This window comes from Caretta caretta, chromosome 6 (assembly GCF_965140235.1).
Source record: "Caretta caretta isolate rCarCar2 chromosome 6, rCarCar1.hap1, whole genome shotgun sequence".
NCBI lineage: Eukaryota > Metazoa > Chordata > Testudines > Cheloniidae > Caretta > Caretta caretta.
In genome coordinates this window covers 18,009,791-18,153,969 of record NC_134211.1, presented here as the reverse complement: position 1 = coordinate 18,153,969, position 144,179 = coordinate 18,009,791, and the positions used below count along the sequence as shown (strand labels likewise).

The window sequence follows — 144,179 nt, the reverse complement described above, 5'->3', positions numbered from 1 at the left end:
ATTTTTAAAAATACCATATTAAATAAAAACACGGATAAGTTAATAAATCTGTTTTATCATATGAAGTTGTGCCACCGGGAAGTATACAGATAAATCTACTGTGTAAGGATATCCTAATACCAAAGTACTGGTAATTTTTTTGTGTTACGTACCAATTCTGTTAGAAATGTTATTTTTCTACTAATACCATAGTCATATCTTACTCAGTTATGTATTTCTTTTACATAACATATTATTTACAATTACAAATACTAGTGCCTTAGACAAATAGTACAATACTTATTAGCAGAAAATAAGATTGTGTTTCTAATTTTTGTGATGTTTGTACATTTACATGTACTTGTTATACTCAAAAACAGTTTGATGAAAAGTGGTAAACGTATATTGCGCTGTCTACTTTTAATCAATTTTACTGCTAGTGTCCAGTCTTGAAAACAAATAATCTCCCAGCATTCAAATGTCTCTACCTGTAGAATGACCCACGCATTCCAATGCAGGATTTTAAATTCACTTTCAATTCAGATTTTTTGAATTACAGTAAGTAAACAAGTAATTTTGTTTTGTTGATTCTCAGAGGAGTCTATAAAGTACGCAATCATCTAATTTATTTAAGTAACCAGAGAAAGACAAGAGCTAGCAGTGGCGGGCAATCTGATAAAGTTTGACAACAGAATGTCACAGAGCAGACAGCACTACTTAGTTATATCTTTGAAATCAAACTAGTTGAATTTGTCAGGAGTGACAAAAGGTACCTGAAGTACTGAGACCTACATCTACTCAATGTCTTCCTATAATGTCCCGATGACATTTGTACTTTTAATAGACCTTTATTATCACTATGACACGTGCGACTGTCTGTGCATAGTTTATAGGCCATAAGAAACCGTTATGATTAGGTGCATTGTGAATAAATACAAGGTGTTGTTGCTGCTGCTGAAGATAACTGTGACAAGGTCTGAAATGCTCTTTCAGGCTTGGATGAATTTTATAAATGATACTGTGGGAAAAATATGCTTCTAGAGAGTGCTGACCAAAGAGTTCATTCCAAATTACTGTAAGCTCTCAGATTCATAAACCTCTAAAACCTGATTTACTTAAGAAGTTTTATTTTCTGTGACTGTAGGTTGAGACGTTAATGTAGATAAATAATCTTGGAGTGGATCATATTAAAAATCAAAATATTTCAGAGGTGGATCACAGCTGTAGGCCTAAATCCTTCCATCACTAGGACAATTTGGCCCTGCTTCACTGATGGGCAATGGCTATGAGGCTGGTTTAACCAGCCACAGGAGTATTCCCCAATGTAGGGGGATTCTTGGATGGCATAGAACCAATAAGGCCTCCATAATGGTTTTTACTCCAACCCAACCTCCTCCTGGTGGCCAGTATATGGGGCATAGCTGGAGAAAAGAGGGGATTAGCACATTTTCCCTGTTCCCAGCGATCCCCAGTTATCATAATGACCCCTTGGGACTGTTGGTAGTGGGTGCAAGTTAGAGCAATCTCCCAGTTATCATAATGACCCCTTAGGGCTGTTGGCAGTGGGTGCAAGTTAGAACAATCTTCAAGCTACTCAGAGGTCATTAAAATCACTTTTGCACTCCTGCATCTCCTGACAAATTCTAAGAGATCCTCAGCTGGACTCTTTGTCCACTTTGTCCCCGTACTGCAAGCAGCCAGTACAAGCAGCTCTTGCAACACACTGGATAGCTGCTGTCTATGTGGACACAAGGCATTGTACAGGCATTGCAAGCTCAATTAATGGTTTGTTGCCTTTTTGACAATTTGACAAAAAAAGGCCTTTTTGCCTTGTTTGCCTTTTTGCAATGCCTTTTTGACTAGTTGAGATCAGGTCAGAGAAGTTAAGTGACCTGACCAACGCCAAAGGAGGAGTCAGTGTCAAGATTCAGGAGTTCCTAGCTCCCTCGCTCAGCTCAGCAAATCACAGCTTTGTCTGGATTCAGTGTGGCTCTCTCACACACATACTGAATATTTATAATAAACCATGCAGACCTATGGTTTGTTTTGAATGATGCCTTGATAAACCATTTTCATTGGTAAATTGTCTGTCTCTTTTTTTCATTTTTTAACAGATGGTAGAAGATATGCTTCTGATAGTGAAGAGCAATATTACAAGCTTGACCTGGAGGACTTGAATGCAGTGTTAAAAAGTAATTTTAAAAATATAATATAGAAGTAAATCTGCCATAAGCATTTATACGTCGCTTTTTAAAATGTTACCCAGTCAAACAAATTTCTTGGTCTGGGATGCAGGCAAAACCTTTGGGGCAGATCCTCAGCTGCTGTAAATTGTCATAGATCCAGTGGACAATTTACACTAGCTGAGGATCTGTTCCTTGCTTTGCTAATTCACTTCACATCTGGAGGGAAAAACAGAAAACAGAACACAGGCATAATTTTCCACAATGGTTAATGTTACCTTAACCCTGCTGCCGGTGAACCATTGACTTTGATGGGAGCAGAGTTAGGCCAGCACGGTGTGCAGTGGAAAATCCCATGTATATACTGACAGGTTTCAGGGTAGCAGCCGTGTTAGTCTGTATCCGCAAAAAGATGCATGCATCCAATGAAGTGAGCTGTAGCTCACGAAAGCTTATGCTCAAATAAGTTTGTTAGTCTCTAAGATGCCACAAGTCCTCCTTTTCTTTTTTCATGTATATACTGGAGGTTCAACCATTTCATACCATAAAGCAAAAATTTAAATAAAAAAGTCTTTATTTTTGGACTGGCAAAAAGGCAGGCAGCAATCTTCCTGCACATCCTGGAGTCTGCAGAGGTGGGAGTGGGGCAAGGCAGAGAGAAGGGAGTTGCAGGAGTGAAGACAAGAGGAGATGAAGGAACAGATGAGGATTTCAACTGAAGTGGAGTGGTGGCAGTGATGGAGGTGCCAACAGGCAGCGTTGTAAACGTAAGTGACGCAGGTAGAACAGTGAAATTCAGGGCCCATGATGAAGCCAAATTTGCAGACAGTGAAGGCTATTGGGGAAAACATATGCTTACTTTGTGACATGAGAATCATTCCCATCAAACATGCGGTAGTATTACAGGAAATGGCATTGCAATGCTGCATCACAGCATAGAGATACACCACGGTGCACTGATGCATGGGGATGCATCCGATGAAGTGGGTTTTAGCCTACGAAAGCTTATGCTCAGATAAATTGGTTAGTCTCTAAGGTGCCATAAGTCCTCCTGTTCTTATCACACCGGGGAGATTCCCATTCTCTGATGTGGCAACACAATGGTGAAATCCTGTCCCATCAAAGTCAATAGGAGTTTTGCTATTACCTTCAGTGGGGCCAGGATTTCAGCCCTAATTATTCTGGCTCACCGGCAAATACTGAAAGGTGGCAGCCCGCGACCAGGGTGAGCTGGGAGTCTTCAGAACCATACCCCAGGGTCTCTGCTTGCTGCCATGAAGCCACAAAAAGGTGTTACTGTTACAATACCATCTTCTCTCACTGTTCTACAGGAGCAGCCGCAGAAACCCGACCTCGGCCCCGTCTCCGGTCCGGGGGCCATGGCCTTTATTGTCTGTGCCTGTGCCAAGAAGTGCAGCAGCATGTACTTCAGTGCTTTCCTGGCCAGGCCTGGATTTGAGTATGTGCTGAAATGCTTTCCTGGATTGGGGACTGGGTGAACAAATCAGCAGCAAATTACAATGGGGACAGGAAGGAGTGAGCTCCAGGAGGACGTGGCCTTTTAGTGGTAGAGAGAAGGATGGTGGTTTGTGGCAGGCCTTACCATGGGAAAATGAGAAGTCCTAGCTCAGGTCACCAGCAACTCACTGTTACCCTAGGAAATGAATGAACACTTTTATTTTTCTCTTTGTTTTTGCTATCTCTGCTCAGTGTATTTTGGGGTATGTTGCTGAAGAATAAAATAAACAAAATCTCCAGGAAGAGCAACTTGTTTCCCACCAGACTCCCACCAAGTCTGGGCTGCTGTAGGTGGAGGGGGGAAAGAAGGGGTGGACGAAGACCATGAATACACTATACTTTTTAGGAAAAGATCAGTGACAAACTTTCTACCCTATAAATTGGTTTAGATTCATGTAAGTTTTCAAGACTAGATTGGCAAGGAAGAGGGCTAGAAACAGTAGCCCAGACTTGGTGGGATGGATCTTTATACCTAAAGTAGGTGGAGTCCTACCCAGGTGTTTATATTACTGATTTTAGGGCCCAGTCCAACTCCTAGTGCAGTCAATGGAAAGACCTTGACTTCAATGGTAGTTTGAACAGGTCATAATATCTAATCATGGACACTAAACATTGTATATGTTTTCGTATTAGGAACATGTGTAATGAATATATATTTTTTGAATTTAGGTTATAAAAGTTCAACACCAGTGAAATTTATGAGCATCAAAAGAAGATTAACAGCTCAAAGTATGGACATGAGCTACTTGGAATAGAACAAATCGATTTACTTTACCTGCTGCTAATTTCTCATCATGCTGTAAAAATAAAAACAAATATGTTAACTTAAAAAAGTAACTGTAAATGTCACTGTGAAAAGTCCCATTAAAGGCTGGTAAACTTGAAATCAGTTTGTTTTAGTAACAATTGCATTTTATGTTAATAAAATTAAATGTGGTAGTCATGGAAGCTAAAGGGTGAACAACATATTAAACGCTTGATGCTCTTAGGCGCGATATTCAGTGTAAAAAAGCAGTAGCAAAGTTTACAACTCCCAGGTATCTGCAAAGTAGCAGTGTTCAAAACACAAGACAGGTGTCTCTCTCTGCTTTCACCAAAGACATACCTCCCAAAAACTGGCAAATGTGACTGTGCTTCTCACTTCCACTGCAGTGACATGACGCGTCCTCCTGTGTTTGACTCACTCAATAAAGTCATCCCCATCAGCCCGGTGTTTAAATAGGATGAAATGTCCAGCTGGAGCTGCCTCCATTGCAGTTCTCTGGTCTGACAGAGAGAGCAGTTACTGCCTCTGATCACACATGTAAAAGACCAGGCTACCTTTAAGACATAGGTTAAACAAGAGGGCAATGCATTTGTACCTCATTGATGTATCTGTCTGGGTTGTGGGTAGTTGGCTTTTCTGATTTTATTGCAATAAAGTTATTAGCTTTCTTTCTTTATCAGGTTTCACACATCACTGGCTTCTTAAAGTTTGTTCAGGAATCTGAACATGACTTAAGTGGGATTTTGTATATGCAGTCTTCACAAATATTGCGCTAGGATATGTTTGGTATTCGTGTAAGAGCTACGAAACCAAACGGCATCCTTCAAGTGAGCTGCTTTTGATCTTTCTAGTACAAATGCCGTGTCTGCTCATTTCTCATTGAAATTTTACATCAGATGCTCACTCATTACACTGACAGAGGACATGTGTTCTGAAAATGGCATTGTATCCTTTGTATTTAAACAACTAAGTCATTTATAATATTTGCTGTATGCCTGGTGACACTGTACACTGCCGCAAGAGTTATTCTGTGGCATTAGCTTATTTTAACATTAAACTGCTTCCAGAAGAATTTATCACTCATGTGAGATCAGATAATGCATATGCTCACCAATAAAGATCAACATGACCTGGCAAAAAGTGACAGCATAGTCTGCGGTCTGTGGGCAGCTTATGCAATGTAGGTTTTTATGGTCGTCTAAAACTTCTGGGTGCTTATCTGAACTCTGAATGTTTTGAGGTTTCCCATCACTTGTGTCACTGTACTGATGCTAGTTTATGGCACACTTTTACGTGCTGTTTGCCTGAGGTAATGGGTTTGCATGTTTTTCCTTTTATTCCCTTCTCAGTACTAGAAGCAGGACAAGAATTGTTTTAAAAGGGGAGAAGGAAAATATTTCAGTTTGGGAGGCACAACTGACCAGGGAAAGATTGCCCTAACACAACTGGGTTTTTTTTGAATATTGGAAGCCTGGCCTCCTTCCTGTCATGGGCACAAAAAGTATGTGCAGTACTGTGTATGACCACCCATGAGAGTAATGGTCAGATCTGTGCAATGCTTTGGTTACGCGTAGGCCTGGTGGGCACTTGCACCGGTAGGTAGGAAGGCTCCCACAGGGGGACACTACTCTGCTAAAAATAGCAATGTAGACATGGAAGGCACTGCTTGGGTGTGGAGAGAGCCATGTAGGGTATATACTCTAAGGTTCTGGCATGTCTCTACCCTACTTGCCTAAGCAATGCTCGCTATCTACATAGTACAATAGAACCCCATATAGCTGAGCCTCCATTATCCAGCTCTCCGTATTAGCTGAACTGGGGCTGACAGCTGGAGCCCCACTGCCTGGGGCTGACAGTAGGTGCCCTGCCACCCGGGGCTGAAGCTCTTTGCCCACTCTCCAGATTATCCAAATTTTCGATGATCCGATCTGGCTCCGGTCCCACTTAGATCAGATAAGTGGGGTTCTACTGTATTTATACATGTGGTAGGGAGGCGTGCAGTGTCTTACACCATCATAAGTGTAGACCTACCGATACACGTCTAAAACAGTGAGAAGGGATCAGAGTTGAAGACCCAGCTGAAAGGTCTATTATTCTTCTTATTCTTATTTGTATCATGTGAGTGCCTAGAAACCCTAGCCTTGAACCAGGACCTCACTGTGTACGTTCTATGGGCACTGTACCCACACAAGGTCTATCTAGTTTGGCTGGCACTGCTCCTGCCTGAGATTAAGTGTACTTTTAATAAGACCTTTATTATCGGTACGACACCTGCGACTGTGCAGCGTTTATAGGACATCGCTATGATTAGGTGTATCGCGAATAAAAACAAGCTGCTGTTGCTGCTGCTGAAGATACTGTTTGGTGAGTGAAAGGGTGCGTTGATTTTCACAACTGAATTTCGCCTGGGCTGTCAGTTCTGCTGTTCTTGAACTTTGCTGTTCAAGTGATGCTGATTTTGTGTCCTGCCTGCCTCTCCCGAGTTCCATGGCGTATGCCTCAGCAAAATGCTGGCTCCTGATTTATTGCTGTTCTTTTTGGCTAACTTGGGGTCCTGTGTGGTTAAAACAATTAGCCTCGCAACAGGCAGGCCGACGAGCAGTCAGACCATTGACTACGTGTGAGCACCCACTGGGTTAGATCTGGGGGAAAGAAACTTGGACATGGGCAAGAATGCCAGAACAAACACCTGCCTCCCGCTGATTTCACTAGCATATGAATCAAGCCCTAACACCAACAAATTAACAATTTTTCTTCCTTCCTTCCATTGACCCAGCCACTCTCTTCACCTATAGTGCACAAAATTTTAAGAAATGGCCGCTATCCTGCTTGGGCATGAAATTCCAAGATCATGAAATTTCTCCAAATGGAACAAATATTTTCAAGTGAAATTTTGTGAAAAAATGGTCACCAGTTTGACACATCTCTTGTTGCACTCAGGTAGCCTGACTTTTATATGTACTCTGAACCACACAAAGCATGGAAAGGGGATCTGCAAGTGATAACGCCAAGTAGACTTTACAGTAGAAGACAGAAGCTGCTTGCAAACAACTGGAAGCATTAAAAAAATCCTTTCCTAAGAAAGCAAACACTGCTTCAAAATCGAACAGAAAAAAAATGTGATTTGCACATTTGCACTCCCATTAAAGCCAACAGGACTTTTGCCTGCAGGAAGTCTCCCCAGCAATAACCCCCAGCAATCCAGGTTTTCTATAATGTCCATCACTATAGTATTTAAATTCTGGCTACAAAAACTGTAGAATTGGGCCCTTAATTGGTTCGTTATCATGGATAAAGGTTACAAATATCTTTGAGGAATCATTTAGTGGTAGGGTGGGTGAAAACTGAGAACTCGTCAACTTTGTGATGGAAAGCCATGATTGCCACAAAGTGTACTCTGATTGAGCTCATTGATAGGCCTGATTTTTTGAGTTCCAATATATAATCTAATACCATTGGTAAAGGAGAGGTAGTCACCACTGTTTGTCTATTCTGGTACCATATGTGGAATATCTTCCATTTGTGAAAGTAAGTGTATTATGTAGCAGACTTTCTGCTGTTTAATAGTATGGCCTTTACCTCCTATGAGCAGGTCATTTCATTGCCTTGGAACCACGGAGTAACCATGCCTTAATGTGGAGTATTTCCAGGTTCAGGTGGCAGATGTGGCCTGCATCCTGAGACAGGAGATGGGGAAGAGTGTGTGGTGGGCATATTGCCATCTTCAACAGGTAAGGGAACCACATTTGTCTGGGCTAAGTGTGAGCTTTCAAGATGACTCTGGATTCATTGGTCTTTATCATGTGTATGACCCTGGAGGCGCATCCCATTTGAGGAGAAAAGCACTGCCCAGAGATCGGGGTCCCAATCCTGCTCTCGAGCAGAAGTGTGGGTACTTGGCATTCTGCGCTGTAGCGAAGAGGTCTATAGTTAGGGAATCCCAGCATTTGAATAGCCTGTGTAATACCTTGGTGTTTATTTCCCACTTCTGGTCCTGAGAGAATTTTCTGCTCAGCGCATACACAGTGGTTTTGTGGCATCCTGGAAGATAGGAGGTTGAGATGTTGATGTTGTGGTAGGTGCTCCAGTTCCATAATCTCATTGCTTCTGTACGTAGGGATTGCGACCATGCCCCTCCCCCCTTGCTGGTTTATATAAAACATACAAGGAATGTTGTCTGTCAACACTTTTATGGTCTTGTTCCGGATCCTGGGCAGAAAGTGTGAGCTTGCATTGCAGACTGCTCGCAGTACCAGTAGGTTTATGTACAATGTTGATTCTGAGGGGGACCACCTGCCCTGGATCGTGTGGTTGTGCAAGTGTGCTCTCCAACCAAGCATAGAAGTGTCTCTTGTTAGTATAATTGATGATGGGGTCTATGCAAAGGGAACTCCTGCACAAACATTGTGTGGTCGAGTCCACCAGTAAAGAGAGTATTTTATTTTGATTCACATCATAAGACTCCTGTTTATTCTGTGTCTATGTAAAATATACACTCTTCTGAGCCAGCCTTAAAGCCAATGCATGTGTAGCCTGGCATGCTTCATGACAAATGTCATTGCTGACATATCACCTAATATTTGGAGGCGGGTCCCGGCCGATGTCTGCGAGCTGGTTTGTGCTGTACTGATCAGATTGACTAGAGTGTGGTGGTAGAGAGGCTGTGGCCTCCAGTGAATCGAGGTAAGCCCTGATGAATTCTAGTCTCTGTACAGGTGTGAGCGTTGATTTTTGCTTGTTTATTTGTAGACCTAGTTGTGTGAAGAGAGCTTTTCTCTTTTGGGTAGTTTCTAAGGCATCTTCTTGGATGCAGGCTTTGAATAAGCAGTCATCCAGATAGGAGAATATTATGACCCCTTGTCCAGGGCTGGTACACCCACAACAAAAAATTAGCAGGTGCTTAGCACTTACTGGCAGCCACCTTCCCCTTCCCCCCAGTGCCTCCTGGTAACCAGGGGCTCTGCTGTTCAACTCCTCCCCCTCCCTCCCAGCATCTCCTGCTTACCACAATCAACTGGGGTGGAGTGGGGGGGGTTGAGCACCCCCTGGGCCCACAGCAAGCTGGCGCCTATGCAGGAGATGGCTTACTTCCTGTCATAGCAGGTGCTTGTGAGAAGGGTCCCTGAATAAGGACAGGTAGGTGGAGGGGATGGAGGTGAATTGGATTGAATAGCCAGTCTCAATGATTTTTAATACCCATTTGTCTGATGTGATGGTCTGCCATGCTGGGTGGAATGCAATCAGATGGTCTCCAAAAGGATGGATGGTTCAAGCACTTGAAAATGGGGGAAGTATCTCAGGTCCTCAGCCAAACCCTCAAAATTGCTGTTTAGAGGAGGGTTGCTGGGATGTCGATGGCTGAGACTGTAATGGTCTCCATCTTGTGGGCCTCTGTCTACGTCTTTGGGAATCATATAGCCTCTGTGGTTGTATGTATGTCACAGATCTTGTTCTTTGGGCTGAGTAGTATTTCCCTTGCTTCCTTCTTTGTATAGGCATATAGATGCCTAAGGACTGAAGAGTCAGCCTGCAGTCTTTTAGGATGTGAAGCAACTTATCGGTCTTAGCGGAGAACAGCTTTGGTCCCTTGAATGGGAGATCTTCTGCAGTGGATTGTACCTCTTTGGGGAAACCAGAGAGGTGGAGCCAGGAAGCTTGCTGAATGACTATGGCTGTGGTGATGGATTGTGCCACTGTGTCTGCTGAATCCAGTGAGGCTTGTAAGGCTGTTCAAGCTAGAAGGTAGTCCTCCAAGATGACTGCTTTAAATTGCTCTTTTTTTGTCCTCAGGGAAATAATCAATAAATTCTGGTTTCAGAGTAACAGCCGTGTTAGTCTGAATTCGCAAAAAGAAAAGGAGTACTTGTGGCACCTTAGAGACTAACCAATTTATTTGAGCATGAGCTTTCGTGAGCATCCGATGAAGTGAGCTGTAGCTCACGAAAGCTTATGCTCAAATAAATTGGTTAGTCTCTAAGGTGCCACAAGTCCTCCTTTTCTTTTTGCAATAAATTCTGATATCTTTGAATGATTGGAGTGGTTGTATTTAGCCATCAGTGCTTCATAATTGACAATGCTGAATTGCAGGGTTGCCCAATCTAATCGCTTCCAGTCCCGAGCATACCGAGTGGATCTGGAGTGATGTTGTCTGCACCATTCATTCACCGCCTTTACCATCAGAGAGTTTGGTGTCAGGGTTTAAAACAAAAATTCCATTCCCTTGGAGGGAAGTGGTGTTTTTTGTCCTGTTTTACAAGTGGATGGAACTGTTGCTGGGGTCTGCCAGATGGTCTTGGCTGGGTCCGTGAGTGTCAATCTTATCAGGAAAGCAATTTTGGATGAAGTTGCTGTTAGTACAATATCCAACAACTTGTGTTGAGACTCTGCAAGTTCTTCCAGTCGTATATATAGCAAGTCCGCAATTCTCTTACACAGCTCTTGGAATTGTTTAAAATCATCACCCATTGTAGGCAGTCGGGACAAGATGGCTTCATCCAGAGAGGAGGAGGAAAAATTGGTAGCTGGGGTGACTTCCTGATCAGGCCTCCAGTCCATCGGGTGCCTCTTCTGGGAGTTCAGCGGATCCCAGTATTGAGGATGATGGAGAATGTCTCAATCTCTCCCTGTGGGTATTGGGAGGCTTACAATAGTGGTGATGGTACGTTGCCTCATGGAGACCAGTAGGGCCACTGTGGCGGGAATGGCATTGGTGGTGGCATCCATGGATGTCTATGCCACCCCTTGGTTTCCATCCTGGCTGGTAGTCAGGTTGTTCCGGGGGGCCCCATCGGGTGGCTGTCTGGATGGGCAAGGAGTGATGTGATGAGTAGATCTCCCCTTCCTCATCATCCTCCTCATCGCTGGAGAAAGGAGGCACTGATCTGGATGGCAGTGTAAATTGGTTTGGGACCAAGCTTGCTGGAGTAACTTCAGTACCAAGGAGGGGAGAGTAGGAGGTCTTTGTGGCAAAGAAATTCCTACGGTACTGAGAGCACCGATATTGAGAAGAGCATTGGTGGTGCCGCCGATGAAATTACCGCAGTTGTCGGTAGCGACAATTGCACCCTATGTGCTATAGAGGCAGAAGGTGGTGCTGCAGACTTCAGTGCTGCTGAGCTGCGTGGTGCCGCATGTTTGAGCAGCTTTGGTGGTGCCGAGAAAGGGATGTGTGACGTTGCACTCTGTGTGTTTTATGAAAATACGCTTGGAATGTGAATATAATGTAACTGGAATATGCTTTATGCAAAAGGTCTCTTCTAAGGTATCATTACAAAGCTTATAATCTACTGAGTGTTGTCATCCTATTTGTATGAATGTATCATTCTTGTATCTAAAACTAAAAATATGAAGTATTACTAAGGTCCTATTGTAATTATGCAAAGTGTGGGCCATTAATGGTGGCTTAGGATCTTGATGGTTCCCATTAACTAGAACAATTGGTTGTAAATGGCTCTGTTTATTTGTAAGCCTTCCTGTGTTCCTGTGAGTCAGGCCGGAAAGAATGGAGGCTTGGGGTCTCACAGGACATGTGACCATGTCACCTGGAACTGGAATCCATCTTAAACCTGGTGCTTTCCATTTAAAAGGCAGGGTAGGGACTCAGAGAGACAAAAGATTCCTGCCTTGTGCCAAAACTATAGAAGGGGGTGGAACAGAACAAAGGAGGCTGCCAGTCATGAGAAATCCCCTAGTTACCACCTGAGCTGGAACTAACAAGAACTGTACCGGGGAAAGGATTAGGCCCAGACTAAGAAGGAGTCTAGTCTGTGAAAGAAGCTTATCAGTACATCTCTGAGAGTGAAATTTATCTGTATTCAGTTTCTTAAATGTATTAGGCTTAGACTTGTGTGTTTTGTTTTATTTTGCTTGGTAACTTACTTTGTTCTGTCTGTTATTACTTGAAACCACTTAAATTCTACCTTTTATTCTTAATAAAATCACTTTTGTTTATTAGTAAATGATTAATACCTGGGAGACCAAACAGCTGTGCATATCTCTCTATTGGTTTTGTAGAGGGTGGACAATTTATGAGTTTACCCTGTATAAGTTTTATACAGAGTAAAACGGATTTATTTGGGGTTTCGCTCCCATTGGGAACTGGGTGTCTGGGGGCTGAAGACAGGAGTACTTCTTAAGCTGTTTTCAGTTAAGTCTGCAGCTTTGTGGGCATGGTTCAGACCCTGAGTCTGTGTTGCAGCAGGGTTGCATGTCTGGCTCAACAAGGCAGGGTTCTGGAGTCCCAAGATGGCAGGGAAAACAGGGCTCAGAGGTAATTTGAGGACGTCAGGTGACAGTCCCAAGTGGGTCTCTGTGAACGAACCCATCACAGGATGTTTCTCTTTCCTGTTTCTCTCTGACCCTGCCCACTTAGGGTCTTTGGCTGACATGGCACCCATGGTACCAGAGGGCCCCACTGCCTCAGAGGTAATCTGCCTCAGTGTAATCAGTACCAATAGTGTCTGATGGGTGGGGATCATCTCTTTTTAGCTAATTCCTGGGGAGGAAAGGTTGAAGGCTGTTTTTTGTCACCTTTCTGGTGGAGTGCTCTTTCCTCGGAGAGGATGGTCTGGAATGTCTCTCAGATGCTGCCTCTGGAGACCGGTGCCCAGGAGAGTCCATGATCCTGGACTGGATGCTGGGTGCAGAAACTTCTCCATCAAAAGAAGTTTTAATTTAAGATCCCTCACTTTTTTGGAGCGGATCTTAAGATTGTGGCAATGGGAGTACTTTTGAGGGACATGTGTCTCATCAAGACAGCAGACATATTGCAAGTGTCATTGGAGATCAGGATTGACTCCCGGCAAATTAGGCAGAGTTTAAAACCTGGGGAACCAGGCATGCCCCTTAGAATAAAGGTTCTCCCTTGAGGGTGGGTATCTACACTATTCTAAAGGGTATAATAAGGAATGATATTTATTGAAGAAAATTTTTTTCTATAAAGAAAGATAAACGGGGAAGAGAAAGGTAGCTAAACTACTAAAAGTTCTAAAACTACTAAATCTACATCTAATTCTTAAGTTAAGGCAAACTTGGAGGCATTAAGGCAAACTTGGAGGCATTGATGATGCTCTGTCTTAAGCCACGGGTGGTAAAGAAGGAACTGAGGGCAGTTTAGTCACACAATGCTATGTTACCATCAGAAGCGGCGTGAGATGGGGAAAGTGCATGTGCGACTCAACTAGGCACTGATGCTGAAATTCTCCAATCACAGGGGCAGGGATGCAGATTCACCTAAAGTGGAGCACCCACAGGGACACTCCTCGAAGAAGAAACATGAATTCCTCTTTTTCTGATGCATGCTGATACTATCATCACACATTTTGTAAAAGCGTGAGATGCTAAGGACAGGCCAAAGGGAAGCACAGTGGCTTACCATGACAAATCTCAGAAATCTCCTGTGGCTTGGGAGAATCACCACATGAAAAGAAGCATCCTGGGAAGGGCAGCACACAAGTTATTGTGGTTCAGTGTGGGAAGGCTAATGTCTACAGTGACCATACGGAACCTCATGTATCTGATGTATTTGTTGAGGTGACAGAGATTGAGGATAGGTCTCATTCCTCCTTTGGATTTGGGGTCTAGGAAATACAGGCAATAGAACCTCTCTCCCCGATGCTTTAGGGCAGTGGTTCTCAACATACAGCCCAACTAGCACACAGCTGTGGCCCATCTGTGTGCTAAATAAACCTGGGTCCTGGCTTCCTGGCCCAGTGTGTGGCAGGGTCTGGGTCTGGCACCAGCTGCCTGGCCTCGTGCGTGGCAGGGTCCCAGCCCCGGCTGCCTGGCCCCGCACAGGTTCCAGGTTCCGGCTGCCTGGTGCTGTGTGGCAGGGTCCGGGTCCTGGCTGCCCAGCGGGGGTGTTAGTGAGGTGGGCGCTGCAGTTCTCAACCTGTGGCCCATGTAACACACTGAGGGCTGCATATGCAGCCCACAATTATAAATAGGTTGAGAACCACTGCTGTAGGGGAACCTCCTCTAAAGCTTCCTGCACAAGCAGAGTCTGGACCTGCTTCAGGAACAATGTCTTGTAAGAAGGGTCCTTGAAGACAGACGGGCTAGAAGGTGGTGAGAAGAGTTGGCTAGGAATTGCATGGCATTACCCGATCTCATGACGCTTAGGACTCATTTGTCTGCAGTAACTGTACGTAAAAGTGAGACAACTAGTCTCCAAACTGAGGAGACGGAGATGGGGGGTATGCAACTAGAATGCTGCCCTAGACAGGCAAGGCAAAATGGGTGCTTGCTGGAGAAGGATTTGCTAACTGGTTGAAACTGGACCCAGAAGTCCTCCTGCTCTGAGATCTCTGACCTTTCCTGGAAAAATCTTGCTGCCTCACGGGAAAGGATGACTGGCAGAAAAACCTCTGTGAGCGGTATTGGTGCTGCTCCTGTGGACCCACTCAGTGATGTCGCTTTGTGGTTGGGGTACAAACTCCCAAGGAACAAGTAGTAGTAGCCCATGATCCTTCCACAAATTTAGAGTTTCATCCGTCTTTTCTGAAAACAAAAATGACTCTCAAAAGGTAAGTCCTCTAAGTTTTGCAACCACAAGGCCCTCCTCATGGTCACAGCTGATACCATAATTCTGGATGAAGCATTTGCCATGTCCAGAGCCAAATGCAACAAAGTGTTTGCCACCAGATGGCCCTCTGCAGTGAAAACTTTAAACACTCTCCTGGAGGCTTCCGGCAACTTTCAATTGCCCCAGGGTGGTTTGCACTTAAATATGGTACTATGGTCTGTCATTTCTTTATAAATAAAGGACATTGTGATCCTCCAAGCCCCTGAAGCTTCTTGTTTCTTATAACTGCGGTGGTGCCATTTCCCTTGCTGTAGGCATTAATAATAAATAATAACCAGACTTTGAATTTCTATAGCATCTTCCACCAAAGATCTCAAAGTTCTATTCTTTCGATTTTCCTGGTGCTTATCCAGAACTCCAGGTATCTCCCAAATATTAAAACACTCTGGTGGGCCAGATTCTCAGCTGGTATAAATCAGCATAGATCTGTTGACTTCCATGGAGCCTTGCTGATTTACATCACTTGAGACTCTTGAGCATTTGAAATCCTAAAAATGTTCAATATGCTGTTATGATCCACAAAATATCTAGTTAATAGTCTCACACAAAAACCAAAGAAACTCAGTTGATATGGAAATATCCAAAGACCTGACCCACCTCATCCTGTGTTCTCCAACCCCTCCATCCATGAACTCTAACATCCCTGAAAGCCTGTGAGAAAAGATGCACTTTACAGCACACCTTGGATTGTTCAGACTCCGAGGGACCAAGGAGGGAAGTGAATTTCATAGCCAAGCTCTCCTCAGGGAGAATGTCCTGCCATGATTTCCTCTCATTTATACTGAGGGACCTCCAGCTTGAGCACCTCTACTGATATCCATTGTGGCAATATAAAATAAGTGGCCCCTCAGGTAGCCAGGGTCTGTGCCACTTAGGACTTTCCAACTTAAAACATACAGCTACTTGAACTTCTGTAAACTGTAGGAAACCAGTGCAATTCTCTGGCTACTGATGTTGTATGGTCCCTGCTGAAAAATAGCCAGGGTCACTAGCATCAAGTGTTGATTTCTTGAGGATGGGAAGGACTACCTTGTGTTTCAGAGTACATGGTGGAGTGCCCTTCCTGAGAGGGTTGTTTATATTGTTAAGTAACATCTAAGATTACTATAACTGAAAGAGTTCAGAGGAAAACAGTAGTGTATCTTTCTTTCTCCGCACTTTACTTTGCATTTAACAGCACTTTCACTTAGCAACGAGAAAAACAAATAGGAAAGCATGACTGTAAAACCACATAGATTGGTAGTGAGTTTCAGGGACAAGGGTAGTATCTGAAACTATTGTTAACTCATGTTTTAAAACTGAATAGACTTCAAGTTGACAGCGACCCTTTAATCTGCTGGACATACTGCAAGGCCCACCTTTGCTCCCAGGCCTTTGGGGAGAAGGCTGTGTGAAGGGGAAAGGGAAGTTTTATATTTTATTTGAAGCATTATTGGTTACTTGTTTTCTGTAGCTTTGGGGGAGCTGGGTATTTGTGGTGGGTGAGCAGTTTATTAATTGTTGCTTTATTACATTAATGAAATTCTAATTTTAATTGCTGACAAGGTGCATGCCTGTTAAATTATTTGCCGTCTTTTAAAAATCAAAATACATAAGGGCTAGATTGTGACTTTAGGCTTAGTGCTTGGCCCTGAATGAGAGGTGCTGTGTAAATTGTACTAACCTAGCAGGAGTCTCAGAAGGCAGTGTGACAGGTTTTCTCTGAGGGACCCTATAGAATTCACTTCCCCATTGGTCTGACAGAGTCTGGATTTGTTAATCTTACAGGCATGCTGCAATGCTCCTATTTTCTCACTGGTATTGCACTGGAGGGCTGAAAGCTGAAAGACAATTTAGGTGGTGTCTTAGATCACTGGACTTTAGCTCTTGCGAGAGTCTGTTAATATAGTACTTGGGAAAAATGATGAACTAAGGTTTTGCGTGGTAATTTTTAAATAGCTAACCTTGTGTTTAAAGTTCTGAGAGGTGCCCAGAGCTCTGTACAGGTATCAGGAAATCTAAAGAAAGGTCAATGCTAAAATACAACATTACATTAATATGGACTAATTATGAGCTGAATGTAACACTGAATGTTTGCTTAAATTAAATGTTCAGACACATTTACTACTGTATTAAAATGAATGAACCCAAGATGCTCTGGGTAATTCAGTTCAGAGAAGAACGTACATTTATGGAAGTCACACTAAATCTATTTCACACACATACATCTACCTTTTTCAAAATTCAGAACTCCATTCACATGTTCCCAAGACATTTCCTCTATATTGCTGGAGACAAGCACCTAAATACAAACGCCTCCTGTTCTGCATACATTCAGAACAGACATTTGCATCCCCAACTGTAATTTTGTTTCCATGCTCTTTCCAAATGTAAAGACTTCCCCCTCCCCACTTCCAATAATATAATTACGCTTTAGTGAATCTCTTTTATAGACACTGAAACATTACATTGCCTCTAACCAGTTTCCTTGTTAGGATGGAATACAGGGGGATGTGTTTCCAGCTACAGTAATTACCTTAATTTTGTAGGAACATAAGATTGCTGCGTAATCGGCTATTACTAATGCAATTACTCTAACAAAAATGGCTCACAAAGAGACAGTGTCAGGGTTACTCCTACATCAGCACAGATTGTAGTAATTTAATACTGAGTCATATTTGTCTCTGAAGTGGATAATACTGAATGCCAAATATCCACATTATAATTAAGATTTATGAAAGCATTATTTTGTGGTATGCTCATAGGACTGCTTTTTGGTTTTGCAAGTTCCCTACACTCCTCTTCCTGGGCCTAATATCCTAACAGTATTACTATTATTTGTAGTACAGTAGTGCTTGGAGGCCCAAACCAAGATCAGGGCCCTGTTGTGCTAGGCACATACATATATAAGGGTATGTCTACACTGGCAGTTACATCACCGGCAGTTATATCGCTGCTCAGAGAGCGCTGAAGGGAAACCGCTGTTGTGTGTTCACACTATCAGCTGCCTACACAATATCATGTTCACACTTGTGGCACTTGCATTGGTATTTGGAGCAGTGCACTCTGGGCAGCTATCCCACAGAGGATCTCTTCCTCTTCTACTGCTAAGAGTTGTGGGAAGGTGGAGGGGGTCATGGGCATCCTGGGTCCTGTCCCAATGCCCCATAATGCATTGCGCATCCCAGCAATCCCTGTGCTTACATCCGCATTTGGCGCCATCTTCCAATGGTTTGTGTACTGTGCGCTCTGCCTCTTTGGTCTGCAGGAATGGATCCTGCACTGTTGACCAATATGCTGCTCGCTCTGACTAACACATCATGAGTGGCAGTGGAGTTACTCCTTAAACATTGATCTTGCTACATGTAGTAGCTACAACACAAGATTGCTTGTGGCATTCACAAAGGTGCTGACCACAGCTCGGGAAACAAGCACTGAGTGGTGGGATCACATCGTCATGCGTGTCTGGGATGATGAGCAGTGGCTGCAGAACTTTCAGATGAGGAAAGCCACACTCCTGGGACTGTGTGATGAGCTCACCCCAGCACTCTGGCACAAGGACATGAGAATGAGAGCTGCCCTGTCATTGGAGAAGCGTGTGGCGATTGCACTGTGGAAGCTGGCTACTCCAGACTGCTACCGATTGGGATTTCTGGAGCACCTGCTATGTTTTAGCGTCTTATGGAGAAAGTTGTGGGAGACATGAATTTACTGCAAGTGTTAGTTTATTTGGATGACCTGATTGTATTTGGAAGAACTTTGGAGGAGCATGAAGAAAAATTTCTTAAAGTTCTAGATCAGTTGGAAGCTTATGGTCTGAAGCTTTCAGTTGACAAATGCCAGTTCTGCAGAACCTCGATGAAGTACATGGGTCACATTGTGTCTCAAGAGAGTGTGAGTACTGATCCTGACAAAATAGATGCCCTCACTACATGGCCACGTCCAAGTAATTACAGAGAACTCAAGACCTTCCTTAGATTTAGTGGCTACTATCGCAGATTTGTAAAGAACTATGCTACCATTGTAAAACCCCTGAATGATCTTACTCAGGGGTACCAGTCCACCAAGAACAAATCTAAGACCAAGAATAAGGGGAGGTCCCCAAAGGCTCCCAAGCAGAGACATTATGGCCCCTAAGAACCATTTGGACCACAGTGGGATGAGAGGCGTGAAAGGGGCATCAGCGATAGTAGAGCAGCCAGCTGAAGGAGATCCATGTGAGAGTCAGAGGCCCATAAGAGTCTTCATGGGTGTGTTACAGAAGCTCTGGGTCTGCCCTCTGAAAGCATGCCATCTGCCTCAGTGAATTATACTGTGTTGGACCAATCTCCGTTGCCCATGCTCAATGTGGCTAACTGGCAAGAAGCCCAGCTGTAAAATATTGAAATTTGTGATACACTACTTGGCAAACGGGAGGGGTGAAGCCCCACTGTGATTATCCCACTTACCCCTAAGGGTAAACTACTATTGAGAGAATGGACCAAACTAAAATTGATTCAGGGAGTGCTGCATCGAATTACCACTGACCCTTTACAACAGCAATGAACGCAATTAGTGCTACCAAAAGAGTACAGAGCCCTGGCCATGAGGGGCCTGCGTGATGACTTTGGACATTTAGGAATGGAGAGGACCCTGGAACTTATTTGTGGTAGGTTCTATTGGCCCCAGATGGCGGAAGATGTTCATAGGAAATGTGAGACGTGTGCTCAATGTGTTCAATGGAAAATTCTGCCCACAAGAGCTGCATATCTGAAGAATAGTACCAGCAGAAAACCTTTGGAGCTGGTATGCATTGACTTCTTGTCTTTAAAGGGGGGAAGAGGGATAGCTCAGTGGTTTGAGCATTGGCCTGCTAAACCCAGGGTTGTGAGTTCAATCCTTGAGGGGGCCATTTAGGGATCTGGGGCAAAAATTGGGGATTGGTCCTGCTTTGAGCAGGGGGTTGGACTAGATGACCTCCTGAGGTCCCTTCCAACCCTGATATTCTATGATTAAAAGTGGACAAGAGGAATGTCAGGAATATTTTAGTAGTGACTGACCGTTTTACACGGTATGCACAGGCATATCCCACACGTGACCAGAGGGTCACCACCGTCGCTCAAGTGCTGTGGGAGAAATATTTTTCAGTGTATGGGTTCCCAGCTCAGATGCACTCCAATCAAGGGCAGGACTTTGAGAGTCACCTTTGGAAGAAGGTGCTGAGGATAGCAGGAATTAAAAAGTCTAGGACAACGCCTTATCACCTCAAGGTCATCCTCAGCCAGAGAGGTTTAATTGAACTCTGTTAGATATGTTGGGGACTTTACGGCCAGAGCAGAAGGCAACCTGGAGCCAGCATGTTGTGTTTTTGGTGCATGCCTACAACACCACAAAGAACGATGCTACGGAGTCACCCCATATCTCTTGATGTTTGGGCGAGAACCAAGATTACTCATAGACTTGTGCTTTGGCACATCAGGATGGAGACAGCTATGAGATTCATCAACAATATGTATCCCAACTAAGAGAAAAGCTGCGGGATGCTTATTGCTTAGCTATGTCTGCAGCTCAGAAAAACTCAGACCGTTAACAAGCATCGGTATGATGCTAGGGTGTGTTCACAGGCGCTCCAGCCGGAGGATAGGGTTCTGCTGCGAAATTTGGGTATTGCTGGCAAACACAAGATAGCCAACAGATGGAAAGCAATACCTTACTTGGTGGTGGAAAAACTGGTTGATCTGCCGGTCTACAAGATCAAACCTGAAGTGGGGCCATGGCAAATAAAGACAGTACATAGAAACCTTTTACTCCCTGTGGGGGAGTTGGTAGGCACCCATTACAAAGTGGACCACAACATGGCAACTGGGCAGAACAAACGTGCTAGACCAAAGCCATCATCCTACATGGACAGTGGGCCCCCTGTGGATAACCTACCCCTACTCAGCACATCTGAGAGTGAGTCTGAGGAGGAAGACACGACCGTGGTGTATCCTAAAATGGAGATGAGATTTCAGTCTCAATCAGCTGAATCAAGGGAGAGCACCACTTCTTCAGCCCTAAACCCCATGGAGGAAGTATTTAGGCCCTTTGCTGGCACACCCATGCCACCAATTAGATTGCCCTGCGATGACACATCTAGGTTATTGGACAGTGGAAACATACAGGTGGAAGGTGTCCTGGATGCCTTGGACCTTCCACTACTAGAATCAGAGATGCAGAGGCCTATGCCAGTAGCCAAGAGATCCTCAAAAGAACCCTCACCATCCCTTGCCCAAGAAGATGTCCCCCACTGTCCCTGCAATGACCACTCTCAATAGGTGGGACAGGGTTATGAGGCCAGTAAGCCGGTTAACTCATGATGCACCTTGGGTGGCTAGTGAAGAACCAATACACTTAGTTCACAGGATTGTGGAAGCCATAGTGGGTTTCCTGAGGCCCTTTGGGGGAAACTAATGAATTTGGTATAATATCGAGTGTGATTTGTCAGGATGACAAATTCTTGGCTGGGGGGAGGATGTAAGCAGAGTTTGAATGAGCTCTCCCCTGACATCTAGTGGTGAGCTGTGTGGAAAAAGACTTCAGGAGCTCATCTTGTTTGCATGGACACACCCACCCTCCCTAGGTGCTCAGCATGATGCGATTGCTTGCCCAAATGATCACTTGTGGCTGATGTTGGATCCCCAGTCTCCTTGTTATAGGGGCAGGAGTAATAAAGCGTTGTTATCCTTGTTGTGTGAACCGAGGGCAGCAGAACTGCACCTGGCATACCCCGCTGGATGGATTCACCCTCAACTGAACGGCACTCGATAGGCAGGGGACATGGGTTCCAAAGCCCAATGAGTTGAGAGAGGGTGGGGGACAGGTACTTGTGGTGTGGGCCCTGTTTAAGGGGTCTAGACACCATTTGACTATTTCTTTCTCTATGGTATAAAAGAGCTAATTTAGATTCAATTGAGAGTATTATTATATGCTGCAGAGCTACTTTGGGATAGTGTCTCTATTGCAAGAGATTACCCAGTGTGCACCAGCAGTGTGGCTCCCCTACTAACAGCTGAAATCACTGAGAGCTGTGTTAAGTGGGGGGCCCTGAAGACATCTTGGTGAGTGGGTGGCTGGTGGAGAGGCACAGCAAGTGGCCAGCAGGGTGGTTGGTGGTGAGGCGTGGCAAGCAGCCAGCAGGGTGGCTGGTGGTGTGGGCCAGGGTAGAGCCCCGCAGAGAGGCATGGTAATCGGCCGTTGGGGTGATGACTGAGTGCCTGAGCAGTGGAGCGTGTAAGGTGCCGTCTTACTCCCCCTGCCTGCGCAGGGCCAGAAAGATTAATAAAGCCACAAAAGAAGGGTGTGGCAGAACTGGGAATTGAACCCAGGTTTCCTGAGTTCAGTACCTCCAGTTCAGTGCCTTAGTCATAAGACCATCCCTCTCCAGGGTATAATACTGTGTAATGCAGATATAGCCTGCATTCTAATTAGTGCCATTCTTAATCCCACTAATCATTCCGAAGAACAGAATTTATTTTACTGAAAAATGGCAGCAAATAGGCCTGCTGTAATGTAAGGAAATTAAACTGAACATTGCATAGCATAAAAAGAAACTCTATCAGGACAATATCTATATGAGGGAGACAGAGAGAGGAATTAAATAAAAGACATTCAAAGTTTTAAAAATAAATTATATGCAGGATCATGAATAAATGATTCAGGAAATACACTTAAATTAAATAGTATATTACAATGTCCTTTTAAACGTAATTTAAAGTTCAGAGCAGAGGGAGGGAACCTCTGTTATTTTTGTGAGGAGTGGACTTAACACAGCGTTTGTCATAGGAATACATTGTGTTTGGATATTTGTGTGGTTTTTGTGAAAATGAGGTTTCAGCATTTATTTGAAACACATGATATTCAACGTTAAATACCTAAATGCATTGAGAAGTCTACTTAACTTGCTGAATAAGGAAAGCCTGCAGACAGGAAGAAAGACATTATAGTAACAGGTTTCAGAGTAGCAGCCGTGTTAGTCTGTATTCGCAAAAAGAAAAGGAGGACTTGTGGCACCTTAGAGACTAACCAATTTATTTGAGCATAAGCTTTCGTGAGCTACAGCTCACTTCATTGGATGCATTCAGTGGAATTTTCCACTGAATGCATCCGATGAAGTGAGCTGTAGCTCACAAAAGCTCATGCTCAAATAAATTGGTTAGTCTCTAAGGTGCCACAAGTACTTCTTTTCTTTTTATTATAGTAATAGAAATTGTCAGACCAGGCCAAAGTTTCAACTAGTCTGGTACCTTTTTCTCTACAGTTGCCAACACTATAAGTTTCAGAAGAAAGTGTAAAATCCCCATTTTGTTGAAGCTTAATCATAATAAAGGTGCAATACTATACCATGGAAGGAATGCCTTCATGTCCTCAGCCGATGATCAGTTTATGAAATTAAGTATCTAAGTATTAATTACTGTAGTTTTCATGTTGCTAGTATAATTGCTGATATTTCAAAACTCTAAATATTTGCACACTTAAAATATTTGCATGATTTGATAAATGCTTTATGTCTAAATAAAATAGATTAAATTCTGTTCTCAGATTCACCAGTGTAAATCCATTGAAGTCAGTGGAGTTACACTGATTCACGTGAGAGGAGAATTAGGCTCAATATCCAATATCTGTATATAGACTGATAAAGGATGGACTGGAACTCTACTGTACAATACTGCAGTGAAATATCCTATTAGTGCAGTGCAACAGGATATGATGCAAAAACAAGCATCCTGAGAAAGTCTTTTTGAAGAATTTTTGCTTCTGAGGGTTTGTCTACATGGCGCAGCAATGCCCACTAACGGGGTGCGAATTTTAAAGAGCACCAACATGCTGTGTACTAACTGGCCTCTGTAGACCCTGGTAGCGCACACTAAATGCTCCCTAGTGCATGTTACTGTAGAGCTATGGAATCAGTAACTATGTTAACGTGCAGTAGGAAACATTTAGTGTACACCAGCAGAGTCTATGTGGGCCGGTTAGTGTGCAGCATGCGGTGTGCTTTAGAATTCACAACCCTCTAGCATGCATTATCAAGCTGTGTAGACAAACCCTGTGATAAATTAAGCTATTAAGATGTTAATTTCAAACACTGATTCTAGAAATTGCTCAAAATACAGAATGCTGTAGCATGTAAATTACCTACATGCAGTAGGAGCTATTGATTGTCATAAATAAGTTCTGAAGCATACACTACCTCTTATGTTTTATTTGCTTTTTTATACATGTGGTTCACAACAAAGTTATATTAAATAAAAACAATGACATTTGAAATACCTGGAAAGAAGATTTAGGCTTCCATCTAGCAAAGCACTTAACTTGCTTAATTTTATTCATGTGAATAGTCCTTGTTGAAGGTGATGGGATTACCCAGGTGATTAAATTTAAGCCCGTATTTAAATGCTTTGCTGGACCAGGGACATAGTGGAAGAATACTATAAGAAATAGGAAAAAACAAATGAAATAAAAACACTGCTCTGTCATATCAAACTCCACTATAGAGCAGTGTGGAAGTGTTTTTAGAACATTAGTATTTGTGATTAACATATAAAACTTGGAAATAAATTGATTAAATATTTATTGTGTGAATAAAGATGGACCTAAGTGAGGATGCAAAAATGTGAACACCTTCAAAATACAGTTATCTGCAGGTAGACTGAATATTGACAGGTACAGTATATATGGACCCAAACCAAATATTCACAAAACTCCCACAAAAATGGGCAGTGAATGTTTAATCCCTTTTAAAGTAGTGCAGCTCTACTTATTATAATTGGAAGAGCAGGTGTGGGGATAGGGTCTAGAGAAAACTTTGAGGCCTTGATTTTCAGCTGCGCCTCCATCCAATCTCCATTTCTGCAGGTGTTTTTGGGCACCTGTAGTGAACTGCATATATAAATATCAATCATTCACATCTAACTACCAGATTTGAGGGAGCAAAATTGCAACTGCAAAAATGAAGGCCATATCTAAAAATCTTGGGTTTAATATTTAATTTTTTCCCCAAACTGGAAAAGTAGAGAAAACACCAAAAGATGTATATTACAAGTAATAAAGAGGCTCTCTACTCTTCTGATTTTAATAAGTACTTTCATAGTACTAAAAGGGGCCTAATCCTAAATCCTAAAATAGGCCTCTTTTGGGGCTTAATCCTAAAATCATTGACTTCGATACCTTACTTAGGTAAACTCCCCTCAAAACCATGTAAATTATTTGGATTTCAATGGCAGTTTTGTTTGGGAAAAGACTCCAGAATCTGGCCCAAAGCAATGATGTTGTTTTATGGAAAATTCTTTAACATAAGTAAAATATTCTAGGTGACTCTGAAATGTTTTGGTCCTGATTCTGATCTCACTTAAACCCTGTAATTCAGAATCAACTGAGTTAAAGTCAATGGAGTTACGTCAGTGTGAGATCAAAATCAGCCCACTGAGTAATAATAGTACTCAGAATACAGTGATGCGCAATAAAGTGAACACTCATTAGTTTTAGAATACATTGTACATTACTCAACTGTCAGCCCTTTGGACTTAAATTCTGAATGTAGAATTTGTGATAAGCATCTCCCAAACTCTTCCAAGATCATTTGTTCTGCTAGACAAAGAGAGTAAGCTTCTTTTTCTGCCTCTTCAGCTTGTGCCAGGAGACAAGCACACGTTGCTTCAACTACTTCCCAGGATATACATGTAGTAGGTTGCCTGTCAGGAAAAAAAACACAATATAAAATACTTGAATAGTAAACACTCAATATATGAAAGGCAAATTACACTCTACTAAACTTACTGAAACTGAAAATACATAGTGCTGAGTCACGGTAGTTGCATAGTTACTAGATAGCATATTCCTGTGGGACATCTTAGTCCTCTACTTGTAACAGCTCTAGAAGCCAACAAGCTGCTTCTGAATCCTCCTAATTAATCACATGTAAGATAGTTTTCAGAGTAGCAGCTGTGTTAGTCTGTATTCGCAAAAAGAAAAGGAGTACTTGTGGCACCTTAGAGACTAACAAATTTATTTGCGCATAAGCTTCTGTGAGCTACAGCTCACTTCATCGGATGCAAGTGAGCTGTAGCTCACGAAAGCTTATGCTCAAATAAATTGGTTAGTCTCTAAGGTGCCACAAGTACTCCTTTTCTTTTTATGTAAGATAGTGTTCACACTAAGGGATAAGTGCATCCAAGTGCTGCATACATAGTACAAGTTGGGAAAGATGGTGCAATGAATTTCTTTCCTCTTTTGTAAGAAACAGTCAGATTCCCACCTTTGCAGTCAAGGAACATGGTCTACCATTTAAGAGGCCTAGTCAGGCACCATGGTATTTGTTCCAGGAAGCAACACACATTAGCTGGAAACATACTCTGCTCATTTTTAAGCAAAAGGCAGTGAGTGTCCTCTCCTGGCACTCAGAGCCATCTTGCTTCAAGTCAACAGGATGACTCTTGTAACCCCCATATGGTTGCCATCATTCCACTCCCCCTGCAGCATGACTCAAGCAAGTAATGGCAGGACTTAGTACTAACTAACTAATTAACCAACCTCACAAGTACATGCACAAACAGCAAGCCTACAAAAACTATTTAAATTAATCAAAATAAATCACCAGTCAGTTTTTAAAACAGAATTAATAATATGATTTTTTAAAAATTATATATGAAGGTTAAAAAACAAAAAGCCGTGGTTGATGCAGTGAAAAATTCATCTTGCATAGAAGCTTCTGGGCCTGATGCAAGGTCCATTGAAGTCAATGGAGAGACTCCTATAGATTTCAATGGGCTTTGGATCCTTATTAAGTTTTATTATGTTTATTAGGATGGTCCCTAGGGTCCACAAAAGAATGGGGTCCTGTTGGGCTGGGCACTGTTAAGAGTAGTAGACAGTCCCTGTCCCATATAGCGTACAATCTACATGGGCAAGACAGACAACAAGTAGAAGAGAAAGGGGTATAACATACAAGCAGGGTGAACAATGTGATCACCTGCAAACATTGTGTAAATGACATTTTAAAAAAATTCTTTGGCCACGATTTTGTTAAGAGGGGATTAGCTAAATCGAAAGACAAATAAGGGAGAAGGGATGCTAAAAATGAGTGGGACGGGGAAGAGAGAAGAGTGGGGGAAGGATCAGGTCCTCAATCAGTAAAAAAGTAATTGCAGTTCGGTAAGTAGGTGTAATATTTATAAACCCTAAATGATGCACAGTGTATTCCTAACGGGTTTGTCTTAAATCACCTTTCTAAGCCTATAAATCCAAAATTATGTGTGGATCCACAGATATCTGTTATACAAACCATTAGTCAATATTAGTCACTATTTTTTCATAACGCAGTGATGGGCACTTCAGAAAAATCTAAAATAACATGGACAGATAGATGGACTTCATTTTGTTAATGCCAAATATTCACCTGTCTCGTCTAGATTTTGATAACATATCAAATGTAGATGTTGAAACAAGGATGTTTCCTTCATTATTTCTAATCTCTGTGTAGTTTGGCATGTTCATTAGTGTTTTTCGATCTGGGCTTTCTTCATAATTTTTGCAACCAATGCATTTGCAAATAGAGGAACACATAATTTTCGCCTGGAAAAAACAAAATACTTTGATTTAAACAAACACTAAAATCATAAATTACTAAACATACATAAGAGTATCTATTGGAGCCATGCTACCACAGACTCACCCTGACTGTTCCAGTCCTGGAGACTCCCAGAGGGAGACTAGAGAAAAGTCAGCAGAGCAAGGGGCTATTATCAGCTTTTCCAAGTATTCTCTGTGGGGCCACAGAGGGGAATGATTGGGATGTGTATGCCTCGAACCCTGCACATGGCCCACCCACTCCTTCCCTCTAGCCTGCCTAGTCTCCTTCAGCTCCCGCAGCATGGACTCCAGACATGTGGAGGACTTTGCTGGATCAGATGGGAGGGCAATGACACAGAAGCAACTGAGCCACCCTTCCACACGGACAGGAAAAATCTGCACTTGGGGCCTGATCCAAAAGTCCAATGAAGCCAATGGGAAACTGTCCTCTGCCTTCAAATGCTTTTGGATCAGGGGTGGGGCAAGGCCCTTCAGGGACCACACAATAACTGAGAACTGGTGGAGCGTAGTTGTGCTTTGCTCCTCCCAACACAGCCTTTCCCCATCCCCTACACTGGAGCAAGGAGTGCAGTTGGCATAGGAGCCTGCTGAGAGCTCCTCCACCCTCATAGGGAAATTCTTAGCTGGTGACCCACAGCCAGATCAGGGAAAAGGATCTGTCCCCCTAAGTTGAATAAGATTTAGAAAGAACAATCTGAGGGGGGAAAAGACAAATATTTATTTTTAGTGTCTAACATTATTTATGCAAAAACAGCTGGATCAGAACATATCCATTTTCATTAAGAACACGATTAATGCTAGGAAAGTTCACTTGACTAACCTCAAAGCACTCACAATAATTCTTAAGGCACCCTGAGCGCTTGCAATTACATCCTTTGTTGTGGCGAGGTTTAATATCCCCCAGTTTCCCTTTCCCAATCTTTGGTAGGAAAGCTTCTGGGTTTCTATCAAGACAAGCCTAGAACAAAAAGCATTGGCATGTGAGACATTCACAGAAATTTTCCTTATGTAAAATACAAGATCAACTGTGCTTATGAAAAAAAAAGTACTTACATGTAATTCTTATTCTCTGAGGCATGTGCAATAGACCCACACCTCTGAGTCTGGATATCTAGTGTAAAGTAAGTGGGAATTCCTATAACTCAAAATTCTGAGCTGACAGGGCTCAGCCAAGGGTACCATGTGCTGTCCCTCTTATGGTAAACTCTAGTGACTCCTACTCTCCAGCTCACTTAAGATTAGTCTGGTACACGGCACATTATTCTTAAATAATCTTAATATAATATGGCTCAATCACGAAATGCTAAAGCTCACTCATTGTGCAAACTGAAGCCACTGTCACCAGAAATATAACATTCCATGTAAGAAACTTGAAGTCACTGGTATTTATCTGAGGAGGTTTCATCAGATTTATAAATATCATACTAAGGGTCTGATCTAAAGCCCTTTTGTTGAAGACAATGGGAGTCTTTCAGTTGACTTCAATGGGTTTTCAATCAGGCCTTAAGATTTCATGACACCAAGGACTTCTAAAAGGCAGGCTTTAAATGTAACAAGCCCCTCATGAATCAGAGGAAAAGGGACAGCAGAGAAACTGGTCTGCCTTCAGCGTGGTGATACACACAACTGAAACAGGACCCAGAGGTGAAAGTAAGCCGGTACGCCCCGGTACGGCGTACCGGCAAGAGATGGTGCGCCGTACCAGGGTGGATTGGCTTCCCTGGGTGCAATTTAAAGGGCCTGCGGCTCCCAGCGGAGATTTAAAGGGCCCAGGGCGGTAGCAGCGGCTGAGCCCTGGGCCCTTTAAATCGTCCCTGGAGCCCCACCACCGCTTCCCCAGGGCTCCGGCAGGCTCTGGGGACAATTTAAAGGGTCCGGGGCAGCAGTGGCGGCTGGAGCCCCGTCCCCGGAGCCCTGCTACCAGAGCCCTGGGGAAGCAGCAGCGGGGCTCTGGGGACGATTTAAAGGGCCCAGGGCTCTGGCCGCTGCTACCACCCCAGGCCCTTTAAACCGCTGCCAGAGCCCCCGGCTGCCGCTGTTACCGCAGGGAGGGGGAAGGAGGCACTTGCCGGTACAGGGTGCGCCGGGGCTGGCTCTGACCCCCCTCAGCCCCGCCCCTTCCGGGAGCCAGAGCCGGCCCCAGCCCAGCCCCGTACCGGTAAGTCCCTACACTTACTTTCATCCCTGCAGTAACCAAATATACTCTCCAGGATGCAATCTGAAGTAGCAAGGAGAACTTCAGGCACCTGCTTGGAGAGTCCAAACCTCTCCAGCTTTACCATCCAAAGAGCCATGCTGACACAGAAAGAAATCCAAGGGTATGATGCAATGAAGTGCCATGGTTTTGTGTGATCAGATGTGACAAAACTCTCAGTCTGATGAGATCAGCATCAGCTACTACCACTATTCACAGTGCTTAGAACTATATTGGCGAATTCCTGACAGTTGCAGTCTAGGAGCACAGACCAAGTAATACAGAGTTATTACAACGCACCTACCTTTGGAAAATAGATTTCTTTTATGTTCAAATTTTACAAAAATTAGCTAGATAATATAATTCTGTCGTAACAGCCGAGACAGATATACTATATTGCTTCTTGCATAGCAATTAGCCCTCTATTTTTCACTCTTTTATTCCCCTCAAAGGTTAATCAAAGGCTCCAAATATGGAGGTGATCTTCCTTCCAAGACAGCAGGTTCAACATAGCTGCCATTAAAGAGCCCTTATATTACTGCATGAGTCATACAGAAAGAGTAACAAAAGGGCCCTGTGAAATGCCCATTCCTCTCATGTTGAAGGGTCTGTCAGACCGGATAGCAACTTGGATATCAGTTTCTTCTGTTTGATTTTGAGATATTACACATTTTTTCTTCCAAGTGAAAATCTTTTCTTAAATTAAATTCTGATATGCTCCACTTCCCTCCAATTTTTTCGAGGACATCCCTCACAGTTCAGCTAAAATAATGCTGATTATGATCCAAAAGGGTCAAAAGTCCTATGAAGTGAATGAAAATTTTTAACTGCAATGACTTTTTTTTATTTAAAAACAATATACGGACTATACGCCACTTACTCTATCTAGGTTTTAAATCGGACTATTTTAAATTACAGAATTTTTGAAGCCGAACCAAAACCAACAAAAACACTTGCATATTTTTTCCTGTCTGAACTAGATACATATTATACTTTTATTACCTTAATAGCTTTAAACCGCTCAGTTTCATGAAATGGATTGTTGTAACAATTATTACAGTTGCAGTTGTTGCAAAAATCACCATTGGCAAAGCAATCGCAATATCTGTGTTTAACAAAGCAAATATATATACAAATTTAGAATTTTTCATCATTCTCCTTTTTCAAGAAAGAATTTCTGGTAACCAAACAAGAAACATATATGTCTCACACACACACTATATCTGATGCTTACTTCTCTCTCACACATTTTATATATGCCAAAACCATAATGACATAATGAAATTCTATCAGCATCTGTATATCTCTCTATATATATCATAGAATCATAGAATATCAGGGTTAGAAGGGACCTCAGGAGGTCATCTAGTCCAACCCCCTGCTCAAAGCAGGACCAATCCCCATTTAAATCATCCCAGCCAGGGCTTTGTCAAGCCTGACCTTAAAAACTTCTAAGGAAGGAGATTCTACCACCTCCCTAGGTAACACATTCCAGTGTTTCACCACCCTCCTAGTGAAAAAGTTTTTCCTAATATCCAACCTAAACCTCCCACACTGCAACTTGAGACCATTACTCCTTGTCCTGTCATCTTCTACCACTGAGAACAGTCTAGAACCATCCTCTTTGGAACCACCTCTCAGGTAGTTGAAAGCAGCTATCAAATCCCCCCTCATTCCTCTCTTCTGCAGACTAAACAATCCCAGTTCCCTCAGCCTCTCCTCATAAGTCATGTGTTCCAGACCCCTAATCATTTTTGTTGCCCTTTGCTGGACTCTCTCCAATTTTTCCACATCCTTCTTGTAGTGTGGGGCCCAAAACTGGACACAGTACTCCAGATGGGGCCTCACCAATGTCGAATAGAGGGGAACGATCACGTCCCTTGATCTGCTGGCTATGCCCCTACTTATACATCCCAAAATGCCATTGGCCTTCTTGGCAACAAGGGCACACTGTTGACTCATATCCAGCTTCTTGTCCACTGTCACCCCTAGGTCCTTTTCCGCAGAACTGCTGCCTAGCCATTCGGTCCCTAGTCTGTAGCTGTGCATTGGGTTCTTCCATCCTAAGTGCAGGACCCTGCACTTATCCTTGTTGAACCTCATCAGATTTCTTTTGGCCCAATCCTCCAATTTGTCTAGGTCCCTCTGTATCCTATCCCTGCCCTCCAGTGTATCTACCACTCCTCCCAGTTTAGTATCATCCGCAAATTTGCTGGGAGTGCAATCCACACCATCCTCCAGATCATTTATGAAGATATTGAACAAAACCGGCCCCAGGACCGACCCCTGGGGCACTCCACTTGACACCGGCTGCCAACTAGACATGGAGCCATTGATCACTACCCGTTGAGCCCGACAATCTAGCCAACTTTCTACCCACCTTATAGTGCATTCATCCAGCCCATACTTCTTTAACTTGCTGACAAGAATACTGTGGGAGACCGTGCCAAAAGCTTTGCTAAAGTCAAGAAACAATACATCCACTGCTTTCCCTTCATCCACAGAACCAGTAATCTCATCATGGAAGGCAATTAGATTAGTCAGGCATGACCTTCCCTTGGTGAATCCATGCTGACTGTTCCTGATGTATATATATACATGGAGAGAAGTGAGCCTCAAGTATACAGAAGTTGATACAATTTCATAATGTTTTTGCCACATATTATAATCAATATTATTTAGTTTCAGGTTTTATTCTTCAAAACTCTGGACCATATGTAGTCATGTACACCTCTGGGCCAGATCCACGGGTGGTGTAAACAGACCTAGCTATAATGACCACAATGGGGTTACACTAATTTACATCCACTAAGGATCTGACCCTCTCTGGTTTTAACCCAACATACTAATTGTGTATTTTGGGACATTCATGCATTCTATTTCGTGTTTTCTAAGCTTTGCCTTTTCCAAAATAAACTTAGCTCATATTTCATAATAAATGCTAGTTGGTTAGTTACTTACAATTTCAAACACTGAGATTTGGTACAGTTACATGGTTTTTTAGACTTTGTATCCCATGAACTAAGAGGCAATCTATAAAGTTTAAAAAAGAAAAGAAATTAAATGATACTTGAATGTAAAAACTTATTAAAATAAATTATGATTCTTTTTCCCCCAAACCACAAATCCTGACTTTTTAGCATCAGATATCAGTATTATGTAAAGATGATTTGCAAATACAGCATAATTAAGAAAGATTCATTAGCTATAGAATTATATGGTGAATTCCCCATAGTTAGATTTAGAGTCGTCAGCATATAAATTAACGTTTAAAACTGATATATTTTGTTTTTTCAGGTCCCCGAAGTCCAAATCACTGACTCCAAGTGATGCCTAGCATGCGCATGCTTGTAACATCACATCAGCTATGGAGTCTGCTGGAACATACAGCAGGCAAATCGGACGGTTTAGGAGATGTCGGATAAACACAGATTTTTTTTAAAGCATATTATGTAGGTTTTCTCAATTTTTTTTTGATGTAGCATGAAATAAGGGAATGTCAAATTCTTGAAATATTTCAGAGCTGAAAGAAAGGAAAGGACCTCAGATGTGACTGGGCCTATGGAAAGTTGATGGGGAGAGAGGAGAATCTGCTTTTTATTTGAAGTTTTCAGCTGGGGTTTTACTGAAGAGTTAGAGTACAGGATAAATCTGCAGCACTACAGAGAGTTTTGCAAAGAGTTTGGAGTGCAGAAGGGAGAAGATATATGTACTGATCCAAAAAATCCAAAACTAAAACAAGGTTTGTTTCATGGCTTTTGAAAAGGAAAATCATGCCTCACCAATCTATTAGAATTCTTTGAAGGGGTCAACAACTATATGAACAAGGGTTCTCCAGTGGATATAGCGTACTGGGACTTTCAGAAAGCCTTTGACAAGGTCCCTCACCAAAGGTTCTTAAGTAAAGTAAGCCATTATGGGATAAGAGGGAATGTCCTCTGATGGATCAGTAACTGGTTAAAAGACGGGAAACAAAGGGTAGGAATTAATGGTCAGTTTTAAGAATGGAGAAAGGTAAATAGTGGTCATCAAGGGATCTGTACTGGATCCAGTGCTGTTCAAACATATTCATAAATGATCTGGAAAAAGTGGTGTACAGTGAGGTGGCAAAATTTGCAGATGATACAAAATTACTCAAGATACTTTGGACTTAAGAAGACTGAGAAGAGTTACAAAGGGATATCATAAAACTGGATGACTGGACATCAAAATGGCAGATGAAATTTAATGTTATGAATGCAAAGTAATCCACATTAGAAAACATAAGCCCAACTATACATGCAAAATGATAAATTCTAAATTAGCTGTTACCACTCAAAAAAGAGATCTTGGAGTCTTTGTGGATAGTTCTCTCAAAACATCCGCTCAATGTGTAGCAGCAGTCAAAAAAGCGAACAGAATGTTGGGAATCAATGGGATCAATACAGCATTGGAGAGTATGACTAACAGTTGTTGAAATTAAGTGCTTTAAGTAGAGCTGGACAGAGGAAGCCACCATTTGCAGGGTGTAACTGTGATGTCCTGGCCCTTTAAATGTTTGAGCATACCCCCCCCCCCCAGTGCAAAGCCTCACTTTTGTGTTAGTTTCAGTTTTCCTACTGAACAATAAAGCTACCATCACATCAGTCAGCTGTGCTTTTATCAGCTCCCATTGTGTATCTCCTTCTGTGCTGGGTTCTAATAGAACATATTAGTGATGAGGAATTTTTATCCCATGAGTGTCTAGTGCTCCCTTTGCCTGAAGAAGACAAATCATTATCATCAACATCATCATCAAAAGGAAAAAAGTTCATCTAGACTCAGAGGCACAAGGTGACAATCTGCTGCTTTTTGCTGCTGGGACTGTGAGAGCCAACTAGCTAGAGAGGGAGAAGTAGGCAAATAAAACTGAACAAAAGATAAAGGGTTCTGCAATTACTGCTGGAGTTGTGAAAACAAAGCAGTGAGGCAGAAGCAAGCAGAGAGGGAGCCCAAGTGCAACCACAGGAAGAATTCTGCATTCTGCAGTGTAGACAGAGCCAGAAGAGGCAGACTAAGTGCAGCTAGTGCACAGTAAAAAGGAAAAAAAAGTTTCACTGTGGGAAAGAAGACCTTCAGGAAATGTGAAGTCCAACAGGAGAGCAGAGAAATGGCAACTTTTGTGGGCAATGTTGGTGAGTTTGATGAAAACCAGAAATCATGGGTAGCGTACCTTAAACGTTTTGAGCAATTTCTTGCTTGCAACTCCATTTCAGACATACAAAGAGTTTCAATCTTGCTGACAATGATGGGTTCAAAGGCATATGGACTGCTGTGTGACCTACTGTCTCCAACCATGCCCTGAACTGCCACGTCTGCCACAATTCCTGCAACAATGCAGGAATATTTTTTCCTACCCCACTGATGAAGCAGAATAATATTGGTTCCATCAGTTACATCAGAGAAGTGGAGAGTCAGAAGTACAATTTATTGCTGCTCTCAGGATGTTGTCAGAACACTGTCAGTTCCAACAAATATTAAGTGACGCCCACATGACCAATCTGTCTCTGGATTATGCAATGACCAGATCTGGAAAAAGTTACTGACTGTATCAGCCCTTTCACATGCAAAAAGGCTGTTGAGATAGAAATTGTCATGGAGACCGCAGAGAAGGATTTGCTGAAATTTAATGTGAATCAAGAAGTTCCCCTCCTGCACTGGCGAGACAAAGGACCACAGGAACTTAAGGAACTTCTGTGTGGCTGTTATGCATAAACCACATGTGCTGAGAAGGAATGCTGGGCATGCCAGCTTATCTTCAGGAAGTGCAAAAAGAAAGGACACATTGTTGTGACCTGTCACACAGTTCAATGACCAGCAACACAGAGTAGCCATACATCTAAGAAGACACCTATCGAGACTGAACCTAAGAAAGGATGGAAGTCGGGAATTCATCATATGGAAAAAGACGAGTTCTTGTGACACTGATCAAGACCTAGCACTACATCTGTTATCAGAAGCTGGAGTAAAAGATGCTATCTTGGTCACATTCTTGATCGAGGGAGTTCCTACAAGAATGCAGCTTGATACTGGAGCTGCCATCTCACTGAGTTCTGCATCTACCTATCACCAGATGTTGTCACAAGTTCCTCTGGAACAGTGGTTCTCAACCAGAGGTCCGGGGCCCCCTGGGGGGTCATGAGCAGGTTTCAGGGGGTCTGCCAAAATTAACCAGAGAGCAGGGCTGGTGTTAGACTCACTGGGGTCTGCGGCTGAAGCATAAGCCTGAGCCCCATTTCCCAGATTGAAGCCGAAGCTCAAGTAATTTACCTTTGCAGGGCCCCCTGTGGTGTGGGGCCCCGGGAAATTGCCCTGCTTGCTACACCCTAATGCCAGACCTAGCTTTTAATCTACTGGATATGCAGAAAAACAACTGTTGTAGCACAGGTGCGCCATGGAGATTTTATAGCATGTAGGGGGGCCTCAGAAAGAAAAAGGCTGAGAACCCCTGCTCTGGAAGACACCTTCATGGTTTTGAAGACTTATACTGGAGAAAAGTTAGTCCCCAAAGGGATACTCCAGGTGAAAGTTCACCTTTATGGACAATCAGTTGTTTTACCCTTGTATGCGATTAAAGGAAAGTATCCACCATTCTCTGCCAGATCTTGAACTGAGAAGCTCAAGGTGAATTGGGTTAAGATCAAGGTGATAAGAAAAGCATCTTGAAATCAAGAAACACTGGGCAGAAACTCCAAAATTTTTGAAAAGGAAGTTGGACAGATGAGCAACAGGTCAGTGAAGCTCACTGTTAAGTCTTTAAGGTGTTTCATGTTAACCACATAAATGATAATGTACATACATTAGGGAAGTTTTTAAAAATAGGGTGGGGAAATGTGATGTCCTGTCCCTTTAAATGTTGGAGCACTCCTCCCTCCCCAGTGCAAAGCTTTGCTTTCCTGTTAGTTTCAGTTTTGCTGAAGAACAATAAAGCTACCACCACAGCAATCTGCTGTGTTTCTATTAGTTCCCTCTGTGTCAATCTCCTTCTCTGTTGTGTCCAACTGTCACTGCAACAACAACTTTTATTGGTCCTACAAAACTCAGGAACTATGTTACATATTTTTGAGCATCATCTTGAATCTAACAATTTACATATTTACAGACAAACAGCATTATTGTAACAGAAATGCTTTCTTTATTGGGAGAGAGAGGAAAAGACATATTAAGAACAACAGTATCAGTGCTTGAAGTGAACTCTCCAAAACGAGAAGAAATATTACAACTGTACAAAATAACTTGACACTGAAATTAGTAGCAAATTAAAGGTTTTGTGTTTCTTACCCAACTAAAGTCATTTTTGTTGGCCCTTGAAGATTTCCTTCCGATTGGAATGTGACACTGCTAGCTACTGATTGTAAGGATCCATTCTCAAGCTGTTCAAAATAATAAGCAAAAATTCTGTTTGTGCTAAGTTTTAATAAAGACAAATCATTTCTGTTACTATGAGAATGAGACAGAGAACAGTGGACTGGTTTAATCAGGTAGAAGTTACTAATAAAACTAACGGAGGCACAGATCTTGGGAAAATATGTAGTCACATTCTTTAGAAAGGTTCAATATGCCAGGACCCTTGTCCTCATTATTACAGAGAACTAGCAGTAAGTTTAATTTTTGCTGTTCAGCATTGGCACAATATTTTCATGCTGCTGTCTAGTCTGGGTCCAATCTCTTTTTAATTCCGGCAGTCAGTAGCCACTGGCCACTGCCACTGATGTTTTCCATTGAGTTTAAATGTAATAAACCCTTTGACTGGCCCCAGAGCATGTGAAATTTAAAGAGAGAACAACCATTAGGACCTTTTTTGGAGAGGATCAGAGAAAGAAAGGCTGGGGCTCTGTTGGGAGGTTGTACAGATAGAAGGAGAAAACAGGGGACCGTTGGGAAGAAGAGGATGGGAAGGAATGTAGAAGTAGAGGATACAGAAAGATATGGCAAACAAAACTGAAAATTTCTTTACACCACATTTCCAGTGTGTTTCACCCCTGATCTGCAGACACCATCTTTAGGGATAAGAGAAAACTTCAGGCGCCTTACTCCATTCAGCGCTTGGGGTTTCTCTTCTCTCTTCTTTGATATAGACACTTATCCACTAGGAATTCGACTGAGCCACAAATTCATCTGACACATTTCATGCAAATTAATATAATTCAAATCACATGTCATCAGGTAATAACTCCCAGTCACTATTGATTTGAACTCTATTTGTACTGACAAGCCAGAAATCCAGGGCTTTCTATCTTCTTATCAGGCTTCTGTACCATTGTTTTATTTAAACTAACACACGGTTCTAACAACTACCCCAGTGATAATAAATAAATAACAAGGACAACAACCTGAATACTTATAAAGATTAATAACAATGAACATTTCAAGTCTTAAACCCGGGTGGGTAGAGAAGAGGGAAATCCTACTGAAGTACAACAGAGGATGCTTGCCAGAGTGCTTATAATGGCAGAAAAAATTAATGCCCAGCATATGTATTATGCATTGGGTTGTGATTGCTCCACTTCAAATTTTGACATTTTAAACAAACACTCACACATGCACACAGAAGGCAAAAGTGAATTTTAATTCCAAAACCATTTCATATTTTATATATTGTGGGAATTTCTTCCAGTTCTTGGCTCAATCCCCCAAGGTGCTGACCACCTTCAACTCTGACAGGTTTGAATGGGAGTTGAAGGATAATTGGCACCTCACAAGTGTGACTTTTCAGACTACTATGCTTAGCTCATGTTCTCTTTTCAAAGCTTCTGGATCAAGTGTTTCCTCCTTTCCAGGCAAAAATCAGGAAGTTGTGATTTCATTTACAAACAGAAACAAGTCTCTAACTCCTTGTCTGTATGGTGACACAGTCTGTCACAAATCACAGGTGTGTGATTTGTAGAGCACACTAAACTGTTGATCTCTGACTACCCTGTGTAAACTCTGCTGACATGAACTAAAAGGTACCTAGTTCGCATTGATGTAGTCCTGTTTCAGACAGGACTATGTTAACTCAGAGTAGATAATTTTTAGATCATGCAAGCCAGAAGGGTCGTCACAGGGCAGTTAGAGTGGAACACTTCAAAAAGCTCTACAAATCACACACCCATAGTCCAGATTGTGGCACTGTGTAGACAAACCCTGAAACAGTTTCCAATCATAACAGCTCATATATGAACACCAAATGTAAGATCTTGATACTGTAATAATTACATTCTTTCTAAAAGGTATGTTCTTAATACTGGGACCACCTTCAGTCTTCTAAAAATGATATTGAAATCACAGGCCTCTATATATCTAACATTATTGTACACTGGATGCAGACCTAGCCAAGCGTTATACAATAACATGTACATAGCAGCTAGAAATTCTGATTTAAAGGGTCTTTACGTAATTTACAATGTATTGGTTACTTCCCTAAGTCAAATAAATATCCCATTTTATGAATAAATGAGAAGCTTTAAGCGAAGGAATGACAGTATATTTACTTTTTTCTTCTTCTTCTTTTTTTTTTTTAAAGGCTTCCTCACCTGTTGTTCATTGAGATCCACTTTACCTGGAATTGGTAACAATTGTCCCAGCAGAGTTGTCATAGGGTTAGGCACATCTGATAAGAAAAAGTTTATATGAAGTTAATTGGATTGCTCATAGGTCATAAAGTTAAGCACACACGCAAGTGTTTTCAGGATCAAAGCCTACACTTGTGGGAACAGGTGTGCCATTTAGCATCTTTAAACCTTTCTTTTATTAAAGAAAAAGACATTTCCTGAGTTTATCTTCCACCTCCACCTCTTTGTCACAGATTAGCTTGGAACCAAACCCATGCTTCCCCTACAATAAATATTGTTAATGGAGGGCCCAGAAGATAGCTCTCCAGAAACATTTCTTTTAACTTTGCAAAAGGGTTGCATTTTGGAATTAATGCTAAACAATTGCACACAGCCACCAAAGGCCATCACCATTTTGTCAACAAGTAAGTTGACCATTGGAGGCCTTTACTCTTTGACATTAAATGCATCAGAATATGTTTAAAAATACTCCAAATGCAAATTTTATAGCCTAAAATACCTTTACAAATAAGTAACTGACAGAAACTTCCATTGCATTTATTTTGGATTCTTATTTTACAACTTTCAAAGTCAAAAGAATGCACTTGGAGCAGAAGTATTTGCCTATGAACAAAAATTACTGCTAGAAAAATAAGGAGGAGGCCATAGCCCTAGAGAGAGTTTCTTTACATAGGTCCTAATTCAGCAATGCACTCAAGCACATGCTTAACTTGAAGTCTGTGAACAGTCCCACTCACTTTAATTCATATTAATCTTCCACACCAGTTTGAAAAAAAAAAGGAATATTAGGCTCTATGAGATTGGCAAGATGAATCTTGCTTTCTGAAATTAATTTACAGATGCCTTCTTGCAGATGTTGTAAGAAAAAATCGAGCTCAGAAAAAAGCTCAAATTGGAAATTTCTGGAGTCCATCAGCCTGGGACTTTAGTGGACTTAATTTCTGGTTCTTCTAATACTGGGCCTCCCATTGCCCTCTGTTCCATACTATGAAGGTGAGTAAAATGGAAGAAAGTCTGGTCAAATGGGAGATAAAGACATATGGTTGTTCTCTGATATGGTTTCACCCTCCTCTCCTCTGGAGATACTGTGACTGTAATAGAATTTGGAATTTTAATATAAATATTTTCCTCATTTTGAATCTTTCAAATTTATCCTTGGTAAGGCCTTGTTTTTTTTTACACTATATAAAATGTGTTGGGCATGTGCAGAATCTACTGAAGTCAATCAGGGTTGGAAATGCTCTGCATCTTGTGAAATTGAGCCTGTTAGTCATGTTTTTACAGTGCCTAACATAATGAGACCCTGATCTCAGACTGGTGCCCATTGGCACTACTGCAATACAAACAACACATAATAATAAAAACAACATGGAAGGAGACAATGATAAGATAGCTCTTAATGCTAAATCAGTGCCCCTTCATCTGCTTTTTATTTTTGGAGAAAGAGTAACATTTGGTGGCAAGCTTCTGTAAATGCAAGTTGGTGTCATCCTTGAGAATGCATATGGCTTGGAGCAAACTGCTTCCTACTGAATGTAATCTGTTTATTAACATCATATACCAATTCACTAATTTCAGCACATCTCTTGTAGCAATCTTGTGGTTTTTTTGTGAAGTACCTAGCAGACATTGTAAAATAATAATTAATAATAATTGGTGGTAGCCACATTAGTCCTGGCTCATCTCAGCACCACTGTTGCTTAGAAACACAAACACATAGTTACATGTTAATTATTTGTGGCATAATATCTGACAACATTATTTAAAATTTTCATTTTCTTTGTACCTGACTGAAGATAATTATGTTGGTTTTGATACTGGGGAACCAGATGAACTGTTTTTAATTCTCTTGTGCCAGAATTGTTTATACAGAGTATTTGAGTACCTCCTTTCAACTGGCAGATCACCTGAAATACATCATAAATTATTAGTTTTCATCTAAGAGATAGTAATTCTAGGCCAGGGGTTGGAAACCTTTCAGAAGTGGTGTGCCGAGTCTTCATTTATTCACTCTAATTTAAGGTTTTGCGTGCCAGTAATACATTTTAATGTTTTTAGAAGGTCTCTCTCTCTAAGTCTATATTATGTAACTAAACTATTGTTGTATGTCAAGTAAACAAGGTTTTTAAAATGTCTAAGAAGCTTCATTTAAAATTAAATTAAAATGCAGATCTTATCAGTTTAGTGCAGTGGTTTTTAACCTGGGTTGCACACACCCCCTGGGGGTGCGAGATGCCCTTTCTGGGGGTGCGAGACATGCGAGATTTTTTTAGAAGGTAAATCATCGAAAACACAAATTAAGCACAGGCACATAAGTACAACTACTTTGTTTCATCAAACCTATGTATTTATTAACATTATACATTTTTTAACGATTACTGTAATATACAAACAGAGTTTTAAAGTTTTTAAGCTAATTGTAGTGTAATTTTTGATAAGGGGTGAAAGAACATATTTTGAGAACTTCAGACCATCAGTGGGCTGAGCAGGGCCAGATGTAGTGTATTAAATTGCTCTCCATAGGAATGTGCTACTTACGGTTTATGGCTGCCAGTCCTGATGCTCTGAGCGGCATGGTAAGGGGACAGGAAACAGGGGTGGTTGGATAGGCATGGGAGTCCCGGGGAGCCTGTCATGGGTTATGGGTGTGGATAGGGGTCAGGGCACAGGGAGCAGGGGGGCTTGGATCGGGGGGTGGGGTCCCGGAGGGGACAGATAGGGGTGGGGGGTCCTGGGAGGGGGCGGTCAGGAGACAAGAAGCGGGGGGGTTGGATGCGTGGAGGGTTCTGAGGGGGGCAGAGGGTCTCGAGAGGGGGTGGTCAGGGGACAAGGAATACAGGGGGTTGGATGGGTCAGAGGTTATGGGGGGGCAGTCAGGGGGCGGGAAGTGGGAGGAGGCGGATGGGGGCGCACTGTTTGGAGAGGCACAGCCTTCCCTACCCTGGTGTAGTGTATTAAATTTCTCCCTGTAGGAATGTGCTACTTATGGTGTAATACTTATGGCTGCCAGTCCTGGTGCTTCAAAAGTAGCACATTCCTATGGGGAGAAACTTAATACACTGCACCAGCGGACAGAACCCCAGACCAGCGGCGGCCTGAGCGGCTTAGCCCGCCGCCAGTCTGGGGTTCCGTCTGCCGGCCCCGCTCAGCCCGCTGCCAGCCTGGGGTTCCATTCACCCAGGCTGGCAGCGGGCTGAGTGGGGACGGCGGCCGGGACCCCAGCTAGCAGCAGCATGCCAGTAAAAATTGGCTCGTGTGCCGCCTTTGGCACGCGTGCCGCAGGTTGCCAACCCCTGTTCTAGGCAGATAGATACAAAGGTTTTCATAAGAATACCTATCTGTCTGATTGCAGAATGCCGTTGAATGGCTATGCTGCTGCTCCTCATCTCAGGCGGGAAGGATTCATAGCTTTCTAGACTCCCCAACCATGGAACTCCCCAAGACACATTCCAATTACTAGTGCTGTGTTTAGGATTTGTCCCGCAAGACAGAAATATGGCTCTGCAATGGTGTTTCATTTTGTTCACTCAACTATAAATATAGAGCAAGCAACTCTTTTTGGATGTAGCCAACGCCACAGCTTGCTTTGTTTCTAATGTTATATAGTAAATACAGACAAAATATAGTATAATTAAATATAGGCTCCTGGATCATTAGTTCTGTGGAACAGGGACTGCCTTCTCATTACTTGTCTGTGTAGCACCCACATAGGGGTGCCCTGATTGGGACTTCTAGACTACTCTAATGCAAATAAATAAGCAAACAAACAAACATAATTTCCTTCAATGTGTACTGTTCCTGTCAGTTTCAGGCAGAAATTACCACTGGATTGGAATCTTTTCTGTGTGAACAGCTGGGGTCCTCCATTACGTTTTGTGTAGTCAGTAACTTGCAGCTGGTTTCTCCTGCCTTTGAATTCTGAAAAACTGCTTCCTTTTGGTTATTAGCCATATTACTAACAATTGCCTCTCTTACTTCCGCCTGAAAAAAATAAATAGTTTCACATCTTAAAAAGAATACTTTAAATGCTACTTTAAATTGCAGTGCCAATAGGACAGGAGATGAAAATTTATAGCTGCATAAACAATGCATTTTAAAGCAAAAACTGTATTCAAACCTAATTTGGAAAATAGCTAGTTCTAACTGTCACAGCTTAGGCTGAATGATTTTCATTTAATATTCAAATAAAAATACTGATGTAAGCAGAGTCAGAGTGAGCTCTACCCTGACATCTGGTGGTGAGCTGTGGAAAAGGACTTCAGGGGCTGATCTTGTTTGCATGAGCACACCCACCCTGCCTAAGACAATGGACTGCCTGCCCAAATGGTCACTTTGGCTTCTGTGGGATCCCAAGTCTCTTTGTTATTGGGGCAGGAGTAATAAAGCATTGTTATCCTGGTTATGTGAATCAAGGACCGTAAAACTGTACTTGGCATTTTATGATGGAGGGACTCGTCAACCAAGCAGCACTCGCTAGGCAAGAGACATGGGTTCCAAAACCAGTGAATTGAGAGATGTTGGGGACAGGTATGTGTACGTGGCAGTGTGGGCCCTAAACACCACTTTGATCCTTCCTCTCTCCACCGTGTATCACAGACCTAATTTTGACTCCATTAAGAGTCTTGTTACATGCTGCAGAGCTGAAATCACTGATAGCTAGGTCTAAGTATTGGACCGATTTTGGTCTCGTGGTGCACCAGCACTAAGGCTCCCCTACTACTAGCTAAACTCATTGAGAGCTGAAGTCACTGAAGAGCTGAAGTTACTAAGAGCTGAGATCACTGAGAGCTGTGTTAAGTGGGGGAGGGGCCTGAAGACAAGTTGGTGAGTGGCTAGCAGGACGGCTAGTGGAGGGGAGCAGAGCAGATAGCAGGGCGGCTGGCGGAGCAGAGCAGACAGCAGGACAGCGAGCAGAGTGTATAGCAGAGTGGCTGGTGGAGTGGAGCAGACAGCAGGACAGGGAGCGGAGCGGATAGCAGGGCAGCTGGTGGAGAGGTGCAGCTGGAGGTGAAGATTGCAGCAGAACCCCATGGAGAGGTGTGGCACTTGGCCGTCACCCCAAGCAGCGGAGCATGTAGGATGTCCCCCCTCCCATACCTCCCTCCACCTTCACCCAGGCTGGTAGGTAAACTCTGCAGATGAACCTCTGAACTCTGGGGCTGCACTGACCAAGGTCAGAAACTATGGGTGGGGTGACTGTTGGGTTGCTGGACTTAAGACCCTGAGGGGAAAAGGACTCTGCCAAACTTCCTTGGGGGTGGGTCATTTGCTCATGGTTTGTGTTATGAATCCTGTTTGTGGTGTTTCCCTCCTTTATTAAAAGGCTTTTGCTACACTCAGACTCCGTGCTTGCGAGAGGGGACGTATTATCTCTTAGAGGTGCTCAGGGGGGTGGTATGTAATTGTCCCAGGTCACTGGGTGAGGGCTCAAGCCGGTTTTGCCTTGTGTTAGTAAAACGGAACCCCTAGATACTGAATCCGGCCCTTGTTGCTGCCAACTCTGACGGGCAGAAGGGTTATACTTCTAAAGAATAACAATGGGTAATGCACAAAGATATATTCTACAGTAACAAAGACGTTCCCTCCCTTCCTATACTGGCAATCATCAGCTCAGTTCCACACTGCACTGGAGAAGCTAAGAAACTGCTTTAGCAACTAATGTGAAACACATGAATTAGTCATAAAATACACAACTTGAGTCCTATGGACCCAAGGGATTTAATTTAATTAACAACTGAGCAATGACTTCAGGACTGGGGTGAGGGATAGCTCAGTGGTTTGAGCATTGGCCTGCTAAACCCAGGGTTGTGAGCTCAATCCTTGAGGGGGCCATTTAGGGATCTGGAGCAAAAATTGGGGATTGGTCCTGCTTTGAGCAGGAGGTTGGACTAGATGACCTCCTGAGGTCCCTTCCAACCCTGATATTCTATGACTGGGACCTAACAGTTTAAGCAGCATTCCCATACTATGACATTTGTCACAGTGGTCAGTGACTAAACTTTGGTGGCACTCTTCTTCAAATGGGAATTGCCACACCTTTACTCATTGGCAACACTATCCACCATAAAGCATTTGTCAAGCTGGTACATGGAAGAACTGTAGTACCCACTACAAAACGATCAAACCTCTGAATAAACCCCCGATTCATTCAATGCACACACTAAAGCACTCACCAGGAACCCTGGCACACCTTGTCCATGACAGTGTTCTAGGGGTGTCTAGCAAAAAGTTCTCCAACCTGGAATTTCTTTGTTTTTATGGTTTGTCTTTTATAAATCTAGGAAATTACATTTAAAAAACCCAGACACAGTAAGAGAATGTTAGGGTTGCAAAGTGAAGCACTCCAACACTAGGAATTGCCAGTATTATAGTTGTACCCCAGTCTTAACTCTGCCCCTTTGTATGCATGCAACATAATACAGGCTCAGATGCTAAGTGACAGCTGAGGGGTTTTTGGCATAGCTCAGGATGGGATATGTGCAAAGGTAGCCACAAGCCACATTTGTATTCTCTGACTGTACAGGGATGACTGGCCACAATCCATGTGACTGCCTGAGGCAAAGGGGTAGCATAGAAGCTACTACACCATCCAAGATCCCACTGGGCTGGGGAAATCCTTTGGGGGCAGGCATGGCAGCTATAGTGCATTACATTATCAAATAAAAGGCATCTGCAAGACTAGTGTCTCTTTCGGGCCCTGATTTAGCAAAGCCTCATTGGGTACATCCATGTCGCCTGCAGACTGCCCGCAGAAGCAAGTCTCCCAGCCCAGGATGAGACACTTGGGGATTGGAGCTTGTGCTAGTGACCTAAAAAGAACTGTGTAGGCAGTGCTTTGAAGTTGAGGCTTGGGTTGGACCTCAGGCTCTGAAGCCTACCCTCTTCCTTAGGCTTCAGAGCCCGAGCTCCAGCCCAAACCATGATATCTACACAGCTACTTTCAACGCAGTAGTGCAAGCTCCACTAACCTGAGTCTGTCAACCCAGAAATACCCATTCTCTTCAATGACAGCTGCTGGTCCTCAGCACTTCTGAAAATCAGCCACTTACTTAGGTGCTTAGCAGCCTGATCCAAAACCCACTGAAGTCAATCAGAGTCTTTCCATTGACCTCAGTGGGTTTTAGATTAGCCCCTAAATGAGGATTTAGGAGCCTAACTTTACAGCCAAGATTTTCAAAAATGGATGTCTAATGTTCTCTTTTTTCTGTTGTATGTGGAATATGTAGGACTGCATTTGAAAAAACATTTTACCCTTTGGCAGTTTATGTGATTTCCATTTTCAATTTCTACAATATTTTGCCTGTAAGATCAAAAACAAAGAACAAAAACTTTCAGAAAAATAATAATAACATCCTAAATTCATACTTACAAGTTCATCACAGACAGGAGCACTAGTCTGAGGTAAAGTGCTGACCTCACTGCAAGGTTCTGTCACACAAAATGGAGGGGTTTTTTTTAACAAACAATGAGGACAATGGCAAACATTAGGAGATCTTTTATACTATAGGTCTGAGGAAAAAAAGATTTGGACATCACAGGATTGCGTAGGACACTGACAAAAATTAAAACAAGCACTCTGAAAGTGCAGCCCGGCTTGCGTAAAAATATTGAATGTTCTCCTATAACAGACTTCCTGTCAGGAATGTTGGGAAAAGAGACCCCAATATTGAGCCAGCCTGATGTTTCTCAAAACAGCTGGGAAAAATTATACATTTCTCAGCAATGTTATGTTAATAAAGGCTAATGAATGTGCAACTTGCCACTGGAGGGATTCTAATACCTGATCACATGACAAATGGCTATGAGATACCTCATACATTAGAAGAACCAACTGGAGAACATGCTTTGTGGTCTGGCACCCATATAAAGGCAGCTTTGACTTTTTGGCACTGGCTCATGCTACGACTGATGCAGAGCAGCATAATCGCAGGAGGAGCTCCAAAAGGCAACATTCTTCAAGGATGCACAATCCCTCTGTAGGGAGCACACCCCCGGCATCACTACTTAGGAAGATGCAGCATGATCCCTTCTGCATATCTGTCCAGCTCTGTATATCCGGCTTTACTCCTGTCTCTTCCTTCACCCCTTTGGCTAGTAAGCAAGGAATACTGTTGCACACAGGGAGTGCAACTGTGCATGGCCTCTATGCAATGGTGTCAGGCTCCTTTTGCCCATCTCCACCACCTCTCCTTCCCTTGTACAACTGTGTATGGACAGGGCGCAAAGTGGCCATTACTGAGCTCCTGAGACGAGAGCTCATGCCTACCTACTTGAACCTGAGCAATATCTTTTCAAAGGACCAAGGAGAAAGCTATCCTTTAATTGAACTTTATATCTTTTCAAAATAACCAGTGAGCTACGATAATTTTTTCAAACACATACTCTGTCAAACTTCTTCAGCTTCCTTATGGACATCAAAGTAAAAAGAGGTACATGGGTAGAAACAATACTGCCTAGAAATTAAAAACAATTTCCTTTCAACCTCCATGATGTAAAGCCCACATTATCACATAGCAAGATCAAAGGTCACAAAGCTAGCCTGCAATCAGAAATTAGAACACTGGGGAACAATTCAGAGGATTGGTGATGGTATATCATACTTCTTACCTTTCAGTAACTGGTTCAAATTTGGGCCTTGTGAGTAATGACAAAAAATCATTCCCATTTAATAGCTGTTCAGTGGCTTATATCAAATGAGCTTGTGATGGCAGTTTTATTTCTAATGTGTAAGCATCCACATTACAAATCTCCAATTACAAGTGGCACTCACTGCTGGCAGACTCAGCAGAGAGGTCAAGATCTAAAATAACCTGAAGACTGATAATCTCCCTAACTAAGACAGGTCATGGGCAATAAACAAAAATTCACGGAAGCCGTGACCTGTCTGTGACTTTTGCTGCTGCGGCTCCATGGTTTCCCCTACCACCATGGTGGCTGGGTGCTGTGGGGTTCCTCCTCTGCATGTGGCAGCTGGAAGCTACAGAGGGGCCCCCCTCCACCGACGGTGGCTGGGGGCTGCAGGGTGACCATATTTCCCAAAGAGAAAACTGGATGCCCTCAGCCACTTGCCAAAGGCACCCCCTACCCACCCTCCTGCGCGAGGCTGTCACCCACTGCTGGAACCCTGACGAGAGCCCCCACAGGAGGCTGTCACCTGTCCCTGGAACCGTGCAGGGGGCCCCTGGGGCTGAAGCAGAGAATGTTATGGAGGTCTCTGGAAGTCACGGATTCCGTGACTTCCATGACCTCTGTGACATAAACATAGCCTTATGCATGGATAAATAGAAGACTTTCATCTCAATCCCATCACACTTTAATAAGTGCTAACAAAAAATTCACTTAGAGGAGAAAAACAAACTAGAAATCTGAACAGTCATGCACACACAGGCACAAAGAGAATCTTCTATATACAGGGACAGTCAATCATTTATACTGTCAGTTGTAGATGGAAGACCAAATTAAAAAAATCAAACTCACAGTAGGTGACTTCTTCAAACACTTACCATCGGAGCTATTTGGCAAGGCTTGTGACTGTACACAACTATTAAGCATTCCTTTGAATTGGTCATAACAAATACAATTATTCGCACCAGTAACTGGATCTAGTAGCGGTCTGAATACCTAGAGAAAGAGAATAGTTTTCTTTCATTCCTTTCTTTAACTTCAACACATTTATAGAAAAATGTAGCTATTTGATTTCAATTGTGAAAAATCATAGCCATTTAGTTCAAAGTTTAAGAGAAGGTTGCTCAGCTTGTGCAGTAATTGAGGTTCTTCGAGATGTGTGTCCCTGTGGGTGCTCCACTTCAGGTGTCGGTGCATCCCAGTGCCATCGATCGGAGATGTTCAGTAGCAGTGTCTAGTCAGGGTGCGCATGCGCAGTAGCAGTCTTGAGGTGCCACTGGTGCCTCATCTAGCATGCTCACGCCCCGACCCTTTCAGTTGCTTTCTCTACCGTGGAGTGTTTAGCTCGTACTCCGAAATAGAGGGGAGAAGGGTCGGTAGTGGAGCACTCACAGGGATTCACACATCTCGAAGAACCTCAGTTACTGCACATGGTGAGTAACTGTCTCTTCTTCTTCAAGTGCTGTCCCTGCGGGCGCTCCACTTCAGGTGAATGTAGAGCACTGCCCTCATGAGGATGGAAAGGACTTAGGAGTTCAATTTGTTGCTGAGGCTAGTATAGTGAGGCTGAGTCTTGTGTCTGAGCGTGAACCAAAAGTAATTGCATAGTGGTTAGTGAATGTGTGTTAAGAGGCCCGACGCTCTGATGGAACCTTTAGAAACGGTGTGGCAAACGTAGACATCAGATGTCTAGAATGGGCACATTCTGTAGGAATGCTATGGAGGTAGATGAGGCTCCTGTTGAGTGGGTTCTGATGCCCGGAGGGGCTTCAGTGTTGTATAGCACATATGGACACAGCTAGATATGAATTTAGATAATCTTTGCGTAGATATGGCAGAGCCCTCTGATCGTTCTGTTGTTGACACAAAAAGTCGAGGTGATTTCCGGAGGGGCTTCGTTCTCGCCAGATAAAATGCTAATCCAATGTGTACAGGACAGCCTCTTGAATGTTAGTGAGTGGTTTTGAATGAAATGTAGGTAAGTGAATCAGTTGGTTGAGATGGAACAAGGACAATATTTTGGGCATAAACTAAGGATGCGTTCTAAGTGTCACTTTATCCTTGAAGAATATTGTATATTGCAGGTGAGCCATGAGAGCCCCTATTTCACTGACTCTTCACACCAATCTAACGGTGACCAGGAATGCCACTTTCATAGATAAATGAAGTGATGACCATGTGGCTAAGGGTTCAAATGGGGCTATGGTTAGACTTCTGAGTAGATTTAAGACCCATGCTGGTGTGGGTTCTCAGATGTCTGGGTACATGTTCTGTATGCCCGCGAGAAACTGCTTAGTAATCGGGTGAGCAAATATCGAAGTCCCGTCTACCTGCTGATGGAAGGCTGTGATGGTGGCAAGATGAACTCTGTGTGAACTCATAGCAAGCCCTGAGTTCTTTAGGGATAATAAATATTGCAGGATTAGTGGAAGTGGTGCCTGGCTTGCAGATATTTGTTTGTTCTGGCACCACAGGAAGAATCTTTTCCATTTTTGGAGGTAAGTAGTACGCGTGTTGTGATTCCTGCTGTTTATTAACACTTGTTTTACATGTTCTGAGCAGGTTAGTTCATCGCAGTGGAGCCATGAAGGAGCCACACCGTCAGCTGAAGTTTCTCTGGGTCTGGATGGAGGACTTGACCATTGTCCTGAGAGAGAAGATTCCATAGGGGAGGGAGAGTGAACGATGTGCACATCACCATGGGTGTCAGGTAAGGGAACCATGTCGGTACTATGAGTATTATTTTGGCCCTGTCGGTTTGTATTTTAGAGGTATTGGTGGGAATGTGTATAGGAGGGGAGCGTTCCATTTGATGAGAAACACGTCCCCTAGGGATCATGCCCCTAGTCCTGCTTGTGAGCAAAGCTTTGGGCATTTCTTGTTTACTGATGTCATGAACAGCTCTATGTGTGGGGACCCCCATATGTGAAATATGTGTTGTGTTATTTCATCATTCAGTTCCCATTCGTGCTCTTGGGAAAACTGTCTGCTTAATGTGTCCGCCATCATGTTCAGTTGACTCGGGAGGTATGCTGCTGTAATAGCGATGTGTTTTATGCACCAGTTCCATAGTTTTAAGGCATCTGTGCATAAGGAGTGGGAACATATTCCACCCTGTCGCTTTATGTAGAACATACACACAATGTTGTCTGTCAGGACCCTTATCGTTTTGCCTCATATAAGAGGGAGGAAATGAGGGCATATGTTGTGGAACATGCATAATTCAAGCAGGGTTCAAGTGTAAATGTGTTTCAGTGGGGGACCACTTTCCTTGGATTGTATGTTGGTTTAGGTGAGCTCCCCATGCGATCAGTGAAGCATCTGTTGTGATTTGTCTGGATGATGGATCCTGTTGAAATGGGATGCCTGAGCAAACATTTATTGGGTTTGTCCACTATCCTAGTGAATGCAGAACCTCTGGAGTCGGTGCAAGTCTTTTGTTTAGGCTGTGCTTTCGTGGAATATATACCGAGCTCCGCCATCCTCAAAGGCAGCGCGTGTAGAGTCTGGTGTGTTTTACAAAGAAAGTGGTGGCAGCCATATGTCCCAAGAGTTGTAGGCAGGTGTGTGCAGACACCCATGGGAGATCATATGAGGGAGATCATTGCTGTGAATCCGGGCATTGGAGTGATGCTTTAGCCTCCACTGAGTCCAGGTGCACTCCTATGAAGTCCAATCATTGTACTGGAGTTAGGATAGATTTCTTTTCATTGATTTGTAGCACTAGGGAGTGAAAAAGAGGGATGGTTTGTCTAGTAATGCATAATGTTTCTGTCAGGGTAGGGCCTTTTAGCAGGCAATCATCTAAGTATGGGAATATCAATATTCCCTGTCTGCACAAATGAGCAGCTACCACCGCTAGGATTTTGGTAAACACACTTGGAGCTGTCAACACTCTGAATGGCAGTATTCTGTATTGGAAGTGATCTTGTCCCACTGTGAATTATAGGAATTCTCTGTGAGCGTGATGGATGGTAATGTGAAAATAAGCATCTTGCAGGTTCAAAGTTTAGAGCCAGTCACCCTCTTCCAGCACAGGGATGATAGAGTTCAGTATGACCATTTTGAATCTGTGGGTACAGACAAATTTGTTGAGTTTTCTGAGATCTAGTATGAGTTGCCAACCTCCGTTTTTTTTAGAGTCAGGAAATAATGAGAATAAAATCCCTTCCTTCTGTGTTGTGTTGGAACTTGTTCCACGGCCTCTAGTTGTAGAAGGTGATGTACTTAAGAACATAAGAATGGTCATACTGGGTCAGACCAAAGGTCCATCCAGCCCAGTATCCTGTCTACCGACAGTGGCCAATGCCAGGTGCCCCAGAGGGAGTGAACCTAACAGGTAATGGTCAAGTGATCTCTCTCCTGCCATCCATCTCCACCCTTTCTTATGTTCTTACTTCTTGTCTCAAGAAGCTCAAGATGCTTGTGAGAGGGTCCCTGAAGAGAAATGGGGAAGAGCGGGTGGGTAGGTGGGATGGAAGTAAAGGGGATGGTATAACTCGTGTGAATGATCTCTAAAACCCAATGGTCCGTGGTGATAGAGGCCCACGTATGGTAAAATGGTCGAAGCCAATGACCAAAGTTTTGGATTGTTTGTTCTATTGGCGCTGATGGTCGGGGGAGGTCGGTTAGACCCTCGACCAACGTTTCAAAATTGTGTCTTGTCTGGTGGTGCTTGAGACGTCGCAGCCTGAGATTGGGTAAGGCAACATCTCTGTGGTCTGTGCCCTTGTCTTTGATTGTTGTATGGTCTCTGCTGGCGCTGAGATGCGCTGTCTCTGTTATGATTGTAAGGCTGGTATCTGCATCTCCTGTTAGGGTGTGTGTAGATCCTGAGGGTCCTCAGTGTGGCCTTCACGGAGTGGAGGACCTCATCCATTTTAGCGGAGAAGAGCTTGTCCCTGTCGAGGGAAAGGTTCTCTACCTTGGTCTGGAGTTCCCTTGGGATATCAGATGAGTGGGATAACATGGTTTTGGTAATTAAATATTCAGAAATAGGCCCAATGGCCTGTGATGGGCTATTAGATGGGGTGAGATCTGAGTTACCCAGGAAAGAATTTTCTGTAGTATCTGGCTGATGAATCTTGCCCATATGCTCAGGGTTTAGCTGATCGCCATATTTGGGGTCGGGAAGGAATTTTCCTCCAGGGCAGACTGGAAGAGGCCCTGGAGGTTTTTTGCCTTCCTCTGTAGCATGGGGCACGGGTCACTTGCTGGAGGATTCTCTGCTCCTTGAAGTCTTTAAACTACGATTTGAGGACTTCAATAGCACAGATATAGGTGTGAGGTTTTTTTTGTAGGAGTGGTGGGTGAAATTCTGTGGCCTGCGTTGTGCAGGAGGTCAGACTAGATGATCATAATGGTCCCTTTTGACCCAAATATCTATGAATCTATGAGTGCAACCAGGATGTTCTGTGCATGACAATAGCTGTCGCCGTCATGCATGCTGCTGTGTCCACCATGTCGAGGGATGTCTGGAGTGCTGTTCTAGCAATAAGTTGTTCCTCATTGACAATGGCATGGAATTGGTCTCTTTTTTCCTCTGGAATTTCCTGGATGAAATCATTCAGTTTTATATAATTATCACAATCGTAGTTGGCGACTAATAGCGTGTATTTGGCTGTGTGGAATTGAAGAGTCGCAGAAGAGTAAACTTTTTGCCCCAAGAAGTCTAGTCTCTTCCAATCCTTGTCTTGTGGTGTGGATTTGAATTGAGGATATTTGCCCCACTGGTTGACCGCATCCACCACTAAGGAGTTAGGCTGTGTGTGTGAAAAAAGGAAGTCCATGACTTTATTTGATACATAGTATTTCCTGTCCATATGCTTATTGGTTGGGGGGATGATGGCAGGTGTTTGCCACACTGTTTCTAAAGGTTCCATGAGAGTGGCATTTATGGGCAAAGCTATTTTTGACGTAGATGAAGTGTGTAGGATCTTGAGGATTTGGTGTTGCGTTTCTGGAACCTCCTCAAGAGGAATATTTTGGCTCTGTGCCACCCATGGCAATAACTCCTGAAAGTGTTTGAAGTCATCTGTAGTAGTGGGAGACGGGAGCATAACTACCTTGTCAGGGGAAGAAGAGGAGTTGTGATCAAGGGATGTTTCATATTCTGTGGTCTCATCCCTGTCTTCCTCCACCTCCTCTGTTCCCTAAGAGGGCTCGGGTACCAACGTCATCACAGAGTGTATGGGTTTCCTGTGGGAAGTGGGAGGTCTGTGAAATTGAGACCTGTAGGCTGCGCATGGGTCCCATTGTGGTCACTTAATGGGAAATGGAATGGGACGACACATCCATGGATTAGTGAGCCATTGGGGAAAGTCCCTGGTGCTCTGTTCCCTGGATCTATAACGAGATTCCGTGCCTGCTGGGGAGGAACGTCCAGATGAGAAAACGGCCTCCTCCATGTTGTCCTCCTCATCACTCAAAAAAGGTGGAGCATCGGGAGATTCTGGTTGGTCCAGTGCCGTCGGCACTGGCAAGCAGGCAGTGCCGAGCAGTGGAGATCTGGGAACAGAGAACACTTCCATATATGATGAGTGCATAAGGGGGATTGGTACCATTGTATGCGGTGCTGTATCCTTCTGCGCCGCCACCCTAGGTGGAAGTGAGCCTGGTGCCGACCCTTTGTGTGTAGCCTTCTTCAGTGCTGATGAGCTTGGTGCCAGATGGGGAGCCATCACAGGTGGTTGAGGTTGCGATACCATGCCCTTTGTAGGGGTAGTCGGTGCTGTGGAGCAGGAGGTTGCTTTGTGCCTGCTACTGGACTCCTTTCTCCTGCCGGCAGAGGTCATGGAGCGGACGGTGTTGGAGGTGCCCAGTGCATCAATGGTGCTCATTCTGGAGGAGGTCGGCATCGCGGGGAGGGATCTCGCCGTGGACCATTCTTTTTTAAAAGTTCTTGGCTTGGTGGAGACATGGCCTTTTCCCTCGATTTTGTAGAGGAGTCGGCACCTAGTCTATCCATAGAGGATGCACCCATGGAGTCCCTTGTTGCGGGTTGTCCAGGGCCCAAAGTAGAAGTGAGGGATTTCTCCATTAAAATAAGTTTAAGATAAAGATCCCTATCTCTCATTGCTCTCGCTTTGAGACTGTTGCAGTGAGCGCACTTCTGCGGTACGTGTGACTCACCTAAGCATCAGACATATAAGGAGTGGCCATCAGAAATTGGTATTGCGTCCTTACATGAAGTACATCTTTTAAATCCTGGGGAGCCAGGCATATTTATGAAAAAGGGAGATGGGAAAATGAAAAGTTTTTTTATGGCTATCTAACAAAGTTTAACTAACGCTAACTAGAACTATATTAATTAAAGTAACAAATTACTAATAAATAAGGGTAATAACTAGATTAAGTTAGATAGAATAATGTTTTTGAAGGCTTTTAGTGACACTGCTACCGGACTCTGTCTTAAGGCAAGGATGGCTGAGAATGAACTGCAGGGGTCGGGGTGTGCGCGAGCTAGATGAGGCACGAGTGGTGCCGTGAGACTGCTACTGCACAGGCGCATCCTGACCAGACACTGCTACTGAAAATCTCAGATTCACTGTGTGATGGGTTGGGCCACAGAAACTCCCTCAAGACTGTTACTAGATGTACTGGGATACCACTGAGAACAAACCCCCCTGCCAGAAAAGGTTGCCTCTATTTCCCTTACCCGAAATAAGCAAACAGAAAATAACAAACCAGTAACCACTTTGTTTGTTCTCCAGAAAGCACACTTAAACTCATTTAAAATCACTACCAGTATCTCAAAGCAATCAGCTCTGCACAGATCCTGCTCAACTATGCTACTGTGATGGGTTGGGTCACAGAAACTCCCTCAAGACTGTCAAGTTGTGCTGGCATACCACTGAGAACAAACCCCCCTGCCAGAAAAGGCTTCCCTCCACTCCCGTCTTGCTGAGCTAGACACACCAGTTGGCTCCAGCACAGACCAAGAGGCTGGGCCACACCCCCTGCAGTTCACAGAAACGAAGATTCACTTAGCCCAGGGGCTTCTCAGTTAACAGGGACTTTCCCAGCACCCAATATTCAGTCTTTCTGGGAGCCTAAACCCCAAATAAATCCATTTTACTCTGTATAAAGCTTATACAGGGTAAACCCATGAATTGTCCGCCCTCTATAAAACACTGATAGGGAGATACGCACAGCTGTTTGCTCCCCCGGGTATTAATTACTCATTCTGGGTTAATTAATAAGCAAAAAGTGATTTTATTAAGTATAAAAAACAAGATTTAAGTGGTTCCAAGTAATAACAGACAGAACAATGTAAGTTACCAAGTAAAACGAAACAAAACATGCAAGTCTAAGCCTAATACATTAAGAAACTGCATACAGGTAAATCTCACCCTTAGAGATGTTCCAATAAGCTTCTTTCACAGACTGGAATCCTTCCTAGTCTTGGTCCAGTAATCACTCACACCCCCGTAGTTACTGTCCTTTGTTCCAGTTTCTTTCAGGCATCTCTTGGGAGTGGAGAGGCCATCTCTTAAGCCAGCTGAAGACAAAATGGAAGGGTTTCCAAGGCTTTTTATATTTTTTCTCTTGTGGGCAGAAACCCCTTTGTTCTTCTGTGCAAAGTCACAGCAACAAGATGGAGTTTGTAGCCACCAGGCAAGTCACATGTCCATGAATGATACAGCTTTTTGCAGGACGACGCCATAGTTTACATGTTAGTTTGAACATTCCCAAGAAAGCTCAGATGTAGATTGGCATCTCCCAAACTCCATTGTCAGTTAAGTGTTTCTTGATAGGACTAGTTTCAGCAAATGCCCATTCTCAAGAAGCTGACCAAATGCTTCACTGAGGCTACTTGGAATCAAACACATTGAGATACAAGTACATAGCCAATAGTCATAACTTCCAATACAAAAATAATACACACACACAGACAGCATAATCATAACCAGCAAACTACAACCTTTCCATAGACACCCCACTTGACCTGCTCTGTACAAGACCTGGTGCCACCATAGGACCCTGTTTGCAACAATGATCTATGCGGTCACAGTTCATGTCAATAATGTCACAGATGGGACACACCGACACCTGAAGTGGAGCACCCACAGAGACAGCACTCGAAGAAGATTTGGTTTTTCAAAAACTTGATTTACAATTACCTTGAAATTTAGGGGGGATATGATGCACTGGTGCAATCGCTACTGGAATATTATGTCCACTTGTGATGTCCAAAACTCCAAAAGGATACTGATTAAATTGGAGAGTGATCAACGGGACAGGAGAATGATTAAAGGATTGGAAAACATGCGTTACAGACACAATGAGCTCAGTCTGTTAAGTTTAACCAAAAGAAAAAAAAGGCTAAGGGTGACTTGATCACAATCTATAAATACCTACATGGGGAACAACATTTTGATATAGGGCTCTTCAGTCTAACAGACTGAACAAGATCCAATGGCTGGAAATGGAAGCTAGACAATTTAAAACTGAAAATAAGGTAAAAAAATTAAGTGAATGTAATTAATCATTGGAACGTCTTACCAAGGATTATGGTGAATTCTCCATCACTGACAATTTTAAATCGAGATAGGATTTTTTCTAAAAGATATGCTCTAGTTCAAATACGAATTAATTCAAGGAAGTCCAGTGGTCTGTGTTATACAGGTCAGACTAGATGACTACAGTCTCTTCTGGCCTCACAGTCTATGATTCTATTATATTTATATGATCTAGAGATAGTCAGAGAGGTGTATAAAACTGTTTCAATCTATCTAGTACTAGTAGATACTAAAATAAAACCTTGTGAAAGAAAGCTGAACACAATACTACTGTTTTCTTGTTCATGAACATATCTTTGTATTTTAAATACAGTGCACTTGTAATTGCATCATCTGTAATACCTGATTTTTATTTTCAAATTTAAAAGTTATGAACAGAAATTACAACAAACACAGACCACCTAATCTGAAACTTCACAATCAGGTGATCAATTTAAGATAACCAATGGTCCCTTTGAATACGTGTTAACTACTTATGATAAACAATCTGTTCCACATAACTTTGTTAGACACTACACACTTCGTTAGACACTACAAATCATGGTCTTAATAAAGACAAGGATTTATGGCTTATTACAACAATCTGTAACCCACTAACCTCCCTTTTTGTCATATGACTGCAGAGGTGCTAATGAGCCACCTCACGTTGAAAGGTCCCTTAGAAAGTGTGATAACTACTTATTGTAAACAATCCGTTCCACCTTGTATTTAGCTGTAACATTCTTTCCCAGACTTGAAGAAGAGCACTGCTTAGCTTAAAAGCTTGTCTCTTTCACCAACAGATATTGGTCCAGTAAAAGATATTACCTCACCCACCTTCTAATATCCTGGGACCAACATGGCTACAACACTGCAAACAACCATAGAAAAGGTTGGATATTTCACATATCTTGGCTGCACTGTAAGTACAACAGATGGAACAAAGACATTAAAGCAAGAACAGTGAAAGCCAGACATGCCTTTGTAACTCTAAAGCCCCTCTGTAGAAACAGAAATCTTGCCCTCCAAAGTAACTTTGAATATTTTACACAATTGTAGAGTCAATTTTACTATATCGTATTGAAACTTGGAGACTTATTAAGACCTTACTATCTAAACTCCAAATTTTCATAAACAGCTAACAGCCTTAGACAAATCCTCAATATCAGCTGGCCAGAAAAGAGTCACTAAGGAAGCACTCTAGAAGAGAATGAAACAGAAACCAATAGAACAGGAAATTACAGGGGAAAAAAAATGAAGATGGCTAGGACATACATGGAGGAAAGACCCAAAGAGAATAACAAGATGGGCACTGGACTGGAACCTCTGGGGTAAGCAGCAACAAGACAAAGGATAACATGGAAATGCACAATACAAGCAAAACTGAAAGCTATCAGAATAGCATGGTGAACCTAAGATTGCAGACCGAGATTGGCAAAAATGGAACGCAGTGGTGAAGGTCCTATGTTCCGCATAAAAGAGAGATTTCAGAGTAACAGCCGTGTTAGTCTGTATTTGCAAAAAGAAAAGGAGTACTTGTGGCACCTTAGAGACTAACCAATTTATTTGAGCATAACTTTAAGAGAGAGAAATAGTAGCTAATACAACTTATATAGTAATAACTTTAAAGCATCTTATGCTTTCTCTTAATACGGGAACTGTGCTTTTTCAGACACTTAAATCAAGAAAAAAATATATAAATAGAAATCTGTTTTGTTGAATCTTACTGGTATCATTCTGACATTTTGATTGATTGTTCCTTCTGGAGGGCAGGTACTTAGTGACAAATCATTAGAATTTCTATGTTGCATCATTAAGGAAGACAGAAAATGGACATTGTATGAGTGCGACAGTGGACAAGGTGGATATGTATGTTTAGCTTCTTCTGAAGGATTTAGGTCTTGTAGCTTCTGACATTTTCCAAGGATTTCATTATCATGATTGTCTTCTACAAGTGGCTGTATTTTGACCTTGAGTATTGTATTTTGACTTTCAATAGTAAGAGGGTATTTGAATTGATCCAGCAAAGTTTCTCCAACAGCCATAGTGGATAAATGACTGTCTTGACTGGAGTGAAACCCTTCTTCACCAGGTTTATTAATTATTGTATTTTCAAAGTTAAGGTTTTCAGAACTAAATGGCCTATTTTGACTAAATATTTCAGTGATAAATCCATCTTCTGTACTTGAAATTCCACCAAGCAGTATCTGATTTTCCATAGCCACAGTTGGAATCTCAGTTTGTTCACATCTGTTTTTCTCTTTGGGGATATCTAACTTTTCTAGATCAAAATTCTTCTTGGTAAGTCTTTCATCTATAAAATAAATAGCATAATTTTAACAAAACAAAACACACACAATTAAAGGTTTCAGAGTAGCAGCCGTGTTAGTCTGTATTCGCAAAAAGAAAAGGCGTACCTGTGACACCTTAGAGATTAACATCATTTATTTGAGCATAAGCTTTCGTGAGCTACAGCTCACTTCATCGGATGCATTCAGTGGACAATACAGCAGGGAGATTTATATACATAGAGAACATGAAACAATGGGTGTTACCATACACACTGTAACGAGAGTGATCATTTAAGGTGAGCTATTAAGCAGGAGAGCCGGGGTGGGGGGGGGGAGGAGAACCTTTTGTAGTGATAATCAAGGTGGGCCATTTGCAGCAGTTGACAAGAACGTCTGAGGAACAGTGGGGGGTGGGGGGAATAAACATGGGGAAATAGTTTTACTTTGTGTAATGACCCATCCACTCCGAGTCTTTATTCAAGCCTAAGTTAATTGTATCCAGTTTGCAAATTAATTCCAATTCAGTGGAAAATACAGCAGGGAGATTTATATACATAGAGAACATGAAACAATGGGTGTTACCATACACACTGTAACGAGAGTGATTACCTAAGGTGAGCTATGAAGCAGGAGAGCGGGGGGGGGGGGGGGGGGGGGGGAACCTTTTGTAGTGATAATCAAGGTGAGCCATTTCCAGCAGTTGACAAGAATGTCTGAGGAACAAGAATGTCCTCTCCAACGCATCATCAAGGATCTACAACCACACAACAGAACCACTAACCCAGGAACCTATCCTTGAAACAAAGCCTGTTGCCAACTGTGTCCACATCTATTCAGGGAACACCATCATAGGGCCTAATCACATCAGCCACACTATCGGAGGCTCGTTCACCTGCACATGTACCAATGTGATATGTGTCAGCAATGCCCCTCTGCCATGTACATTGGTCAAACTGGACAGTCTCTATGTAAAAGAATAAATGGACACAAATCAGACGTCAAGAATTATAACATTCAAAAACCAAATCTCTTTGGTCACTCGATTACAGACCTAAAAGTGGCAATTCTTCAACAGAAAAACTTCAAAAACAGACCCCAACGAGAGACTGCTGAATTGGAATTAATTTGCAAACTGGATACAATTAACTTAGGCTTGAATAAAGACTAGGAGTGGATGGGTCATTACACAAAGTAAAACTATTTCCCCATGTTTATTTCCCCCACCCCCCACTGTTCCTCAGACGTTCTTGTCAACAGCTGGAAATGGCCCACCTTGATTATCACTACAAAAGGTTCTCCTCCCCCCCCCCACCCCGGCTCTCCTGCTTAATAGCTCATCTTAAATAATCACTCTCGTTACAGTGTGTATGGTAACACCCATTGTTTCATGTTCTCTATGTATATAAATCTCCCCGCTGTATTTTCCACTGAATGCATCCGATGAAGTGAGCTGTAGCTCACAAAAGCTTATGCTCAAATAAATGTGTTAGTCTCTAAGGTGCCACAAGTACTCCTTTTCTTTTTAAACAATTAAAGATGAGCCCAAACCAAAGTCTAATTCCAAACAAACCCACATGTTGGCAAAATTCATAACCAGAACTGAATATGCAGCCAAAATTTTAGCAAATTTTTAAAAAATGCAAACCCAACACTTTATATTCTATTACAGCAACTGTTAGTCACGTTAGCTCCATATAAATATTATTTATATTACAGTAGTTCCTAGAGTCCAGGGCAATATTGTGCTATCCACTCGACAAATATATAAAAAGAGATATACCCTGAAAACTAGTTTACTATCATTCTCAATACTCAAGCAGGGGTGGGATGGATTGTCACATTCAACCCCAAGGGAGACAGGGAGTGTGGTGGGGAGACACAGGTACAATCCTCTAACCCCAGGGGACAGAGGAGAGAAAACAGAGCATAGAATCATAGAATATCAGGGTTGGAAGGGACCTCAGGAGGTCATCTAGTCCAACCCCCTGCTCAAAAGCAGGACCCATACCCAATTAAATCATCCCAGCCAGGGCTTTGTCAAGCCTGACCTTAAAAACTTCCAAGGAAGGAGATTCCACCACCTCCCTAGGCAACTCATTCCAGTGTTTCACCACCCTCCTAGTGAAAAAGTCCTTCCCAATATCCAACCCAAACCTCCCCCACTGCAACCCGAGACCATTACTCCTTGTCCTGTCCTCTTCCACCACTGAGAATAGTCTAGAACCATCCTCCCTGGAACTACCACTCAGGTAGTTGAAAGCAGCTATCAAATCCCCCCTCATTCTTCTCTTCTGCAGACTAAACAATCCCAGTTCCCTCAGCCTCTCCTCATAACTCATGTGTTCCAGACCCCTAATCATTTTTGTTGCCCTTCGCTGGACTCTCTCCAATTTATCCACATCCTTCTTGAAGTGTGGGCCCAAAACTGGACACAGTACTCCAGATGAGGCCTCACCAATGTCGAATAGAGGGGGACAATCACGTCCCTCGATCTGCTCGCTATGCCCCTACTTATACATCCCATGTATAAGTAGGCACGTGGCCCATCAGGGAAATCCACTGGTGGGCCAGGATGGTTTGTTTACCTGCAGCATCTGCAGGTTCGGCCGATCGCTGCTCCCACTGGCTGTGGTTCGCTGAGCAAGTGCAAAAAAAGGGTAAGGACAAGAGAAAAAGTTTTATTATTCCTACTGTGCCCAGGAGCCTGAGTGATAGATTTGCATCCAAAATCTGCAGGGATCTGGGGCAAGAAATAACTAGTGCCCAGACTCCAGGATGGGGTGGGTGGAGGAACTGGTAGCTTGTGGTTTCTAAACACTGCTTGTGTTATCATTTGCAGAAGAAAGGGGAGATTGGGACCCCAGTGGGAACATGACCCTCAACTCTCTGTGTGTATGACTGGATTTTGAGCCTGCCCCACATGAGAGGGACATGGGTTTTAATCCCCAGTGGGGCACAAGGGAAGCTCAGGCTGGATTGTGACCCCCAACTCGCCCAGAGTACTGTGGGCTGCATTAGGGACAGCTCTCCCACGTGTGCATCACGACACTCCCTCGATCTGCAGGGATAGTGTGCACTGGGACCCCCGGTCCCGGGATCAACCCCCACCTGAGGGGGACCAGCGCTGGGACCCCCTATGCCGCGGCTGGATAGCCTGCCCCGCCCCGCGGGTGGGGCAACACGGTGTGCTCACTCCCCCCCGGCGATCAGGCTGCAGCCTCCTTCACCTTCCCCTCGCCTTGCAGCAAGCTCCCGCCTTTCTCCCTCCATGCCCCGCCCGGCTCCGCGCTGGGCCTCGGAGGGGTCAGCGTGCCTAGTCCCGCCCGCGCGCGCCCGGGGACCGTTGGGGCCGAGCGAGAGGGGAGGGGGAAGGGCCTGCGCGAGAGCCGCGCGGGGGAGGGAGCTTCTGTAGGGCCGGTGGAGTCACGTGGCGAGGGCCAAGGACGGGCCCCCGGCCACGGAGCGCTGCGTGCGCGGGACAACAAAGGCGGGAGCATCAGCCCCGCGGGACGCCGCCCCCGCGCGCAGAAGCCGGGCTGCGTCCTCGGGCAGCGTCCGTCGCCCTGCCCGGCTCCCGCATGGCTGCCCCGGCCCGCCCCAGCAGCGCGTGGGAGGCGGGCGAGGCCCCAGAGCGCGCGCGCGCTGCACCACGCCGCCTCCGGCCCAGCCCGGGCACGGCCCTGGGGAGCGGGTCCCCCCGTGCCTCTCCTGGGGACAGGGCGAGCAGCTTCCGAAGAAGGGGGGCGCGATAGGGTAAGGAAACAAGAGCTGGAGGCCTAAGGGGGAAGCCGCCGAGGTGCCCTCTGAGCTCTAATCCGCTTTTGATACCCTCTGAGCTCTCATGCAAGGGGGACGTGGCTGCTCAGGGCCCTAGCCGTGGTGTTTGATCCATTGCACGGTGCCTGGCTGCCCACCTTTTTATCCCTACGAGCGGACCATTACCCGACTTCCAAGCGCTCCGCGTGAACCAGCTTTGCTGTGCCCGAGGCTTTGCTGTTTGAAACATACGAAGGTAAAACGAGCACTGGGCCACGGCTGTAGGCGCCGCGCCTGAAAACGTTTTAAATGTAGTTAACTGAACTCCTGCGTTCACTCCTTAAAGCGATTACGGTCTAATAGACATTAACAGCATGTGGATTTACAGGTCCGTGGACCGTTCTCACCTTTGAAGCGCAAAAAACCTGCCCTCCCCGCCCCAAGGCGGGCCCACAGCACCGCCAACCCCCAGGCACAAGGCAACTCCCCTACCTCCCTAAACAGCCACTTGCGGTCTCTGTAAAGGTAAGACATACCGATAAGATTAACACTGGTCTCCTCACGCTCCTGGGACACACACCTTCTCTCACACTTGGGCATACAGCAGGGCTGCCCGCTTTCCAAACGCACAAAACTTAACACCCTTGCCCTGCCCCCACTCACTCCACCCCCCCACCCTCGCTCACTTTAACTCTGCTGGGGCAGGGGGGTGTGGGAGGGGGTGAGGGCTCTGGCTGGGAGAGCAGGCTCTGGGGTAGGATCATGAGGGGTTAAGGATGCAGGAGGGGGCTCTGGGCTAGGGCAGAGGGTTGGGGTGTGTGTGTGTGGGGGGGGGTATGGGCTCTGGCCAGGCAGCACTTACCTCAGATGGCTCCTGGAAGCAGCTGCCATGTCTGGCTCGTAGGTGGAGAGGCCAGGGTTCTCAGTGCGCTGCCCACAGGCACCACCCCTGCAGCCAACTGGTTCCCGGTCAATGGGAGCTGTGGAGCCGGTACTCAGGGCAGGGACAGCGTGCGGCACCCCCATGATTGCCCCGGTGCCTAAGAGTGGGACATGCCGGCCACTTCCGGGAGTTGTGTGGAGCTGGGGAGCCTGCCATAGCCCTGTTGCACCGCTGACCAGATTTTTGTGGCCTGGTCAGTGGTGCTAACTGGAGCCGCCAGGGTTCATTTTTGACCGGGCATTCTGGGATCAAAAACTAGATGCCTGACAACTCTAGCATACAGCTGCTGTATTTTCAACAGTTTTGATCTGTTATTCCTTAAACTGTGGAAGTGGGAACACTGCAGCATCTTTAGCTGGACACAAACCTTTAACATTAGATATCCCACTCTATTATGATAATTATGCAAATCTTTAGACCCACATAAAAGCAATTCTGGTAGATTAAATTATTTTTCTGATAACTGGCAAATTCATTTATTAAAACTAAACAAAAACCAGACAGGCCGCTCAAATACTGGCAAGGTAGTAACCCTAGGTCCATGAGCAGAGATATGGGAGCAAAGGATAAGGAAGAAGACTCCAACAGAATGGGTGATAATCGTGAAACCTTTAATTTTTATTTTTCAGAGTCAGAAAGGCAGAACAAATATAATTAAAGAACAAACTAGTAGTATTAGATGTAAATAAATGATGAAAAAATAGTACAAGTGAAGTAAATGAGCATGATAAAACCAATATAAATTAGTAAATCCTATATAGGAAATCAATATAGTGCAAAGCATAATAAATCAGGAACTTTCTTAAACTTGTGGGGCTAAAGTCAGGCACCCTAATTCATATTCCCACCAAAAACAAAACAAAACTTTAAAAATAGTTAGGGCCATCAACCAGAGTAAGTGTTAACACCTAAATATTAAGTCTCCCAAATCACACCAAAAAGCTAAATATTAGAAATTTTGGAAATGCACAATTGAGTTGTCCAGCCAATTCCTCAATCGCATGTAATAACTGATTTACTATAATTCCTACCAAATTCTATTACTCTCTCAACCTTAGCTTTGTCCTCCTTAAATCACTGGTTGAGAACCAATCAAGAATTTTTCTAAATATATACATAATATTTTAACTTGGCAGTGCTTCTTAGTATTGTGTACCACACTTAAAAATTAGAGCTAAACTGTCACTTTCATACAACTTTGAAGCAAACAAAAGTGAGCAGTTTCACTGCGTATACATAATGTAGAGGATAGGAAGATTAAAAATTTTTTAATTAATGATAACCTACATTCACTGTGCATTTAAGATTTACATCCAAAAGAGCACATTTTTATTTACATGCAGTTGACATTCTAAGATAAATGAAATACAAACCATGTTTAGAAATTATCTGCTCCAAATAAAAAATACATAAGACTTACCCTTTTCAACATGTACAATAAAAACGAACTCTTCCTGTGCCAATTATATTTACACTCTCTTAAGGAATGTAAAATTGCATTGATAACTGCACTACCTACAATTACATATGTAACATTTAAAACCTGAGAGTCAAACCTAAACATTTTCTTAATAAAAAATTCTCCTACAAGTGAATATGTCAATGTTAATTTAATACAGGTTGGTCAGTGGTCATCATAAATAGTGCATGATTTCTGCAGCTTCAAAAGGACAATTCACTGTGAAGTTGCTGCAGTAGTCTGATTAGATGCCGTGCCTGCCAGTTGCAGTGCCTGCCAGTTGCAGTAAGGCTTATTTGATAATCTCCTTGCCTGCATACTGTATCTGACCCAATAAAAATTATCTGGCCCACTTCTGTCGGGTTCCTGCATTACAATATTTACATGACTATGCATCTGTGATCTTCAGCAGGGCCTCTTCCCAAACTTGTGTATCAAATTCATGTGAAACCCAGAGGGGGAAAAATTTACGTGGCAGAGTCAAAACAAGATTATGGTCAGAAAATATTCATATTCTCACTCTAAAGATAAATTAGACATTTTCCTTTACAGGGCTGTTAATGTTATAATAGCCCTGGAACAGCAGTCATTTTTGTACTGACCACCCCTGTATATGTTACAAGATCCTTTTATATACAGTTGCTCTGTGTATAAAGTATTTGCCACATTTTATGCTGCTTAGGCTTTATGTGATATAAAGACTGACTAAAAGGAACACAAGCTTGAATCCCAGGGAAGAGAGGTATCACAAAAAGCTACTTCATTTAATTTCATAGCAACCATGAACTGTGAAGGTTTCTTTACTCTGCTTTTAAAATTTCCATTATATATCTTTTTGAGTGGTACTGCTCAGTTTTTTTCCCCCTTTCTCCCTCCCCCCACATTTGCTTTCCTCATTAACTGTGTTAATTCTCCCTGGCCCTACCCAGACGCTCTCCAGGCAGAGACCAGGGAATGCTAGATTTCACCATTCTGGTATTACCATTTGACAGTCTTAATCCTTTCCGCTTAAAGATGTTTGGAAATGTGGTGGGTGCTGCTCTAAGCATGAGGGTAGACAAGATGCAGTTCCTTAGCTGCGAGAGTCTTCTTCTGTGGATTGCCCAACGGGCTTGTATGTGGCTCATGGCTACGTTCCCTGGAGTCCCAGAGAAAATGTACATGAGATGCAGCAGTTATCTTATGTGACTTAGTCAGCAAAATGGTGGGTTTTAGAAATGTGGTTCTGAAAAAAAGTGAATTCATTGTCTCACCGGGACTGGTCTTTCATTAGACAGACAAAGGGGCATTTCACATAGGGGCCCTCCGCCAAATTGCAATGTGTCAAAACATGAACTCTTATCCGATGTTGCACCTAAATAAATTACAACTTGAGAATTAAATTTACAATTCCATTCCCCTTGTTCAGCATAGAAAATGTATAGAAATAATTCAAAAAACAAGAACCCCACAATGTAAGGTTTCCCTGTATTTGAGGCCTTTCATTTTTAAGGCACTGGCTCATACAACATGCAGGTATGTTCATATGGTAATAAAATTAAGATGCGGCAAACTATATGAAGCACAGTATATTTTCCAGTTAGTGCACTATATTAGGTTATGTCAGGTTAAGAAATACCTTTAAAAAGTGACAACTTAGATGAATACCCACAAGTCTGGTCACTGTCAGACAGAAGTAGCAGATATACTAATTGATGTTTTGCTACTAGTACATAGGAAGTCAAATACTTTCTGCTGATTGAAGTTGACTGAATACATTTTATCCACTCATTTATGAAATACAAGTAGACCCAGAGTTTAAGTAAAAAGTTACCATATGTACACAAAATTGAGACAGGCCTACAGTACACATCTTTCACATGATGTTGCTTTACAGTATCCCTAGAATCACATAGGATGTCAAAAGTCATCTCTTATGGGAAGAGAACTCTTCTGAGCTATTGTGAAATGATGGGACATTTGAACCTCAGCCTAGGTGTTGAATCCTTATTCACAGGTGATCACAGGATGATTATGACCCAAATGCCCCTCTAACCGTTGCAGAGTACACCTTGCTTTCATTCATTGATCAGAAGAGTTCTCACCCCAATGGTAGGACACTGGCATTGATATTAAGGAATCACTTGGTAGAGTTCATACCAACGCCAAATAAAGTTATGGTGTCAACCATTGCTTGCTTGATGTTTTTTCCAAAACGATGAGAATCCTAAGAGAATAAAAAGATATAGCAAGAGTTGTAATGCCACCATTATCTTGTAGCCAAACTTATCTATTTCCTCCTTTCATTTTTTGTAATATTGAAATTTATGGAATGAAGCAGTCATCTATTCATAATGAAGCAGGAGAATGTGAAAATCTGAATAAAATTTAATGCAGTATATAAGAGGGCTATCTCAGCATGGATCCTCCTCCATTTTCCATTTACTTCCCTGTAAATGGAATTTAGCTGTATTTTAGTTTGAAATTATATTGGTCTCTATTGTAGGTTAAATTGAAAAAAATTGTCCCTCAGGAACAGCACTGACTTTTGCAGATTACTATTTCAAATAGTGACTTTTTATTTTGTAAACAAGACTCAGCAAGAACTGATTTTCAAATGACACCAAAATATTAGGAAATATAGATGACCTGGGAGAAATCTTTTAACATGAAGTCTCTGGTGACAATTTTGACACACTACACCCCATATTCTTCATTGAAATGTTGTTATAATATAATTATAGCATATCTAAGATGTATTTTATGCAAGATGGGTTTTGTGAGATATAATTGGAAAGGTTATGATTAACTGAACATAATTATCCTATTTGTATGCATGTATGATTTTTGTATCTAAAGTTAGGAATATTGACTATACATCTGTATTACAAAAGTGTTCGCACCTGAGGACTGCTCACCAGACAGAATGCAATCAGCTAATTTCCCACCTTCCTGGGATGCTACAAACAGCCTCTGACTCATGGCTGCTTTGACACTGCAGGGTGATGTGATCAAAGTCACATGGCACTGACTCCATAATAGAATACCAGTATTTTTCCACTGGGGGAGAGAGGGGTGTGGGGGGAAGAGACCACGCTGGAAAACAAAGGATTCCCGCTATACGTAAAACCTATTTAAGGCCAAGGAGTGACTTAATTAAGTTCATTCTTCACTGAATCCCCACCCAGGATGACTGCTGGAAACGTCTACATGTATGTCTACACTGGCAAGTTTCTGCGCAACAAGTTATACCACTTTTATTAAAGCGCTGGAATTAAACTGCTGTTGCATGTCCACACTGTGCTCCTTGTGCCAGTGGAGCGCATCCACCTTAGCAGCTCTTGCAACAGCAAAGACAGCAGTGCATTGTGGTAGCTATCCCACTGTGCAACTGGCCGCAGGGTGCTTTGGGAAGGGTTTGCAATGGCTCTTGAGGCAGGCACAGCGTCACATGATGCAGGTTTCCCAATCCCATTGTTCCATGGGTATCCTACTACATTGCCAGTTGCTTTTCAACTGAAGTGGGGGGCGGGCAGAGTGTGTGTGTGTGTGTGTCTGTGTGTTTTGGGGGACAGAGTGTGTCAGCATGCTGTCTTGTAAATTCAGACAGGGGCAGGAAGCAACCAGTCCTGAGCCAGGGGAGGGGGAAACCCCGACATAAGCCCCCGCCTCCCTCCCTGGGCTCTCTGCACAGCAATCTCTCTCTCTCTTACACACACACGCCTGCCTCTGTGTTCAACAGCATGAGCAGTCCATATTAATGGTTTGCTTTGCGTCCCAGAGCAGATCAGCACATCATGCAATGGCTGTCAGAAACAGAGCTTTGAAAGGGGAGAGGCGCATATCCCCAGAGCAGCCACTTGAGGGATTATGGGACACTTCCGGAAGCCAATTGATTGCTTTCTGCACTGTAATGTGTTTACACTGCCAATACAGCGCTGGACACTCTGCGCTGCAAGGCTTACGACTCTCGAGGTGGTTTTTTTGCAACGCTGCAACTGAGGAGTTTCTGCGCACTAAGTGGCTTGGCAGTGTGTACACCGCGGGAGTTACACAGCAGAAAGCTGCTTTATTGTGCAGAATCTTGCCAGTGTAGACACGGCCTAAGAAACAAAGACAAAGTGGTGGGGAGAGGGACTGAGCCCAGGCTGGGAAGGTGTCTGGCCTGTGAAATAAATACCTGGAGTTTTAATCTACAAGCAAGAGCAGCTTGCCTCCAAGAACCTCTGCAATCTGCTTAAAACAACATTGAGGTTGAAAAATTACTACTTGTAACCAGTTTTTTTAGTGTATTAAGCTTAGTTTGCGTGTTTATTTTATTTGCTCAGTAATCGGCTTTGATCTGTTTGCTATCACTTAAAATCTATCTTTTGTAGTTAATAAACTTGTTTTTGTTTTCTCTAAAACCAGTTTTCATAACTGGGAGGCAAATAGCTGTGCATATCTTCCTCCACATTGAGGGAGGGAGCAATTTTCATGAGCTTATGCTGCACAGTTCTCTGTGCAACGCAAGATGATACAAGTTTGGATTTGCACTCCAGAGAGTGGTGTGCACTCAACTGCTGAACAATTCCCTAGCTGAGTCTTCCCATGCAGAGCTGATTTCAGTGTCTGTGTCTTTCTGCAGCTGGGTGTGTCCCTACTTGTGTGTGTGCTGGAGTAGGCTTGAGGGCCTGGCTCAGCAGGACAGTGTAAGGGAGCCCCGGCTGTTGGAACAGGCAGGCTCAGTGGTACCCTAGTACATCAGGTGGCACCGGGGGGTGGGGGGAGAGGAGAAGAGGAAAGAGGGGGAACCTGTTACAAATACATTTTGTACTTGAGGTTGTGTTGGGATCTCTTATCTTTCTGGCACCAGAGGGTTATAAAAACTATAGTAAATAATTGTACAACAATACTCTAGTCTATTAATAATAAACTCTGAACCAGACCAGTTTTCCTTCTTGTAAGTTAAAGATCAATAATGAAAGGAAGGAATTAAGATTAAAAATAGGACCAAACAGTTATAACACTGAAGACAGTGCACACTGGGTGTAGAAACAGTACTGAAGTCAAGGTCACAAATAAAAAGGGCTTCCTTCTTGGCGTGGAACTCTGACTTCACTGATGAGTAAGGCAAAAAAATCAAGGCAACTAAAGGATGAATAATTAAGGGCATCTATAATCCAATAAAAAACAATTTCCATGATGCAAGGACAAAAATGTATGTCCTCATCCATTTATCAATAGGTGGTAGTAGCACTGGAAGCGTCGTTAAGATATCTTAAATTACCTATGAGATCAGTCCCAACAAGACGATGAGATCACCTATGTGGCTAAAATTCAGCAGGTTTATAGAAACACAGTAAAATAATAAAGTGAATGACTGAGGCTCGCCCTGTATCACAGGATATTCCCACCTGATCCTAATGGATGACCCTCACTAAAAGCTTCAGAATATATTACACATTTATTAAATACTGATCAACACAATAACTGGACAAACTTCACAAACTATTGTTTAGATGAGGAGAGACTTTTTTCAGAAAGAGGTGGCATACATTCTCCACTGTCTGAAAGCTCCAATGCCTCCAACTAGTGGAAGGCCTGAAGAAAGATGTGCAGTATTAAAAAGTGAGAATCCACCAGTGGTGTTTACTGGCTGGATATGGACTATCTTACATGTGTCACATGGCACTGTATGTGTGAGAAAAAGATCAGGCCATATATTTTCATGGTGTATGAAAGTCTGGATGAACTTGAATGGGGGCAACTTCCATTGTTTATAAAGATATTCAACACACACAAGTTCAGAAAAACAGATTCACAGCAGATCTAAAAAAGTCAGCAGGAGTAACCACAGAGAAGCCATATACTACAGATTCAGATATGTTTTTAAAAATATGACTTAAGGGACATTTCACAAATGAATCCGCAAATGTAATCACTACTGAGCTGTGTAGGAAAGGTTAATAGAATTGTAATTTTACTTCACACTTACTGTCTCAGGACAAGAGAATTTGCTGGACACATGGAAATGGATGAGGTGTTCTCCCACAAGAATGTAAGACACACCATAACCATCATCAGCAACCTGTGGAAAAAGTATTTAGCAATAGGTTTAATACACTCATATATAAACAGCACAATTCCTGTTCTATAACCAGGTATTAAAATAACTTCAAGTTTTCTCGAAAGCAGGGATTCTTGACCTTTTCTGAACCATGCCTCACCTTGGCATTATTTATTTATTTATTTAAAATTTGGAGCCCTTCCGCCCTCCTCCCCCGCATGTCAGGTCACAACTTGCAGCCAGGCCAAATTTGGCCCCTCAGTTTTACTATAATTACTGTTAGAAGGCTTGCCGTGGCTCTCTAAAAAGTTTGATATAACCCCAGTTGACCACCTCTGCTGTAATGGAAAAATAAATTTTAATGTATGTTTAATGATGCTTCAGCTCAAAGAATTACTGCTATTTAGGGGAACACAGAACAGTTTAAATGGTCTGCCTTCAACGTTATCAGCACATGACCATCCAAGTGTCAAAATGCAGCTCCATGGGACAGACCTGTAATACACATAGGAAGGACTGTCCAGCTGTGCACCTCCTAATTATTAAATGTAATGCATCCTCCCTGCACGTGGGGGCATCTCCTATTCTTGCTGAGCAGTCTGATACCCTATAATTCTCTCTTTATACTACAGGGTCATGTTCTGTAGAGCTTTAAAAGAAGAGCAGAGAAACTAGGGAGTAATGAAGTAATGAGTCCTTGGGCTGCCATTGTTGCAATGGAAGAGCTCCTCTAGCAGTTTTTGGAGGGATGCTAGAGATATCACAAGCGGAGCCCATTTGGAAGTGAAGAGAACATTCAGGGACAAGACAAGCAAAAATGATGGGACAAAAAAGAACGGACTGAAATCCCTATGGCTGAAACATTTCTTTGTTGGCAAAAGTGTCCTCTTTTGGATACTAATTACTGGCTATATATAATCTGGATGTTGTGGTTCATGAAACGTTTCTCAAGTCAAACTACCCCATAGAAAGGATTTCAGAGGTTCAAATGCTGCTGGGGAAAGTTTCACTTAATCTTGTTGAGTAGGTAAAAGTCTTATTTGAAAAAAAAAGCATATCTATTCAGAAGCCTCCTAATTTGAACACCCCTTTGGGGAGCTCTCTTATTTTATGGCATTACAATTTAAAAAAAATGTATCTCAATGTACTGGAGAAAAGATAACTCACGAAAGCTTATGCTCAAATAAATTGGTTAGACTCTAAGGTGCCACAAGTACTCCTTTTCTTTTTGCAAATACAGACTAACACGGCTGTTACTCTGAAACATACCAAGGACGTGATTTAAAGGTATTTTCAGGCTCATTAGCTGGTCAGAGAGTACAGTATCACAAAGCATTTATACTGCAATCCCCACCTTTGACTGGAGGGAATCTAACAAAAATAGGTACAGTACACATGAGCCTTCATCGGCAGCTACTCTGTGTCCTCAGTGGTTGTTCAGCAGAAAATAGGAATGTGTCATAATGAACACAAATACCACAAGTAAGAGGTGAAGTAAGCCTCCATCCACCAGCTTTCATGGTATAGTTATGTCTGCCTAGCACACCTGGATTCCTCTGCAAGACCCACCCAATTTCCCTAGTCCGAAAGAAAAGAACAAAGCCAAGACAACAGATTCTCCTCAGAACATACATACAAAAGGAAAACATTAACACACATACTTTCAGAATCCCCCAACTCATCTTCAGTCTTCATATTACTGAGATGAAAGTTTCAAGTTAGGCGCATGCAAACTAAGTCCATGTTTAAGAAGTATGCATTACAAAATATGTTTAAAAAACCCCCAAACTTACAGGTCCAAAGCCTCCGCCACTGGATACAAACTCGGGGTTCTTCTCCAGATCAATGTGCTGCTGTGGTGTCTGACTTGTTGACAACCTCCAAGGCTCTGACAAAACCTTTAGAGCATATGAAGTCCAGAGTAATGTGCATATGGACAGTTTGTGTGTTGCAATTAAGTATTTGTGATCAAGCTAAGATACAAGACTTTGCTTAATAAAGCACTACTACTAAATATGAACTCCAATAAACATTCCCAATGGAATGAACAGGTTAAAATGAATGATCTATATTTCAGGACAAGCTATGTTAAAAAAAAGAGCAGCACATAAGGTCTTGACATTGATCCCATACAGAAAACAGATTAAGTTCCTGTTAGTAGCATGTTTGGAAAAGGCTTGCTGAAATAAGAAGCGTGATCACTAGGGATCTGATCCAATGCCCACTAAAGTCAGTGGAAAGATTCCCACTAACTTCAATGGGCTTTGGGTCAGGCCCTTGATTTGCCCAGTAAAGTATTAAGAAACTGTAATCCTTACAAAAAAGTAAGAGTTCTGTGTAATCTCTAGTTATAGCACACCAGTTTCAAGACAGGACTAAGGAAAACTGCAAAAAGTTGTTTTCCTCCTCAGCCTGATCATTACATTCATTAATCTCTGTGACCCAGACAATGATCCCATATGTGATTAATCTTTTATGGAATGAAGCAGCAAAGTATTTTTGTCATCTATGAGAAAAAGTGCAATACTGCACCATTTTTGCATGTCTAGACCTTACAAACCCAAACTATATAATGAAATTAAAGAACTTTATTAATCAAGATCCGTGGTTCTCAACCTATATTTATAATTGTGGGCCGTGTTACGTGGGCCGCAGGTTGAGAACCACAGCGCCCACCCCACTATCCCCCCCCACCAGACCTCTCTGTCCAGCGCTCCCTGCCCAGAGACTCCTCCACAGAGTGGGGCCAAGAGCGCCACGCACAGGGTGGGGCAGCTGGAGCCAGGACCTGGACACCGCCACATGTGGGGCCAGGCAGCTGTGGTTATTTATTTATTTTTTTTTAATTAAAGCACATAGCTGGGCCGCAGCTGTTTGCTAGCTGGACCCTGGGTTGAGAACCACTGACCAAGATAATATTCTGTTCGTGCGATAATCCGTAACATATATACAGTTTCCTAAGCAAACTAACTTCAAAGGGTAATATTTTACAGTGACTTCACCTTACATGTAAGTAATGTAATCTAGAGGAAAATTAAAAGCCTAACTCCACTGCCTTGATCACTATCAATCATTCTTTTTGCAATACCTGTCACATCTCTTTGAACCACTGCTGATACTTACTACTCTACAAAAATAGTTTTCTGCAAGTTGTGTCTTTGTATCTTATCTAGTCTCCTATAAAGCTGAACACTACTATGGGAAGATCTACACTACAAATTTGCAGCTGTGCCACTGTAGTGCTTCTGGTGAAGCCTTAATAACACTTAACTCCACCTCTGCAAGAGGCAGTAGCTATATCAGCAGGAGAATCTCTTCCACTGACATAGCGCTGTCTACACCAGTACTTAGATCAGTATAACTACGTCGCTCAGGGGTATGGATTATTCACACCCCTGAGCAATATAATTATAGGGAAGTAATTTTGTTGTGTAGACCAGGGCTAAATTAGCATCATTAATGTATTTCAAAATGTCAGCGTAACCAATTCAATCTCACATTTTCCTTAGAACTACACATTTTAACATAAAATTATAGTAAACTCATATCAGAAAAAGCTAATTACTGATAACTAATCTTTTGTTTACTTGATGAAGCTGCAATACTGGACAACAACCAAGAAAGGTTACTTACTTCCTTAAGGAAAGGAGACTCAACACCAAGGTATTTGGACACCACATAAAGGCAGAACAGATGGCGGTCAATGCCTGCACCAGTCATGGCAAGGCGATACAAGTGCTGGTGTTTATCAGCAGCAATCCTGAGTAGTTTACACCTCTTTTCATTCTAAAGAATAATAAAAAAAAAAAAAAACCACACCAAGGAAACAGACAGAAGGTATTTAAATTGGGAAATCAAAATCAAAACCTGCAGCACTAAAAGCCAAGTACAACACAAAGTATGCAACAAAAAACAGCTATGAGGAACAACTACCAACAGCAAGAAAGGAAGTTTGAAGTGATGTGGGATGGATTTTTTTTAAATCCCACTTTTCTAGTTTTAACATGTATTTCAATTTCTGGAGTTATATGTCAATAGTTTCTGGTAGAACTGTAGTGAAGGTACATTTAGTTCTAGAACTGAGAGATATAACTCACTGAATCAGGTACAGCATGAGATATGATTACAACACTAGCCCTATGAAGTTTGCCTCTTCATTGTGCATCTTTTCAGATCAAGCTTCATGAGAGATTATAGTTCAAAAAGAATCTAATCTTACTCTGTTTTTGTATTACTCTGCTTAAACAGGTACAAAAAGCAGGTCTGATCGAACTGATGAAAGAACTGGGAGCTTAACAGCTATTTTAGGAGGTTGATAGATAGTGCAGTCAATAGCAATAGAAGATTTTAGTTCCTAAATAAAACAGGTCATTTTCTAGATAGTCAAGCACATTCTGTCAGATTATTTCATACACCCAGTGTGCTATCTCACAGCATGATAAATTGTCACTTCTTCCCGAGCCCTCTCCCATCACAGCATGGTGTACTATCCGTACAGGGTCTTAGACAGCCTACTTGGTTTGGCATAAGAAGTTGGTAATACTTCTCCTGTTAGTTATTTGAGATAATGATAGCATCCAATAAAAGCAGCCATTGGGGAAAAGTGGCAAAGAGAGGGATAGAAGAACAAGGGTGGCTGGAAAGGCGCACAGGGGAATGCAGGAGGAAAAAACAGAAAAAAGGAGAAGTAGCAGAGATCAGGAAAAATGGGGGAGGAAAAAATCAGATGTAGAAATAAAGAAAGGAAAAAAGTATTCTAGTAGAAACAGCATTCTATCAGAGGCTGAAGTACTGCCTTCAGAGAAGCCCATTCAGGACTTGGAGACGTCATAAGTGATTGAGATGGTTGAATCATCTGACCTACTGTAATAAAAAAAACCTTGGCCATAATCTTTACCTTTAAAATGTTTGGCCAAATAATAGGACACTGTCACAGAACTTTCTGAAATGAGCCCAGGCCCAGATTTTCAAATCTGGGCACCTAAAGAAAGATCTTCATAGATGCTGCGCACCCACAGTTTCCAGTGACTTTCTGCCATCGCATTCAGTAAGTTTACAGGGTGAAAAGCACTTTTTATACTGCATAAATAAAAACAATTCTAAAAATTAAGTTTGAATTCTCGGCCTGATTTTCAATATTGCTAGCACTCCAACTGAAGTTCACAGGAGCTGTGGGTGCTCAGCATATCTGAAAATCAGGTAAGTAATTTCCAAGCTCATCAAAGACAACAGTGATCTTGTGAAATGTGACATATCGTAGTACTTTACACTATCAGTCTGAGAGCACCAAGTTAAGAGATCATAGGGTAAAATAACCATTTCAACTGTGAATTTTGGTTTAAAACTACATAATATCAGGAAGTTGCAAAGATGGTATTTAACATGACGTTAATTGGACACACTCAATGGTGGTGTCACAAAGGTGTCTTCAGCAATATGCCTACTTGTAGCTGTACACTCAAAAGTGACAATTTCAACGGACGTAATTCAGCCTGTACATGTGTCCTCACTCTGACCTTTCACATTGTTGGACTGAGCAGTATGTGGGCAATACTTGCGTAAAATGAACATGTTTTCTGTTATCTTAATACAGTATGTTCACAAGACATTGACTTGCACTGCACAGCTGTAAAACAGGACTTTACCCTACCAACTGTACAGTAGCAGAACTATCTGCTTCACTTAAAGAGACATTCACAGTCAAGAAAACTTTTACTTAGAACGTATTCCATTTACCTCTTAACTGTTTAGGTTTTCCCATGACATTTACTTATTAAACATCTGTGTAAAAAAGCCACACAACCTTTCCCCCCCACACCAAGTTTTTACCCATAACAAGGCCCGGAGTTCTCTTGCTCAGTCTCACAGTGAGGCCATAATGCTACATTATGGCTACTACAGCAAAAAGGATTAACATGGCTTCTGTTTCTAATCAAGAAATTCTGGGTAAATAAGAACCAACACAAAATTGAGCCATAAAATGTTAACATGTTCAAACATTTAAAGAAAAGAAAGTTCTGCTAGCTTTTTTTTTTAAAAAATAACTAGCAGCATTCAATATTAGTAACCACTATGTTTAATATATAATCAGAGTGGAGATGAACAGCAGCTGCATAATTCATGATAAAAACCAGGAGAAGAGCCACACTGCAGTTCAATATTTTCTTCTATGTCTATGTTAGCTAGAGTGTTTTATTGGTATTATCAGAGGATGCCATCCAGAAATGTTTGTGTTCCCTTGTCAGCATTCATACTATTACAACCACTATCAAATATTCATTTCTTAAAGTAAAACACAAACAGCTAGCACAGTAGTTTGCATTACAGAAAATTACCTTGCAATAGCATTGATTTGCTCAGTTTCTCCTTCTAAGAACACATTTTTTGCTTAAAAATGGTAAGAGATTTATATTTGTGAAAATTATGAGTTACAAAGAAAAGGGTCACTTTTTGTTTTTTAGTTACTGCGGTTCTCTTTTTATGTAACAATTCTGAAATCCAGCTGCAATGATAGAGAAATACAGATTATCACCACTAATCTGCATTTAAGCCTTGTCTATATGACAAATGCTTTGCTGGTGTAGCTATACAGGCAGAGTCCTCTAGTGTTTATGCAGTATATGCCAACAGAAGGAGTTTTTCTGTTGACATAACACCACTACATCCCCAAACCTTAACTATGTTGACAGAAGCACTCTTTCAGCATAGCTGTGTCTACACTGGGGGTTTTACTGCCATAGCTATGTCAGATAGAGGGTATTGTTCTTTCAACCCCCTGACTGACATAGCTATGCATACAAAATTTTGCAGTGTAGATCCAAACTTAGACATTTATTCCTCATTAAGGAAGAAAGATATAGTAGTTCCTAAGCATTTAAAACCTATTATGGGGTTTATTTGTACAGCTAATGTTATTTCTGGGTTGGTAGACAATGTAGTAAATACATCTAGTGTACTGTCACAGGAAGTCTGTGTTTTATTGCCAGATACCTATATATGTATACAAAATTGATGGGAATTTATCATGAATTGCTGCAATGAACTTACACTTTGGGTTGGATCTTCCATGGCTTGAACGTAATTGCACGATTCAGCAGTACATGAGCGCACTGTTTCTGTCCTGCCTTCTCTGAACAGGCGGGTCATAGAGGCTTCATATGTCAAACAAAATTTTCCCATGTCCTTGGAGACAAAAACAAAGATTGAAAAATCTACTCAGACTAAAATCTGGTGTTATAAAGCAGCAGATCAAGGAAAGCGCATAGAAACCAATTAAAAAAAAATCACACCATAAATTAAACTGACCAAACTGAAGTATTTATCCTTTCATCCTAAAACCTGAAACATAGTCTGTATCCTAAAGTCTTTGAAAACAACACTGGCTCAACAACTACTTCCCAAAATTTCTGATGAAAGCAACCAAAAGCTTAACACAAACTATCCCGCACAATTTTTCCCTTCACAATCCTCTATAGCTTGACAGGGCCTGATCCAAAACCCATTTGAACAGTCAATGGAAAGGTTCCTACATATTACTGTACTTGGGCATATTACATCCCATGCACTACTTTTAAAATTTACCAAGGAAGTTACACATCACCAAGTAATATGCATCAGCAACTTTCTGGTTAAAATACAAGCCAGGACAGGTGTGCAAGCCAGTTACTCCTTCTAATGAAGACTGCAAGTAACAATGACATGAACTGTTGCTCAGGGTGGTAGCCTGACAAGGCGCATTCATGGATACTTTCAGAATTCAGGATGAGAAAATTGGCTGCAGTAGTGAGAAAGTCTAAATTTCTGTGATCATGTTAAAAAGAGATTCCATCTACAACAGCATCAGAAAAATGGAGTGAAAATACCTTAAACTGAGAAAAGCTACCAAGCGAAGTCAACAACAGGAATGGGGACTGGTTCTGACACAGAGATGCGTCTAAAATCATACTACAGACAGAGGATTAACCAAAGAGGAAAGAAACCACAGTCTAAATATCTATGAACACTACTGAAGTAACCAAACATATATGATTAAATTTGTATGGTTTAGGATAACAGATACTACAAATGAAAAAATACCTAATAGATAATCAAATCCATTTCCTTTAAGTGCAGGACTTCTGTAAATAGATTACTAATTAAGCAGCAAACAATCTCTGTGTGTGTCATTGAAATGACCTTTGGAATCTTGAATTTCTAGCTAGCAGACCATTTAGAGCCTGATCCAACTCCCACCAAAGTCAAAGGGAGTGTCTCCACTAACTTAAACAAAAGTTGGATTGAAGCCTATGCATATAAGATGTCTGTATATTTTTAGCCATGGTACAGCTTTATTATATCCATTTTTATGACATTCTGTAGGTTCTTACCCGATAGTGAGCAAGCTGAAGGGAAAGTTGCACAAAGGCATCAGGGCTTATTTTGGCTTTCTTGATCAACCCTTTCCCAAAAGCATCAAAGGGAAAACAACAGAAGTCCACATCATCGGCAAGAGATTTTGCAGTGCACAGGGACCTCTCAATCACTTCTTGGCACTAAGAACAGCAACAATTTTTTTAAAATACATACATAATACAAAATGGCACTGTGTCTTTAAGAAAATGATAAAAAGCTCATTCATATGTAAATAGCTAAAAAAAATCTGACCAGAAAGCTTTTTAAACTCTCATATGCTAAAAAAATGGAAAAAATCAGGGAAGTCAATGTGCTTCCAGGAATACAGCAAAATTGTTATGATTTTCTATTCTGAGATGTTTTCTAAGTCATTAGAGCTTAAATAGTTTTATATGATGACATTTATAAAGGATTCTGGTTCCTCGGGCCCCACATAAAATACAGGAAAGGAAAGAAGGGAAAATGCTCCATTTTCTGCAGACATCCCTACTCAACTGACTTACATTCACCGTTTTATGTATTAGTGAGTAAATAAAAATGCAAGGTTAGTGTATAACAACATGTATTTTAGGTAAGCTATAAATGAACAATTGCTTATATTACATAGCAAACAAGTGCTCTGCAGCATAAGTTGAATGAAATACTGAAATCTTAGTGACACGAGAGTGCTGCTGTTAAATCTTTGAAAAATTATGGATGGCCATTTTTCAGTGCTGCTATGCACAAATTACCAAGTGCAACCTAGTTAAGGTCCTACTAATAATCTGGGCAGAAAATTGAACAGTTTTGAAGGAAAGCCTTTATTAAAAGGCCTCTCAATTTAAGAAACCCAACTGCTGTGGTTGTCTCTTATCCCAAGGCTCCTCATGTGAAACACATATAATTGAACCTTCGAAAAGGCTCAAATGAACTGAAGCATAGTGGGGCAAGTTATCTTCTCTGTAAGGTAACTACTGACAAACAGATAAATAAAATGAACTCAGGAACTTGGCTGTGGTTTTGCACTTACTTCTTCAGGGATTTCCCACTGTAGTCTAGTGGGGAAAGGAATATTTTGATTGATGTCTCCCTTGCAATGACCATCTTCTGTATAGCCCAGTTGAAGGCAATCAGAAGACATAACATTCTGCAAAGAACAAGACATATGTAACTACATGTATTATACAGTAAAGAGTTCCAGGTTACAGAGTTCAAATGCATTTCATTTTGGAGTTAGGCTAACAATTCCAGTTTTGACCTACCGAAATATTAATTACTAGATTCAGAACGCAAAACAATATCTGCACACATGTTCATTAATGCACTGAACATTCAGTTTCTCTCTCTGGTATTTAGAGCAAGCGTGCAGCTCTGGTGCAGGAGTTTTCTTAAAGTGCCACCACAATGGATTTGTTTGTTTTAAACCACAACCTTGTATTAACAAAAGCAGAGACTGAGCTAGTTGGATATTAGCCTGATTCTAGATAAGAGCTGCCTCTTGATTTATAAAATAAAGGCTTGTAAAAATAACTAGATAAACACAAATGCTGTCTCTTTTGCTTTTTTATTGTAAGCACCTTTTATAGACTGCTAGTATTCATGGTAGAAATATTTGATTTCTTAAATGAACAGAAACAGTTTTACAGTAAAAATGGGAGTTCCACAGTATGTTTTACCACAAATGCAATAAAGACCTTTTCCATAAATTTGTGTAGGTCTCAGCAGCAGCATTACAGTAAACTAGACTAGAGAACGAAGTGACTGTTCCACTGATGTCTACATACTCCTTCTCAGTGTGAGTCCCAGTCGATATTTGAATCTGCTCAACACAGTGGTAGCACACAAACTGAGTACAGAACAGGGCATTTTTGTAGCAAACCTGTTATTCCATACATACTTTCAACCTTTTGCTTCTTATTCAATTTCTTCACTTGACAGACACAACATGCCAACTACCTGGTACACAACTGGTTCTTAGAATCTAATCATTAAAATTTACTATATCTTTAAGTATAATCAGCTAGCAGAAGTTAATCTTTTAGAAAATTAAACCAAATTCAATTTATTCTTAGGATTCTAAGATGCTAGCAAGAAGTTGTTTCCCCACCCTAAAAGCACCTATATTAAGGAAAGGAGATAAACAAATAATAGTCAGTGCTTCCCTAAAACAAAGAATTAGAAGAATTTTTCCTCTCTAGTGATTGAATAGAAAAGCTAGTCAGAATTAGACTCTTTGAGGCAATCTCAGTCCCAGAATCCCTTTGCAATTTCTAATTAGGGATGAGAGAAAGACTCCTAGGCTTTTAGATGTGGATATTCCTTGCTGAAATATTAAAAACTACTAGCTAATACCAAAAATGTATGAAAAAAGACAAAACACTTTGGACAAACGTATAACACACAAATGTAAAATAAAGCTAAAATGGTCTCCAAAGCAACAGATTTACCCTTTTTGTACTGGTTTTGAGAGCTGAGAGAGTCAATAAGGGTGGATATATGCTTAAACTCCAAAAGGTGAAAAAACAAGATTTTGGGGCAATGAGCTGTGTTGACAATGAAATAAAATAGGAGGGCCAGGAGACAGAGAAACAGATGAGCATTTAAAAAAAAGGGGCGGACACTTCTTCACTCCACTCACTGAAAGTATACATCAGAATGAACAACTTGAACATGTAAATCTGTAGCCCTGTTAAATAATTGTTTAAAAAAAGAGTGTTCAGCCTTGAGAGTATGCTTCCTCAAATTCTTCACAATCACAATTTCATAAAAAGCACAAAAAGTAAGAACTTCAGAAATATGCACACAGGTTAAATGAAATGTATGTCACAGACAGATTATAAACCAAATAAATCTTTGTGCACAACTACATGTGCAAATTAAAGATAAAGGGAAGTTATCTACCTTTGTAACTTGAGTTCTTCAAGGTGTGTGGTCCCTATCTATATTCCACTGAAGGTAAGCACACTGAGACCTGAAAGTTCTTGCAAGCAGTGTCTGCTGGTCCATGCCAGTGCCCTGATCTCCTCTTACTCTGCACAGAGGGTATGTTCTAGGTTTGATGCTATCCACATAACAAGCTGTGAGATGAAGTGCATCCAGGTTTGGACATTTGATTGCCATTCTCCTGGGTCAAGGGATCTGAGAGGACCGAATGCTGACAGGTAGATGGGACCACTTTTGCAGTAGATGTGGAAAACAGAATTCTCCAGGCCACTTGGGCTCATTGAGGATGACTTATGCCCTGTCCAGTCGAATCATCTGTAAAACCTGAGTTAGTACTGGAATGGGAGGGAAGAGAATAGCTGAAGTGATCTGTCCAAAGCAGTAGGAGAATATCACCTCTGGAGTGCTTTCCCCGAGCTCCCCTGGAGTAATGTGTTGCATTTCCTATTTGCCTTAGAAGCGAACAGGTCCCAAGTGGGGTTTCCCCACTGAGTGAAGATGCTGTTCACTAGTGAATTGTGTAGCTCTCACTTTCCATAAGGTGAAATAAGTTCCATAAGGTGACTGCTTCTATACCCAGGGGAATGGATCTCGCTCCTCCCTGGTTGTTTATGTAGAATATGATTGTTATATTTTCTGACACTATGATTAAATGTGAGACTGGATGAATGGTAGAAATGCTTTGCAAGCCTCGCAGACTGCCTGGAGTTCCAGGAGATTTATATGCATTCTGATTTCTCGGGGCGTCCAACTGTCCGGCACCACGTTACTGTCCACATAGGCTCCCCAGCCTAGCAGAGAGGCATCCAGAATTATCATCTTGTTTGGTGCAAGGGATAGGAAAGGAACACCCACACAGACTTGTCCAGGATTTTTGCATCAAGTTAGCGAGGCCCTCATTCTGATGTTCACGTTGTGCTTGCTTGGTTTATATACTCCATTTGGAGCCAAGCCCGCAGGCAATGTAGGTGGAGTCTGACAAATGGCACGGCAGAACACCACAACGCTATACATCCCAAGAGAAAAAGGGAAATATGAACCAATGTTCAAGGGTTGTGCATGATCTGAGCTATCAAATTGTTATGGGTGTGAGATAAGCCCTTGCTCTGATTGAGTCTAGACTTGTTCCTATAAATTCTATAATCTGCTTTTGTGTCAGGATAGACTTTTCCATGTTTACATAGACTCCTAGAGATAACAGATGAAGCAGCAATGAGGCTGATGCAAGGGCTTCTAAGCACGCCCTTCCCGCAAAAAAGCAGTTGTCTAAATATGGGAAAATGGCAAAGCCACTACGTCTGAACTGTGCTACTACTGCTAGAAACAGAAACCCTTTCCTTGATGTTGAAGAGGCACCTACTCTACCACTCCCCATTGCAGGAGGGATTCTATGCCCTGGAGGAGGATCGCCTCATGAGAATGGTCCCGAAAGAGGTATACGGAAGGAGATTTTGGAGAGAAATTTGATGATATAGCTGGAATGGATGATATTCAGCACCCTCTTGTCTATTATTACAACTCCAGCTGTGGGGAAAAGTGATAGATGACCAAGTATATGCAAGGATTGGGTGAAAATAGCATCAGTAGTGGTTCACAACTCCCAATCATCCCATCTAAAATATCTATTGGCGGGGTGGGGGGAGGTTGGGTTGATGTGGAAGGTCCAGGATATTGTGACTTTTGCATCCTCTGTCATGCTCCTTGCTGACTCTGGATGATGTACAAGAGAAAGGGGGAGTTCTGATTGGGTCCAAATAACCTTTTCCATGAACCACTTTTTAAGGTGGAATTGGAATACCTGTCAGGTTCTGCTAGGGATGGAGTGACAGATATTGTACCTGGTGGAGATATGTGCTTCTCTAAGGCAGCGCTGGTGGTCATTTCTGACCAAGAAAGAATAAGGGCAGGAGACACAGTTTTGATGCCCAGTGCTCTGGGCATAATCTAATTTCTGTACCAGGAGGCGACATGTTCCCAGGGATGGAGGGGAAATCTAACTAACTAAATTAATAAAACTAAACACCATCACTAAAGACAAAACTTTTAAATATTTATATGTTTGAAGTCTGGAAAAAAGGAGACACTCCAGACCCTGGGAGATTCTGACACAGACCATATGGCATTAAGAAGGAACTGGAGAGGCAGTAGTCCACCCTGCACCTTATACTCGTGGTGCAAAGCATGAGGAGAGCAGAGATGCAGGTGCAAATCAACAGACACTGCTTGCAAGAATTTTCTGGTCTCAGGCACATGGAGCACATGCATACCCACAGTGGAATACACATATGGACCAGCATTCAAAGCAGAAGCAGTGACCTTTCAGTTTTCCACTAAGACTTCAAAGCTTATCACATGAAATACTATGAACTCACAATATCAGACACAACTTTCTTAGTAAACATAGCTTGAAACAAACTTTAGCCTCAGGATTCACAAAATAGAAGTAACCAAGATGAGATAATCCCTTCCATTACCTTACTTTGTCAGCTATATAAACACTCACCTCCCAAAGGTGTCCAACAATAGGAGCATCTGCCCAAGAATGCTCTGTATTCAGGCCCATTTTGCCATTCTTGAACACTACAAGAGTGAATGTTTTGTCAAACCACCTAAAAAAAAAATTGGAGATTTTTTTTTTGGTATGTTTAAAAGTTTTCATTCGAAGTGACGCTTTGCTGAATCTCTCTCATTCAATTAGATACACCAGCACATGCAATTCCAGGTGACAACAGAATAGAAAAGATTTAAAAACATGCTACAGAAATAACCAACCTATAAATTCACTGGGCCAAATGCACTAGAAGCAAAAACAGGTGCAACTCCACCAAAGTGAACAGAGTTAAAAAGCTGATGCCTTCTGTGAATTTTGCCTATCAAGTGAATCTGGCAATGCTAGGTTATGATTTACAACTGTGTATTAGGATTTGTATTTAAAAACTATATCATAATAAATAAAGGTTTCTAAGCGATGGTCACATAAACACCACCCTATACCGGAAACCTACTGACCGCTATGCCTACCTTCATGCCTCCAGCTTTCATCCAGACCACACGATCCATTGTCTATAGCCAAGCTCTACGATACAACCACATTTGCTCCAACCCCTCAGACAGAGACAAACACCTACAAGATCTCTATCAAGCGTTCTTACAACTACAATACCCACCTGCTGAAGTGAAGAAACAGATTGCCAGAGCCAGAAGAGTACCCAGAAGTTACCTACTACAGGACAGGCCCAACAAAGAAAATAACAGAACGCCACTAGCCATCACCTTCAGCCCCAACTAAAATCTCTCCAACACATCATCAAGGATCTACAACCTTCCTGAAGGACGACCCATCACTCTCACAGATCTTGGGAGACAGGCCAGTCCTTGCTTACAGACAGCCCCCCAACCTGAAGCAAATACTCACCAGCAACCACACACCACACAACAGAACCACTAACCCAGGAACCTATCCTTGCAACAAAGCCCGTTGACAACTGTGTCCACATATCTATTCAGGGGACACCATCGTAGGGCCTAATCACATCAGCCACACTATCAGAGGCTTGTTCACCTGCACATCTACCAATGTGATATATGCCATCATGTGCCAGCAATGCCCCTCTGCCATGTACATTGGTCAAACGGGACAGTCTCTACGTAAAAGAATAAATGGACACAAATCAGACGTCAAGAATTATAACATTCAAAAACCAGTCGGAGAACACTTCAATCTCTTTGGTCACTCGATTACAGACCTAAAAGTGGCAATTCTTCAACAAAAAAACTTCCAAAACAGACTCCAACGAGAGACTGCTGAATTGGAATTAATTTGCAAACTGGATACAATTAATTTAGGCTTGAATAAAGACTGGGAGTGGATGGATCATTACACAAAGTAAAACTATTTCCCCATGTTTATTCCCCCCCCGCCCCTGCTGTTCCTCAGACGTTCTTGTCAACTGCTGGAAATGGCCCACCTTGATTATCACTACAAAAGGTTTTTTCCCCCCCCCCCACTCTCCTGCCAGTAATAGCTCACCTTACCTGATCACTCTCCTTACAGTGTGTATGGTAACACCCATTGTTTCATTTTCTCTGTGTATATAAATCTCCCCACTGTATTGTCCACTGAATGCATCCAATGAAGTGAGCTGTAGCTCACGAAAGCTTATGCTCAAATAAATTTGTCAGTCTCTAAGGTGCCACAAGTACTCCTTTTCTTTTTATAATAAATAAAGGCACTTAACCATTTTACTTTTGTTTGAAAAACCCAGATATTGAACATTTTAAAGTTTTCAAATAGACAAGTGCATTTATTTTTAACCAAAAGAAAATCTGAAATTTTAAAGTTTTCTTGGGGGCCAAACATCATCACAAACTTGAATGTTGCTTGTAGTGGTTACTCACCAACTTCAGCATGAATATGACACTATAACTGGTTATGAATTATGAAATGCAAGACATAGGTACATATGATGCTTAAGAAACATGGAAAAAAGTGACTGATTTAAGTAGCAGATTGAACAAAAACCACCAACTCTGGTAAAATAATAAACGATGAGTTGATTGCCAGAAGACCAAAATCCACAAGCATATGCAGTGCAAATTACAGGATAGACACAAAAGGTAAACACCACACTACGTTACACATGAACCAGAATCCTCTTCAGTAAAGTAATGTGATTAAGTGGCACTGTTCCCACCTAAGAACATAAGAACGGCCATACTGGGTCAGATCAAAGGTCCATCTAGCCCAGTATCCTGTCTTCCAACAGTGGCCAATGTCAGGTACCCTTGATGGAATGAACAGAACAGGTGATCAACAAGTGATCCGTCGCCCATTCCCAGCTTCTGGCAAACAAAGGATAGGAACACCATCCCTGCCCATCCTGGCTAATAGCCACCTGCTCATTGTGACTAAGTGGCACTGTTCCCACCTGCTCATTGCTGTACCTGTCATAACAACTGCCATGCAGCAGAGATTTTGCATATGTATCCATTGAAGTCATTGGATCCTCTTCTCTGTATCCCTGCTCAGTTTCATCCAAAGTCACAAAGAAAGCTGCTTTTTCCACAGCATCCAAGGACTGCTTGTTCTTTCCGCGTCCAAAATAGGCCTGACGAGCCTTAGCCCAGGGTACTCTGCAGCAAGAATTTCAATTTATGGTGATATTATGTAAATTGGTCAGTGTTTTACTACCTTTAAGAGCACGGTATAATTCTATAGGGCAATCTTACTTTTAACAGATTTAAATGTCCTTCAGCTTTCACCCTGTGCCTAATGAATTTATACTAGCAGTAACAGGTGAGGATATTGCTACAGATATTATTGAATCAGAGTCCTGGGATGAGAAAGGAATTACTACCATCTGAGGCCAACCCAAGTAGTAGTACACAGGCAGGAAATTTGGTTTTCAGGAATTAAACATGTCTCTGGTACACAAAATGCATACTACACATCTTGTACATTTACAGCCTAACAAAGCACAACTTCTTGATGTACCTCTGTGAAAAGTCACACAGACACTGGAAATTAGATATAAAAGATCACAAAACCAATCCACAGGAACTCAAATACTATGACAAAGGAGACCAATGTAAGAACCTGGATAGATCCACACATTCAGCTTAAAACAACTATGCTAATGAAATGGTTATGTCTGAAATTTTAACTTATAAAGGTCTGAATATCTGAAGTGTGAGTCCAAGAACTGTAACTCACTTCTCTTGTATGCAGATGGCTAGATTTTTGGAGTCAAACATGTACATTTGCTAATATATATTAGTGTAAGAGTGTGTGTGTGTGTGTAATTTATATAATGTAGATACCCAAAATGAGTGTTATAATATAAATAAGACTGTACTCTCCAAAATAAAGTTTTTTATATACTATGCTACTGAATTGTACATTTAAATACATTACATTTTTCCATTAAGATGTGCATTTGAAACCAAAAACCTGAAAAAGGAAGTGAACTGTGTAAAAATAAGGAACCATTGAGCTTTCATGCATTTATTTTCCAAACCTTCCAGAAACAAGGGGACAAACTGATCTCTGGTGTAAGGCTACTGAATTCAGTGAAGTTGTAACAGGGATAAATTCAGTCAGGTCAGTCAGATTCTACTTTTTCAATTAGATATGCATAAATTAGGTTGGAGTAACACCACTGAAGTCAAGGGAGATATTCTGGATTTATACTAGTGTAACAGCAGAATCTGACAAAGTATCTTGATTTTAAAATTTGGTATTTTTAGTAGGTATGCTAATGCCCCAGAAAAGAGATTTATACAAATGTTCGTAAGTCATCAAATATTGTTCAATTAAACAATTCACTTGTGTTTCATAATCAAAGCAAGCTTCTCAAACTACAAATAGGCAGAAGGTGTGCCTGAAGGTGACTGATCACTGCTAAGTTACTTCTAACTCAAACCAGAAAGGGTTCAACAATTGTTTCACATTCCAGTGATATGCAACAACACAGATTATGGAATAATCGACTAACCGCAGACAGTAAGGTTCAGAAGCTGGCACTGAGCCTGGCATCTTTAAACAACTGTCTTAAAATATTAGAAAAGTTACTGTTTAAAAAAATTCATACCTATCTCCTGCAGTAAGAGCTGCTAACTTCTCTTCTCCAGCCTGAGGTTCTGAACAGTCTTCTAGAATTCTTTGCATCTGCTGTTCAATTTCCCGAGGCTTCAACAGTCTACCATCATGATATAGCCAGACTTTGAAATAACGGCCCTTATGATAAACCACAATGTGTCTGCTGTCCTTCATGTGCTGGATAGTATCTAAAATCGGAATCAAAGGTTTTAAAGCAACCTTAGGTCATGTGATGTTAGGATGGAAACAATCCGATACCAAATGTTTAACTCTAAAGGGCATATGTTTACCATAAAATACCACTGTGTCTAAGCATACTTGTTTACAAAATATTAAATCCCACATTTCATTTGATTTATAAACACTGGCGACCCACTATATTATCTGAAATTTAGCAAGAAAATACTGCTATACAAAATAGCCAAAAAAAACCCTAAATTTTATAATAATTTCTCATATACATAAAGCAAACACTTTCTAACTTGGGTGCCAATGTTAAGCAACTAAGAAAGTGACCTGTTTTCCAGTTCTGTGATACGGCCGGGAAGTCAGTGCAGGAAGCGTGGGTGTAAAAGTGGCTTTACATCACCCAGGCTCTTCAGCTAGTTGGCACTGGGCACAAGTTAAAGCAACCTCAGGGCTGCCTTAATTTATGCCTGTGGCCCACATTCACATCTGTTCTGGCAGCTGGGAATAGGCTGAGTGCAGCAATGCTACTGCCACATCCCTCAGATGGGGGCTATGAAAAGGGCAGTTATGTAAGGAACACACTGACACTCGGGGATTCAACCCTATATTCAGGGATTCTTATCTGGCCACAATTCACTAGTTTTATGGCCCTTTTGTGCCCTTACAAAGGGACCACGCCTCTTGACTGAGAACGAGGAACCCGGTTTTCCAGTGGTTCCAACTACCCCCAGCTTCCACTATTTCAATAAGAATTTCAGGTGCTCCACACTTATCGTGATGAGACCACTTATTTAGGTTCCTAAATATAGATTTAGGTGCCTAACAAAGTATGAAAAGATTAGCATATTACATAAATAACTTTCCATAAACATTTGTTCTATTACTAGAAGAAAAATGTTATTTCTGTACATCTGTAAATGTCTGAAGCAAATTGCATGGGTTTCCTATGGTGGGGGGATGGACTGGCCAGATGATCTTCCACCTCTGAGGTCTAACAAACAGTTTACTGTTGTCATAATATATTATGTTTAGTTGTAAGAGAAAAAATTAAAATAAGAACTGTTTAATGGATACTGTATTAAGATAATTAAGGTTTCATCACTGGCAATGTGGAAGTGAAATACATATTTTTAAAACATAAAATTCCTATAGTTTAAGGCTGTTATAGAAATAATTTAAGATACCATTCCAGTAATTATTGAAAATAAAAATTAATCCCTTCAAGATGCAGAAAAACTGATTTGATTTCAGTAAACATTGTGCAAAATGAGAACAAAGCCAACACATAACATGCATTATTCATAGAAAATTGAAATAATTTATTTTTAATAGAAAAAACATGCTGAAACTGAAAAGAGCAAACAGGACATGAAACAATGATTAAGGGAAAGTGATTAATTATTTTATGAAGACGACAGAAGATTTTCATATAAAATACTTTAAGTTTGCTGCCTGGAGCAGCAGGAAAATTAGGGTGCAACTGTAGTGGTTTTCAAATGTACAGAATTTACTTTAACTATAATTTGTTGCAGTTACAGTATGGCAATTTTATATAATATTTCTGCAAAGCTCAATGCACAGAAAGTATATGAACCAGTTACACATAGGCCTTGATACTGAAAGTGTAGGAACGCTATTTCTTTTCAGAGTATTCCAAGTAATTATAGTACATACACTGAACTTGCCTACAGGTCAGAGCCTATTCCTCCAAGCCTCTCTATGCCCAGACCACTCTTCAGGCCAGTGAGAGGGATATAAAGGGGAGAGCAGTACCATAGTCTTGCTTTCTTCCTTACTCATTTTGGAGCAACATGTACCCGAGAAGCAGACAAAAAAGAGCAGTCTCTGTGGTCCCTGGACCTTTTGCAGGTCCTTCCCCTTAGAAGGCTTCTTTTTCCTTTCCCTTCCTTCTATGCCTCAGTCAGGGATATCCTGGCTCCAAGTGAGAACTAATAACTACTGGTGTGAAATGTAATTTCATTGGTTCTGAGAAGATTCAACGGAGTCCTCACTGTTCTGACTGAGGATACCTGATGGCTTAAACACTAACAAATTGCTCCACAGAGGAGAATAGGCCTGTTTTTGTTAAGACTTTTGTTTTAAAACAAAAAGCTATCTGCTTCTGAATCCAGTTTCTTTGGTTTTGTCCTGAACAGAAGTCATTGTTTTATTCTGCAGTGAATCATGACCTTATGTTTATGACACCACAAACCATCACCACAGAAGTTTATATCACACTCACCACTGGGACTTCATTGCAGGATTAAGTAACAGAAGATGGACTGCAGGATATAATTTTAAGAAATGGCAAGAAACGTTATTTTTAAAAATGCCAAAGTGTGTAAAATGTATGTACCCTTGTATGTTCTCTAGGATGCTCTCTTTTGTAACAATTTATAATTGCTGGTGGAAGATCCGATTAACAACCTTAGCAGTTCAACTTTCACCTGAAGACACTTCAAGGGATAAGAACATAGTTCTAGTTTCCAAGCCTACTTAATCTACAGTTTCCCAGATTAACAAGGGTACCAACTGCAAGAGTGTTTTTTGTGATATGGTCACATACCATCAACTCATTTCATATAGCCCAGTGGTTTATACTAGTGATGAAAGGTTTCAGATCCCTTTGCTAGACCCCAGAACTACCAGTATGTATAAATCTCTTATGAATGCAGATCTGGAATACAATATACACAATTTAAATAAAATAGTGCCTTACTTTCTAGGCACCCCCCTTTCTCTCTTTCTAAAGATTTTAACTATACCTATCTACTATGTCCTATTTCTATCGCTCTACCATTAGAGTGACTTAGGTTTGAAGACCGCCCAAACCTTTTACAATTATTTAAACCTCACGATTTCTGTATGGTAGGTGAATACAGTTTTTTCCTACAGGTAAACTAAGCACAGGAAAGTAAAGGGAGCTGCCTAGTGTCACACAGTAAGTGGCAGACACAGAACGGAATGCAGGAGTGGACTCCCCCCACCATTCTAACCAGTAGACACTCCCTTTATTATATTGATAAGCCTTCACAACACTATGGAAGTAGTTCATAACTTTGAACAATTGAGCTCTTAATTATTATAAAAAGCAATATAATTATCTTAAAGCATGTTATGGAGAAGTCACAGTTTGGATAAAAAGTGTCATTACTATAGGTGATTTCAACTGTGACATCTCTTACTACGCACAAATAAGGTTAAGAGGCAAGTAGGGGCTAAAAACATTGACAGGACTAAAACTGTACCTGTCTCTACGCCTGGTATACGACTAGTGTTGAACGTACGTTCATACTGAGAAGAGCACATTGGGATGATATTTTGAATCATAAGCTGAAAGGAAAAAAGGAAAGTCAAAAACAAAATAAAAAGATTTCAAATGATTTGAAATCTCACAGAGAATGGAACTTTCATGGAGGTAAAAACGTAGATAAAAAACAAGAGGACCTTAAGGAACAGAATAGAGAAAAAGTAAATATGAAATAACAAGGCAGCAAACAGTTTCCAAGGGCCAGCTTATAAATAAAGGAAAGGAACAGCCAAAAACCATTAAATCTGTCAGAATACTACCGTACTAATTGAAGTCAGTCAAAAAGGAGAAATGTCTATGAAACTATTATGCTAATCGCTGAGAAATGGTCAGAGCACACATTCAGTTTAACATAAGAGCATTTTTTACTCCTTTTTCAGGTTTTGCTCTTTGAAAGTACAGGTCTAGCAGCTTATGGCTATATTAAGAGGACACCCTTCGGAAATATTCCACAGACTGTTTGGATTCCCTGGCATTCCTTGTCCTTGGCTGGCCCCACTTACCTGTTTCCTCTCCTGGGATACGGGAGGTATTAAACATTCGCTCCCACTGAGCTGAGCAGAGTGGAACAGTGGATCCCATCAGAAGAATCTATGCCGCAAATGTACGTTACAATTGTGTTTTTATACATACAATTAGCAAATTGAGAGAAAAAACACACATGCTGGTTAGAGAGAGAGACTGTAGGACAACACGAGGATTTTAACACGTCAAAGACCTTTTTTTTCTTCTTTCTTTCTAGTTGTCCCCTGACCTACCCATGTTAGGGTCCATAGTTTTTCCACTAGTCATATGTACACTGCCCAGCTACTATGAGCTTCCCCTTTAAAAGCAGATGATCAAAGCTGTGGATTTAACAAGGCTTTCTCAGTGCCAATCACTGATGCAGAACTTCATATCATCCATTGGGAGTTGCCTCTTCACAGCCTCTGATTCCTCACAGTTAAATGGCATATCAGTGAACGTATTTTATATATGTATATATGCAAGAGAACAGATTCTTATTAGACTGCAGTTTCTTAAAACAATCATGTGACCCTAGGTCTCAAGCTAAAACAGTCATGTGATCTTGATTCCCTCCATTAGCAGCATTTATTCATTAAAATAAATGGCCACGAAACTGAGTAGAAATTAACTACAAACTGAAGGCACAGAAGAAAGGGGAAGCCCTTCATATGAATAACAGAAAAGCCATTGGCATGGTATTACCTGTACATTACTCCATAAAAAAAAAATCTAGTTATCCTCCTGAGATTAATTCAATGACTGTTTTTAAAACAAACAGTGATACCACCAAAATGGACAGGGGAGATAACATTTCTAAATATGAATTTCTTCTAAAGCAGGGGAGGCCAACCTGTGGCTCCGGAGCCGCATGCGGCTCTTCAGAGGTTAATATGCGGCTCCTTGCATAGGTGATGACTCCGAGGCTGGAGCTACAGATGCTAACTTTCCAGTGTGCTGTGGGGTGCTCACTGCTCAACCCCCTGCTCTGCCCCAGGTCCTACCACCACTCCACCTCTTCCCTCAAAGCTCCTGCCCCTTCCCCCTGAGCCTACCATGTCCTCGCTCCTCCTCCCTCGCCACCAGAGCCTCCTGCGCACTGCAAAACAGCTGATTGCGGCTGGTGGGAGGCGTGGGGAGCGAGGGGGAGGTGCAGATTGGTGGGGCTGCCAGTGGGCAGGAGGCGCTCGGAGCTGGAGGGGGGTAGTGGATGGGGGGGCTGCTGACATATTACTGTGGCTCTTTGGCAATGTTCATTGGTAAATTTTGGCTCCTTCTCAGGCTCAGGTTGGCCACACCTGTTCTAAAGTTTTCAAACACCATTTAAATAGTGATTAAGATTTTTCTAGCCTTATTTTTTAATTTTTATAGGATGCAGAGAAATGGATTAAAGCCATAAGGCCCATAATAGGATCTGAACTTCCCCAAAGTTTGGAACTATTCAGATGCTGGGTTTTGGTTTGCATCTGTCTCTAGTACGATTTCCTGGACACATCCTTCAACTGCTCCAGTTGCAACGTAACAGTAGAAGTCACTTCGCTGAGATGCCTGCTTTAAAAAGAAGATTGTCTGGGAATCAATTTTGTCCAGTAGGTTCCTACAGTCCTATGTGATGCATTATTGGTATTCAGTATCCATTTCAATGCCATGCACAGAAAGGCTTTTCTAGCTCTACGCAAGTTTTAAACTACTTTTTGGTTTGAAAATGCCTCTAGTCTCCTAACTTGTTTAGCACATGATGTCTCCTCAAAGAGCAGTGAAATGATCTGATCTTACCCAGGTATTAAAAAACGCTGATTTCCTGGTGCTTTTTATTACACTCCTCAAGGCTTCACTTTTTGACAAGGTTACCGAATTTTTACATTTAGTTTTCAGGATTTTAAAAGTTTGAAGCTTTTCAAAATTTAGCACAATTTTACTTATTTTAGAACTGAAGTACAGTGAGGATAGACTGGAAATGTAGTTAGATGGATTTCTGCCACTGAGATTTATGGTAGTTGCCACATTTCAATTTCCACATCAATATGCCCATTAAATAGGTTCCTCCATTTTGCCAGGTTTATTTGCATAGGTGTAAGGACTTAAGGTTGGCCCTGTTTGTCCTTCATGTGCGCGTGCATGCATATACACGCTGCTCTCTGTATTCTTAAAATACAGCACGAAGGTAAACATAGAATACAAACTATTCTGGCATGACATTTCTGCTCCTCCTGGAAGATGTCATTTTCACTATCATCTGCCTTTTGTCCATTAAAATCCTATTGCACAAACCTTAAAACTTGCCTTCAAAAAAACCATAATTGCATCTTCCTACAGGGTTCTGCATTTGAATATATTATCATACTAATTAACATGTATGTGTATCATTGCCTTCTACTAGACAGAATACTCAAGTGTAATGTGACTATTTTGCCCTCCAGTGGAGTGCAGCCCACAGCAAAATTCATTTCAAACACTACTGTAGCAAAAGGAAGTTTTCCTTTAACTTCCATGGCAGAGGTCTACATCTTTTTAAACAGAAGGTCCAACATGAGTGGAGTTTAACTAGCAACCACAATGGGTTTGCGGCCACACATTAGCTAGAGTTACATACACTGTACCTTAACATAAGGCACTACTTCTCTCCTCTGTTACTTTTCAAAATGGAGGCTGATTTGTTAAAAAGTAAATTTGAAGAAATTAGAAACTACTGAAATGGATTTACATACTGGCTTGATTTCCTGTCTGTCCAGTTTTTTCCTGTAGAGCAGGGTGGCATGGATAACATTACCTGCTCTAGCTGCCTGCAGGGAAGTGGGAACAACATACAGAAAGTCCTGAAGACAGAAGAAAGGTAAGTTAATATAGATACTATAATTGTCAAACTCCATTCAGCAAACGGAGTTCATTAATCATGCATTAGTCAAAACACAATTTTCCCCATAATTAATTCCAGTGTCTTACAGAAAAGGCTTTCATGTAGGGAAACTGGCCAAGTCACTAGCCAGAGTGCACTTAACAACTTCCTACTTTAAATATGCTCAAATTTGTTAGTCTCTAAGGTGCCACAAGTCCTCCTTTTCTACTTTAAAAATGTTTTCTTAAAAAGTCACAAAATAATAGCAGTACCTGCTCCTCAAATGGCATCAGATCGAAGGCTTGTTGACTGAAATCTAGTGTATCAAACAGCTTACTTAGGCTAGGTCTACAGTACAAGCACTACTGCAGCACAGCTGTAGCTACGCCACTGTCAGCACTGTAGTGTGGGCACTTGCTGCAGCAACAGGACGGGGGGTTTCCATGGCTGTAGTAAATCCACCCCCCTCTAGAGGTGGAAGTTAGGCTGATGGAAGAATTCTTCCATTGACTTAGCAGTGTCTATACTAGGGCTTAGGTCAATTTAACTGCCTCTCTCAGGGGTGTGAATTTTTCACATTCCTGAGCAACATAGCTAGGCCAGCCTCCATTTTAGGTGTAGACCAGGCATCACACTTGCAACAGAAGTGCAATACTAAAAACCTTAATTCATATCAAATCAGGGAGATAGGGAAGCCTGGTGGCAGCTAGTGCTTGTTTTCTGATAACAGAAGTTCATATATTTTTATTTCCAGCATGTACGTATTCAAGAATTTAAAGCAGCATCCAGTATAACAACATGCTTGTGGATTAAGTAGTATATGGAGCTGTGATGAATTGGGGCTATGTCTGTACAACTTACAAATTCCGACTGACATTGTGAAGTTGTATTATGAAAAACTGCTGTCATCAGTGCCTGTGGCTTGATCTACACCTAAAATCTGACACCATTAAGAGACACAGTTAAGCTGAACTAAGCCTCAGTGTAGACTAGGGGTGGGCAAACTACGGCCCACGGGATTACCACCCCTGTGGCGATGCGGACCCCGCACCACTCCTGGAAGCGGCCAGCGCCACGTCCCTGCAGCCCTAGGGGGAGGGGTGAACGGGGGGGCAGAGGGCTCCGTGTGCTGCCCTCGCTTGCAGGCACCGCCCCCTGCAGCTCCCACTGGCTGGGAACGGCAGCCAACGGGAGCTGTGGGGGAGTGGTGCCTGCAGGCGAGGGCAGTTTGTGGAGCCCTCTGCCCACCCTTCCCCAGGGGCCGTGCTGCCAGCCGCTTCTGGGAGCGGTGCAGCACGGGGCCAGGGCATGCAGGGACCTGCCTAAGCCCCACTGCGCACCGCTGCCACCCCGGAGCCGCTCAAATAAGTGGCGCCGGTCCAGAGCCCTCACCCTGAACCCCTCCTGCAACCCAACCCCCTGCCCTGAGCCCCCTCGTAAACCCCACACCCCTCTTGCACCCCAACCCCTTGCCCTGAACCTCTTCCTGCACACCACACCCCCTCCCACACTCTGCACTCCCTCCCGTACCCCAACCCCCTGCCCCAGCCCTACATTCATGGCCCTGCATGCAATTTCCCCACCCAGATGTGGCCCTCAGGCCAAAAAGTTTGCCCACCCCTGGTGTAGACACTGCTAGTTCAATGGAAGAATGCTTCAGCTGACCTAGCTACTTCCTCTTAGAGAGGTGGATTTACTACAGTGACAGAAGAACGGCTTCCCTTGCTATCAGAAGTGTCGAAGCTTAAACACACCCCCAGGGATCCAGAGCACAGAGACTTGGATTCCCCCTCACAGAAATCCTAGTGGGTGGGCAACAGGGAACGCTCATTAGTATCAGTCATAGGCATTTATGAGCCAAGAGGCAATGCTTGTCACAGTAAATAATTAGTAGACTCTACAGGAAGTAATAATACTCTGAACTTTTAAATCTGAAGTAGAGTCCTATCTAATAAAGCAGGGCTAAAGACAGAGGAACTGAATTTATTATGAACATTTCCATATTAAAAGACATCAGTGCTTTTGTAATATATTATGTGAAGACTATGCCAGCAGGAAGAAAGCACAGATTATATCAGCGCAGTAATGGAGTTCAGAAACGAAGTATTAAACAAAAGATAACAGGAATCCTAAGGAGGAATGTTTCTATAAAAAGGTTTAGAAGATTTACTTACCATTGCATAGTAATTACTATTAACCATAATTGGCCCACGTCCTCTCAGATAGATATATTCTTCCCACCAGTCGCTAACCTACAGAATGAAGAGAACAAAATTTAGCATAAACTCGTTAGCCTGTATCTCTGCTCTCAATGGCTTCTGGTCCTCTACTGTAGTGGCTCCATAACACTGGGTAATATTACACACCAGGCAGAAGGAAATGCTTTATTTATTTATTTATTTTTAATTAATTCTGAATGCTGAAGTGTCACTGTTTGGGGGGAAAGAGAGCCACAAGGACCCATGAAACTAAGGTCAGAAATTCAGCCTTAACTCTCAGGTAAGCAATTTTTGAAGCAATCTCCCATCTCCTCTTCAGACAGTATTTCTAAAGTGTCCTTATAATATGCATCATAATAAAGCTTCTGAAATATTATTCATCCTATGGTAGGGTTGCTCTAGGGACTGTGTAAGCTTGTTCAAGCTACCATGTATAGCTAAGATTTAGATAACAGGCCAGTAAGGTGTGTGCCCACTTTCTCCCCGCACCCCACCTGCACACACACCCCCACACCCACCCATCCTGGTGGCTACAGCTTTGTTTTCCTCTCTAACATGTACACATAATTGGACAGATTCACATTTGCATTAAGTTCATACCCAGTGCAGCTGAGGACAGCGGGAGGAAAAGGTGGCTCTAAACCACACTGCCTTTCCACTCCCTGGATCCCAGACCGACCAGGTAGAGAAGTTGCAAGTTAATTTAATAAGCAAATATAGCAGTGAGTAGGTTTTGAGTCCTGTTCAATGACAGACAGGAAGCCTGGTCTAGAGTAATAAGACAGGAATTCTTAAGTTCTACTTGTCGCTCTGCCACTTGGTTAAATAACTTACTCACTGTGCCACACTGAGCAAGTTATTTAACCATTGTCTCAATTTCTCCACTTAGAAAATGGGGATATCAATACAGTAGAACCTCAGAGTTACGAACACCTCGGGAACGGAGGTGTTGGTTAACTGAAATGTTTTTAACTCTGAACAAAATGTTATGGTTCTTTCAAAGTTTACAACTGAACATTGACTTAATACAGCTTTGAAACTTTACTATGCAGAAGACAAATGCTGCTTTCCCTTTATTTTTTTAGTACTTTACATTTAACACAGTACTGTATTGCATTTGCACTTTTTTGGGGGGGGGGGGGGGGGAGGGGGTGTCTCTGCTGCTGCCTGATTGCGTACTTCCAGTTCCAAATGAGGTGTGTGGTGGACTGCTCAGTTCGTAACTCTGGTGTTCATCTGTACATATACTCACCTACTACACAGAAGCACTGTAAGAATTAATGGATATGAAAGACATTAAAGATGTAAGTGCAAGGCATTTTTAGTAATTTTGGTTTTGGACTTCCTTTAAAATTACAGAAGATTGAAAACTGAAAAAGCATGTATTAAAATCAGGAAAAAATGCAAGAGGGGACAGAGAGTTAAACTATGTGATTTCATAAGAGCCGTTGCGTCATCTGCTTACATAGTTTGTGGCCCACCAGGATTTCAGTTTCAAATACCACTGTAGTTTTGGTCCAAGATTAAATGCAAAATTTTTGGCAAGACCCTCCATTCTTTTGAACTGTTCATCATTCATAAGTGGCTGAACTGAATCCAGATACTAGAATAAACACAAAAAAAATTCATGTCAGTGCCACAGCTTTCACCAGAGCTTATTGTCATTTATTCACAAAGAGCTTAATAAACAAAGGGAAGTATTCTAAAGTCGGTTTACAGGGTTTCAGCTGTAACAGGTGTTAGTAAAAAATAATTGAGAACATACATCTTGAAAGATATGAGCTCATTTCCCCCCCTTCAAATATGGTACTCTCTTCCCACCCCTACCCCATCTACTAACTACTTGCTACCAAATCATAAATGAAAGCACATCTATTAGCACAGAATTTTTGGAAAAGTGATTTTCCTTTTAGTAGGTGAGATATTTTATATTATGAATTAAGTATTTCCTTAATTTTGAGCCATTTTAGATATATTTTTTAGTTACAGGGGATAGACTTAACTGCTATAACTATTTTTGTTGCCTATTAATTTTCATATATAGTTAGTTTGCCTAAGGCCAGCAGAGACTCTTTACCTGCAAGAATCAAAATAAACCTAAAACTAGTTGGAGTCTTGCCTAAAGGAATTCCTAATACAAAGCCTATTATAACAGGAGCACTATACTTAAGTAACATCAAGAATACATAACATGGATAATGAAAGCAAGGGATATCAAGGGCTCTATCCCAGTAAATCACACTCCATTGTGTGCTGCTGTACCAACTGACAAGGCATGTAATATCATGCCTTTATCCACTGAGAGCCTGGGCCCAAAGATAAAGATTAAAGGAAAAAGGGTCAGTCTTTAATTCTGAATTACCCTTGGTCTGTCATAGTCTTTATTTTAATTGATACATTAATGTTAATCTGATACTAAAACTGGAGGGATTGGAATGTTAATAGCATTAACCACTTCAATACATTTATCATATAAAAGACACTGAAAACCATTACGACAATCAAATTGTGAAAAAGTTAATTCAGCTCCTCCAACAACACACCCTGTTGACAGTGTTTTCTACAGCTGGGACCGGCAGTCGTGGCAGAGATGTCTGAAAGCTGTACAACATTGGTTTACAACCAGAGAAAAGCTTTACCAGCCTCTGAAATAAAAAAAACCAAACAAACAATCTATTACATTCAAAATGACTGCAAAGTATGTGTGAGATGAAAATTAATAATACCCTGGCTTTTCATCAGTAGATCTTAAAACACTTTATAAAGAGGTAAACATTATCCCCATAGTGCACTTTGGAACTCAGGAGACCTGGGTCCCCAGCCTAGCCACCAGCCTGATGAGTGACCTTGAGAAAGTCACTTGACCTTTGTGCCTCAGTTTTCCAATCTAGTGTTCTAGCCACTAGGACACACTGCCTCTGTTGAATGGTAAAGGCCTGGTAAATGCCTCTGTTCCCAACCTAAAGGCCTTTGACAGGGAAAATGTCTATGATGTAGACCATAAAAGTTCTCTGTAAAGTGTTTTTCTGAATATGTTTACATCTTTGAAGACTAGAGGATTGGCAAGACTGAAAATCGAACTTGTATCTACATGGTGTCTCAGAACCTATTCCATCACTGGGTTAAGGCCCATGGTAGAATAAGAACACTAGTTAGCTACAACCATGTTTTAAAAAATTAAATATTGTAACTATCTTTGAGAACCATTTTCCTACACAGTTTTAGCCTGATATAAAAATCTAACTTAGACAGTGTTTTTCCCCCCAAAAAATACATTCCTAACAGAAACCACTGGCCCAGCAAATCCATAGCACAGTTTCTAAACATGCAATGAAAATAAGTATGAGGATGCCAGTGTTAATAGCCAAGTCTTAGTGTATGTAGGGCTTTCAAGTGCCTTAAGAAAGTCACCAATTACAGTAAGAAGGCAACACACTTTGCATCTCATTATTAAGACTGAGCATTTCTTTCCCACCTTCTTCTTCGGAACCCTTCCACCTATTGCAAGTCCTGAGCACTGATCACATACACGGGATCTACACGACTATAAAAGAAAAGGACAGAACATGCCACCTCTTATATTCACACATGGAGGAGTCCCACTTGATATGGATCACGCCACTTCCAACATAAAAGGGAAACTCAGTCTTAGTTCTGTTCTCCCTGCACCCATACCCAAGAACCCAGTGGAGCCTTCTCTGTGCGGTTCACCATCCTCGATGGTGGGGGCAACTACTCGGTGGGCACAGGAGGGCAATTCAATTAATTCCCTCTCTGACCCTACAGAACTTACAGAGAAAACTCAGTTTTTTCCGTGATCAGAGATACTACCCTTTGGCCCGGTCTACACTAGGGGGTGGGATTGATCTAAGATACGCAACTTCAGCTACGAGAATAGTGTAGCTGAAGTCGACGTATCTTAAATCGACTTAGAATCACTTACTTCGCATCCTCGCGGCACGAGATCAATGGCCGCCGCTCCCCTGTCGACTCCGCTTCCGCCTCTCACCCTGGTGGAGTTCCGGAGTCAACGGCAGAGCGATCGGGGATTGATTTATCGCGTCTACACTAGACGCGATCTATCGGGGATCGATTTATCGATCACTACCTGCCGATTCGGCCTTTCAGTGTCACCCCACCCTGTACCCTTGAGGGCCTCCACAGGTGGCATGACTGCTAGAAAAGATCCAAGAAGGTCATCTGGAGCACAGGATCTCTACATGGTTCGCCATGTCCTCTCAGGGATCTGTAAGATTTGTGGGGAAGCCCCACCGTTTTCACAGGGGGAATGGCGATGGTCATGGAGATTTTCACCAGGAGGTTGCTTTCTGCTCCTTTCACCGGGGAGGGGAGGGGGGGGCGACGACACAATTTGGCTTCAGAATATTTGAACCATACCAGGTGCAAATTCTCCCATGACAAGGAGGATACTTGCTCACCTGATGGCAATAACAATATTCACTTCTATGTAGCTCTTTTTTTCCTTACAGTAAGCTTGTTAACAGTTAAGACATTCTAGGGCAATTTGGATACTTCTCAAATGATTTGTCAAAAAGAATGTAAGTGATTTATTCTACACAGTTAACTTCTCTTATTTCACATCCAGATATTGAAATGATCTCTTTCTAATGGGTTTTGCCTTCACAACAGACACAACATTTCTCCTTTCTGTCTATGGAATAAATATTAAACTACAACTACAAGTTTACTTCCTAGTACTGCTACACGAATTAAAAATAATAAATTTCCTTAAAAAAAAAAACCTCTAAGCAAACGTGTTACAAGTTTCCAGTCCCTTGCAAAGCAGTTTGGACTATGGGTGAACAGACAGTCCAGTTTTCCAATCAGGTGACTATTTCTGAACAAAGATCAGTAAATTCCTACTAACCACATCTCTGAATGCTCTTAATCAAGGGAACAGCTGAGAAATAAAATGGGAAACAGGTCCAAAAAAAAAAAAAATCATGGAATACCAAAGAGAGATAATAAAGACGTAAAAAGCTATGAAGGTCAGAAATGTTTATGAGGGAAGTAATACCATCACTACCACTGGAAATTAGTAAACCAGCTATGTTAGATATCAGAAAAAACTTCTGAGGGACTTTGTAGTTCCAAAAGAGAATACCAACTAACTAGTTCTGATTTGTCAGTCTTGAGAGGCAACACTGGGTTCACTCCTTTACAGAGAGAGAGAGAGACTTTTAAAACCATGAAGAGAAACAGCTTTCCAACAGTACCCAGAAATATAATGCAAGCAGCAAGACGTGATAATTAGCATTACAGTTCACACTGCTCAAGCTTAGCATTATAAGGGAAGATTAACAGCTTAAAATATCCATTTAGTAGGACATGCTGAAAACTCCGCCAGTGACAATGACAAGCAATTCTGACAGAGTGCACTGTGCCTTACCATTCAGCACCTGCACTGTACAAATTCATATCAGCAGGCTCTCAATACCATATCTGGGGGAACTATAAAAAAATTCATTTAAAACAGATACATATTCACCTTAGAACTATTTTAACATATCATTCTACAGGCCTACTGAACATCCTCCATAACACAGCCACTACATGTTAATCCCACACTGTAGTAAACTTGGAGGATGCGGTGAATAAGGGGTATCATCACGTGTATTTTAATCGGACTCTCGCACTTTTTTTTTTAATACAACCAAGCGCAAAACAAGGTAAGTATTTTTGTTGACATAACTGAGTGTGATTAACAGCAAATCCCCTCCCCAAAAAGCATTCACCTGCATGCAACCAGATCTCTCTAAACACATCATTTGAGGCATATGATAGCTTCTTAAATAGATTCTTTTCCACAGAGTCATGATCAGTACTGGAAAACAGAACTCAGATCTTATCGTGGGTTTGACACTGGGCTTCTTTTGCTATCTTGGGTGAATCATTAGGTGTCTCTGCCTCAGTTCCCCCCATATCTGTAAAATGGGTAAAAAAACACCTAACCTCACAAAGCATTTTGTGCTTTTGTGTTTTCAACATGCTTTGAACATAAAAGTGCTAAATACTTTGAAAAGATGATGTTTTATTTCAATGCAAAATAAAGTTCAAAACAAACACATTTACTGTAGACCAAAATAGCTATAGAAAACTGTACGTTTACCATAAAATGGCTAACGGCCCATACGTTCAACTATCTGGAAATCAATTTGAGAGAAAAGTAAATGAAATGAAACCAAACATCAATAAAAAGGTGGATCATAGGGGAACAGTAAAAGGGAGCTTTATTGTTTTAGACTGCTTAACAGGTTTTATCTTCTGTGTTGCTGTTCCTTAGCATCTCTTTCTCTATTCATCAGGCACATCCCTGGTCTTTCAAACGTTGCAGTTGTTTTGGGTCAAGAGCATCCAAGTTCTACCCAGCTGAAAGACCATGTTGCCAGGACCCAGAGAGCTGTAACTATTTTACTTTAAATGGAGTAGATTACAGTGCTTCTCAACTATAACAGATGTCACACTGCAGGGACTACAATCCCCAAAATTCGGTGCTCCATCCTGCACTAAGCAATTAGCTCAGATCATTCTGTAGAAGATGCAGCATTGCATGCTGGGACCTGTAATCTCTGAGTTGTACTTCCCTACTAAAGAAGAGGTGGCTGTAGGCAATATATTTGATCCCCCGCTTTGGGTGAATAGGCAAATTATACAAGTGCTCTTCCTTCTCCAAGGACTACCTGAACAGTTTCACCAACAACCCGGGTGCCAAGTGGATGACAGCAACCAAAGACACTGGGAGAGAAAACAGCACTGTACAAGGACATTCCAATGCATACCAAACATTATGAATGAATGAGACAAAGAAAACTGAAAAATAACTAAAGAGCTGGCTTCTAAGAGCTTAATGACACACAAAACACAATCAAATGATATTTAAGATATCCTATCAGTGCCACAATTAAAACAGAAACAGACAAAATTTCCTTACCATCCAAATCCTGGTTGCTGTGGAAAGTTTGCCATGTTCAGCAAAAATCCATCCATGATAAGAAAGCAGCATCTTCAGTGAGTATCGCATTGTCATAATAAGGGCTACCCACAGCCCAGTGCCAAAAAGCATCCCACTCACAATGTTCTGCGTTTGGTTGGACATATAACCACTATTTAAAATAAAAGTCAGTGTATGTCAATTAATGTCAGAAGAGGTAAAACAAACAACAAAAGTGATAACATGAGCCCTGCTTGTTCCCAGTGACTAGCTACATCAAGCTCTATATAGAGGTCCTATAGCTAACCTTTCACCAACAAATTTCTGGGAGAATTAGAGGGTTCTTTGATCCATTAAAGTCATTCTCCATTGTATGGCGGTGAATTCCTCTGGCACAGGCAAACTGTATTGGGATAGTTCTGCCACCTCCTTTGCCAACAACCCCACATAAGAGCAGTTGTGTGCACACATGTAAGGGGTATTCTGGAGGCAGGGGATGATTAGGATGGGGAGGAATAAGGTGTGTGCGCAGAAGCTCCAATATGCCTAATTCCTCACTGGTGTAAGTCCTAGGCTTCATCATAGGGTTGACCTTGAGCAACAGAAATTGGGGTAAAAGATGTTAACCTGCATTTACACAAAGGAAACTACGGTGGTTAAATCTTTTACTAATCTAGGCAAACTCAAAGAGGAGAGTGGCTGAATGGCAAAGGGAAGTTTCTCACTCCATACAAGTGATGCTTCCTGCTCAGAGGTGAGACACACTGGAGGGTGCTGTGATGCAACTTGTACTTCTGCTGCCAATACAGTACCTAGAGTGTGGATAAACTGACTTCACCTTTTGAGGCCATTGCCAAGCTAGTCTCTTTCCACATGCTAAGTCCACTTTTTTCAATTGAGAGAGATAAAAAGTATGGATCAAAATTTTCTCTGGGGCATCAATTCTCCAAACAAAATCATAAATCCTTAAAAATGACTATTAAAAAGGGAGCTTAAATATTAAAGTATTAGTAGCATCTTTTCCTACACACTTCCTCTCATCCTGCTGTAGGAATAGAGAAGAGAAGAGGATAAATTCTATTCTCATTCACCCTGGATTTACACTTGTAAATCACTAGAAAAGGTCCAACATGATTTAACATAATTCACCCAGATTCCTCAGTGATTGCATACACAAAATATGCAGAAAAGTGTGTTAAAATGGTAGTAACTGACAGAAAGGTAGCACTAACTGATTTGACCTACTAGCCTTATAACTCTATAAGAGAACAAATTCCTTCCTTCAGTCACAAGAACAAAAGAGTTTGTGGTTTCATCCTTGCTCATTTGTGCACATCAGAAAACTACCACATACTCTGCCACTACTAAGAAAGGCCCAGAGCCAGAAGAGAAGTATGTTGCAAGTCAGGATTGTGTGGGTCCCATCCTGCACAAGACTAACTTAGCAGAAGACGCTGTAGAAAGCTTGCCTCATGTCTACCAGTGCTTTGCTTGGCTGTGGTCTGTACTATTCCTCCTCGGACAAGGAACGTTGGGGGTGAAAAATACCACAGAAAAGACGTTAGTGTTTATATCTTGTGTGTGTTGAATATATGTCGAATTCATAAAACAATATGCCCATCCAAGCTTGGCACGATAAGAATTCTTTTCTTTAAATATATAGTGTCAAAAGTGCAGTTTATCATACACATACTCCCAACCACATTTGAAACACTTGGTGGTCTTCTGAAAATACTAACTGAAGTTATATCTCCAATCCAGCTAGTGACATACACGCAATAGCTTTCTAAAGCAATAAAGGATAAGAGGCCTAAACTCATGCTCAAAAGCTTCTGCATGACGTTGGAGGACTGAGCTTACAGTATTTACTGATGCTTCCAAATAGCTCTGGCTACGAGTAGCCTAATACTTACATAGCTGAACAAGCCAAAGAAGGTTTAAATCAATTTCTACAATATAAACAGAATCATGGCAACATTTTGTAGTCAACTGCACTTCATACCTAAACAGAGACATGGATATAGTGTCCTGATACACAGGTCAGTCTGCAGGTGAAACATCCCACTGAGAAATCTTCACTTACTTTTTTATTTTCTTAAAATTGTGAATGAACCTAGCACTCAGAGGTACGTTGCCTAAGCCAGGCACACTGTAGGGCAGGGTTGTACAAGATTCCTCTTTACAGGTTCTGTTAACGTACTTCAGTCCTGTCCACAACACCTGTGCTGTCTGTTCTCGTCGGATGAAATGCTATCAGTTGTACTCCTCAGATAATACTCATGCTAATAAAATGAGTGGTAATATCAAATGGTGACTTGCACATTATGATAATTTAGTTCTTCAATTTAAAACTCGGTATGTGAAAGTCTATTAGATTAGACATCTGTCTGACAAGAGAAATGCTGGTTTGCATAAAAAAACCTGATTCACTCACTCAGAGGAAACAGGTACTAGTTTACTTACGTTGTATCCAGGGTCCGGTTGATTTTAGCTATTATTCCTAAAGAAGGATCAATTCTGGCATACATTGTTGACATCACCCCCACTACTACAATAAACCAACTGGATGGGCTAGCAGGATACACGCCTGTGATAATTCCATTCTGGAAAAACAGAATCCCTTACTTAGCCTTCCCATATGAAAGTCATTTATTTCACAATACAAAAAAAAAATTCTTAATGATACAAACAGCTTTTAAGAGGACGCTAACATTAGTATCCAATATTTTTCTTTCAAATACACATCTAACTCAGAACAAGAAGATGGACACAGATGAGATGACTAGATTGGGAGGAAGAAGAAATTGCGGTTCAGAAGCTGTTATATCAAGATGATGCATGAAATGAGCTTAGAGACTCTCAGTTATATATCAAATATACATACATTTGCCCTCCCAAACGGCAAGTCTTGTGCAAGCGTGAAGCAGTGCCAGCAGGGGCCGCGCTTTGCACTGGGGAAGACTGCTAAAGAGAGGCTGAAATGAATGGACCTCTTTAGCAGAAGTAACTCTTTAATGGAATATCCACTACATCTGAAACTGGCCTCTCTAAAACAAATGCTCAGTGAGGCAGCAACAGTTTATCAATTTGGATTCTAAAAACACAGCTAAGTTTTCTATATAATTAAAAAACCGTTCTCTTCACACAGTTGTATAAGAATCCCAAGTATACTTTTATATTTATAATAAAACTATTTTAAAAAGTAATTTCAATATTTCACATACAGTTATGTCAGACTACAATCTGTCAATACTAATAGTAATAATGCATAAATAAGCATAATGTAAAAACAGACATTCGGAAAAAAGCTCACTGAATTCACAGCAATCTAGACCCCAATATTTAGAATTTAATGTAAAACCCAGATTTGACTTAAGTGTTCCATGCATCGGAGAGCCACTATCTATTTCTTAGTTTAATTTACTAGAATACATGTATGTAACATCAGAATCTTCAAAAGTCACCATGTTTTCATGAATATTTGTTTTGATGACTTGGAAACTTACTTTTAACAGAAAGTATGCACAATCAGGGTTTTACTGTAAATTCTTATGTATGTGAATAATTTAGACAGGGGAATAATTCAGTGAGACTTCTCTGTAAGTAATGAGAAGCATACATGTTTGGAAGACTGGGGCCTAGAAGAGCCAAAATTTTGTTTAACCAAGAGTGACAAATTTTTCTCAATCTGAAATGATTACCTACTCTAATTTAAACACTATGTTAGTTCACTCCTGGTCTTCTCATTAACAATATGATCACCAAATGTAACAACCCATGTTATGCTACTTCTGGGTTTTGGGATTTGGACTATTGTTAACTGAAGAGCGAAGGAAGAACCCTACCATCAGATTTATTTAATTTTACTCCTGGGGGAATTCTGCACCACTGTGCAATGCAGAATTTGCACAGAATTAATGTTCTGTGCAGAATTTCATTTCCCAAAGCAGAATGGTGCTGCAGAGCTGCTGGCCACCATTAGGGACTGCTGGAGCCAGCAGAGCCCAGCTCTCCAGCTCACAAATACAGGACACTGCCAGGGGGAAGGAGGAAGGAAAGGCGGTGCTGGAAGGTTCCCAGCAGCTGCGGTTCCCAGCACATCCTGAAGGAAGGAGGCATCGTCCAGGAAACTCTGTACAAGCCTGGGACTCAACATCAGGCTGTTTCTCTCTCTGGATCCCTGGACGGGAAAGGGGGGTGGGTGTCTGGGCTGCAGGGGGGTGGGGGGGGGCAATCATGGAGCTCTGCTCTGGAGGGTACAGGTGTCTGGGCTGGGGTACGCCATGCAGCTGGGCTCTGGGAAGTAGAGGGTGTGGGTGTCTGAGACCAGAGGGGCAGAGTTAACCCCCAAGATGTGCCCAGTTGGCACACGTGACACACCCAGACTGAGGTGCCCAACAAAAGCATAACAGAGAAACAGGAACTGGGTTGTCGTAGGGTTTCATTAACTCTACCTCTGAGGGAATCTCTTTTGTCGTCTGTATTGGTACAGACATACTTGCTGACAGGTATTTGAAATAAATTACCAAAATAATTGAAACTCGTGTGATTATGTAGTGTTATATAGACAAATAAAATACAGAGAATTTTAAATTTTTGGCACGGAATTCCCTTAGGAGTAAAATTTAGAACAGCACCTGGGCCTCATACATAAAAGGGCAATAAAAATGCCTCAATGTTAGCCCTCATATAGCTATTTTACTGTTTCCACAAAATATCACTCAGTGCTAAATTCTTCAGCATAACTCAATGTTTGCACTTACAACTGAGAACAAAATCAGCCTGTTAGAATAAAAAGACTGATTAAATCAGGATGAATGATTATCATTTTCCATAGCTACATCAATATTTAGTTCTACTCACGCAAAATCCAAGCAAGTTTTAAAAATACCAAATAGATTTTGATTATGCATTCAAATCTACAGGAACTCATTACCTTGAATCTCATGAACTTCTTTTTCCAGGAATGGAGACCAGAAAGATAGATCTGTCTGAGAGCCTCATGGCTCATTCGCAGGTCGATCCCATCTGGAGTTACTGTAAATTGAAATGCTACTGCTTGATGGGCTTCTGCCATTTTCAGAAAGTGTTCTGCCAAAAGAAAAAAGTTAAAACAAATCTGATTTTACTATCGCAGAGGAACTATTGGTCCAGAAGCTACTCCATTTCCAGTGAAACATCCCTGGCTTGCTCAATTTCACAATGTTTTTGGGAGATATCATGAAGTGGGCTGCAATTATGTGCAGTACGACCCAATTCCATATGGCCTATTTCAGACAGATGGCCTGTGCAATAGAGGAAATCTCAGTAGATGATCTAATGTTCCCTTTCTGGCCTTAATTTATGAGCCTATAAATAGGAGTCTTATCTTCTCCCAATTATATTAGGTTTTTCCACTGGTAAAATGAACCAAATGGTGTGTATATCTGCAGAATGGAGGTAGCGTATGTTTGCACTGCAATTAAAAACAGGTGGCTGGCCCGTGCCAGCTGACTCGGGTCAAAGGACTTGTGCTAAGGGGCTGTTTAATTGAGGTGTACATGTTTGGTGCCAGGTGCTAGGACCCTGAGAGATGGGAGAGTCCCAGAGCTTGGGCTGCAGCCCAAGCCTGAACATCTACACTGCAGTTAAACAGTCCATTAGCCTGATTCCCACGACCTCAAGTCAGCTGGCTCGTGCCAACTGCAGGTGTCTAATTGTATATATACCCTTAGAATACAGGTGGAACAGCATAATGGGTTAATCAAATTATATTCAGAAAATAGTATAGAGCAAGCAGTAAGAAACTTTTCTCTGTTTAACTATATACAGAGATACAGTGTTAGCTCTTTCAGGTGCTTAGAACAGAAAGGTACTTAGAACATTCACCTCAACTGGCAGAACCCTCCACACAGATCTGACTTTATAGAGAAAACAAATTTGCAGCCAAATCATAAACTAAAGACCCTCTCCCCCATTTTTTTTCCTATATCCTACAAAACTCATTATTGAGAACTCCAGAAACTAGAATATTTTAACATTCAGTGTCATATTTTCAGCAGGAGTTAGTCATGTGAATTCATCAGCACATTAATGAGTGCAATGCGGTTAAAGCTATCTGAGCAATCCTTATTTCTTATTCTAAAGAAGACTCCTTAAGCATTACAAGATAGAAGGTAGAAATCGTTAGACTAAAAAGAGTAGACAGTATGGGCTGATTTATGGTTGAACAGGTTGAGGACCACTAGGCTAGTGCATGAGAATCTCAAAGTGAAATCAACTATGCTTTTTCCATTATCTAAGCTAAGAGATTTACAACCAGTAAATCAAACAGCATCAACAGTGAAAGATATATTCATTTTAAAAGATTTTAGTTTTAATATAAAGGGATTAGGTAATAAACATTTTTAATCTGAATGTCTCAAATACACAGACACATTAGCTCCCATGGAAAAAATAACCTAGCCTCTCCAAAAGCTCAGATTTAAGAAAAAAAGTGATGCAATGAGAATCACTTCATCAGTATGAGCCCTGAAAACAAGGAGTGTCTGTTGCTTAGATTACTACACCCCTAGAGACCTGGAAAATCTCATGGCAATAGTTTTCCTTCACCAACAGCATTTTCCCCAGGAATTGAAAAAGGGGAGGGGGGGCGCATTTGAATATGCGGGGCGGGGGGGAGAGGGTGATAGCTGACATGGGGTGCGACCATAGGGCGAAAGTGGGCTGTATGGCACGATAATAAAAACTGAAAAATATTTCACGACCATTTTTATTAGATTTAACTCATGTTTCAAAATCATCACACAAATTAAAGTTAGCTACTCAAGCCTACTATGAAGCACTACATCTACATCTTTCTTGGTTTCTTGTTGTAATTTGAACTTCTCAAATGCAGTGCGTTCATCTTTGGTGGCTTCTCATGTGTCTGGTATTTCGGTCCTTCATGATATGCTCATGATTAGGCAGAAGGTGCCTCTTTTCAGAGCACAAAATTCTACTCAATGAGGAAAAAGAATGCTCAACTATAGCTGTTGTGACTGGGAGTAGCAAGAGATGAATTCCTACTTCTTTCATCACAGGAAACGTAGCAAACAGATTGGGTCAAACCACTAGTGATGATAAAGAAGAAGTTGAAATCAAATCTTCATTCGTTTGTTGTATGATATTCCACTCTGTGTTCAAATTCTCTGTTCTGTCCTGATCACATAGCAGCCCCATTGGTGGTACTGCCTCACTCCACTCAACTGTTGGTGTTTTATAAGACAGGCATCTGTAAAAGCTAGACAGAGATTTAGTAGAATCCAGAAGTTGCTGTTGTAGATTTGTAAGAATCAAGTCTGTGTACTTCTTCAGCTGGCTTAACAAACACTTCTTGTCCTCTTTACTGAAGTAGGCAATATAAATGCCTTAGTCAGTCAACTTCTGAACTGCAGTCTTTGCTTCTTACAGTATGTTTTCAATGACTCTCTCTCCGATTTATATAAGTGTAGCTTCTATTGCTGCACAAAGATCTACTACTGTTGCACCAGATGCCTGGATGGCCTTATTTAATAACTCAAGTGCTTTCAACAGTAGACTTATGAGAGAGAATAGCAATAGCCTTCTCTGAACTTAGTAACAAAAGTGGTTAACCAGCCTCACTACTTCGATCCGTCCCATCTTGGTAGATGCTTTCCAAAGTCAATAATAATGGTTGCAGTAATTTTAAGACAACAGCCAAAGATTGCTCATTAGAAAGCCAGCAGGTTCTCTCAGGTTGGACTCATTCGAACTTCAGTCCTAGTGTATCTTCTATTTTTTCCAAGACGTTCAGTCCTTTTGGACTCTTGCTGGAAAAAAAAAACATATAACACACATTAAATGTATGGCTTTTTTTAATGGCTTTTGAAGATTCTGCATCTTGACTAGTGTCAGTTGGAATAGATGGCCTCTGCTGTGTGTACAGGAGAGATTAGGATTACACTTTTCTCTGAGCAAAGCTTGTACTCCACTATGTCTTCCAGAGAAGTTTGCAGCTCCATCAAATGCACAAGCAGCCATCTGTTTGGGGTTCAGTTTACAAGCATTTAACTCTTCTAAGATGTGGGTTGTCACAGATACAGCCGATATGCCTTCTATAACCTGAACATCTAGAAATGCATCTACTGGCCTACCACTGACACCAAGATAACGTACGCAATGACTTAATACTTAACGCCCATCATCGGCCGTGTGTGCACATTTTCTGAATGCGGTGAGAGAGTTCTTCACTTTTTCAACTGCTGAGTCTTTCACTGTTGCACCACATGCTTCTAATCAGCCAGTTGAGTTTCTTGAAGAAAGATAGCGAGCATTTGCTGGTGTTAGTCAGAATCAATGTCCAACTTCAGAATTAACAAGTGACGATGCACTTAACATTGGTCCCCAGTTTGTAGTGTGTGGTATCTCTTGCTTAAATAGGAAGTATGATGAGACAGCCATGTTTGTTTGCATAAACTGTGTTGTCTCTCCAGCATTCTTAACAGCCTCATTAAGTACTTCTAAATTGGCTTTGACAGTGACTGGTTTATAAGGTTTTCTGCATGTCTATGAAGTCCAGAGGCTTGGTATTTTGCAGTCTTTTCACATAGGTTGTCAGCATTGGTTTGCTGATCAGTCTGGCAAACCAAGCTCCTCCACTTTTACTATATAAATCCATGGTATGCCAACATCTTGAATACTGTGTCCAGTTCTGGTCGCCCCATTTCAAAATAGAGGTATTGGAGTTGGAAAAGTCACAGATAAAGGCAACTAAAATGACTAGGGATATGGAACAGCTTCCACATGAGGAGAGATTAATAAGATTGGGACTTTTCAGCTTGGAAAAGAGACAACCAAGAGGGGATATGATAGAGGTCAATAAAATCTTGACTGATGAGAAAATGAGTAAGGAAATATTATTTGCTACTTCACATAACTTAAGAACTAGGGGTCACCCAATGAAATTAATAGGCAGCAGGTTTAAAACAAACAAAAGGAAGTATTTCTTCATACAGCACACAGTCAACCCATGGAACTTTTTGCCAGGGGATGTTGTGAAGGCCAAAACTATAACAGGGTTCAAAAAAAGAACTAGATACATTCATGGAGGATAGGTCCATCAAAGGCTATTAGCAGGATGGGTAGGGATGCAACACCATGCTCTGAGTGTCCCTAGCCTCTGTTCTCCAGAAGCTGAGAGTGGAACACAGAGGATGGATCACTTGATAATTGCTCTATTCTTTTCATTCCCTTTGAAGCACTTAGCATTGGCCAATGTCAAAAGACAGGATACTGGGCCAATGGTCTGACCCAGTATGGTCGTTCTTATGTAAAAAGTAATTATAATATAATAAGAATGTTTTGTACAGAAACTTCCCAAGATAATGGCCTCTCGAGATAGCGACAATGTGAGATAATAACCTTGACAAATAATGCATTTTAAAAATCTTGGCCGACTAGAAAATGTATATTAATATAAGTTTCCCTAGTCACAAATCTAGCATTCTGGAGCAAAAGTCACTAAAACATAGTCCAACAAACAAATGTTCCTTTAACGTACCCCTCCCTACTCCCTCCGCTGCACCTCACTCATAGTTGTTGTCCTTGCAGATCCAGAGTTCAGAGATGCTTTTGCATCAGTTCATCTAGCACCTACAGGCGGGCGAGAGAGAGAAGGCACCTTGTTCATTCCTCCAGCTGCTTGCCACTCACTCCAGCTGTTGTTGTCCATCGTGCCACTGTTCATACCACCTTTCCTGTGCCGTCATCTCCTGCTGCCACCGTGACCTCTATGAGTCGGTCTCTTGAGGTTCCACCCAGCTTTCAGTGATTTCAGCTCTCAGTGGGGGGAACCTCACTGCTAGTGCAGACTGGGCAAGGTCTTCCACAGAAATGCTATCCTACAGCAGGTCTAAGCACTTAGACCAGGGATGGGCAAACTTTTTGGCCTGAGGGCCACATCTGGGTATGGAAATTGCATGGTGGCCCATGATAATTGCTCACAAAATTAGGGGTTGGGGTGCGGGAGGGTGCTCTGGGCTGGGACAGACAGGTTCAGAGGGCGGGAGAGGGAACAGGGCTGGGGCAGGGGGTCGGGGCATGGGAGGGGGTCAAAGGTGCAGGCTCCAGGTGGTGCTTACCTCAAGCAGCTTCCAGAAGCAGCAGCATGTCCGTCCCCCCCCACCCCGGCTCCTGCGGGGAGGCATGGCCAGGCCCCTCTGGATGCTGCCCTGTCTGCAGGCGCCACCCCCTGCAGCTCCCATTGGTTGCGGTTCCCAGCCAATGGGAGCTGCGGGAGCAGAGCCCCCAAGCTGCCCCTACGCATGGGAGCCGGAGAAGGGACATGCCGCTGCTTCCGGGAGCCATGCAGAGTGGGGCAAGCCCCTGACCCCGCTCATCATTAGCGGTTGGGGAGAGCTCATTCAGACCTTGCTTACAAATCATAAGTTGAAATTATTAGGTTGGGCAATATCACCAAAATGAATGCACTGACATGGTCAGGAAAAACAACAGCTGGGTGAGGAAGCTAGTCTGTGTTCATAATTTTTGTACCTGTAAAAGCATAATAGGTTTAAGTATTTTATCATACACTGTAAATGCTTTTAAAGTGTGTATTAATGTTTCGATTTCCATTCAAATTTCCAACCAATGACTAAACTGGGAACACTGCATGTAACTAGTTGACCACTGGGGAGGTACTGGGAGCGGGGTGGGGAGGGGGAGGGTGTAGGGAAATCCCCGTTCAGCAGTCCTTCACAAAGAGAGGAACTGCAGCTTCCCAAACAAAACTACTACTATTTTTTTAAAACGCACTTTCACAATGAATACTGGCTGTGTAGCAAAAAAAAGAAAAAAAAAGAAAAAAAAAAGAAGTTTCCTTGAAGCCCTTTCCTTTAGGGAAATTCTCTTCTGCTTCTCCAAAGCCAATTTAATAATCTGCTCCATGCATTCCCCTCTTCCACATTTCTGAGGCAGTCACATGTTTGTCAGTAAAGTAGGTAGAAGGGCACAGCTCAACTGAGCATGCGTTTTATTCATCAACTCGATTTGCCAACATTTAGTAACACAGATGCCACACCACTCATTCAGACCAAGAGGAAAACAATCATTCATTTTAGCTGCAGGCAAACTAGTAGTCAGCAAAATGTTTCCGTACAGTACATGCTAATAAGCCTCACCCCAAACAGTGAATCACAAAGCTAGGGTGTTTGTGACTTTCTTAGGACTCAGCAAAATCTTAGAATATTAAAAAGTTGACTGTGATTTTTTAAAAATGTCATTTTGAAACAGAACTTCATTTCCGTAAGTGTTCTTTAAAAATACATTCACATCCATACAAGCGTAAAGAAATCTTACAGTGTCCTTCCAGGAGAGAAAGATTTGCCTGTTCTACACACTCTCCTGCTTTCTATCTTACTGAAACCAGCTGTAACATCAACCAAGTTAGCCCACCAGTTCAAAACAAGGTAGTTTTAAAAAAAAAAAAACCCACACCACACGCAACCACAGTTCAGCATGCTTTTTCTCTGTTTAACAAAACAGTGAATACCAGCCCAGCTGATTTTCCCAAACAAATAATATTGCTGACCTCCCCAGCCACATCTACCTGTTAATGCTGCCCACTATGCTATCTTTGTGACTCTTTAGGACATTTATACTGCCTCGACTAAAGGTCAACTTTTAACCAGACATGCCCCTGACCCATATTCCCCTATGATTTCAGGGAACAACTGTTACACAGCCTTTCACCTTTGATGTATGCAGTGTAGTTGTAGCCATCTAGGTCCCAGGATACAAGGTGGGTGAGATAGCTTTTATTCGACCATCTTCTGTTGGTGAGAGAGATAAGCTTCCAAGCCCTGAAAAAGAGCTCTTTTTGGCTTGAAAGTTTCTCTCTCTCTCTCTCTCTCTCTCTCTCACCAACAGAAGCTGGTCCAATAAAATATACTACCTCACTCACTTTGTCTCTCTGTATCACCTTTTATGTCAGCGAACACAAAGTAAAATGTTGTGTTTAAAAAAAAATCAGGATCTCAGATCTGAAAAACAAATTATCATAAACCCACAAAGAAGGCAGTTACAGGACCCATTCATTTAATCACGTGTATAAAAAAGGCACTTGGAGTTAGGAAGTGGACATCTGAAAAATGCTATTGCACATGCTAGTGAACAAGCTCCTAGAACACAGCAGAATAACCACTATATATATATATGAATATGAAACAGCATCAGGTTCATTGTGAAAAGATTTAGTCTAACTAAAATTGTTACATACAAAAGGGTGCATTTAGCATCAGGCTCTTCTGTAGCAGAGATTTTGGGGGGGAATGTTATTGGCAGAAGGAGCCCCCTCTTCATTCATAGATCTAATGACTGTGTAGTGTGGGGGAATACAAAGGCGGCTGAAGATCACCTCCCCTGCCCGCCCTCACCCCCCCTCCCAGTTCCCTTGCCCTTAATGAGACATCCAGGCACTCCCCACCCCTGCACTCATTTTAGCCACTTGTTTTCCACCCATTTTATGACCCATCTGCTACAGAAACAGAAAACTCTATGCTTTCCCTTGCTGTAGCAAAGGCTTGCTACTTCCCCGTAGTCAAGAGGCCAAACCTTTCTGAGTCACAGTACATTTTACAACATTTAAATAGAAGAAGCCAGACATTTTAAGTAATAATAATAGCAGTAATAAGATCACAGAAGATGCAAATTAGTAAATGCAAAGCAACTGAATAAAACAGAAGTGCAGATTTCTAAGGCTACAGGGTTCAGCCATATCTCAATATCTGGTGAGTATTTCCACCACTATCACCTTCAAACCAACTTAACAATTTATGAAGTGGTCTTCATAGTATTTTAATAATATTTACATATTGTGAAATGTGTGCTCTGTACTTATAAATGCTAATTAAATGCCTGATGACAAACTAAGTACACAAAATGAAAAAAGGCTCTTCTACTATTCTCTTTTCAAGATCAAAGGTTAATGATTCCTTGGAGAAACAGTAAGTAGAGAATGCAGTCTCATCTCAAGCAGCGAATCCAGAGAATATCAGAGAGACCTAAAAATACACTTGCAACTGTGATCCATTAGGTGAGCACTTATGTGGCAAACAGCAAGAGTGGAGATAGAGAGGAGAGAAAGTGATACTGACAGGTTACAGTTACATTGTTTAAAGATTTCAGAGGAACAGCCGTGTTAGTCTGTATTCGCAAAAAGAAAAGGAGTACTTGTGGCACCTTAGAGACTAACCAATTTATTTGAGCATGAGCTTTCGTGAGCTACAGCTCACTTTATAAATTGGTTAGTCTCTAAGGTGCCACAAGTACTCCTTTTCTTTTTATTGTTTAAAGAGTTTGGGAGAGGGGCATCACTGGAAAGTACATTAAATCCAATTCTAGTTAGAAGTCGACTGCACACTCAGTTTCACTGAGCCACATTAAACTTTCAGTTTAAAATTGGAATCTAAGGCCTTGGGAAACGTTGGGCAATTGGCTCAGAGTCTTTGCCTGTTCTGAAGCAGTTATATTTCAAAAGAAAAACCATAAGAGTAAAGCCTTCATCTCTATAAGCATGCACAGAAATAAGAGTTACTTCACAAGCAGATGTTATCAGAAGAAGCTATACATGGTAGGACATATGTTTTAAGAGGCGTCTCAGTTTTCTGAGCAGATTCCAACCATGGGAATTGTTAAACTTTAGGCTCTTCAGAAACAATGAGCCAATCATTTTCTTCCTCATCCCTTTCTTCAAAGTAGTTAGAAAGGTTATTTAAATTATCTTATGGGTCAGACAAACCCAGATATTGGAAGGAGAAAAGACAAACCCAGAAGTAAGATAATTTCTTGTTTGCCTCTGCTTTGACGGTCAACTGGCATATCATTTGGCTGGACCTAGTTAAAACTCAACAGCACACTCTAGGGTTGACACAGTGTGGCATTTAGAATAAGGCATGGTAAAGTCCAAGGTTTTTAGAGTAAACCTAGTGAAATCCAAGGCTGTAGCAAGATTCAGAAGTGATTCAGTTATATCTATGTTACAGGATCAAAAGATGATGTTGGACGCTTCAGTGTTATAACCAAGGCCCATAGTACTGCAGTTAAGGCAGGTAGCTACTGAAACAATAGTACTGAAAGAAGTTTGAGCTTCCTGCCATCACCTTAACTTGATATTAAACAGAAGAGAATATTTTCCACTGTTGATTACACTAGAAACAGCCAACTAATTTGCTTAATTAGTGCAGCTAATCATACCTCTAACACAACATGTATGTAGAGTGCTTTAAAAGGTCTACAGCACTTACTAATTAAGATTGATAACATCCTTTCGGGGTGGTGGCACTACTCTCAACACATGGGAAAACGCAAAAAGAAAAGGAGTACTTGTGGCACCTTAGAGACTAACACATTTATCTGAGCATAAGCTTATGCTCAAATAAATTGGTTGGTCTCTAAGGTGCCACAAGTACTCCTTTTCTTTTTGCAAATACAGACTAACACGGCTGCTAATCTGAAAGATGGGAAAATGTAATCTTTGTACTTTACTTCTGAATATGACTTTTTTCCATGTGAATATTTAACTATCTTAAAAACTAGTGAGAAAAGACGGTTATATTGCTAGAAACTAAGAAACATTGTGCCTGTGTGATTTGTGAAACTTTGTGGTTTCTACTTGTTCTATCTGCAGCAAAGGCAGGTTAGAAAGCCAAACATTTTTTCAGTGACCTTTTTGTGTATTGACATATGATATAAAAGTAAAGAATAAATCCAAGTAAATTATAAATAAAAATCTCAACAAAAATTTTACAGATTGGAGGTAGATAGAAGAATCCTCAGAATATGCCAAAATTCTCTTCAGATACCTGTTGTTGTGGCTCATAAGTGTATTAGTCAAGACTTTCTATGCCATCTAAAGTATACAAACCATGTCATCCTGTGACAACTGACTGAAGATAGACATTCCAACTGGCAGCAAACTGCAGTAGGTAAAGCACAACACAGTCACTGCCAACGTTTCAAAATTACTTACTATTATGCAAGATTACTTCCACTTTGCCATCAGTTTCAGAGTTTAATGATAAGCAACTATTCTGCACGGCCATGCCAGCAGGGTGGATTTGATTTAAATCACTAGTCAGGAAGACTCGATTTAATCATGGTTTTCAACATAAAAGTGCATTCTTGTTGGTTGTTATAACCTTAATATATATTCCTCACAACTCAGAGATAGATGTAGATTTCATTTTTAGAAGATACAGTAACACCTTGCTTAACGTTGTAGTTATGTTCCTGAAAAATGCGACTTTAAGCGAAACAATATTAAGCTAATGCAATTTCCCCATAAGAATTAATGTAAATGGGGTGAGGGGTTAGGTTCCAAGGAAATCTTTTTCACCAAACAAAAAACCATATACACACAGTATAAGTTTTAAACAAACAATTTAATACTGTACACAGCAATGATGATTGTGAAACTTGGTTGAGGTGGAGGAGTCAGAGGTGGGGTATTTCCCAGGGAATGCCTAAATGATGAACTAGCATTCAGCGGAGCCCTCAAGGGTTAATACAATTGTTGCTAATGTAACCTCATACTCTACAAGGCAGCACGAATGGAGGGAGGGGAGACAGCATGGCAGACAGAGACACACACCCTGTGGGTGGAGGAGAGAGAGATGTGCATTACCCCTTTAAGTACGCTGCCCCACTCTAAGTACACTGCCTTTTTAAATTATCAGGAAGATGAGACAGCAACTGCCACCAGCAAGCTCTCTCCGTCCTGAGCCCTGTTGTGTCGCCACCCTGCTCTATATGGAGAAGGGGTAAGTGGGGGCAGGAGCAGAGGGGAAGGGGACACCCTGACATTAGCCCCCCCTCTTCCCGCACCACAAGCAGGAGGCTCCCGGGAGCAGCTCCAAGGCAGAGGGCAGGAGCAGCACATGGCAGCGGGGGGAGGGACAGCTGAACTGCTGGCAACTGACAGCCTGCTGGCCGGCTGCTGCACAGTGAGCTTAGGGGAGTTGATGGGGTGGCTGCCGGTCCACCCTGGTTCCAAGCCCCACCGGCTAGCTCCAATGGGCTGCTCTACCTGCAAGCAGTGGACAAAGCAGGCGGCTGCCAAACAACATTATAAGGGAACACTGCACAACTTTAAGCGAGCATGTTCCCTAACTGATCAGCAACGTAACGACGAAACAATGTTAACCAGGACAACTTTAAGTGAGGAGTTACTGTACACACTATTCAAACTAAATCACTGTTTAAAAATGTAAACTTTTTCTGATATAGCTGTAAAACTAATCTGAAATGAATGATTGGTTGGTTATTTCATTTACCAAAGGTAACTGAAGCAGATATTTATGAAGTCATTGGGAGGTGAACTATCTCCAAATCAACAGGTTAATCATTAATATTTGGAGGATTTTCTTGTCATGCTGTATTAGGAGAAGAACATCACCAGACAGACATTTAAATTGTTTTATTTAATTAAAACAACAACGTTAAGTATTCTGGATTTTTTTCTTCAACAGCAAGCATATAATATTTTAACAAAAAAGCATACGTCGCTCACTTCTCACATTTATCTCCAGACTTCTTCTCCTTGTCCAGATCTATTCCGCCCCCAACAATCTTCTATTCATTGAACTTTTTGAAACTTTGCACTTTTAGAGAGAGGAAAGGGATTGACTCTGTGTACACAAACTTTCAGAGGGACAATAGAGTTGAGGTCTGTTATTTCTCACCTCTATATATTATTTATTTATTTAAAAACAGTTTTGCTGTTAACAAGCATGCTACCTCTGGAGACACAAATCCACAGTTTGAGAACTGCAAAACTAAGCATCTCTGATGGTATTTTCTAGACTGAGCACTGAGTCCCATTGGGTAGATAGAAAGATTAACCTAAATAATCTATACAGAAGCCCCTGGCACCCCATAAGGTTGAGTCCCTAATCCATGAACTACTGGAACTCATTTATAAAACTTTTCTTAAACATTACACAAATATATTGTCTCATACTATAGAATTAGAATTTATAATCCTGATTCCATAATGATATATCTTTGAGCTATAATGTATCTTAATTAAAACTGTCTTTAGATAAAATGCTTTTTGAGGAAAAAACTTTAAAAAATCCGATTTAAATTAAAAAAAAACTGGATTTTTTTAAAAAAAAACATTGATTTTTATCCACCCTGCATGCCAGCAATCTCCTTTCCATTATAACCAATAAATGAACTGCAAAAAAATACTGCAAGATCCCGCACAGCAGTAATCATTAGCCTTAATCAAAATATCTTCATCTGGATGTAGGTTTGATAAAGGTCATATGCCAAAGAAGAGCAGAAAGGTGCAAACACTGCTGTTTGCCTTATTTTTCCCTTATCTCAGGAATTTACCATAGTTTCTACTTCCAGCTAAGTACAGCTGGGTGGAAACAAAAGCATAATCATCATCAAGGGGAAAACATGAGAGTCATTCACCAGGCAGGTCAGAGATGAGGTTGTGGAACAGCCTGTTTTGCTGCCTCTTCAGATCTCCAACAAAGTCGCAGTAACCGCCAAAAGAAAAAGTTAGTAAAAAAATTAATCTAATTCTCTAACATTCCTGTCTTTTCGTATGCAAATTAATTCTCAGAAATCAGCTCCTATTCCTTATGAATAAGGTCCACAGTTCTAACAGCCATCTCACTCTCACTGGTTATTCACGCGCTCTCATAGCAAAGTGACCACCTCATTATGTCAAAAATACAGCAGTTGATTCACACAAAAGTAAAATGCTGGATTTTTATAGTTCTGTAATAATTTTCTTAACATATAACTATGATTACACATACATCAAGCTGAACTCCCTTGTACATCTATCCCAGTTTGGATACTGCAGAAGAACTGAAGTCTATCAACTCTTCTTGTTTGATGTTTCTGTGAAACACAACCTGTGAAGCACAATCAGGCTCCACCGCTCCCTCCGTCTGCTACCATTGCTGTTAAATGCACTATTGGGCTGCATCTACACTTGCAAAAATAATAATTATAATCACTAAATTCACTGTTAGTGCAGTTCACAAGTTATTTGTGTGCATGTGTGTCTGCAAAAACAGACTTATCTCTGCCCCACTGCCCTGCCAGCTCTTCACTCTTGCCAGCCGCATAGATACTGCAGTCAAAAGTGCAAAGTAAACAGAAAAAAGTGAAATACATTTTTTCTTGTGTCTTTCCATTTTAAAAGTTGTGGGTATTATTTTTAATAGCAAGAACAAGATTTTCAGGTAAAAATGTGATTTTCAAGTTGGTGGCCTTTTACAATGTGGTCTACTATAGTTTAAAATGTTTGTAAACTCATCAACTTGAAAATAGGTAAAATATGCTTCAAAAAACAAAAGTCAGATGACAGGTTTCAGAGTGGTAGCCGTGTTAGTCTGTATCAGCAAAAACAACGAGGAGTCCTTGTGGCACCTTAGAGACTAACAATTTTATTTGGGCATAAGCTTTCATGGGCTAGAACCAACTTCATCAGATGCATGGAGTGGAAAATACAGGAGCAGGTATAAATACATGAAAAGATGGGAGTTGCGTTACCAAGTGTGAGGCCAGTCTAATGAGACAATTCAATTAACAGTAGGATACCAAGGGAGGAAAAATAACTTTTATAGTGGTAATGAGAGTGGCCCATTTCAAACAGTTGACAAGAAGTAACTCACACCTTCTTGTCAACTGTTTGAAATGGGCCACTCTACCTCCCAGAGAGGCAGCAGTACGTCGACAGGAGAAGCCCTCCCATCTACCCAATGCTGTCTACAACAGGAGTTTGGATGGTGTAACTCCATTGCTCACAGCTGTGGATTTTCCACACCCCTGAGCAACAGTTATACTGACATAAGTTTGCAGTGGAGACCAGGGCTCAACGAAACAGTAGTTAAAATTGCGATGTCTGATTGAAACCTATCTACACTAATGCTCCCGCTGATGCTCAACCAATGATAGTGGCAGGATATTTTAAGATAACAGTCCTAATGAAGACTAAGCTCTAAAATTGAAGACTCTGCTCTACAGGGGTTAATGCTCTGCACACCTAGAAGGAAGGTAACTGACTCCACTACTGCCCAACCAAGCCAACATGAGAGATGAGTAGTAAAAACTAGTTGTGATCTCTATAACTTATATTTCAGAGTATTCCCTATTCAAGTAATAGTTTGTTCTATACAGCTCATACTAGAGAATTCTGCTAATTAGAGTATCAGTTTGGTAATTTAGGGTCACATTCAGGCTTGTTATGAATACAACTCCATTAACTTCTGGGGTACTTTATCCACCTTCATCATGGCAGAATTTGGCCTTCAGGGTAGCTGACTACTCATGCTTAAAGATGCCAAAAAACTCTTCATTGGTGTGAATCTGGTGCTCACATAAGGCAGTATTTGAACAACGACCTCATAACATGGAGCTCATCAAAAACACACAATTTAGTAGAATTCCAAAGATACCTTAGACTGGGGATCAGGTTTTTCTAGAATTTTACATACTCATGTATAGCTATTAGGATGCGTAATTGAACACTTCTTGGTATGCCACTCAAAGAATGCTAGAACTCATGTCCTCAGAAAATTGTGTGAAGAAGCACTTGGTTCTGAAGCACTTTAATGGCGACCCAGATAGAAAGAGGATTCTGACTATCGGCTATTTATGCTAGTCATTCATGACAGGAAAGTAGTAGTATTAATAGCTTTCCAAGTTTAAAAAAACGTGGTAAGACAGCAGAAGCTCAGAATCAGGGTAGCTATCTCATTTCCGTACCACGTGACACCCCTGCAAAAGCTGATGTCTAAATTTGCCTGTGAAAGCCCTCCAAGGACTGTTATTCACTTAAGTATTTCCATTTCAAAGCAGTGCCCTATTTTCCTCCAATTCTACTCATCCTTACTGATATCTAATCATGCTATTCCACCTTAACAGGTAAACAACCCAAGACACACACAGAAACTCACTGCACTTAAATCTTATCAAAGCAACTGATACTACAGTGACTATGACAAAGTTGTATGAATAGTCTTAAAATACATCAGACATGCAACACTGTTTAGAGAAATTTGCAAAGCAAAAGTGAAAACAAATATTCACTGCACAGAAATGGCTTGAGACTTGCATGAGCCAAAATGTTCTACCTGACAGCTGAATCTGATGGCTATAGCATAAGGATGGAGCAAAAGGAATAAAGACAGTAATATCAGAGACAGACAGAATATTTCAGATGTACATAGCCCTCTTAAACCTGAATTAAAGAAATATTCAGTTTAACCACTATTTAACTTGGATGAAAACAAAATTAAGCTGACTGACTCTAGCAAACATTTAACTGGGATCATAGCACCACTATAGTTAAGACGGGCACTAGCTTACTGTTTAACAGCCAAATTTTGAAAAGTACTCTAAAATCTGCATGCTGACCGATTTGTTGTGAAAACTTCTGTGCCTTGGGGGGTCCAGGGTATAGAGTTAGTAGTTCAAATGTTAGGTTGTTTGAGCAAGGGGTTCCTAAGATGCAGCCCCCACCCACGCACCCCAAAAAGTCACAATGTCAAAATTTAACAATTTTAAATTTTTTAACACACTTGGGGCTCAAACCATGGCTCTCATCCTCTTGAAACTTATACCACCTATCCAGGATTGATCTGAACTAGTGTCTGACAACCACTGTCCGTTTGGGAAAGTAATATTTAAAAAGTTATTCAGGGTTACAGTTGCATCTACAGTGAGGAGCCAAAGTCCTTCACATACGCGCAGCAACACTGGGGATGTGTTGCAAGCCAGAATGTTTACAGGCAGCCTGATGTCTGAGTCTTTGGGTGGTTTGCTGGGGCCAATGTCAAAGACCAAGCTGCACCTATGTATTGTCAGCTTGACTATTATCTACGCTGCAATACAAATCCCGTGGCACCAAGTTTCAGAGACCAGGTAAACTGACTTGGGCTCATGGGGCTTTGGCTGCAGGGCTAAAAATAGCAGTGCAGCTGTTCAGGTCTGGTCTGAAGCCTAGGCTTGGAGACCTACCCCTCCCCCATGGGGCTCTCAGCAGTGTCGCTGTTCAGATTTGAGCTGGAATCCAGACTCTGAGACCCCATAAGGAAGGGAGGGTCTCCAAGACTTGGCCCCCAGCCCAAGCCTGAACATCTCCACTGCTATTTTATAACCCGCAAGCTCATGTCAGCTGAGGCCATGCCGTAAGTCTTTTTATTGTAATGTAAGCAAATCCCTTGATTCCCGTGGTCAGCCTGGGGCAGCTTTCTGAGAATGTCTGTTGTTCACATTAGCTGCTCTTGACCTGCATTCTACAGCAGATCCTTTAATTCTGCCATTAAAATTAATTTAATTTTACCTCCTTTCCCCTCCTAAATTTGGGCAATGCTTGGGGGGAGGAGGGGAAGAAGAAACAAAAACCAGTGACGCTGACCTGCATGTAGACCTGACCAACAAAACCCACTGAGGCCCAAACAGAACCATAATGAGGGAATCTGGTTACAAAGTTCCATTTTGTAGTATAAAAATGGCTTCAGAGTTTCCAAACCATGCTAATAACTTGCATGGTCCAAGTTCTTACTATGGTTTGGGAATATCGTTAAAGACCCACCTACCCTATTAAATAGAATTGTGCTGTAACCAAGTCACTCAACATAGCTCTGTTTTGAGAGTTCCGGGGCCCCCTTGAGAGCCGTGAACTGGTTTCAGGGGGTCCACCAAAATAAACCATAGAGCAGGGCCAGCATTAGACTTGCTGGGGTCCAGAGCAGAAAGTCGAAGCCGAGCCCCACCGCCTGGGGCTGAAGCCGAAGCAACTTAGCTATGCATGGGGCCCCATGCAATTGCCCTGCTTGCTACCCCCTAACACCGGCCCTGGCTTTTAATCTACTGGATATGCAGAAAAACAATTGTTGTGACACAGGTGGTCTGTGTAGATTTTATAGCATAAGAGGGGGGTAGGGGGTTAGAAAGAAAAAGGTCAAGAACCCCGGCATAGAGAACACCTTATTCCCAAACCAGCTGGGGCTGATATCCTTGTAGAATTGGCACAGAACTTTCAGCTGAGGTGGGAGAAGAAAATATTGGACTAAACAGGACTTCTATGAACTGAGACAGTTATAAAGAATCATTATAGCTCCACACTGGAGAAGTCATGAAGACACATACACATATAAAAAAAAGCTTTGACTTTGAACCACCCCAGTCTCCTGGGTTTCATAAACTGACTGCTACTCCCAGTACACTGGAACTAGGTCAGAGGTGAGGAGTGGGAAGGGTTTCAGGAAACTTAGTGCCGAACAGGGAGTCACAAATACAAGCTTCAAAGCCATATTTACTACCCTTTCACACAAATACACACCATGCCCTCAGGTGCAGATATTAAACAGTCCTGTTTCTCCTGCTGAACCGTCTTTAGTCAGCAGTTCAGAGCTGATCACGAGTGGAGAGGGCTGAAAGTAATAACTCTGTGCCCCCAGCAAGGATTCTAAGGAATCAAACAAGTTTAGCTAACATATAGAGTAAAATGATGCTGGGGGCCAAATGACAAGTGAAGGCACAGATATACCTTTTGCACGTATCGTTTCTCCAGGCTGTTCTGCCTACTATGCTTGGTGTCCCCATCTGGTTCCCTTCGTTTGATCCTTTGACCACACACCTGTCCCTGTTATTTCATTAGTTGTCCCCCATACTCATTTGGTGTCCAGGTCCTGTGGATCCCCCTCTTAGGCTGTGGGGGGGGGGGGATCCTTTAGCAGTGGGCGGGTGCCCGGATCCCAATAGGATCATGTTAACAACTATAAAACCCTTCCCCTTCAGGCAATGCTCGAGAGAAAAGAAAACCATCTGCTGGGGGGCATGGCAGAGCGGGACAAATGATTATTATCTCTCTCTGTATCTCAATGGAGTTCAATAAAAATTCTGCTTTTCTTCTAGAAGTAGTGTGCTGCTGTGATCGTCCAATTTTATTTATTTGTTTTTTTAAGGCACTGATCTAAATTGAATGCTGTGTTTCATGCTTCCCTATTATAGAGGAACTGACTGGTAAATGGTTACAGCAATGGTTCCCAAACTTTTCGGCATCACGTCCTCTTTTTAATTTCCAAGAAACCCTCACCCCCCTACCTCTCCTTTACCATCATCCAACCCGCCCCCCATCCTTGTCCCCTGACCATCCCCCCCCAGGACCCCACTCCCTATCCAACCCACCCTGCTCCTTGTCCCCTGATCTCCCGGGACCCCACCCCCTTTCCAACCCCCCTGCTCCTTGTCCTGACCGCCCCTCCCGGGACCCTCGGAACCCCACCCCCTATCCAAACTCCCTGCTCCCTGTCTCCTGACTGCCTCCCCACCCCGGGACCTCCTGCCCCTTATCCAACCCCTCCCCACCCCCTGCTCCCTACCCCCTTACCAGGCCGCTCAGAGCGGCAGGACTGGCTTACTGGAAAGCCTGGGAGGTGGGCGGGCACAAGCTGCACTGCCCGCACAGCGGCACAGCTGTGGGGGAGGGTGGACAGGAGGGGAGGGGCCAGGGGCTAGTCTCCCTGGCCGGGAGCTCAAGGGCCAGGCAACCTCGCGCCCCCCTGGGAATTTCTTCATGCCCCCCCCAGGGGGTACACCCCCCAGTTTGGGAACCAATGGGTTACAGTGTTTTCCACATCTAAGTCACCAATCCAAAACCAGTTCTGACTAATAGTAACCAAGTCATGTAACATTTACCTGTTTGGAGGCCTATGCAAAATGAGCTCGTGGTAACCTCAGGGCTGCTCTACGCTTAAAAATGAGGCAGCAGCACAGCTTCAGCGAAGAGGCTACCTACACCAACAGGAGGGCTTCTCCCAGAGGCGTAGGTACTCTACCTCCCCGAAAGCCGGTAGCTAGGTCGATGGGAGATGCTCTCCCATCGACATAGCGCTGTCTACACTGGGAGTTAGGTCAGTATAACTGTGTCGCTCAGGCGTGTGGATCTTTCACAACCCTGAGCGAAGAAGTTATATCATCATAAGTTGCTAATATAAACCAAACCTAAGTATGCTTAGAAGGATTAGATTTTTATCCATAAATGTTGATTTCACTGTACACAAACTGATGAAATATATTTCAGATAGGCAAACTAAGAAAAGTGCTACTTGAGCACTTATTATATTTCAATTTAAGGATATTTGCTTTGTTATTAGAACCTCAGAGTTACAAACACCCGTCAACCACACACCTCTCTTGGAACTGGAAGTATGCAATCAGGTAGCCACAGCAGCGACAAAAAAAAACAAAAACAAATACAGTACAGTGTTAAACGTAAACTACTTAAAAAAGGGAAAGTTAAAAAAAAGATTTGACAAGGTAAGAAAACTGTTTCTGTACTTGTTTCATTTAAATTAAGATGGTTAAAAGCAGCATTATTCTTTTGCATAGTAAAGTTTCAAAGCTGTATTAAGTCAATGTTCAGCTGCAAACTTTTGAAAGAAGAACCGTAACATTTTATTCAGAGTTAAGAACAACCTCCGTTCCCGAGGTGTTCATAACTGAGGTTCTACTGTATAGTTTGACAGCTGATATTAACAATTTGCGTTTTAACTGTAATAAAGCTTTAACTTTTTGAATCTCAGCATCTACTGTCTTTAAATAATTGCCCCCCCCTAATATTTTCCCACAACTGTGAAAATTTTAATCAACAGAAATCCAGAAAAAAATGTTTAAAACTCCTAATTTTGCACAACTGTGAAATTTTGAACAGGTAAATTAAAAAAAAAAGCTTAAAAATAAACAATGTTACTCATCAAAATTATAAAAAAAATAATAATTGAATTCTACCAAGTCTAAGAATAAACTATTTTGTCAATAGTAGAGGCACATGGGCAAATAAGGATGGGGGAACCTGACTGCAGCAGCCTGAGCTGTACTTACTGCATAAATACTAGAGGACTTCACTCTAAAACTGCCACTCCAGCACACTTCCACAGCAGCAAGCTACAGGTAGAGGAAAGGCCCTTTAATGTACAGGCTAAAAACTCAGACAGCTCACACAGCTCAACTCAGTTCAAAGGCAAAATTGACATTCACTTATCAGGAAAATACTAGTAGAAAGATATTTTCCTTATTCTCTGCCCATATATGTTCTTTTCTATACAGTACCAAGCCTAGAAAAAGGCATTACTTCAGGCCTGTACTGCAATGCATGTTATTCCGTACATCCACGCAAAAGCCACCTTTTATGACATTCTGGAAGTTTAAAGTACATCCTGCTACATAAAAGCCAGACATGTAAAACCAAAACACCATATAGCTATTTTGCTATGCAGCAAGGAAAGGGCTGAAGACTGGTGGGTTGTTTTTTGTTGGGGGTCTTTTTGGAGGGAGGGGGAATTGGTTTTGCTGTTGTGAAAGATACACCTAAGCATTTACATTACCAGAATAATGGCATTCCACTAATTACCTTCTGTAATATTCCTGCGGTAACACAGAATTGCAATGCTTACCCTCCGTACATTAACCTAGATAACTGGAGTGACAAGCTTTTTATTGGCTAAGCATACATTCTCCAGTGGCTCAAAACAGCTATCAGTATGACTGCTAAGCAGGGCCAACGAGGCAAAAAAAGTGGGGTCATCTCAGGCAGCAGATTATGTGATTTACAGTGCAAGTGGGTAAGGCGGGCACGGGGGGAGGGTTCAAGAGGTAGACTTTTCATTTGCCCTAGGGACTAAAAAGAACAAAAAAACAAACCAAAAAGAGTCAAACACTGGTGCCATCATTTAAATAGACCCTACAAAAAAAAGGTGATTTGAACATGCAGGGAGGACTGCATTACAATTGTTTATATGCATGTTTTCCTAAAAATCTGGAGTTTAGGAATACTTCACAGTATACTGCAAGTCCTAGAGGACTGTACTGAATTACGATACCCAACTTAGTTGCATGCCAATTAAAAAAAAAAAAAAAAGCTTCCATTTAAGTTGCTTTTTATACAGGAAAGCTCTCCAAGGTTGGGCTTATAATCATACATTTTTTAAAGCAGCAAGAAGCTAGATCCACCAGTTCCATTTTCTCTGCATATTGTAAAGGTTAACCATTTTTCCTGACAAGAAAACATTTGAATTAGACAGTCTTAGGCATTTTTGTTCTCTCTTTTTTTACCCCTACCCTCCCACCAAATAATTGAGAATACATTTGGATCTGCAGTTTAGTTTTACGACGCTCTGATGTGTCATTTGAAGGGCACTTCCACTGCACAACCGGTATTTCTTTTCTTGAAACCGCACTCCTCCTCCACAGCACTAGAAAGTCACATGACTGCTGCAGAAAAGTAGGTGAAAGGTTATGCTGCTGCAGAATGGGCTACTGAACAACAAAAGCTCAATTTGTCTTTTACACTCCGGACTACAGATCCTGTTTCACTGCCAGGGGTCTAACAAAATGGGAAGCGCGGCTGCTAACAAGAAAGGAGAGTTTAAGTGCAGACTTTAAATGCATTCCCTCTTTTTAAAAAAAAAAAAAAAAAGAGAGAGAGAGAGAGGGAATAAAGCTGAGTCTTTAATTTAAAGTAGAAAAAAGATACAGCCCAACACAGAACTAAGAATTTGATACTAAAAAAAGGTATTTTGCCCAAAGTAAAATTGAAAGACTTTTTTCTCTAATTGTTTTCAGTAGTAATAGCCTTTATAGTAGGTAAAAAAATGTTCAGTCTGATTTCCAAGGGTTTTTCTAAACATAATTGTTCATTTAAGGAAAAGGTCCATAAGTGAAAGCTGTAGCTCCCCAACATTTTATGAGTTAGAAAGCTCAGGCACTAGTAGTTAGCTTTCAAGCTACGCCAAGCCTGTTGCAGAGCTTGGAACTTGTAACAGGACTGGAGTCTGCGCCTCTCGGTTCCGGGTCTCTCTTTCCTCCCCAGACTGTCCCATTCCCAAGCTAATGCATCTGATTCTCTCTCCAACTACAGATGTAAGGCACTACTATGAAGTTTAATACTTTAATAAACAGCTTACAAATATACTCTCTGGATCTCTGTTGACATTCTGTATTTATACTAGTCACATGTTTGTAGTAGTGGTTTTAAGTTGCATTATCTCAATCAATCATTTTCAGTATCCACAGAGTCAGAAACATCAGTCTGAGGACTGGTAGCTACGAAACCTCAGTACAGTACAGTGCTGTACAGTACTTACATCAGTGAGAGCAGTTGCTCTCCATTATTATTTACAGGCTGTATAATAAGGTGTATAATAAGCTGATTAAAGTAAATATACTTTTAGATCTAGAAAGACAAGTAATCAGACACTTAGGGAAGAGAATAGTGTAATAAAAGGAGTTTAAAGATATTCCCCATTCTTAGACCTAGCACTCTTAAAGACACCATGATGCAAAGTGTAATCTTTCCTGTTAAAATTTACTCCAAAATCTAGCCTTTCAAATAAGCAAAACAAAATTATATATTACATTTCACATACATACACACACACACACTCACTGACCATGTAAAGTACAAGTCAGCTGCAAGGTAGAAAAAGAATTTGAGTTATAAGACTTGAAATCTCTTGCACTTGGCTATACTTACACTTGCCTTTTGGGGAAAATTTCCTCTGGTGCAGCAGATTCACCAGAGGCTGTACAGCGTGTACAGACTGCATTGAGAAGGGTTTTAAGTATCTTGAGTAGTATTTTATGTCAACTTTCCTGATGAAATCAGGAGACATGCCTCACTTCCAGGTGTTTTCTATATTCAGATGTTAGCTAAGAATACTGACAGGTATGAGATAGTGTTAAGTCTTAGTCACTCAACTACCACTTCAAATATGTTATAGTTCCAGCATAATTAGCTTGCTTACTGGATGACAGCAACCCAACATGCTGACCATCCTGAACACAGGAAAGAGTGCCATGGCAGACCATGAAAAGTTAATGAAAATTTGGAAAGCAGCTCGTGATAGCTGATTGTGAAGGTTTTTTTTTTAGCCAACATCCACTCTCACTATCCCACTTTCCTAGAGCTACAAGTTACACTGGGGGACATTCTAACCACGAATTACATATTATTTACCTTCAAACAGCCTTCTCCATCCCACCATCACCCCTCTCCCTGTATTTACAGCTTCACTGTTCTAAAATGAAGTCAAGACAAATACAGTCAACGGATGCAAAAAGTCACATTTTTGTGATGCACCCGCCCTTTCTTGTACCATACAGAGAAGGAGAGAGAAGATGCTACAGAATATCGTTTACTTTGTGTATTTGATCACAGAAACTGGGTGTTTTGTAGCACAACAAATGAAAGGTTTCCGCAACTTTCAGGGCCTGACTATTTTAACTTTCATGTATAGATATTTCTTTGTACAATGGCTCTGCAGCACAGTTACTGTTTTGCATTTGGCCTCATTTTAGACTGTGGCATTTTTAACCAGAGTGAGCTCAGTCAGAGAATGAACACTGGTTCAGACGAGGTGGACGCTGGCCCCGGTGGGTCCGAGCCGTGGGGTGCCTGCAAAGTAATACTGACAGAGAATCAGCTGGATACCCTTTCCCTTGAAGGCGCTCTGGGTGGGTGAGGCAAAATGACTGACGTTTCATTCATTCCTCAGTGCGGGAGCCCGTGCCGGGAGCCAACCGGCGGAACCACCCCTGCGGGAGCGCCGCGCAGCGAGCACGGCGGAGTGCCCGGGAGACTTGCGCGGGTAGGGGGGTCGCTTCCAGGATCCCAAGAGGCCGGACTCCCCCCAGCCAGGAGAAGGGGGCGGGGAGGGAACCGCGTTGCTGACTGCAAGGAAAAGCTGCACATGCCGCTCTGGAAGTCACTCAAGCTGAGGGCAACGTACAGGGCACCCCCCCCCCTCACACACACACCCTGCCCTCTGCTATGCGGGGACCCTGCTCGCTCACCCACCCCCAGCCCCGCCTGGGGAGCCCCCAGCCCATCGCCCCGCGCCACCACGCCCAACCTAAACCCTTCGCTAATGGGGACCCCACTACGAGGGCGGGATTCAACCCCACCGCAGCCCGCTGCCAGGGAGCGACCTCAGCCCCTCCCTCTCCCAGGGGGCCCCTGCGATGGGGCGCAGCTCTACCACCCGGCCGCTGCCGTGTCCCTGCGCAGAGGGGTGTCCCTTACCGGGGCTCGCGGCGACGATGAGGAGACAGACAGCTGCGGGCGCGCGCGCCGGCCGGCCGGTCACTCTCTCACTCACCCACACACACGCGCGCGCGCGCACACCCAGCCAAGGCACTGAGGGAGCAGCGCGAGCGCCGCTGCTACCGGCTGCGCCTCGATTGGTTGAGCCCCCGCCAGCAGCCAGACTGGGGGCGTGGCAGTGGCCAGAGGCTCGCGGCGCCGGAAAGGGGCGGGGCCTCGAGGGGCAGGGAAGAGGCGCGGGGGGAGGGAGGAAGCCCCCGCCTCCCCTGCGCTGAGTGCTCGCCCCTGAAGGGGGTCGACGTTGTGACGTGGGGCGGGGCTAAAGGAGGAAGCGTGGAGGGGGGGCCAACGTGGGGGGAAGGGTCCCCTCAGGGGAGGGAGAATGGGGGCTGTTGGGAAGGTGGGGGTGTGCAAGTCTCTGGTGAAAAGGGACTGATGTGAGGCAGAGGCGGGGACAGGCTCTGTAGTGGTCAGGGAACAGCTGGGCTCATGCTAAGGCCCCTCACCAAGTCACGTTGCTTTTTATACAGGAATCCTCCCATGGATATTTGCTTATTGCTGAACAGTACCTAAGTGGGAGGGTAACCATCATCCTGTGTGAAATTCATACAGGGGCCATCTCCTGCCTCTAAAGCCAAGATATAAGGAATAGAGGTTTCTTTATAGTGAAGGAGGAAAAGTAATAGTCCTGAGAAAAGCTAGGCCGGATCATTTTAGAGAATAGGAGAAGATGATAAGGAATGAAGCAGAAACACTGGATTTAACTGTCCCCTCACATAACTAGATGTAACTTCCACTGAAGTCAATGTGGGTTGTATCTACTCAGACCATTGCTGAATTAGACCCTCATTACATAATGCTGAACCTGTTTGGTTACATTGTTTAGTGTTAAAGCATTGTCAGAATTATAACAAGGAGAGAAATTAAATAGCCTCTGGCCCATACGATAAAATGCAAAAGATAAGTACAGTCAGTCTCACTGAAGGACAATAGCTTCTTTGAAACAAACATTTGTCATTGTGGACTCCTTGGAAAGAGTGAAAAACATGACATTGGAAAACAGGTGAAAGATATGTAGAACCTTGCTGGTAACATCGCCCTGAAATCCAATACCATTCACCCAAAGAACTGCAAAAAAGAACCATTGGATTTTAAGAAAATATGCAGATATCACACTTCCTGGAAAAAGACTTCATGTTCTTTACATAATTCCAAATAATAAAAGTACTACAAAAAAGTGGATCTACATTTTGTCACAAGATACAGCAAAATACATTTAAGATATTTTCTCATTTAAAAGTACTGAAAGTTTAAGTTTGAACTCTGTTAACTTTTTCAGTTTGAATAAGGGTGATATTGTTTGATTAGAATTTTATAACAGCTGGATGGCCATTCGTTTTCATGGTAAGGGAAGTAATTCTATCAATCTGAATTCATGTATTAAGGCTTTTCTTCTGATTTTTTTTTAAACCTTTGAAATATCAAATACATCAAGTCTGGTCTTCTCGTTTTGTTGGAGGACTTCCTAGATGTCTCAGGTCATAATCAGCATGTTTTCCTATACCATCCATAAGTGGAAGGGAACAAACTTTCAAAGCATGTCATCTGGAAGAAAATGCTGCGGTTATTTATCATCTCTGCCAAATAACTATGCCAGCTGTTCCAAATCAGAGAGCACCAGGCAAGAGAGTCTGCTTTGTCACAACTCTGATCCTACTTCAGCTAGAACTGATAAACATGAAGTATTCCCTGAAAAGCTTTGCATTATATGGGCTCAGAAAAGTCATAGACGCAAACCTAACTTGACTTTCCCCACCTAACTAACACTATAGCCACTCCTGCCCTGGATTACTGGAGCTGCTGCCTCTCATAACTTGGCCATGTTGCATTTCCCAGTAACTCAATCAGACATGAGACAGATGCTAAACTGCTTGAAGTGAAACTCTTTGTAGTACAGCCTGGCCTGGGCCATCTCCCAGCATGACAGTGGGTGTTGCTGGAGGTGTTCCCCCTCAAAGATTGGCCATGAGTTGTTACCTCCAGTTAAGAGTATGCTGTGATGCTGCCTTTCATATCTGGGATATGGCCCATGTCCTGGCATGCAGTATGGCCTTAAGGAGTCCTGTGCTGCTAGAAGTGCCTTTCATTTCCCAATGAAGACATTTCAGATTTCTTTTCTATAGCTGCCATATTTCTCATTTCTAAAGATGTGATGAACATGATCAGCAGAAATATGATGTGCCCGGCTCCATAGGACTCTTCCATCTGACCTTCGCAAGCTAATGAGATCTGAATGATCAGCAAAAGGTCTAAATTACTGTACTTAGCAGTAGGTGGTTTGAAACAACTTGTTGGTGTATTTCAACACATTTGGCGCTCCTAAAATTAATCACATCCAAACAAGCTTCCCCTGTCTTTCCAAGACTCCCTTGGCTGCTGTATGTGAAGTTAGGGTTGCTAACTTTCTGATTGCAGAAAACAGAACACCCTTGCCCCACCACCTACCCTGAAGACCTGCCCCTTCTCACCAGCCCCACCCCCACTCACTCCATCCCCCCTTCCTCCATTGCTCGTTCACCCCCACCCTCGCTCACTCACTCATTTTCATTGGGCTGGGGTAGGGATTGGGGTGCTGGAGAGGGTGAGGGCTCTGGCTAGGGGTGGGGCTCTGGGCAGGGACGTCCCTACCTATGGTGGTGCCCTACGCAGCCCGAGCACCTGCACCCCCCCTGCAGGGGGGCCGGCCCCTCCGCGGAGGGGCGGGGGGCGCTCTCAAAGGCTGCAGGGCCGCAGGGGCATGTGCTGTGGGGGGCAGCAGCAGGGCAGGGAGGCCCAGGGCAGCACAAGGGATTAATGGGGGGCCTGGAGGCTTGTGGGAGGGGGCTTGGAGGAAGGGGTCAGGCCCACCCCTACCCTCAGCAGTGGCGGTAGGGGGAAGCAGAACAATGCCGCTGGGCGCTGGCAGAGCGGAGTGGGCTGGAGCCGAGTCTCTCTGCTTCCCGCCGCTGGTGAGTGCAGGGGCGGGCCTGACCCTTTCTGCCGTCTCCAGTACCCCCGCTAATCCCGTGGGCCCATCGCTTGCGGAGAGGGTTTGGAGGAAGAGGTGGAATCAGGGCGGGGGTCAGGCGGAGCAGGGGCGGGAAGAAGTGAGGCAGGGCGGGAGTTTGGGGGAAGGGGTCGAATGGGGGCAGGGCAGGGGCCGAGCAGGGGGAATGGCTGGGGGATAGGCATGGCCACTGGAGCCAGCGCCGCATACGCAGCATGCAGCTACCTAGGGCACTATGAAATTTGGCACCTGAGGTAGAAGTAAAACTCAAAACAGCTTAATGGGACTAAATCGGGGGGCCCAGATAATCTTCATCCAAGAATATTAAAGGAATTGGCACATGAAATTGCAAGCCCATTAGCAAGAATTTTTAATGAATCTGTAAACTCAGGGGTTGTACCATATGACTGGAGAATTGCTAACATAGTTCCTATTTTTAAGAAAGGAAAAAAAAGCGATCCGGGTAACTACAGGCCTGTTAGTTTGACATCTGTAGTATGCAAGGTCTTGGAAAAAATTTTGAAGGAGAGAGTAGCTAAGGACATTGAGGTCAATGGTAAGTGGGACAAAATACAACATGGTTTTACAAAAGGTAGATCGTGTCAAACCAACCTGATCTCCTTCTTTGAGAAAGTAACAGAATTTTTAGACAGAAGAAACGCAGTGGATCTAATTTACCTAGATTTCAATTAGGCGTTTGATACAGTGCCACATGGGGAATTATTAGTTAAATTGGAAAAGATGGGGATCAATATGAAAATTGAAAGGTGGATAAGGAATTGGTTAAAGAGGAGACTACTGAAAGGGGTCATACTGAAAGGTGAACTGTCAGGCTGGAGGGAGGTTACCAGTGGAGTTCCTCAGGGATTGGTTTTGGGACCAATCTTAATCAATCTTTTTATTACTGACCTCTGCACAAAAAGTGGGAGTGTGCTAATAAAGTTTGCGGATGATACAAAGCTGGGAGGTATTGCCAATTTAGAGAAGGACCGGGATATCATACAGGAGGATCTGGATGACCTTGTAAACTGGAGTAATAGTAATAGGATGAAATTTAATAGTGAGAAGTGTAAGGTCATGCATTTAGGAATTAATAACAAGAATTTTAGTTATAAGTTGGGGACACATCAATTAGAAGGAATGGAGAAGGAGAAGGACCTTGGAGTATTGGTTGACCATAGGATGACTCTGAGCCGCCAATGTGATATGACTGTGAAAAAAGCTAATGCAGTCTTGGGATGTATCAGGTGACGTATTTCCAGTAGAGATAAGGAGGTGTTAGTACCATTATACAAGGCACTGGTGAGACCTCATCTGGAATACTGTGTGCAGTTCTGGTCTCCCATTTTTAAGAAGGATGAATTCAAACTGGAACAGGTACAGAGAAGGGCTGCTAGGATGATCCGAGGTATGGAAAACCTGTCTTATGAAAGGAGATTCAAGGAACTTGGCTTGTTTAGCCTAACCAAAAGAAGGCTGAGGGGAGATACGATTGCTCTCTATAAATATATCAGCGGGATAAATACCAGGGAGGGAGAGGAATTATTTAAGCTCAGTACCAATGTGGACACAAGAACAAATGGATATAAACTGGCCATTGGGAAGTTTAGACTTGAAATTAGACGAAGGTTTCTAACCATCAGAGGAGTGAAGTTCTGGAAAAGACTTCCAAGGGAAGCAGTGGGGGCAAAAGACATATCTGGCTTCAAGACTAAGCTTGATAAGTTTATGGAGGGGATGGTATGATGGGATAGCCTAATTTTGGCAATTAATTGATCTTTGACTATTCATGGTAAATAGGCCCAATGGCCTGTGATGGGATGTTAGATGGGATGGGATCTGAGTTACTACAGAGAATTCTTTCCTGGGTATCTGGCTGGTGAATCTTGCCCACATGCTCAGGGTTCAGCTGATCACCATATTTGGGGTTGGGAAGGAATTTTCCTCCAGGGCAGATTGGAAGAGGCCCTGGGGGTTTTTCACATTCCTCTGTAGCATGCGGCACGGGTCACTTGCTGGAGGATTCTCTGCACTTTGAAGTCTTTAAACCATGATTTGAGGACTTCAATAGCTCTGACATAGGTGAGAGTTTTATTGCAGGAGTGGGTGGATGAGATTCTGTGGCCTGCGTTGTGCAGGAGGTCAAACTAGATGATCATAAGGTCCCTTCTGACCTTAATATCTATGAGTCTATCAGTATGCCTAAGGACTGCCCTGGCTCTGGGCTGCGACCGGGGATAAGGGGTTCAGAGTGTGGGAGTGGGCTCCAGGCTGGGGCAGGGAGCTGGGGTATGGGAGGGGGTGTGTGCTCTGGGCTGGGGCCAAGGATGAGAGGTTTGGGGTCCGGGAGGGGTCTCCAAGCTGGGGCAAGGGGGTGGGACACGGGGGGGGGGTTCGGGGTGTGGGATCCAGGCTGCGCTTACCTCAGGCAGCTCCCGGGAAGCAGCCGGCATGTACCTCTGGCTTGTAGTCTGCAGGTGCCGCCTCCGCAGCTCCCATTGGCCGCGGTTCCTGGCTGATGGGAGCTGTGGAGCCAGCGCTTGGGGCGGTGCCTGCACCATGGGCAGGGGCAGCACGTGGAGCTCTTCTGGCTGCCCCTGTGCCTAGGAGCTAGAGAGACATGCCGGCACTTCCAGGAGCCGCGCAGAGCCAGCCACTGCGGCCAACTGGACTTTTAGCTGACGGGAGCCACCAGGGTCCCTTTTTGACCAGGCATTCCGATCGAAAACCAGACACCTGGCAACCCTATGTGCAGTATGGCTTCCCTGTTCTAAATTTTCTTACACTGTTTCTGTATCTGGAAGACCTCCATTATATTTACCTGTGTCTACTCTGGACAAAATAGCATTTAGGCCATGTCCACACTGGTAAGCTTACAGAGGCACAGGTGTACCGATGCAGCTGTGCTGCTGTAAGGTTGCTCGTGTAGCTGCTCTATGCCAGCAGCAGAGAGCTCTCATCGACATAATAAAACCACCTCCACGAGTGGTGGTCCACACCAGCACTTCTGTCTGTGTAACTTATGTCCCTTGGTGGGGTGTTTTTTCAGACCCCTTAGCGACATAAGATATACCAACAAAAGTGGTAGTGTAGACATGGCCTGAGACACTTGTAAAAACTGTCAGCATGCATCTTATCTGGAAATCTGAACATTCCAGGTAGGAACCACATAAAATTAGCCATTGATGTGTTTCCTTGAGTTAACCTCATTGCTCAGTTTTTCAGAAGTCAAGCATGAACAAACACTCCACTTTGAGTAACCTGAGACTGAATTACATGAGACTTTATGGCATCTAGAGAATTACATTGTTAGGTTCAATGTCAGTTTTATGAACAGATGTTTTTCCAGTTTGCTAGCTGGCCAAAATAGCAGTGTGATTTCCTTATAAACAGAACTAAGAGCATTTTGTTCTTCTTCACATTTCTTTCTCTTCTATGTTGCAACAGAGGATTCCAGTTCATAGTTAGGATGTTACCATTGGCAACTCTGTGTCCCATAGCAACTTTCCCACCAATAATACGCTGGGGAAATGGATTGGTAATAACTGAACTGGAACACTTGTTCAAGAATGTGGGACAGAGGCATTGAAATTGTTCTGTTTAAATCGTTCTGTATAGGTTGTTAGGCTACTTGTGTTAATGCCTTTTCATATACATATACAAAATGGCCACGCATGTCTTTGTGTACAGTGACAGGGGCAGAACCGTGACATCAGGAAAGTTCTAAACACAAGATTTTGGGTCAAAAGGAGCATTTGATTTATTCACAAAACAGCAAACTGTGCATACTACTAACTACAAGAACTACTCAAAAGTGACTTATAGCAGCCAAGATCTACGCATACCAGCGACAAAGGCCAGAGGCTTGTTCGGAGTGGCTCTTGTGCCATACTCTGGTCTGCAATACTGGAGAAAGCAGAAAGCCCTGTATTTATAGATCCCAGGCCCCCTTCTCTCCCAGGTCTCTTCAACCCAGAATGGTAATGAGTCAGCCATTTTAGCCACTGTCATTCGTATTTATAAGAGTGTAACCAAATCTACCACCTTACCAATACTTGGCAGAGGGGAGGAGTTCTACTTGACTTGACACCTCCCTAAAACCTTAAATATATGGTAGAATAAGGAGATAATGCTGGCTCGCCCAAAACTTAGAAGGGTAGAATTTGTCTCTTTTAACTCCTGCTTCTTTCACCTGATAAAAGGAGCACCACTGCTAATCTGGTCTGTTATACAGTCAACCTTTCCTGATGACTGCCAGATCTAGCAGGGAAACTTGTTAGTCAGTTTTTGATGTGCATCCCTGAGTGCAGTAGGGAGAGGGAAACAGGAGCCAGCTCTTAGTGTGCCATAATTCTCTCCACTTCTTAAAGTTTGTTTTAGAAATCTATTTGTTTAGATTTTCTTTTAATGACTTATTTTTCTGAAGTGGGCAATCCATTTAAGTTATCGTGGACATGAATTACAAAGATCACTCAGAGCATGTGACTGGTATTATTTGTAGTTTATAAATCTAAATAAAATAAATACACCTCTCCAATGTTCCAAGTGCTTAGGCATATTAAGTTTAGAATGCATAAAAACCTCTGATTGATCAAATGGCTACAATTAACCACCCTTCCAATCTCCTCATCCCAATACCTCCTCATCACTCTATACATCCTCTGAAAGAAAGCTTTCAAACCATGTGACAAAGCCTAACAAATTTAAGTTCTGCTGAACCAGCAGGGGAGTTAATTCTAGAGTTCATAGATAAGGCCAGAATGGACCATTGTGATCATCTAGTCTGACCTCCTGTATAACACAGGCCATAGGACTTCCATGAATCAAGAGCCAGATCTTCTGCTGGTATAAAGCCACATAACTCCATTGATTTCAATGGAACTATGCCAGTTTACAGCAGCTGAGGATCTGACCCAAGGATTCTTCACTGTGAACATCCTACTCCCAGTACCCGGGTATTTACCTTTGAGAGTTGCTAGCTTGAGCACCCCACCTGATCTCATCTGTTGTATAATTACCTGGAGAGAACGGCCAGTCACATGGTATTGATTACTGTTTGTGTTCTGACACCTCAGACTGTGCCAAGACATGTATTGTAAGCACATGCAGGCCCTGGAGCACAGGTACAATATGTTCCCTGCAAACAAGTCCACAAAGGAAGTTGGCAGACACATTTTGCAGTAGGGGGCAGTGATTAAAGATGCAGATAGGTGCTTAGTGGGATTTTCAAAAGTGCCTGAGCAATTTTGGCACCTGAGTCCCATTGAAATGAAATGTTATCTGCATAATGGAGACACTACTGCCCCCATTGACTCACTGTCTCCCCTACTTGCCTCCCATACGCATTGCCCTTCCTGTTCAGAGACAATAGAACATTGTGACTTCCCTACATGAAAAAGTTTTTGTACAAGACAAGAACATCCAGCACTACATGAATCCTTCCATACAGAAAAGAGGAAAGCCAGCCCAAAGCCACTCTATTTCTACCAGAGCCTGCAGGCATATCAACATCATCTTTTGGCAGTGGCATCAAAAGCACCCTATAGATCTAAGACAATCAGCATGATCATTTGATCTTTTCCCTTGTCAGCAAGAAATCACTGACTGAGGTGACTCCTGTTCCATTCCAAGGCCTAAAGCTAGATTGTAGGTGGTTAAGGAAATCTAAAGAGCCAAATTTTCATAGCTTGTATTTCTCTCCTTAATTGCTTTGTTTCTCAGCTGTTTATTCTTTCCTAGTGCCCTCTCCCTTCCCTCAAATGTTTATCTCCAATGCCCCTGCTGTTCACAGTCATCCACTCAGGTAGCACCTTTAGCAGCACAGGGCCCCTAATGTCACACTGGATACTGGGATATGAGCCATGTCCTGAGTGTGAAGGACAGCACCTTCCACAGCACAGCATGTGCCTAAGGTCATTTAGCAGAATGGAGGATGACCAGACTTTAAGAGGAAGGTCTGCAGCTGAAGGCTTTCTAAGGTAAGGGAACAAATAAAAACTACAGTCCTGCCCCTGCATATTAGCAACAGCTACAGCTAAGCTTGGAAGAATTAGATTTTTAAATCAAAAAGAAAAGGAGTACTTGTGGCACCTTAGAGACTAACCAATTTATTTGAGCA

The 144,179-nt window shown here is 42.2% G+C and overlaps 2 protein-coding genes and 1 long non-coding RNA gene across 5 annotated transcripts; 1 reads left to right on the top strand and 2 right to left on the bottom strand.

The window, feature by feature from the left end:
• Window positions 1-24,579: 24,579 nt before the first annotated feature.
• On the bottom strand, window positions 24,580-64,171 carry TESMIN (testis expressed metallothionein like protein). Its single transcript, XM_075129295.1, has 14 exons — window positions 64,088-64,171; window positions 62,381-62,431; window positions 59,232-59,818; window positions 48,883-49,000; window positions 46,749-46,807; window positions 43,202-43,360; window positions 41,166-41,286; window positions 39,341-39,417; window positions 37,107-37,198; window positions 32,769-32,840; window positions 30,810-30,912; window positions 28,434-28,571; window positions 27,420-27,595; window positions 24,580-25,716 (listed from the first exon to the last, which is right to left on the bottom strand). The coding sequence occupies exons 1-14, from the start codon at window positions 64,149-64,151 to the stop codon at window positions 25,524-25,526; spliced, it is 2,010 nt and encodes a 669-aa protein (XP_074985396.1). The 5' UTR covers window positions 64,152-64,171; the 3' UTR covers window positions 24,580-25,523.
• LOC125639167 (uncharacterized) lies at window positions 63,155-108,210 on the top strand. Of its 2 annotated transcripts, XR_012668851.1 has the most exons (5): window positions 63,155-64,076; window positions 93,772-93,995; window positions 95,267-95,484; window positions 96,628-96,728; window positions 105,277-108,210. It is a non-coding gene; the product is annotated as an uncharacterized LOC125639167 (long non-coding RNA). The 2 variants fall into 2 exon arrangements; XR_007357394.2 differs by lacking the exon at window positions 95,267-95,484 and having other exon boundaries at window positions 63,158-64,076.
• CPT1A (carnitine palmitoyltransferase 1A) lies at window positions 65,089-135,150 on the bottom strand. 2 transcript variants are annotated; one of them, XM_048855763.2, is made up of 19 exons: window positions 134,995-135,150; window positions 110,839-110,993; window positions 108,366-108,505; window positions 105,903-106,074; window positions 101,494-101,595; window positions 100,416-100,553; window positions 98,906-98,983; window positions 96,604-96,711; window positions 93,895-93,982; window positions 89,885-90,080; window positions 88,239-88,427; window positions 85,798-85,903; window positions 81,382-81,498; window positions 80,348-80,512; window positions 79,029-79,163; window positions 75,615-75,767; window positions 73,775-73,879; window positions 71,910-72,002; window positions 65,089-68,159 (listed from the first exon to the last, which is right to left on the bottom strand). In XM_048855763.2, exons 2-19 carry the CDS (start codon window positions 110,977-110,979, stop codon window positions 68,073-68,075), a joined length of 2,313 nt encoding a protein of 770 aa, XP_048711720.1. In that variant the 5' UTR covers window positions 110,980-110,993; window positions 134,995-135,150; the 3' UTR covers window positions 65,089-68,072. The 2 variants fall into 2 exon arrangements, with proteins under 2 accessions (XP_048711720.1, XP_048711721.1); XM_048855764.2 differs by lacking the exons at window positions 93,895-93,982; window positions 134,995-135,150 and adding an exon at window positions 93,330-93,414.
• Window positions 135,151-144,179: the final 9,029 nt, after the last annotated feature.

Bases quoted from the DNA above. Each gene is read 5' to 3' on its own strand.
- TESMIN (XM_075129295.1), bottom strand. From the start codon at position 64,151: ATGCCCAAGTGTGAGAGAAGGTGTGTGTCCCAGGAGCGTGAGGAGACC. The intron at 37,199-39,340 runs GTGAGGAAGCCT...TATTTTGAACAG, and splicing joins TGGATCTCAATGAACAACAG to CTTGAGAATGGATCCTTACA. The intron at 30,913-32,768 runs GTAAGTAACTAA...TGTTAAACACAG, and splicing joins AAATCTCAGTGTTTGAAATT to ATATTGCGATTGCTTTGCCA.
- CPT1A (XM_048855763.2), bottom strand. From the start codon at position 110,979: ATGGCAGAAGCCCATCAAGCAGTAGCATTTCAATTTACAGTAACTCCA. The intron at 73,880-75,614 runs GTAAGTAACCTT...TATGCTCTAAAG, and splicing joins AGTCTCCTTTCCTTAAGGAA to GTTTTGTCAGAGCCTTGGAG. The intron at 72,003-73,774 runs GTAAGTTTGGGG...CTTTTTCCACAG, and splicing joins GTGGCGGAGGCTTTGGACCT to GTTGCTGATGATGGTTATGG.